The 144,179-nt window shown below is 36.7% G+C and overlaps 3 protein-coding genes across 4 annotated transcripts; 1 reads left to right on the forward strand and 2 right to left on the reverse strand.

The window, feature by feature from the left end:
* Positions 1–12,024: 12,024 nt before the first annotated feature.
* Positions 12,025–51,971, reverse strand: LOC145690755 (zinc finger CCHC-type and RNA-binding motif-containing protein 1-like). Its single transcript, XM_081765974.1, has 5 exons — positions 51,833–51,971; positions 48,363–48,495; positions 34,621–34,732; positions 25,229–25,588; positions 12,025–12,301 (listed from the first exon to the last, which is right to left on the reverse strand). Exons 2-5 carry the CDS (start codon positions 48,473–48,475, stop codon positions 12,167–12,169), a joined length of 720 nt encoding a protein of 239 aa, XP_081622100.1. The 5' UTR covers positions 48,476–48,495; positions 51,833–51,971; the 3' UTR covers positions 12,025–12,166.
* On the forward strand, positions 51,906–84,956 carry LOC145690754 (coiled-coil domain-containing protein 130 homolog). Of its 2 annotated transcripts, none has more exons than XM_081765973.1 (7): positions 51,906–51,991; positions 57,274–57,338; positions 60,327–60,523; positions 64,908–65,019; positions 69,646–69,903; positions 79,241–79,379; positions 84,451–84,956. In XM_081765973.1, the coding sequence occupies exons 2-7, from the start codon at positions 57,336–57,338 to the stop codon at positions 84,876–84,878; spliced, it is 1,137 nt and encodes a 378-aa protein (XP_081622099.1). In that variant the 5' UTR covers positions 51,906–51,991; positions 57,274–57,335; the 3' UTR covers positions 84,879–84,956. The 2 variants fall into 2 exon arrangements, with proteins under 2 accessions (XP_081622099.1, XP_081622098.1); XM_081765972.1 differs by lacking the exon at positions 51,906–51,991 and adding an exon at positions 52,101–52,229.
* Positions 84,957–94,824: 9,868 nt separating this feature from the next.
* LOC145690757 (zinc finger CCCH-type with G patch domain-containing protein) lies at positions 94,825–101,124 on the reverse strand. The gene has a single exon (XM_081765975.1). It carries the CDS (start codon positions 100,999–101,001, stop codon positions 99,487–99,489), a length of 1,515 nt encoding a protein of 504 aa, XP_081622101.1. The 5' UTR covers positions 101,002–101,124; the 3' UTR covers positions 94,825–99,486.
* Positions 101,125–144,179: the final 43,055 nt, after the last annotated feature.

The raw sequence follows: 144,179 nt of genomic DNA on the forward strand, positions 1-144,179 counted from the left end.
CTTTATTAGGCCGTACAGATTAACAGGATTATAAGGAAGTTTTAAAATAATATAGCTGTATTTTTTTAATAAATAATCGTACAGTTTCAGCGAATAAACCTTCGCCTTTATCAATCATGTTGAAAAAATTTCCGCTTCAATCACATAATTTCATGTAATATAGAAATATTACTGAGCTAACGTTCCGATGGGTAAAAGCTAACAAAGGGGTTAGAGAAAGACTATACGTAATAAATTGTTCATTTCAAGAAAATTGAGGTCAGAGTATTTGGTTGCATTTATTAGTTGACTACTACATAGTACAAATTTCTCTCTTCATGCAGACGAGAAATCATTTAAATGAGTTGTATGGCAAGAACAATAGCACATACCGGTAACACTTTCATCAACCACCAGAACTAATCTTTTCAGAAAAATAACACGATACGTTCATTTTCCAACTCCTTTAATGTGTAGATATGAGAAAAATGAAGAATTAGGTTCGTAAGTAAATAAATAGCAATATTGCATTTTGAAATAAAACTGATCACTAATACCATACTCATCCAGCTGTAGTGTCATTCCGGAAGAGATTAATCTGGTCTATTCCTTTGTAGTAACGTAAACAGTTATTTATAAAATATCCATACTTACCAGGCAATTCTTTGCTTATTATTAAGCTAAGCGTCGATTGCTCTCGTTAAGCAGATACGTACATGACAGGAAAAGTCCAATAAAATACATCGAATGAAGATGCCATGGATATTTTACAAAAATTAGAAGCATCCACAAACGGTAGCAATAAAAAGTCGGTTTCTGAAACACCTGAGAAAGTAGTATCTGTTATAAGGTTTTGAAAATCTGGAGTACTTTGACAACAATTTAAAACTTGCATTAATGCATTAATATATGGGAGACAAAATGGTAATTTCAAAAATTATTCTTCTATGTTTCCTGGACAGGTAACTTGATTGTGGAGATGATGACACGGCACAGACGAAACAGCATGCGAACGAAAGTTTTTAAAAATATCGGTATATGTATCCTTTCAAACATCGAAGGAGAAATCCGCTCAAAATAAGTTGCCCAGATCCACAGATTGAAAAATATACTCACGAATCAACTTAGATCCTAAATAAGATGGGAGAATATAGGGTGGCCCAAAAGTAGGTATACAGTCCCTTACTGATCGGCTCATGGTATTTTATATCCTTTACTTATTATCCATAGAGGTATTGACTTAGTTTCTTCATTATTTGTTCTTAATTTCTTTTCACATACCTGAAGTTCGGTACAGACCGAAGCAAATAAATGCATTATCTTAATAAATTAAAATGTCATACTTGATTGATGCTAGTCTGTATACCTAAATGAAATCTTGTAAGTATTTACATCCCACGTTTGTGCCGATTAAGCTAAAGGAGACGGTGATGATGAGAGAGAATGAAATGAAGAAAGTGGTAGGAAACGGGAGAACCCTTAGAAAACCCATGAGCACGGTGTTTGTCCATACGGCGAGAGTTGGGATCGAACCAGGGACCCCAGGCACCGGATGTGAACGCTCTACCACTGAGCCGCCGCGCCCTCCTTTGGACCACCCTGTATGTCCATAGAAGGGTTAAAATAATTTCGAAAAGACTGATTTGTAGTGTGCATTAATCTAGGAACAGGCACTCTCTGTACATGAGAAGCATTTTGAAGTCGAAAAGTGACTTGGTTCAAGAGGTTAAAAAGTACTCCAAAATTATCTAAAAGAGGTTTCAGGAAAAATCATTGTTGTTTCAAGCTCACGATTTTCAGAAAACTCATGTTGATTGTGGAACTACATCCCTAAAATTTGTACCGAAACTTTTAGATGCTTTTGGGCTTTTCTCACCAAAGAGCAAGACTGCACTGTATAAAGCTATTTCGGGTGTAAGTTTCTTTAGTGTATGGAGAGAGGAGGATGGGCAAAAGTATGATTAACCCGAGGTCCTAGCACTCGGGTTAATCTTCTCTTAATCTAATCTTAATCTTAAAAGTTCTTTTTCTTTCTTTCTTCGATCAAGAATATCGTACGTTTGTCATATATTGCAGTTTTTTTTTCTTTTTCCTTCACAGTCCGTACAAAATTAATCCAAAATTCAGTATGCCTATTGTTCGATAATAGAATAATGCTTTCCTATTAACGTGTAAAACGACAATGAAATTTTCTTGAAATGCGTAATCAACAGAGGATAAAATACTATAAAGGAGATCGATGCAATTTGCTATTCATTGTAAACTGATGTTGAGTTTATTAAACACATTGCTTTGACCCGGTATTTAATTCATTTCCTTATTTGTATCAATTATAGTACTTCAAAAATTTCCTCCAGATTCCAGTTTCAGTGCACAAAAGTGGCTTCAGAGTTGGAAAAATGTTTCATTGCGACTTGGAATCAATTTGGTTAACACACTTTTATCATTTTGTTGTCTTACATAAAAATAAGATTATCCTTTCCATTTCCTTTATATCAGATATATGAAAAGTGCCTCATGGCAGGGACTCAATACTTAAGAGCGCTTACCTCTGATGCGTAGAGTCCCTGGTTCGTTTTCCACTCCCGCTAAGTAAGCTTTGTAGTGGACAAATAGCGTGTGCATGGGTTTTCTTGGAGTTCTTCCATTGTTTCACAATTTTTTCCATTATCATCATGAATGTGAAATAATAAAAAAATGACGACGCAATAGTATCGCTACTTCTTTCACAGCACCTAGCAGTGTGTGTCAGAAACGAGAAACTTTTTTTTTTCTTCGCCATAAAGTAAGTAAGCTTCTTTTTCTAATACGTATTTTCCCTATATTAACACCCGCTGCATCTAGAGATAATATTTGGCGAACAGAAATTACTGTATGAAGCCATAGGTAATTAATGAACACCGTCTTATTCCAGCAAAATATAATTTGAAAGGTGTGCTTTCTTGGTTTCCAAAACCTGAAAAGGTCAGTTTTTATTAGAGATGCAAAAAAGCCGGCTTTTTTGAATCGATGGTTTTTTTCACATAAAAAGCCGGTTTTTTGGGAAAAAAACGAGAATTTTGGAAATTTTGGCTTTTTTCAACTTCATGATTTTTCTATCTAAATAGCTTTCTTATAGTATATTCTATAGTTAGATAAGAATTCCATGACCTGAATGTGATATTTCGCTCTGAAATTCACCATCAAGATGGATGGAGCACATGTTTTACGAATTAAAGCTAACATGAAGAATGTAGTATTTGAGGGCAATTTTAGAGGCTATTTAACTTTTATTTTAACTTTTGAGTTATCGATATCTTTTTTTCTTCTCTAGTTTGTCATCCGTGTCTCATTTCTAAGAGCTTTTAGTACTCTAGCTTCTAGCGCAAAAGTTACACTTGCCCGTTTTTCTATTTATCCGTCAAAGCGTACGTTTTTCAATATATGTCAAACCGTACTTCCACATTTCTGTTATACTGTAGCTGTGAAGTGATTTAGCAATAATTTTCCGGACACAACCTTGAATACCAATTTATACAAATAATCAGTAGCGGATTTAGAAAAGTACTTTAGGAGGATTTTTTCTGATTGTTTCGTTTCCTAAAAAGTCCTAATTTTATTTGGGAAGTTCTTGAAGTTTATGAGTACAGGCATAACTAATATTTCGTTTCGTTTATATGTTTAGCAATAATCTTCCGGATACAACTTTAAAAATCATTTTATACTGAGAATCAGTGGCGGATTTAGAAAAGTATTTTGGGAAGGGTTTCTTACTAATGTTTAGTTTTTTTAAACATTCGTAATTTTTATTTGACGGGAGCTTAAAGTTTATGAGTAAAGGCATAAATAATAGATATTTTGTTTGTTGCAGACATTCCGTAACTTTGGGGAACGGGCTTCAGTCCGAAAGACCGCCCCCGTAACTTTCGCAAAACCGTCACTGCTGGTAATTAGTAATAATTACGATTTAAAAACAATAAAAAAGGAAGTCGCCCAACTCACAGTACACGCACTATTTCTACATTCACAGATGGAATGAAGAAAAGCTTTGACAGAATGGTCGAATGCTGGTTGAATCCCGGACTTCCCGATAGAAGCGCAAAAGCTAATCACTCAGTCATGTTTGTTGTGCAGTTGTATTTAGCTTAACTTAAATATATTCCGTAGTCTTTTTTTTTTGGGGGGGGGGGGAGTTCCGTAATGATGTGTTGAATCCCTCTTGTTAAAAATTCAGAAAACTTAAGGATTGGGTAAACTGTGATGGTGGTTCTATAAAACTTAACTGTAGAATTTCAAGAATATACAGAACCAAAAACTCTAGATGTGCAGTCTTTAAGTGTATCATATAAATCTAAGTATTTCTCTTATGTTTTATTTTAATTTTATTTTGTTTCAAAAAGAGGGTATGGAATATTTTGAAGTAAAAATACTACATACTATTTTGCTAGTTATTTGTGTATTCTTTAAGAAGAAGTGTTTACTTTGAGGGTTGGCTGATTTACACCAATTTGTTTTTTTTTTTTTTTTAATTGGTTTAAACCACAAAAATAAAAAGAATGAAAAATGCGAATCGTGTGAACTTCATGGTAACGTTTCCAGATATCAAACCACCTGCAATAGTTTTATTTCCCTTTCACCTTTTAATCAAGGTGTCCCATGTTCAATTCTCGGTCGAACCACAATCCTTCTTTCATGCGTAACCCAAGTAACGGTTCGGATGTCAGTTTAAGCGAAAGTCTTCTCCTTGATAACCTCGGTATTTCGTAAAGATGTTAAGCCTAAATATACAAAACAAACCAAATTGTATATTTCTACATGCCTAAATGCGTGTTGTTTTGTAAAGAAGCCAATATTGCTTAAATATATTGATAGAAATTGGCAAAATTTATCGATTGCCTACGTAGCTTCCAACATTAGCTTGGATTGGACTTTCAATGATATCTACGTACCGGTACTAAATTTGTAATTTAATACCTCAGTTTTAGCGTACTGATTATGGTACGTTGACCTTTAAATTTTACATGCAAAGCAATAACAGGATTTTCCCGTTATTGTCTTACATTTCAAGTAATGATGGGATTTTCCCAGTGGCTAGGGCGGGAGATTCTCAACTTAAGAAATTTACTGACCGCACTTCTTTAAGCTTATGGGAGTTCTTCCGGCATAACCCCGCTGTTGCATAATAACATCAAGGCGAAACAAACTTAGGCTATTTCTGTGAATATGTAATATAAATACATAAAGCAAAAAATCTAAGTCAAAAAAGCCTGGTTTAAACATCCCCCCAAAAACGGATTTTTGGCATTTCCAAAAACAACCACGGTTCTTGCCAATTCTGCTTACTTTTGTATATAGGAGGTTAAAAAAATTCTTATTATATACATTGGTTAATCCTGTGGAATTCATAATGTAAATATGTTGAAGAAAAATTGTTTGAAATATTTTTTCGAAATTCATAGTTTATTTTCGATGTTTTATATAGTTTATTTTCGATGTTTTATATTATTATCAGCATCAACCACTAATTAAATGATTTTTTGTGTTATAGAGAAGCGACACAAAGTCTGTTTTATCAATTTAAAGCAGTATTTTGAAAAAAGCCCAAAATTTCCGAAGCAAAAAAGCAAAGCAGAAAAAACCGAGTTTTTTTTTCCCTAAAAAGCCGGTTTTTTTCCGAGCCCTTGCATCTCTAGTTTTTATACCTCTGAAATCTGATTATTTATTAGAATTTTGCTGCATCGCTATGTACACTCATGTCCAAAATGACTGTCGCATATCTGTAACTGTCTTCTTGTAAGAATATAATTTGATAATGATTTTCAGGGTAATATTTTTAATACTGATACTGTGTGTATAATCGAGAAATGTATATTTGTGGTAAATTTCATAGGAAAAGAATTATAAATACGAAAATTAGAATGAGTAAAACAAAATGTTGGTAAATGGACAAGAAAGGTTTATTTTTATTTTATTGTTCTTATTTACTGCTCTTTTGACATGAAATTTGGCACATACATGTCTTTGCCGATTATATACATACATTATAAGAAATGCCGGACGAATTCGTTATCAAATTATATTCCTACAACATATTTATATACATGCGCCAATAATTTTGGATATGAGTGTACGTCCGGTGATATAGGTCATACTTGCTTCCGATTCAATGTTTCTGATATGCAGTTTTGAAGGAATTTTAGTGCACACCTCTCCTGTATTGATACAGATTTGATTGGATTGGCTTATTTATTCACAATTTTGGAAAACTGAGAAGGAATCCATTTCAACCACAGTAGCTGTATCGCAGCTGGTATTTATTGTTGGGTAAAAGTTCGCCAATTACGATGTGGTATATGGGTGGGCAATTAATGGAAATATGTCCAAGGTAGTAACTACATTGTTCCATAACTGGCTGAAATGCCTGTCCTTCGCACGGGAAGAATAGGTTTGTGAAATGTATTTAAGACCCCTTTTTTTCTCTTTAGGATAGGCATTTCAATGAAAGTGTAATGATAAAGCTCATATATCGTCGTCGGCAATTCAAAACCTGCTATGTGACATTTTCGACCATTTCGAGATAATAGTACTATCTGGTGCAGCTTTTAGACTCTTGTAGACTAATTTATTATTACTTGAGAAGGTATCAAGTTACGTGCAGCATCAAATATTACTCATAACATCACTTTTATAAAGCGAAAAATCTAACCAGGATACTGTTTTTCGTTTCTCCTGAAAAATTTATAAAAATGCACATAGGTTTTGAATTGCCGACGACGATTCTATTCTGTTTTTAGGAGAAATTTTTAACCCCTTAGGATACGCCCTTTAATCAATTACATAAAAACCCAGCTTGAGGTAGGTAATAATGATATTCCAAAATTCATATCAAACGAGTGTCAGTTTTCCCGTGATACGATCATAAACAGCAGAAAATATCAATTTCAATGTGGCAAAAAGAACTATAAAAATTTCCACCATATCTTTTTCGCTTAAAACGGGAATTTTGGAAACGCCGGGGCACGTCTGCTTAGTTTTGGATTAATTTATTTACGTAGTTTCATCACCCAAACTTGGACTTGTTAAACAACATTCTATTTTTGAAAAAAAAAAAAAAGAAAGAAAGAAAGTCCCCACACTCCCTGTAGGATAAGCCCTTGAATCAAAGTGACATGATAAAAACGTGCGGGATGTGATCGCAGATAGACGTTTTCAATGTGGCGAAAGATAAACACGTATATAAAATATCCTCTTAAGACGGTGAATTTCAAAAACGCTGGAACGCATATCAATTTATTCTTAGTGAGGATTTGACATACCGAGTTTTATGTTTTTAACTTGATAGACTGTTGAGGTACTAAATTTTTCGCATTAATTGTGACAATCAGCTTCCACCTTTAGGATATCACTTTAATCAAAATAATATGACAAAATCCGACTTCAAGGTAGTTGATAAATATATCCAATAATTCATTTCAATAGGTTCATCCGTTTTCTAAGGATCAAATCACACACAAGATCAGTTTCATCTTCATGTATTAACGTTTACTTAGTAAATACCACGTCGATTTAAGTTCAATATTTTGTAATATAGTTTCGTCTTTTCGTTATTAAAAAAAGGAAAGAAAGAAAGCCACGGACTTCATCATAACAGTACGAAATCTCTTAATATTTTCGTAAACAGCTTTTTACACTGTCATCTACTTTTTTGTCGTTTTTCAAATATTGCAAAATTATAAGAATGTTAGTTTTCTGTATAATTTTGGAGTACTTAAATTATTTAGTGAACTAGTTATGTTTGGTTATCAAGATGCTATCCAACAATCCTATCTAGAAAAGGCTTTTGACCGCGTGAATTGGAAATTGTTGTAGTTGGAATGGAAAGATCGAAGAACTATAAACTTATATATGGACCAACAAATAAGTGCTAGAATAGAAGAGGAAATGGCAGAGAAGAGTGTAATTGCAAGAGGAGTTCGACAGGGATGCTGTCTCGCAAACATTAATTAGTAGAGACCGGATGTTAGGCAAAATGCCTATTCTTTAATATTAAAGATATGATCAAAAATAACGTTTTAAAGTTTATATGGGGGGTTATAGTTTCGATTTAAGCCAATTTTATTTTGCCTATTTCGACCTTTACTGCCTAAATAATTGCTTTACTGCCTAATATTGCCTATTCTATGCATTTTCTTCAAAATAAGCCTTCATTGGGAAAATATATAATTTACGTAACATAATACACACATATTTACTTATATTATGTGTTTGTAAACACAAGCTCGTGGTACGTGACAATATATATACAGGATGAACTTCAAAGATGTTCACATACTTCGCGAGGTGATTCGTGACATGAAAAGAAGATCCTCTTTTCCTCTTGAATTTCACGAATCATCATCTGAAGTATGTGCGCACCTTTATGTCCCGTTCCAATTGTCAGGATTCGATTTCGATTCCAATTTGGCACCCCTGTCACTCGAACACGACGCAGGATTCGACAACATGCAACAGCACTTTTTGTCTTCTTTTCAAGTCACGAATCACCTCCCAAAGTATGTGCACATCTTTCAGATTCACCCAGTATGTGCAATGCATAACATGCCTCGTCTTTGTATATACAGTAAAAGAAGATATTATTTAAAAAACAAGTATGTTTCTATATTCTTTGAACAATATACATACAATATACATGTATGACTTGAATCTATTTTTAATGGTATTGAGTATTTATCTTCATTATTTCGAGTTACATTTTAGTGCCTATTTTTTAAATTTTAAGTGCCTATTTGCCTGCCTATTTTCCAAGTTTTTAGTGCCTAAACATCCGGTCTCTATTAATTAGTATCTGTGTAGAAGAGATAGTGTAAAAGAGATCCTACATAATGAACACGGTATTTCGGTGGAAGATAAAATGATTATACGGTGTGCAGATGATATGGCACTTGTAGCGGAATCTGAAAATAAAACGTTAGAAAATTATATATACAGGGTCCATTATAAAAGTAATGTGCATTTACTGGGACAAATAGATTTATTGATTGGACCTGTACAATTGCGTAAAATTCTTCAATCTCAGTAAATAATGCGAACCTGTAATTTTGTGAACGCTGGGTGCATGTCGTTTCTGCATCAAATCTGAGAAATATTATCTCGCTAAAGCTATTACAAACCATTGTTCCTTTACAAAAATTACATACTTTAAATTTCATATCTTATTTCTACACTGATACACACTATATGCATACATTATTTCAATAAATACTTCGAGTTCCCTCATTTCGATCGACCACTGTTCGTTCTTCAACACGAATAGCCTGTTTCTGCTCACAATTTTGTATGCGCGATTACGCTGTTAACAATTAACTGTTTCCCTGCAATTGCCACACACTCCATCGTAATACAGTATTACTCCCCGCGTTCGGGATGAGCTTATTTTCCCTAAGTTTAGTACGCCCTCCCAATATAACTATATTCGTTACACAGAGGCTTCCTCCAGATATTTATATCCTGTTCCATTTATTCTTTCTCGCCATGATCTTTCAAACTGTATTCCTTTCGATGTGTTATGCGACACCCGAATAAATGGCATTTGCTCTACTCTATGCTTTTTGTGTTACTGTGGAAGTTTTCCTCCATATATGCTCATGTCTGACATCTGTTTTTACATTCCTGTCATATACACCTGAATCGCATGTAGATTCTTCACTTGAATTCTCGTTGCAGTAATTTGCTTTAATAATATTTCTTCGTTTTCTGTCTCTGAAATTTATCATACCACTCAGACTCTTCGCTTCATATTTTGAAGTTCTGCAAGGATCTCATCCTTAAAAAGGAATGTCATGGTGTAAAGAATCAGAAAATCTGATAGAACTAGATTATTTTTATAAGCAAAGGAAGGTGTAAATTCAGATCTTTAGACTCCATCAATCATTTCTCTGATGAGCAAATATAGTTGTTAAAAAATGTACAAATTTTAGTCGAGTTACGAAGTTCGTGGGGGGAAGGGAGGGGTCGTACCGCTGGATCTCCCGTGGGTACGCCCCTGTAAACAACAGTCAACAAGAATGTTTGCCTCTATGAATATAACGTGGGAACTAGTGTAATGGATTCTGCAGTGAACAGAGCTGTGGGTTTGTAAGAAACTATATTTTCGGCGTTGTCAACTGTCGTGTAAATAATGTTCGTGTTTTTATTTATTTATTTGTTTGTAAGTTTTGTAATCAAATATTAAGTAACAATAAATAGTAATTTTTGATTGCTTGTGGGAATATATTATATTATCACGAAAGTACAGTAGATTAAGTTTACAAGAAAAACGGCCAACATGTAATAAATATTGAAGTTACAACATTCTTACACTAAATGAAAGCTTCGTTATGATGAACAAATTGTCCACTATTAGGCGTTCAAGGTAAATTTTGTTTTTCTAGAAAATCTTGAGGAATACATAATTTTCTGTGAGAATATTGCAATGTTCTGTGATATCGGAGTATTAGAGCAGTGAATACGATGTGCTTTTGTGTTTCTATCCGCCACCTTTTATTACAGAAGACCAATACACCATTACAAAAATTCTCTAAGTTCAAACAGTTATTAAAAAGGGCCTCCGGAGACGCGACTGTCTCTTATTTTCTTCTCTATTTATGTAGTTGACGATGCTCTATGGTCCCGTACGAGAGTGGTTGGTACGGTCAATCCCAGAGCAGACTGACTCCGAGGTGCTCGCTGCTTCTCAAGGAGAATCTTCGAGTTATTTTCGGCACTGGCACTAGTTAGATGACGTCTTTCTTCCTCGACATGTAACATCAAATAAAATGTAGTGTGCAAATAATTGGTTAATTAGGACTCTGATATTGAATTTACTGAGGGAGCCAAAATACGGAGAAAACAAGTATCACTGCCTGTTATTATTACATAAAGATGTCAAGTAAATTAAAGGAAAGAACAAGTGCTTCTACATCGCTTTCTTTCTCATTAAATGTAGTATTTCATTCACACAAAATCATTGAATTCAGTTTATCAAAACAAATCAAGTTGAAATAACAAATGAAATTGAAAGTCGGCTATTTTGTTCAATTACGCGAGAGACCAAACATTCAGCTTTGGACTCTGCGGTGACAGTATTAAGCATACACAAAAAGGAAAACACAACTTACATGTGAAAAAAAAAAAAGAGTTTTACGACACCACCAACTGAGTCACTTCCATATACTGTTCGTTGTCTCAGCCAGGATTAGAATCCGACTTCGAACGAGAATAAGAATCCGAATGAATCTTTGGGGTATTCCAGACCATTTTATATTGACTACACTATCTTGAACCCTGAGGTTCTGGAATAACCTTGTTTTTTAATTTACACTAATGATTCAAGAGATTTAGTGGCATCTTCAGACTTCTTCCTGAAGACTTAATTGAATGTGAATATACTTTATCCACTAAAATATTTTAAAACTCATTTTCTCTCCATTACGATATTCATCACCAAATTTACAAATTTATATTTTTTCTTAGAATAATTCTCTTACGTCCATTTCAAGACAAAACAATATTGCTTGTGTAAGTCTCTTTTTCACCTTGGAATAAAATTGTTAGTAGGCCTAAGTCTTAAATAAAATATGAAATTTTTATTATCCCCACTCTATCTTCGTAATTTCGTTGCAGTAGTCTGCTTTGTTGACATATAGCACGTGGGTGGCAGGCGTCACATGACTGGGTACATTACAATATTGTCTAGCTCAAATAATGAAAAGTCACGGAAGGAATCCAACCTGAGTTCAACATTAACAGTCTACTAAACAAAACTGAAAAGTACAATTTGTTTACCTTTGGGCGTTCTAGTGTTAAAGTAAGAGACAATAAGAGAACACTGAAAATACTTACGGACAAGATAAGATTTACTACACGTTTACTTAACCTTCGGTCGTGCGCATAACAGGCGAGCACTCTACTGTTGAGTCACCATGCCCCATCACAAACGATGTGAGAAGCGTTTCATCAACTCAAGTGCTGAACACCACCTCAAGGAAGATCAGTTCTATAATTCAATTCAAGGAAGGTCAGTTCTATATAAGACTACAATATGCGACAGCACGAACTTTATTTACAACTTAATACTTATTTACACAATAGTTAAAATCATCATAGTCTATGTACAATCGTAAAATTTCGAGTCAGTAAAAGTTTGTTCACAGAAAATAGTTTTGATCATTTAATCACTGAGATCTTCCTCGTCACTAAAGTAACTGCTTGGACGAATCCTCTTACGTGGAAGTTGTGGACTTTCGGAACCATATTCACCAGTTGCTATTTGATTGCGATATTTCTCCAGCTCTGCTTGCTCTTGCTGCAATAAATAAATAAGCAATTGTATAAATGTATATTTAAAAATACATAACAAATTGTAATTTTTAAAAGTAATCAACAATTTATCTTGCAAAGAATGCATGTAAACTCTCTCGTTAAATTTAATACACATCAGTTGTCGATTTTAACAAAAAGGGATGCGTTACTTCTCCAGAAAAGGCAATACAATTGGGTCAAAACCTTTTTTCACGCATGAACCGCATAAAAATATTGTATTTTTGCAATTTTTTTTTCGTTTGTTTTTAATCCTGAGAATTCCTATTTTGGGAATACACGAGGATAACGATCCAATATTGTTTATCCTCAGAACTGGACAAAACTCAAATATAATATCTCGCCTAATGACGCTATGGAATCTGTCTGCAAATACATATCACTTGAGACTCACACTTGCATTCAAATAATTTTAATTTTTGGTCTAAAATGATCTGAAATTTGTATTCCAGGATGGAGTTATATATACAAAAGCGATTAGCAAGAGTAATTCTGAGAAATTCAGGTCAATACTACGAGGAAAATAACTTACTTTACATAGGAGGGGTGCAGTGAACTTTATCAGATTGATCGAAATATATATATATTTTTAATAGATACACATACCCTACACGTTACTGTCCGAAACTTAGAAAGCACCAATTTTATTTTGTTTCACACAAAAAGACGTAATCCTCTGTAGAGTACTGTTATCTCGATGTCCTCCTTTCGCCTTTCACTCAATAGCGATACGATGTGGAAGGGATATGAGATGTTGGTAGTTTCCCGTTGGTATGGCCAACAGATGGATTGCTAACGTCAAATAAAAGCAAGGATAGGAGTTGTTAAAGATGTATTTTAGGAAGAGAAAAAGGGTAATTCGTGGGGATTTTGACTAGAGTCACGAAAAAGACTCAGAAAATGTTTTTATGTGAATTATTGTGCTCTGCGAAGCAGAAAGATAGACTCTACGCAAAAGTAACATAAAACACTGCAGATTTTCGAAATAAAGAATTGTGAAGGTACAATGTGTTGGACGCAAAACTAATGAGTGAGTGTTAGAAATTAGCTGAACATTAGCTGAAAAGCAACTGGATTCTGAGCAACGTGATAGAAGGGAAAAGACGGAGAAAAAGCTACAATTGATGGAGAGCATTAAAACAGAAAATTGCTACGTCAAGACGGGGTTACTTGTGGCCGGTGGTATATAAAAATCCTTAGTTTCAGGAAATTCACCTTCCAGTATTGGTAGAATACCCCAAAAAGATGACTGATTCAAAGTGCCTGTCGTCCATGTTTAAAGGTTTGCTTTTACTTAAATGAAAAAAAGTTCGGTTGGTCGAAGAAACTTTGGCGTGGAAAGGATAATCTCGATTTCGAAATATTATTGTGTAGATCAGATTTCACTACGTTCTTTGAATAAGCTCCCAGTTGCCCTCATGACGCTGGGTGGACGCCTCAAAGCCAACAAACACCATCTAATCTTTACGAACTGTGACCTACTTTTCCTCTGATCAAACCCAGCAGGGTCAATCCATGCAAAGTGATCAAGAAAAAAGAAAAATTGCCGCTCAACCTTTTCAAAAAAATCTAATTTTTTCATGAATGTTTATCCTATATCAGGGTACTTCGAAACCACAATTAATTATTTTTTTACATCATCACATGGCGACGCAGCGGCTGGCGCCATTTTGCATTTTTTCGATTTTAGGAGTACGTTGTTTTGAATATCTCAGCATGTATTTGTCCTACCAAATTGAAACTTGCTGGACGTCTCCAACCTCGTGCAGAGCTCTAAAACTTTGATCTCTTAACATTTTTTCCTAAAACTACTTGAAGGGGCTGAAATCAGGGTCTGCAATAGCAACATTTTTGGACATTGAAGACATGTTTGGGAAGAGGAAACAACTGACGTAGAGGTCTGAATTTGTGTGTGCATGTAGTCCGGGGTCATAAGTTAATACACAAAAATTTACAGACCTGTAACTGCTTCCAAAGGCCTGGAAAAAAAAATCGTAAAGTTGGGGAATTATGCCAATTTAGCATATTTCACTGTTCAATATCTCCAATGGGACTGGATAAAAAAATCTGAAATTTTAGGGTGTTAGTCGTATGTATAAATAGGGTGGACCATTTTTCTTAATACGCTCTTGCAACTTTTAAACTAATACACAAAACACGTATTGTGCCATGTAAATATCGGCAGGGGGACCAGGTTAAAATCGTTGCCAACCCAACATAAAGTTATTTTTTTTAAATGGAACCACGTCGGGTTATTACATATCTTAAATCTACATGTAAAACGAAAATTTACGATAACAGACTTATTATGCAATGTTGCAAAATAAGGACGCTATAGTATGACGAACATCTACATTTTGAGGCCTCTATAGAAGTAATAATACAAATGAGACAAACAGTACAAGGCACATCTAAAGTACTTTAGTGTCTAATACTATGATCATGATATAACGGATTTCGAATGAATAGGAACAAAGACATAAAGGATTGAAGTACTGACTTTTTTTTTTTTTAATGAAAAGCCTTTATTTCGGAAAAGTGTTCAAATAAGTACCTCATAATTGCATATATGGCTTTCAATGAATGTTAAGATTATAATGCTGTTAAGATAAGATATAATTTGCTTTATATCTCAAACCTGTTAAAGTTTGAGTTTACACACTTACAATATAAATAAAGGTTGTAAGTGTGTAAATTTGAATTTTTTTTCTAAATTTGAATTTTCATGAGCGAAATTGAAACCATCTTAACATCTCTCAAAACATTACAATCTGAAGTATCCAAATTATTAAACCAAAAGACATCCAAACGCTGACCAGTTCTAGAATACTGACTCGTACCTTGCTTTACAATTTGGAATCGAACAAAACTCTCTGAACTACCTCACAATTCTATCTGCCCATTTGCCATCTAAAAAAATTATTTTCAACTAGTTTTGCTACAAGAGACTTCATGCGATTCACTTTAATATCAGATCCTCAGAAACATTAAGCTCCCAACATGAAAGTGCTGTAGTCAGTTTATAATTTAAAGGTGATTCTTCCTTCAAAAGTGTAAGAACAAAATTCTGTAGACACTTTTTGCAATTTCGTCGAAAATTCAAAATATTTAAATCCGTTATTGGTTGACATTTCTTAAAGGCAGTATATGTAGCAAAAACTAATGTCAACATGTGTTGGTGAAACTGTAACACATAATTTTTAATGAAAATATATAGTTTTGCTCAGCAAGTAACTAGTGTATCTAATTTTTCATAGGAAGATGTTTTTTAATTTTCCATATCAATGCGTATACATGAAATTTGAACTAAAAGCTTCTGGTTTTATATATATATATTTTTTTTTAATAATTATCACAGCTACTATACTACTATAAAGATGACAGAGGAACGTCAGTCTGAAATTCAGTAAGAAAAGGTTCTCTTCCTGAAGCAAGTGCTTTTAAAAAATGCAAGTTTAGGAACAAGCATTTTATCTTCTTCCAATATACCTGACACGAACTGACAGCTCGAAGAACTCTGAACTTACGTATCCTTCCTAACATCTTAAATATATAAGAGCAGATAGGGATAAATGTCAATAAATAGCTCACTGAGTAACTGGCCAACATAGAACAAAACTTCATTGGAAATTTTCTGAGTCTCTATAGATATATTCGGCATCCTTAAATAAATTACGCACCACTCTTAGAAATTACGCACCACGATTCTCCAGTTGCTGCCTCAATTGCAGCCTTAAATGTTCCATGCAAGCAAGGTAAGTAATTCACAGCTTCTTAATTCACAGCTATCAAGTATTATAAGGTAATTTGGTGACGTCTTGATATCTGACTTAAAGGTATACAAAATGTAAAGCTTACATTGCGGACATCCATTGAAATTTGAATGATGTTTTTTTAAGTTCAACGATGAGTACGTGTGTTTGAAAGCAATAAAAAGATCAGAAATAGAATTTCCTAACAACGCTCATGACAAATAACACGTGCACACGTGCCTTTTCACGGTACTCTAGAATCGCACATTTACATCTCATTTAACAACTGAATTAGTTTACTTCTAAAGTATGGCGACAATAATCCACAAACGAAAGTGCACGCTATTGTATCACGTTAAAGCTGGATTTCCTGACTATCCCATTGTCTGGGAACATAAAATTGAATATTTTGGTATCTTTAGCAGCAGTGGCATTGACGTACAAACATAGAATGTATTTCCTCCGACGTGGACGACTTGTTGCGGGAAAGGTGGTGAAGAAAGCAATGCCAGTCACATCAGTTGCCTGTGCATCGTTACAGTGTGCAGATCGCTCCTAGATTGAACCTCTGTTCGACTTTACGATGCCACCTTTAATGGAGCAATGATATGCGACAATATTTTGTGTTCGGCTAGAAAAATCAGTTTCGGAGACCATGACTACAATTAATGATACTTACAGGGATAAAGCAATGTCTCATGGAATGGTTTATCAGTGGCACCGGTAGAGCAGGGCGAAGGCTGATGACGCGAAACGCCCTAGATGTTCGTCAACGACACAATGCGACGAAAACGTGCAAAAAGTGAGAGAAAAGATCAATTCCGATCGATGTCTGAGTGTCAGATTATCAGCACAAGAATGCAATATTCGGAAAACCACAATGCATCGTATTCTTTCAGAAGATATAACCATGAGAAAGGTGCGTGCCAGATGGTCCCCAAGGTGCTGTCGGAACATCAGAAAGCTGCTCGTGTAACATTCTCGCGTGAACTGTTGGACTGATTTGAAAGTGAACCTTTTATATATATATATATATATATATACATAATGTGGTTACTAGTGACCAGACATGAGTTTTTGAGTACGACCCCATATCAAAAAGACAGTACAGAGTGGAAGATGAAGAGTTCCCGCGCCCAGAAAAAGCAAGGATGAGTAAGTCCAGAGTAAAAAGGCGATGCCCATTTTTTTTTTTTTTTTTTTCCTCAAAACGCGTTAGCTACACAGAGTTTATGCCGCAGAGACAAACACTTAACAGTAAGTTTTATGTGGAAGTCAACGAAAGACTGCGGAAAAGAGTGCAACGATTTATGAAGGAGTCTTTGCCAAATGGAGGCTGCACCACGACAATGTGCCGTCCCACACCGCCTTCCTCGTAAACGAATAACTGATTAAGCGAAGGTGGCAGCGCTGTCACAACCACACTACAGACCCGTTTTGGCACCACTGGACTTCTTTTTGTTTCCAAGAATAGAAAGGGGCTTGAAAGGCAACCATTTTGAAACGCTGGATACGACAAAGAGGGCGTGACAAGATTCCTGTCGACACCTTCTAAAAAAAGCGTACGCTGACTGGCAACGGGTGCCGGTACACAAAAGAGCTAGTTGGAAGAATTTTATTAAACTTTACTTTGATTTGCAATAAATTTGTTTTCTCGGATTTATTCTACTTAGTTTTGGGACAGACCCTGTATGTCATACACTCTAATTTCCATTTGATTTTCAGGTTAGCGTCCACTTCAGCAGCAAGGCTATATGAGACGTAAACCTACCTTTTCCTTTTTGACACACAGCCAATCTTTGTGTTTAGCCTACGCATTTAAGATAAGACATGAAAATGATGAAACATTATTACACGATAATAAAGTGTATACACTCATTCTCTGGTTGCTATTTATTCATTTGGAATTTCTTGTAATAATGAATTTATCATGTTGTATTCCCCATTAGTTTCGGGCATTTGGACGAAGTTCTATTTTCCAGTAATGAATATTATCGCGAAAGTAAACTCAATCACCACGCCAGAAAGCGAGCAAAGAACAGCTTATTTCTAAGAAAAATAACATTTTGTCCAGGAACATTATTTACACAGGTGGCTTGTTTTCTTGATTCACAAAGGGACTAACTGTCCTAATACTGACAAGTAAACCTTACGTTTGGGTGAATCGAGTTGCTGACTGAGACACATATGAGAAAGTAGTACTAAATGTGGTCAGTATTTCAGTGAAGTTGCAGGTGCGAAGCTCCAGGGGTTTAGGAGATACAGCTACCAGAACATCACATGGAAGTGCATAATAGTCTTCATACAGTTGGAGGTAAAAGCTCTGTAAGATTTCTTGTAACGACAAAAGGTGAATAACAAATATATGGGTACATATTAGGACTAGGGGAAGTCATATAGTAAGCGTATACCTGACGGCGGCCATCTTGAAATCCGCCATTTTGCATTTTTAAAATAGGAATAGGGTTATGTGATACATGATTTAAGGCGCAAATTTAATCAGAAGAACAATGGTGACGTTAATTATGATTTACGCGCAATTGGTAAAAAGTTACAGGGAAACTAAATATTGTTGCAGCATATGTATTAGTCCTTACCCCACCTTGTAAATTTTGTGTTAATAATAATAAGTAAATAAAAAGCAGGTGGATAAATATTAGGTCTATGGTCAGAGTTGCCTTGATTGCGTCCATGTTTAAATCCGTCATTTTGAATCAGACAAAGGTTTTAAACAAAACGCATAACATTGACACCTTATTAATAGCAAATTTTACCATAAATCCAACGGTATAACCATTTTTGCTTTATCATTAACCAGCATTTGTTATCGCATAAACAAGTTGCTAATTTAAGGAAAAATGACCAAAGTGGAATTGAGTCATAATTGAACTTGGTCTTTCTTCCAGAAAAGTCCTCAATTAGTACAATCAATATGTAGTTCAGAAAAGAGTGCATGACTTGCACAAATTCTCTGCTCACAGTGAGCACACCTGACAAAGGCAATCGCGTTACACTTGACACATTTGTCGTTAACAATTCCGTCAAAGCAGTAGTCGTAAGGAGCGATCCAACGTCCAGGTTCTTCATTCAAATATCCAGCCTGATTAAAAGCGAATCGAATCATATTGCGAAAACGAGGAGCACTGAACTGGTAAATTGTAAACGACTGAAGTTGCATGAACCTATCCCTAATTCAAACTTTTGTCTGATTCAAAATGGGGGATTTGAACATGGCCGCCATCAAGGCAACTCTTACCATAAACCTAATATTTATCCACCTGCTTTTTATTTGCTTATTATCATTAACACAAAATTTACAAGGTGGGGTGAAGGACTAATACATATGCTGCAACAATATTTAATTCCCCTGTGAATTTTTACCAATTGCGCGTAAATCAAAATTAACGTCATCATTGTTCTTCTGATTAAATTTGCGCCTTAAATCATGTATCACATGACCCTATTCCTATTTTAAAACCTTAACCTTAATTCAAAATGGCGGATTTCAAGATAGCCACCGTCAGGTATACGCTTACTATATGACTTCCCCCTAGTCCTAATATCTACCCATATATTTGTTTCACCTTTTGTCGTTAAGAGAGGTCTTACAGGGCTTTTATCTCCAACTGTATGAAGACTATTCTGTACTTCCATGTGATGTTCTGGTAGCTGTATCTCCTAAACCCCTGGAGCTTCGCACCTACAACTTCACTGAAATACTGACCACATTTAGTACTACTTTCTCATATGTGTCTCAGTCAGCAACTCGATTCACCCAAACGTAAGGTTTACTTGTGAGATGGACACCGCTCTTCTGAAACATGTTTGATCAGTTTCCTTCATTCAATGTGACACGTGATAATGATAATGAACCGTCAGCGGGAAGAAACCTGTTTGCTTCCCTAGTTCCAAAACCTACGTTTTTTGGCGAAAAACAAGGTATAGAACAACAACACATGAACATGACAGAGCTCTACAGTAAAAGTATGATGATATCAACATTAAAACATACATTACATATCATGAAACTTTGTTAATTCCACAGCGTACTGGAAAGAAATTATTATTTTGTAATAATTTGAATTGCAAATTCTAGTGGTCCATTTTTTCCTTTTATTTCACTGCGAATTGAGATCCTGTCTTTATTACGTATTTTTGGAGAGGGGTGTTACCATGGCGGCACACCCTCCATCCCTTGGAACAGTTTTTGTGTCCCTCTCAAAAGCTGCATTCCAGTTACAAAATATTTTTACACTTCTTGTCTGAAATAATGATGTTTTATAATACCTTGAACATTTCATATTGGCATTAAAAGAGCATACAAAAAAAACAAAAAAAAAAAAAGTGAATAATCCATATTACATATATATATATATATATATATAATATATTTAAGAAAAAAATTGTGAAACGCATCATCATTAATATATAACTACAAAACTGTAACTATTGATGGAAAATGATTAAATATGTACCTACAAATGTATAACAATTAATAAATATTGAGTTAATAAGCACTTTGGTATCCAATATTTAAAGAACAAGAGTGCCATGAAATTAATTCTGCGAGTATTCACTAAGTATTGACCCAATGCATACGGTGATGTGCAACTTTATTAGCAATTTTCATAAAGTCAATAGCACTTCTAAAATAAAGCTCCTGGCAAATTAAAATACACTACAATGAAAACAAAGAAGCTCAAATATGAGTAAAATGTTTTCCAAAATCCTTCCATTTGCGGGATTAGCACCTACACTTAATGCAGGACAGAAAATTCCGATAAAATCGAAATTATTGGCAATGAGAGAAAAAAAAAAAGTTGAAATTATGTGTGCGTCGACAATGAATTTAAGATTCGATCATCAATCTGCATTTTGTGGATGATTCATCAATATGATATTCCACTGCACAAGCGAAAACAAGAAAATAATGCGCATAAGTACAGAACATAGGTTTGTTACACATCATTAGGGGAAAACACAAATATGTTTTTACGTCGGAAGTTAGCAACTCACTCATCTTTGAAATCACCTTAGAATTTTCATTTTAAATGTTTATAGAGTGTTTATAGAACAAATCAAAATTCTCCGACTTCAAGCAGAATTTCCTGATTTTAAGCAGAATTCGTTGACTTTTCCAGGTTTTAGAGATTTGTCACCATCCACTGTTTACGCTACCAAGAGAACAGTACACAGTATAGTTAATAAGAATTGTCATTAACTGCTTCATTTCATTAATTTTTGTTGAAATAAAATACTGCCCAAACATGAGACACATACCATTTGATTGATCTCATTCAAGTGAACAAAATGATATGTTTTGGAACAGCACATAAATAAATAATGTAGTCCAGCAGTATATAAATAAATAAATGGATAAATAAATAAATAGTGTAGTCCAGCAGTACATAAATAAATAGATAAATAGAATTCCAGCAAAATAAAAACTATCAGTTGCATTAGATTAGCAACAAACGCTATAAAAATTATTTGTTGCTAATCTAATGCAACTGATAGTTTTTATTCTGCTGGAATTCTATTTATCTATTTATTTATGTATTGCTGGACTACACTATTTATTTATTTATCCATTTATTTATTTATATACTGCTGGACTACATTATTTATTTATGTGCTGCTAGCCTACAGTATTTATTTATTTATCCATTTATTTATTTATATCCTGTTGGACTACACTATTTATTTATGTGCTGCTAGCCTACAGTATTTATTTATTTATCCATTTATTTATTTATATACTGCTGGACTACACTATTTATTTATTTATATATTTATATACTGCTGGGCTACACTATTTATTTATTTATTTATGTAATGCTGGACTAGACTACTTATTTATTTATCTATTTGTTTACTGCGTATGAAAAATATACAGTATTAACTATTACGTAGCAGATTGTATATATTGTTCTTTAATTTCTCCTAACAGTGATGTGATGCTATTTGTAAATGTAGAACGAGGAAGAAGAAACCGGAGACAATCCACGGACACAATCATGTCCAACAAAATTCCACACAGCCCAAAAACTGTATTTGGAAAGTATTTCTTATTTCATAAAGGCAAAATACAACAGGTAATCAGGTCATCATATACATATTAGGAAACTGCGAAAGCTCATTTCGTCCACTTTCACCAAACGAGGCTAATATAAAGTTGTACAATAAAACAATAATAATAATAACTGACACTTAACAATTACTGAAAGTATTATTTCAACAAATCCAGCGCACACACCGCAATGTTTAGAAAAAGTCTGAAATAATAAAGAGGCTTTTCTGATTCGAGAATCTGGTTTGTATTTTCTTCAGCCTTGTCTACGCTCAAGAACTTTCACCAGAATTTTGAAAGTTTGGAATCTTGGGTTAGCTACCTTTTCTTTTTAAAGAGTTAAGAACCAAAAGTGCTTTATATGTTTACGTTATTATTAAAGAAAAACCATCAGTGTCCGTCCGGGGGACAGGTAAGCCTCAAGAAGTATTTAATATATCATTATTATTTTGGCCAGGGACATAGAGGGTTAGAACTTAAGAACAAAGTTCGTTGATGGAGAAGATTCATCCTCCGGAAATATAGAAATCAATTATTTCAGATTGAAACGTTTTTTCCTACTAATTTTTCCTGGTTCGCGACACGGTGAGCAATACCGTTTATGATTACGACTACAATTTTATTTTTAACCGCCTCTACCATTTCCATATCTGTCCAACGCTATCCTTTTTTATTTTTAAAATACAGTATACGCTTTTTTTTTTTTTTTTTTTTTTTTTTTTACTGTAAATATTTCTTATCAGACAAGATTCCCGTATTTGGAATACAACAAAATATTAGTATCAAACAATAACACTAACGCAACATCTTAGCATTTTCAATACACTCAGAGATAACAAATCTCTTAACTGCGCCTATCTCTGATTAACTACAAAGAACAAAACTAATTTGTTTTTTTTTCTTCTGTAGCATTTAAATCTTTGATTAATTTGTTGTTCTTTCAAAGCTTAAAGTTTTAACATCTTTTCGTGCTCCTCAAGCCCAGGATTCCCACTGTACTGGCAAATTTAGAAAAGCCAGTGCTCGTAAAAAGTCCTGAAAAAGTCAGATAATTTAATGGAAAATTGAAAAAAAAAAAAGTCAAGCAATTTTAAATACGGATTTTTTATTTTCAGAACCCATTTCTCTTTTTGCCTTGCAGCTATTTGTAGGAGATATTTTATAAAATTAATTAGTTCGTTCTGCAAAATTTTTCTACCTACATGCAAACTATATACATGTACAGTCAGCGACAAAAGTTCTTTCTGTTTGATGAGATAAGTTTCGTAAATAACTTCAGAATGGAAGAACAATTTGAATAGTTTCCAGTAAACTAAAAAGAACGTACTTTTCTGTGCGTTGCAGCCATATCATCGATACCAAAATATATTTTACCAAACGGAACGAACTTTTGTCGCTGACTACAAACGTAGTAGATAAGGAACCACTTAATTGGAAAATATAGTTGATTTTTTTTTTTTTTTATTTTATTTTTTTTTTACATTATATATAATCTAGAAATCTGCAAATCGTTATCTGGAAAACCTGGAAGTCAAGATATTCCTGTTTGCCAAATAAGTTAGAACCCTGTTATTTCTAAAGATAATCTTTTCAGAGCTTTTTTTATCCTCTTACTTTGGAATCCACATTGATTGATTGAGCGAGCATCTCTATCTTCTGCGAGCAGCTCTAACGCTAGTTAACATAGTCTGAATATTTTCGTAAAATCTGATGTCACTTTCAGTGACTCTGCTATGAAATATAGCAATTTTCCTGGCTCAAGAGATATTTTGACATGTTCTCTGATTTATTTCAATTTTCTTGATTTTTCATGTCCTTCCCTGACTTTTTTGCATTACCTTCCAGACTTCTAAGTTTTCTAGGACAAAATTGATAAAATGTTTCATTTACAAAACTCATGCTAAATAGAAAAGTATTTAGCTAGTGTTTGGTAACCTGGAAATACATTCCAATTATACTTGTGATTATTAAATGTCTAAATCGTACAAAGAATAGTCTGACATATTGTTAAATATGATGAAAAATTTATAAATGTAGATACCAAAATCGTATCCCCAACATTAACTAGTTTCTTGCAGGAACACAAGAATGTTAATCAGAGGGAGGAGGAACTGGCACCATGAAAAAGGTGGTGGGACATATATTGGAATGGCGCCGTATTGATTGTTCTGACAAGGGAATATACGGTCATCATTTGTAGATTTTGTTGCCACAGACATTTTATATTATGTTGATAACCACAGATGATTTTAACTATAACGTAAGACATAATTTTGAAATAAAGATACTTCGAACAAAAGCTCTGTTATATTGATAATGTAGGAAACAACCAGTTTTTAACACATCAGTTCCTCTATAAGTGCGAATTCAATGATACACAGAGCGAAAAAAAAATGCACAAATCGTCCGGGACTCGAATTCAGGATCTTCGGCGCACCGTGCCGATGCGTTAACCACCATGCTACCTAGGGAATATATATGGCTATTCAGGGAGCCCAATGGGCACCATAGTGGTTAACGCGTCGGCATGGTATGCCAACGATCTCGGGTTTGACTTTCGGTCCAGTCCTGCATTTTTTTTATTCTTTGGATATCATAGAAGTGCTTTTAGTTTGATTACAGAAGCCAGCCGCGGGGCTCCATCAATACAGATGTAATTTCAGGTTAGCCAAGCTAGCACACGTCTTGGAAAGTTATTAGCAACAAAGATTCCCAAGATACATGTATTGTTCCTGAAAAATTATGTAAATATTTCAGGGAAATTTATTCATTTTATGTTTGATTTTAAATATATATATATATATATATATATATATATATATATATTTTGGGGGGGGGGGTGTCATGGACGCACCGGACAATTGTTCGGTTGCTCGGCAGGCTAGACCACCCCCTGATGTTAAGATATCTTTGTCCTTTTATTATTAAATTTGCATTATATACAAGTTTTGTACTAAATTTCTTTTCTTGTAAGTTATAAAAAGTAGCATAGAATACACACGTAGCCAATCTGCTACTCGATGTATTCTGCAGTTTTTTTGAATCTGTTCTTCGGAAGGTTAACTAGGAAGAAATAAAATATATTGGTTACCTCAAGTCGTATGGCAGCGCTGAGAGTTTCAAGATCTGGTTCCACTTCTTCCTCTTCACTTAGTGGTTCCTCCTCCTCCTCCTCTTCTTCTTCTCCTGCAGGTTTTTTCTTCCGTCGTTTCCGTTTCTTTACCTTGATCTCAGCTTCATCATCTTCATCACCCTTCTTCTTTCGCTTCCGTTCCTTCTTTTTCGGTTGCTCTCTTTCGCCCAGTGCATTCCGTGGACACACATAGCTCAGGTGGCCTTCCTCGCCACATTCGTAACAGCGGGATTTGTCCGGGTAGTTTCGACGTCGGATGAACTCCGGCGCTCGACCGTTGTCGCGGGCGATGCTACTTTTGATAGTGCGCCCGAACATCTGCAAGCGGAAAACATGAAATGTAACTGCAGCAATATGAACTCATACTTTATATAAATCGGGTTTAAGCAGTGTAATATTCTACTTTTTTAACAATCTGTTCTCTCTCTCTCTACATATATATATATATGGAAAGAAATTAAATGAAATGAAATCTGTAAGTTTTAAGTCCCACGGTTATGCCGGTTAGGCTAAAGGAGACGGTGATTATGAGAAATAAATGAAATGGTGGAATGAAGAAAGTGGGAGGAAACGGGAGAACCCAGAGAAAACCCACGAGCACGGTGTTTGTCCACTATAAAGTCCATACAGCGCGAGCTGGGATCAAACCAGGGACCCCAAGCACCGGAACGCTCTACCACTGAGCCACCGCGCCCAGATGGATATATATAGAAAGCAGTGGCGTGCCGTGACTTTTCTCACAGGGGACTAGGTTCGAAGAGAATGTGTGCTGTAGAGTGAAGGTCCTGAGTAGTATTGTTCACACCAAATAACACAATTTATATGTTTCTGTAAACGCTTCTTCTACCAAGCCTCTTTCTTTCAAGAAATGGATCATTTCAGTCGCAGTTTTATTTGAAAAATCTAAGAGTCTGTAAACCTATATTAATTCACTCCGCAAATTATTAAAATAAAATTAAAAAAAAAAAAAAAAAAAAAAACTCCCGTAAATTGATTTAAGGGTCAAAAACAAGCAATCAGAAAATCGAGATTTCAAGCACTGAAAATTCTTTACATCTAACAGCTCAAGAAATTGTAACTCACTGAGATCTTGAAATCACAGTATCAATAATGTCATTGAAGATACGCACATATTTAATTTCTGAATCTGTTGAGTCATCTACTTTACGTCTTTTATTAGAAGGTTCCCGTTGTCATCCAATTCTAGTTTTCTATAAGTCTTCAAAATCGTTTCTTGCATTTCTAAGTTGAGATACCATCTTTTGTACTTTTTGGATGCAATATTTCACATCCAAGGTTTTACTTTAAAGAATGTTGAATAGTATATCCGTGCGGAGAAATGCAAAATCGAAATCCTTCAATGATAACTCACACATTTATTTCTTTTTTTCTTTTTTGTAGTCGTGAAAGTTTCGGTGTCGCAATTATCTGAATCTTCTACAATGTTCTCAGAACACCCTAAGAGTTCTATTTGATTTTCATTTACTGCATTCACAATTTTGGAATTGTAATTCCATCTTATAGTGGCAACCGTTGGAAATCGCATAGTTACTTCTGATTCAGCAAGCGCGTTACAGCGTTTCGATGAATATGAAAAGAAATTTGGAATGCCACTTATTCTAAAAAATATTTTACATTCCTTGATGTGATTAACAGACTGTGGAACAACGAGATTGAGTCTGTGATGATAGCAGTGTATGGTGAGTGCACTCAAACACCTTTTCACAAAAGATTGTAAACCGTTCAAATGTCCAGAAAATGTGGCAGCTCCATCCATAGACTAGTGCTACAAGCTTTTGATTACAATTAAAATGAGAGAGAATTTGGAAAGCATGCTCACTTAGAGCAGTTGCAGTCCAATCACTAGTAACATCTGCAAAACAAATAAATCTTTCATGAATTGCCGTCTTTCACGTACCGATTGAATGTTGAGAGATCTTTGCAATGTCCGTAGTTTTGTCCAACATTATTGCTGTAAGATAGTGTATTGTTTATTTCTGATTTAATTTTATCCAGAATTACTCACCAACACATTTAATAATATAATTTTGAATTCTGTTTGACGTTCCTTTAAACACTCCCATGCTGTGAAGATGACAAATCAACATGGGCGCCCGAACGAGAGAGCAGGGTGGGGCCCGGGCCTTCCTCTGGCTCACGAAAATGTATACGTAATATAGCAAATCACGTATATTAAATACCAGAAATACCAGACGCAACATAGCAGCCATGGAGATGGGCCCCTCCCTAGAAAATTTTCTTCAGGCGCCCCTGCAAGTCCATTTAGTGTCGTACTTAGAAAGTAACTGAATTACTTCAATATAATTTCCCTAATTGACAGAATCTTCCTGTTTGTTATGACTTCTAAATGATAGCTCTTGTTTAACCATAAAACAAGAGGAATAAATCAATCGGTTCATTAGTTCTCGGTTTGAATCAACTTCTGCATTGCTTGCTCAATTGAAAATCAATTCTGGTTTCCCGAAAGTTTTCAATTTAGTTATTGTGGACAGGTGTGAATAACATTTTTCTTGGCGCAACTTGGGTTTGTGAAAATTGTTCATGTTACAAAAGCCATCATTATTCCACACGTCCTTTTCTATGTGGAACAGAATACAAGGCCAGCAATACAGTTTGTTTCTTGTCTTACATGCAGTTAGCTATTTTGAAGAAGCAAAATAATCCGTTTTGATATTATGTATATAATCTTTCATTTTTGTCTGAATGGAAATGCTTGGAGTTGTTCTACCACTGGTTATTATTTGTTGCATTTCTTGAAAATTAAGGAATCCAATGGTCCAGAATACAAGACTGAAACGGCCTATCCCCACCCCTACTGTCCCCTATACCAATTGAAGTAATATCACTGCTTGCGCCATCGCTTTGCTGCAAGGGACTCGATTTCTCAGACGAGTCCCCTTCCATACTTTATTCTTCGAGTCATTTGCAAAATATATTGATAATCTAAAAAGTTCACACTTCACTAGATCTCTTAAAGTGTCAAGCTTAATACTGTAAATTTAATAGCGTTAAAACTATTAACTGTAAAAAGCAAACGAGCATTAAATTCGCTTACGACAGAACGCCCGTGCTTAGAGCTTAGACAACATAATATGAGGACTAGCTGACTGGACCCTGTTCCCTTCCCCGAGAAAAACCGATTAAAACCCGAGCGTTTCCGATCTCCACTTCGCTGTCGCACCCAGCACACGGGCGCTGACTATAGTTGTGTCAGAACAATTGAAATAGTGTTATTTTACAAAAATAGAGAAATAAAAACAGTTTTCGTTTTCTTTGGTATATATTTATCACAAAATACTTTAATTAAAATTCCAGGGGACTAGCCTAGTCCCCTAGTCCGCTTGACGGCACGCCGCTGATAGAAAGAGAGAGAGTAGATGGATAGGTAGGTAAATAGATATAACTCTTTTAAGAAACAAACCATACAAGATAGACGAAAGCAGATTTTTGTTTTACTGGATACCATAAGTGACAAGTAGAGACCTGCACAACATCCTAATACAAAGTGACGTGAAGAAATTAGGTAGCACTGTAAATATCTTGGAAACAAATTATCCAAGATAGATGGTTGTCAAAAAGTATTGGAAAGTCCTTAATCCAGCAATGGATCGACAATTGTTAATAATGGTATGTATGCGTTTCAAATATAAATAAGTCTCGCCACTACACTTATGTGAACCCAGTTCTCATTCTTGATATGTGAACATTTGAAATTAAGAAATAAACGCTTATACCTTGTTCTCAGAGATCATATGTTTAAGCCTGTAGCTGTAAGAATTTCTGAAAACAAAGATAGTTAAACTAAAATTTACTGTTCCTTGGTATAACTGGGTATATAGCAAACGGTTTTGCGAACTCGAAATATTTTAACAACCGATTCTAATGAACCGGCTGAATAGCACCACTGGGTTCAAGTATAATTTTCACGGATGAGACACTGCAAAATTCTATTAAAAAGACCTAAAACACTAACTCAGAGAATTATTGAAACACTGCGAGAAAATATCACAGAGAACAATACCTAACGCCTTACAAAATAGCACATAAAAGTGTTGTTAATACGTTGATATACTTTTTCGTTTTCTGTTTGAAATGGTCTTAACTAATGAATATATGATCTTAACTAACGAAAAATGCTTTACATCACGCACTAGTCAAGATGAGGGAAAAGAAAAAAGATTTACCGTATGAAGTCGTTTCATATGAAATGGCTGTTTTTCTGTTGATTGATTTTCTTTTTAATATATCTTGTATACTTTAAAGTCCAATAAAAGTTGTTATATATCATTTAATTACTTATCGTTTACTCTATTTAAACATATATTTATTTTTCAGATTAGGCCACAAATATTGAAGAAATTATAAATTAAGTATTGACATAGGAACTCACAATATATGACTTCTTATATTTATGAATTCGAATTTTGACATTCTGCAGTCTAAGCAAGTGGAAACGACAATATTACTTTTGCGAAGAATATTGCTAATGAACGCAGTGAGACGCTAACTTAAGAAATTTTGATCAGGAAATATGGTCTTACAAAATGGGCTCCGTAAGAGACCTGAGAGCGCCCTTTATGATGATAGCCTGAATACATTAGTTGAAGCTAATCCATAACTTTTCAAGAACCTGTTGGCGAATTTGAAGTAGCTCATAACCATAGTTACAGAAACCTTGCAACTCTCGGGAAGATGAAAATGCTTGAAGAATGGGTTATTCACGAGTTGAGAGAAGAGAAAAATGTTAATTAACTATATTTGTCGTTTGAAGATTTGCACATCATTGAGTATTAAACAAACCAACTAAAAAGTCCGTTTCTGGCTCTTCTAATCTCATATAATGAAAAATGGATACTCTATGATAATCGCAGAAGTTTCGTACCAATGGTTGAATGTAAATCAAAAGCCAAAGCGTACACTCAAACCAAACTCAATCCCAATGAAGATTTTCCAGTGGTAATAGATTGATGAAATCAAGGGGAAGTTATCCATTACAACTTCTTAAAAATACGCGGAATAATTAATATATAGTATTAGTGTCACAAATTGATATTGTGAATCAAAAATTATTTACTTCAGGGCCTACTTTGGTGAACAAAATAGGAGTAATTTTCCTGCATCAAAATTCACGACCACATGTTTCGCGTGTGACCCCACAGAAACTAAAAGGGTTGGAGTTTAAGGTTTTGCTTCGTCCACCATCATACTCATTAGACTTGTCTCCTACTGATTATAACCTCTTTACATACTCAGATGCCGGTTCCGGTGAACAAACGCTTCATCGATCAGTAAGCTACCAAAACAGCGTTTAAAGAATTTTTCAGTGACTCTAAGACTAAGACGTTCTTTAAAACTGGCATAAAAACTCTTTGTAGTCGATGAGGGAAGTGTACTGATACAGGTAGAGCATATTTTCTTCGAATATTTTCAAAAATTATGTCTTTATGACACAAGTAACACCTATGTGCTCAATCGGTCATTTCACATGGAACAACCTAATATAATGTGACGTTAATACATGAAACAATAATAAGAGGTATTGAAATGGGATCTATTGTATTATTGTTTGATTAATATGACTTATCTTAAGGAACCAGGTATTACGGATACGAAAAAGCTATGAAGTACGTAGTGTCGTGTCTTGTCGTTACATGCCTACTTGTTGAAAACTGTATGTGTCTGTAAGTACTGTCTCACTACTAATACGAGGGCAATTCAGAAAGTAAGAGCTCCAAAGTGATACCTTTATTTGTGTTTGACAGATAGCACCGATACAGGTATCAGTGAAAAGCTTGCAATATCAGTTACAAATTGTGGCATTATTTTTCATTACGGACACACTTGCGCCAACGCGAAATAAGGTTTCTCATGCTGTCGGCGAAGAATTGCCAAACTGGTGCTTCCATCTCTGTCACAACTGTAGCGTTGGTCCTTAAGGTGATCCTTAAGTTTGGGAAAATAAAGTCAAAGGGAGCAAGATCTGGACTATAGGCAGGATGAGGCAGAATGTCAACAACACTTCGCCAGAAGATGGGACAACTTTGAATTTTTTTGGCGGAGGACATGTGGCGTACTTCATCGACTGACGCTTCGCTTCCGGGTCGTAATGGCGTATCTACGACTCGTCGTCGGTAATGGATGTTCCTGGGCGCACAACCTTCCGCAGTCAGAAATTCAATGACAGTTCGTTGTTTCAACCGGATGTCATCAGTGCTCCATTACTCTGGAACGAGATAGGAAGGTGGAACAAGTAACATTCTATAGCTTAAACACTAGTGCATTAATAATAAACAGTTCACAATGTTTTCAGTACTATTGGCCAAGTAGTGGGCTTGGAGGCATTACTTTCTGAGTTACCTTCGTAGAATAATTCGTGTTTAGTGCAATGTTAAAACAGAGCAAATAAGAATGTGAGTAGGTCAAGATCTGTATTCATTTCTCATTGCTGAGCGGAAAAGTGAGTAGAGCGGCTCTCGAAGTCATACCACTTTGGTATATTCTTGCTGTATTCGGGACATTTTCCATAATACACCGAGAAGTATATTTACTCTATATATGTGTCCTGCCAAAAACTTCAGAAAAAAATAAATTAATTTCAGTAAGTAGAAATTAATAAAAATACAGAAAGAAACATTAGTTCTTTTAGCAAAATACAGGAACCCTTCTCCTTTTATTTTCATAAAGTAAATATTCTCGGATTATGCATGGTTCCCGTCAGTGTTTGTAGTATCAGGAAAATTCACTAATTTCACTGGGAATTTAGCCAAAAAGGAAAAAGGGAATTTTTAATAAAACGTGAAAATCCAGAGAAATTCTCGCGCTGAACCAATATAAATGTTTAAATTTTTCTTTGTTCTTCATAAATAAATCCGTACGTGTTTACGTGTGTGTGTGTTCAATGTAACATAATTCGCACCAATTGTTGGCTGGGTGTTTTTTTTTTTTTTTTTGTTTAAAAAAAGGCGAAGGAAAAAAATTAAAACAAAAATCAAATGAATAAAACAAATGTGATTGGCACTTCCTTTAATATTGCTACATTAATCTTACCACATAACTTCTGTCATAAGAATTGGACACTCTACAAACTAGGGAAAATTTGATAAAAGAAAGGAAAATTTTGTGTCAGTCGAGAGAAATTTTCTTAAGGAAATCTACGAACACTGGTTCCCATACATTCCCGTTTTCCGAGATTGTCATTGGTCCCTGTGTCCCGGAAGATTCGTTCGGAACAGTCAGATGTCCCGATATTAAGGAACAAGAATTATTTTTACTTGTATATGTACTTATTTAGAAGCTGCTACTTATTGTTAGTAAATATTCACCTGCTTATTTAATTTACTGTAACTTACTTAAACATTTTAGTTAATGACTATTTTCATTACTGCCAGAATATTTTATTCCAAATGGTGTGATGACGGTAATACTGACAAATACGCGAACTTGTTTCTCGAGATGAACAGAGATGAATACTTTTGAGAATCGATTCCGTACTCGATTCTACAACGAGAGAATTTATCCTGGACGTGAATCACAATCGATTTTCTCCGTATCTAATACCAAACGATTCCCGCTCGTACAATTTATTAGAGTACATTAGTGGCAAACAAATTGTATTTCATGTTAAGTAATTGTGATTTGGCTATAATAACCGGATATTTTAACAAGTGTCCCGGTCTCTATGTGGAAGTTTATGGCAACTTTCGAACTATGCAAAAATCTAACCTGAAAATTGGAAAATAGTAAAAGGAAGATTAGAATATGCTGACTAACTAGTTTTGTGAGAAAAGTATTTATCTCATATTTTGATCAAAAGTGCAAAGGGCTTTGAGATATTTGGGTTTCAGCGAAGCCTTGATATTTTAGTAAATGTTGCTCACGGACGCAATTTCGCAGCAACATAAAAAAAAGTATGAAATAATGGAAAAACCTTTTCTGGTCAGAACTATTCCCTAGTCTCTTCTGCTCGCTATGTCATGCTGCGTCAGGATTGCTAAAAATGTGAAGCGCTTTAGGTTAGCAATTTCTTCTTTGTTCAATATATATTACATTGTAATAATTCTCAAAATCTCTTCACAGCAATATGTGCTCTGTGCATAAAAATTGGTATCCGTACGTGGGTTTCGTATGCATATGATTCCAGATTCGTTTATCGATGGAGCAGTGTTTGATCCTAATCTCTACAAGAGTTAACTGGATAATGACTTCCCAGCTGCGCAAGATGCATTCTCAGAAAGACACGGAAAAATCACATAAGAAATAAGCTCATCAGCAGAATTCGCAACCAAACGGATGTCCAAGGAGCAAGAAAAATTTAGGCTACGTAAGTATGGAAATGTACTAAGATAACACTAATCTTCTGCACTTCCGGCTGTTTCTAATTCTGACCATTTTTCCATCCATGTTTGTTGCAACATTTTATTTGATTTGAAGACTCCTACGCGATGGTATACTAGAGCATAACCAAGGAGACAAAAAATGAGAAAAGTGTAAGTCACAAAGTGAAAACCTGCTACGGGCGAGAACAAAATCACTTGAAGAACAAAAGAATCTCTCTTTAGGAGGAAAAAGGGAAACAAAAATCTTGCGTAAGTTATCTTTAATTACTATTAATTATAGACTTTCTCTTACATAAACAGTCTGTAGATGATTTTACACCAATAGCTTTAAAAATATTAACTCCAAAAATTTGTAAGTTTTGTTATTGTTTTTAAAATAAATGTACTTAGAGGCTTAAAAAAACTGAGTTAGGAATAGTTCCTTCACAGTAAAACAGGCGAAACCACTATTGTTTCCCTTTCTTCTATGAATCTCTCATTTTTTTCCTTTCTGTTAGTAAAGAAACTTGTTTAATTTTTGGTACAAACAGATTCTTATTTATTTCCATTTTCCTAGTAGTAAAAATATTTTTACGTAAGATGTCTCCCCGGCTACATAAAACGCTCAGAGTTATGTATCCGTGAGAATTGTTCGAGTCTACTATTTTTCGAACACCGAGTACACGAAAGCGCAGTTTGAAACATATCAGCTAACCAAAGCTACAGTTCTAAATATTTCAATACTCACGGAAGAAAAATTCCAGTATCAATAGTGAAACAAGAATCGCTACAATTCATTTCATGGTATGGAAAATCAGCTGCGTTGTTTAAATACGATAAACAATAGTTCTGTAAAAGTATGCTACGTGAAATTTGTTATGCTTATTTCATGCCTTGCTTCATGTTCTACAAACAAGTTGCATTTTATTAGTATTTAAAGTTTATTGTACAAGTAACGAGCAATATAATGCTGCAAATGTCCGTACATGGAATAAACAAGACGATATTCCCTACCTGTTTCCCATTAGTGGTATGCACACAAGTTTGTGCATCTTCTTTTCTCAGGAATAATACAAAGGCCACACCTTTGCTCCTCCGGTTTCGTTTGTCCTTCACAATTGTCACTCTGAAAGTAAAACAGAAAACCTCATACATCTCATTCAATACTTCTGATTTATTTATTTACTTATTTATTATTATTATTATTGAAATATATATACACAATTTTTTTAAGCAAGGAAATATTGTCTGGTTTCTAAGTCGTACTAATAAATAATATTTACATAAATTAATTCTTAAGAAAAATAAAATAAAATAAGAAATTCTATAATATTATTAGCGTTTAACGACAGAAAAAATGTCAAACGATGACACATAAGCCAATCTAAAGATGTTGAGCTCAACGAAATGAAATGGATGAGTGTAAATCCTCATGCCTACATTGAGACAAAATCTTTAACATAATATTCCTTATAACACAAAAATTGATGCTGTACTAAGCACGCCACCCATTAAGATGAAACTGATAGTGAGTTGAGTTGATTTTAGTTTAACGTCCCTTTCAGCAGCGAGGCTATGTGAGACGTGGACCTACTGATTAATGTGGAATCCGAACCACATGAACTCCCGCCGGGAATCGAACCCGGGTCTCCCACGCCAAAGGCGGAAACTGATAGTGAATTTAACACCAATCAAGCTTTTCATGACAAGAGCAAGACGACAGTCACGATGTCACTTTCAATTTTATATATATAGAGATTAATGCGTATTAAGCATTAATGAAATGTTGCCCTTCTTCCTTTTAAAGAAACACTAAAAATAAAATCTGGTGTAACCAGGCTATCTTGTTATATTAGTAAGTTTAAAATACGCATCTTCAATGACGTTGAACTTCTTTGAGGCAAAATCGGAGTAAAAATGAGCTAGTAATTTACGTCGTGTTGCTAAAGGAATTTTTACAAAAATAAAAAAAATAATAAATAATAAAATAAAATAAAATATAATATGAATTGTTGTTTTTTGTTTTCTTGTATGATGTTCCCTTTCCTTGAGATTACATGCTATGTTGAATGTATCACTGACTAGTGACACCGAACCTACTGGGCCCGTATGGGCTCGTCATCAGCAGTCACTGATACACTCACCATGCCAATCATCTACGGAAAATAGAACTCAAATTTTGGCCCGAAATATAAAGCTTCCAAACTCTGTTCCATCTCAACCCGCAGCCCGATATCCAGGCCTGCAGTTCATCATTCACATCCCATCCGGAAATAGGTTGTGAACCACGACTACAGACACAGGACACCGACCCCCGAGTGGAGCTGGCACTGAGCACAAAGAAGATCTTGATGTTGTCTGTGAAAGTCCTATCTGAATTTTTAAAAAAAAATCTTGAAAACAGAATTTTGTAGTTTAAAAAAAAAAATCCAAACTAAGATTTTGATCGAAACTGATAAAATAAGAAATTTCTACAGATTCGGTTGTTTTCAACTCGGTCACACTAAGGAAAGTCTCTTCCCTGAATTTCACAGCTATTTCATTTCCCCAGTAAACTTATTCTGCACATACCGCTCTTGTTTTTTTTCATGCTTCGCATGCATACCAAAAACATCGACTACATATTTCTACTATTTCTCAAAATTACAAGCTAATTAGATTTCGTATTCAAAAAGAAAGATGCATTCACGGCTAGTAAGTTTTATTTTCTTTCAAAATATTCATGAATGTAACACAAAATATTCGTTAACAGGAAAATATTTACATTGAACTGACATACCCATCAAAATAAAATTTAATAAAATCGATTTCTATACTTTCAAAGCCAAAACATTATTTACTTTTGTTTATATTCTTGAAATATTATATTCTTTGATATTCATTGAATATTCTTGCCTTCTAGAGCATTTTCATGGTATCGACACGCAAAACAAACAAAAGAATACAATAGAAAATACAAAACACTACCGAAAATAATAAATTCACTGCCTACAGATTGTGGTTAGCTTAATTTGCCTTTTGTTTACATATATTCCTTGGTGCTTACACTCTTCTGTGCATCGAGATCGTGGCCGGCGTAGAGGATTTACGCTCTTCGCGACCTCTTGTCAGCTCGGACCCACATGACAATCTAGCACAGGCAAGACATGCATATAATATATTCACACAACTTAAACCTAAAGCCCTAATCTAACTAAACTAACTTAACCTAAACAAGTATATATATTAAAAAAAAAAAAATCACACATACATTTCCTAAAGCACCATACTTAACTTGCATTTATATTTTATTTTCGCTACCACATTTCTACCGAAGACGCAGTGGTTAGTTTTGCATTAGTGTCGTTCTGAATTAATTTCTTAAAAGAAGAAAATATTTTCTAGACATTATCAACATTGTAATTCTAACTTGATGGGTATCAGTTTTCTAAAATAGTACGTAGGTTTGCCTATTGATGAACGTTTTCGATTATCGGTACGCAAGATGCATGTACCCTTGCACTAGACAAATAGCCGTGATACTGACACTTGTTTACATATTCAACATTCATAAACATTCTACGTCAAACCAAAGAAAACATGCCAAAATGAATAAAGGTTGAATTTTGAGCAGAATTACCGAAATAAATAATTTCTAGATTTTGGGGAATCTAAAACATCTTTCATCACTGGGGAAAATGTGTGTGTGGTACACACATTTTCTTGAGATTACGACAATCGCTATTTGCTGAGATCCTAGCTTTCTTTTCCCCCCATCGAATGAAAACACGATGTCACATTGCCTAAATCTACATGCGTGCGGCGTTGAGGGAAACTTTACGAATTTAGTGCTTCATATTACGAGAATTACACAAACACCAGAAAATATATTCACTCATGATAGTTTGCCAGAACAAGGAAAATTTTGAAGCCAAATACCTGAGTTTCACTTTCACTGTTCCTTACTTACTTGACATCCTCTTCTTACACCGAGATTAAACGGATATGTTAAACAACAAAAAAAAAATTCCTGATAACTTCCACCCGAGGTTCCTGGGAAACTCGTGATACGTGGTCTCAAAAATAATTTTTGGAAACTCCTTCAGCACCTTTCCAGAAAAGCCATCGAGCGTGGCTTGACTTCTTCTTCCTCGGGTCTGCACCACTACTCAGTATTCTTTCTCTCTCTTCCACCGTCTCCTCTTTCTTCTCTTAGGTTCTCTGGTTGACCGAGAACGCAAAATTTGCTAAGGAGCTCATTCCATACCACTGGATAGCTACAGGCTAGTATCCGTTATGTTATGCGAAATTACTTCACAATTGTCTTATTTCCGTGTTAACAATTTGTTGAAACACCAAATGTCGTACAGTTATCTCTTCCAATATTCGCCAAAACGAAGAATTTGAAACAATTTTCACGTGATTACAAATTATTCCACCTTTTTCGCAGACGCTAAACACTGCACGTCTGACTCTTGAAATGGCTGACGCCGTAAGACAAAGAGTTACGAGAAGATGATCCCCAATTGGAAGATAATTATGACGTAATCATAGGATGATAGGCTTCTGAGTGAAGATCAAAGAGAACCGAAATCTCAGCCGCAGCTGTGATTGTGGATTAGCCAATCAGATAATTTTACTTCGAAACAAAGAGATGCACCAAGAAGAAATTATGGCTGACTTTATTAATTTGGAATTTTGATGAAGATTTTACGAAATAAAATTTTTAGCTTTCTTGTGAAGATTCCCTATGCCGAAATATGAATAGAAATGAACTGAAAACCATTGAAAACGTTGAAATATACACTTATTTGTCTAAAATAATAATATATTCATGGATAAATGCGTAAAATATATATAATATAATTAATAATCATGTAATCCTCATATACTATCTATCGAAACGCTCTGTTGTACTAAAATTACGCAAAATTCTCAACCTACGGTTTGCTCTACTATAAAACAAAAGTTTCTATTAACATTCTAAATAAATTTTAAAATTTTCTACCAACATACAAGGTGCTCAAAAGCATCGGGCCATGTTACATTATGCTGAGCATAAGGTAACATCCTCCGGGAGCTTCGGAGAAAAAAGAAAAAAAAAAAAAAATCTGAACTTAAGAGTTCTTCTTAAGTTGTTTTTTTTTTTTTTTTTTTTGTTACTACTAAATTACTAGAGACTATACAAGATAAAACATTTTTTTTTTTTCTTTCAATTCTAATTACAACTATACATTCTAATCAAGCTTAACCTAATCTTAACCTATAACTGGTTTTTTTCTTTTCTTTTTTTTTTCATCCTTCTAATAATTCCTTTCTTTTCTCTTCTGAGCAGCGAAACAGTTTCAGATTGTCAAAACTCTGAACTCCTATATTTTCTCCCTTCAGAGTCTGCAATCTCGCTGAATTTCGAGATAAAGATACCACTTGGTAAGGTCCGACGTATGTGTGCATAAATTTTGCAAACACCTTTTTGGGTATTGACGATATATGGTGAGTTTTCACCATCACCAAAGAACCTTCCGTGACGATGTCTTGCTGTTTCCGCAGCTTTCTTTCCTTCTTCGGTTCTGCTGCCGGAACAGAAACTACAAATTTCTTGTCTTCATTTACTTGCACCGTCTCTTTTGGCCAAATGAAGTTTTCTTTGAAGCTCTTGGATGCTGAATACGTTAAGAAACGCTCCGCTGGAGTACATCCGAGAGCATCACACCAAGAGTGATTGCACAAATCTTGGGCTGCTTTTAGAAAATTACTCCATTTGGACTGGTTGTCACTGCAATACAGGCGGAGAATGCGATGAAGGTCACGATGTCTGCGTTCGATAATGCCATGGGAAGCGGGATGGTATGGCGTGGTAAGTATATGTTTTATCCGGTGTTTTTGACAAAACTCTTTCCAGACGCGCGACAAGAACTGCGGACCTTGGTCACTCACCAAATACTTCGGGTATGGTAGCTGATAATAATATCTCTTTTCAAGGACCGCCACAATCTCTCTTGTGTGTGCCGTCCGAAGAGGGAAGAAACACACAAAACGACTGTAGACGTCCAGGATGGACAAGATATATTTATATCCCTGGCTCTTAGGAAGAGGCCCGACCAGGTCGAGGCATTGCTTCTCAAAAGAAGAAGACGCCTCAACATGACAGGGCTCCTTTCTAATCACCCTGTAGGAGTATTTGGTTCGTGCACAAAGAAGGCACTCTTGGATATACTTTGTAAAAGTCTCACGCATACCTCTCCAATGGAACATGGCCTTAGCGAACGACAAACATCGCTTCACTCCAAAATGGCCTTTGTTGTGAATTGCCGAAACAATATTTTTCACTGAGCTGGAAGGAATGACCAGCAACCAAACAGAATTTTGAGAATTTCTGACATAAACTAAATTATTCTCCACACGTACCCTAGTATTGTTTTGACAACCCTTCCAAATGGTATGTAGTTTTCTACAATACGGATCTTTCCGCTGTTCTCGCTTCAGTTCCGTGACATTCAAGAAGTCCGTGTCCTCCGCGGTCAAGAAATTTACAAAATGATCCTCTTCTGCCTGAGGAATCTCTGGGGGATAGCGACTCAACAGGTCTGCGATTTCATTGTCCGTGCCTTTTATGTGAATGAACTGAAGATCAAAGCGTTGGAGTTTAAGCAGAAGACGAGTTGTTCGTGCATCTAGGTTCTTTAAACTGAAAGCATATGTGACTGCAGCATTGTCACAGTGGACCGTAGTCCGACGACCTAATATGAAGTACGAAAATTTTTCACAGAGGAAAAGAACTGCAGCTAATTCCAACTGGAACACTGACAACGAGGCCTCATGCGGTTTTATTCGCCGACTCGCATACGCAATAACCTCCGGATCATCCTGTCCCGGGGGATATTGCGCCACATAGCCGGCCAACGACTCCGCAGATGCATCGCTGTACAAATGAAAATCAAGACTGAAGTCCGGTTGAGCGAGTGCGGGAGGACTACTTAAAAGTTCTCTCAACTGATCGAATTTTTCCAGTAACTCCGGAGAGTATTCAATCTTTCGGTCCTTTTTCAGAAGATCATAAAATGGAGCTGTTAACCCCGCAAAGTCAGGAAAATGTCGCTTTCGCCATCCCACGAGACCAAGAAATCTTCGTAAAGCTTTCTTAGTCCGCGGCAGAGGAAAGTGACGGATGGCCTCGTTACTTTTGGGATTAATTTTGACTGAAGATCCTGAAATTATGTGGCCAAGAAAAGGAATTTGCGATTGAAGGAAATTACACTTTTGAAAATTGAGCGAAAGATTTGCCGAACGAAGAGTTTCAAAGACCTTTTCCAAATGCTGAAAGTGTTCGTCAATAGATGATGAAAAACAAAGGACGTCATCGAGGTACACAATGAGAAAGTTTTTGAAAGGTTCTAAGCCGAAAAAAGTATGCATGATTGATTGGAAAACTGCTGGAGATGATTTCAAACCCATGGTTAGACGTGTCATTTGATACTGACGACCTTTGTAAATGAAGCTGACGTATTTGTAAGAGTCTGGATGGATCGGGACACTGTGATATGACTGCGTACAGTCCAATGAGGTGAAAATGGTTGCACCACTGACTCGTGCGATTAGATCAGAGATCGGTTCGACTTGAATCTTTGGTGCAATCACACGCTCATTGATACCACGCAAATCGACTACAGGCCTTAGCTCTCCAGACGCCTTACGCACAATATGTACCGGACATCTGTAAGGTGAAGGACCTTCTATGATGATTCCGAGTTTCAACCATTTGTCCAGCACTTGTTCGAATTCCTTCTGGAGGTGAACAGGTACAGGATACAACTTTCCTACCACGGGAACGTCGTCTGAAAGCTGTATTCTATACGGCTCAACCTTCACGACTCTGGGATTCTCTGTAAAAAGACAACGAAACCTGATTAACAAGGAAAATAAACGATTCCTAGAATCCGAATCTAAATCAGTTCTCTGCGAAACAAAATTTTGAATATCTTCTTTCGAAATAACTGGTTGGTACAAAGAGTCTTCCTCCTCATCTGATGATACTTCCGCAACTGTGACTCGACAACAATGCTGCTTTTCCATGTTGATGGAGATGGTCTGACCAGAATCAGTCTCAAGAGAGACTTCTTTCGTCTTACAATTTAGAAGAACATTATAACGAATGAAAAAGGGGAAACCTAGAATGCAATCTGTTTTCAATTTGTGAATCACATATACCGGAACCTCGAAAACGTAATCTTGAATTGTGAAATTTAGAATCTGAAAACCCTTGACTTGAAAAGATTCGTCTCCTGCGAAACCTCGTAATGATATGTTGGATTTTGGACGAAGTTTAGCTGACGGATAAATCTCCTTGATCCTCCTCCAAACGTCTCCAGACAACAAATTCGTATCCGCTCCAGAATCCAGAACGCAAACTAGAGTTAAACTTCCAACTGAACAACTTAACGTGGGCGAAGGATAAGTTAAAAGGATACCTTTTCCCGCACTGGAGTCACACTCCTTCTCGTCGATCACGAAACGAATCGAGAACAGAGGCGTGCCCAATTTTGTTTCCCGATTTTCGGAATCTGCCAAAACATTTAATTTTGAATTTAGAAGGTTAGTATCAAAATCGAACGAGGTTGGTACCAAATTGGAATTTTGACTACTCGCTAACCGATCTTGTTCTTTCTGGGGAGTTGAGGAATCCACATCGCAGTCCACACTCTCCCCTAATGAGGGCTGCGGTATGCATTTCCCAAACTATTCCCGTTCGTTTCCGGTGGCTGAGCCATCGTCGGTACGAATGTCGTGTATTGCGGAGGCCATCCAGTAGACATCGCCATGTTCACTCCTGGGGAAGAAGTGGACGTGGGAGCCGCCACTCCCCCTCCAGGAAGTAAATTCGGCGCGTATCCTGGATAGGCTTGCGCTCCTGCTGAGGTCATCGCGTTTGGCGCGCATGTCTGAGATGTACCCCGAGGATACCCATAACTCATCGCTGCTGGATAGTAGCGTTGGTTGTACCCATACGGAGCATTCCGATTTCCATTACTCTCTCTTACCCAATTCGGTCTTCCTTGATTGGGCCATGGTCTTCGAGACTGGAAGTTCCTTCTTCGACCCCGGTTTCCGGAAAATCGGTCATCTCCTTTGCCATTGGAATTTCCTTCCTTCCTCTTGCTTTCGTCTTCCTCCGTCTGAGACGAAGTATCTTTGGTGGTTTGTTTCCCTAACTTTTCTGTCTTTTTGACGACTTTCGCCTGACGTACCTGAAAGCGTCTAAACTTCTTGTCCGTGACCGGTTCACTAGGCTCTGGATGTCCCTCTATTTCAGCTATTTTCACCATAAGGTGTTGAATGTTCTTTGGCTCAACAGCTCTCAACAACTTGGCGTCACCAGCTGGTAAGCAATCCAAGACTATCTCTATCAGTTCACTTTCATCCGGGTGTTGTGCCACAGCATAATATTCTGCCACTATTTTCCACGCAAAGTCCGTTAATCGGCTGTACTTTGCTCGATCGTATTTCATTCCCTGAATGAACTTCTTTTGCAACCTTTCCATTCTCGCCGAAAAATAGTGTTCTCGGAACAGGCGCACAAAATCCGCGTAACTATTTATGTCTTGACATACAGTCTGGAACCATGTCTTGGCCCCAGCTGTTAAGCAACAAGGTACCAAGGTTAGACGTTCGTGTTCAGATGCCGAAATTACCTTAAAGGTTTGTTCCAAATTTTCTAGAAATGTTCTAGCCAAACCGTACTCACCAGAAAATGTAGGTAAGTGATTTAATTCAGAGAGCCTTAAATTTAGAGTTCGCTTACCAATGCCTTCCTCGCTTCTACTGGGGTTCACGGGAGAATTGTGGCCAACCACGGGGCTCTTTGCACCCAATTGATTTTGACCGAAAATGGAATAGTGTTGGTAATTTTGTCCAGAAATTAAGTTGTCTGGCATTGATACCACCGCGTGACCACATATTCCCTCCTGAACTCCAGCACACGAAGGAGTCATGTCTGCTACACCACCAGAGGACACCACATGGTTCAACCGACAACTAGGATTGGAAAATCCTGACACCTGAGGCGAAACTAACAATGGATTCGACCTCCTGGACAACGCCTGACTACCTATTGTCTCAACACCAGACATATGTGACTTGTTTAAATTCAACGTTCGCGAAGATAATTCAAAGGGAAGGACATTTGTGCCGTGAATGTTGGTCGGCTGACAGACAGAGACAGTCACCGTGGGAATAGTACGCGTCTCCCCAACTGAAGAGACCGGTACATCCACTTGGATGTCTGGCTCGGTCCCGTCAGACTCGATTCCATCACCGACAACAAAGTCTCGCGCTCGCTTACGACCACACCGTTTATCTTTTCTTTGGTTTGTTTTTCCCTCTAACGTCTGAATCCTGGCTTCAAGTGCCTGACACGACCTTTGGGTACTGAGTTCGAGATGTGAGAACTCCTTTGTCAAGTCGTCACATCGTCGATTTTGCGCTTCAACCGATAACCGGAGACCTTCCTCAACGGCATCTACCCGCGCGTCTATTTTATTCTGATAATTCCCAACAGAGGTATATAAGTCGCGAACTTCCGACCTAACCGCCTCTACGTCTTCGTTCACATGGGCTACTTTTTCATTTATCGTTTGTAACAATTCAAATTTTACATTATCGAATTTCTCATTCATATCCTGGAATTTACTATCAACCTGTTTGCTCATCGCATGAAAGTTACTATGAACGTCCTGAAATTTATTGCTAATATCCTGAAATTTATTGTCCACCTTTTCAAATTTTTCGTTTAGGGTTAATGTTAAAGTTTGACTGAAGCGTTCCATCATGGCCGCAAAGTCCGTTAGTTGCACATTTGGACCGGAAGCTACGTTTCCTCGACTTCCTTCCTCATTATCAGAATTGTTCGGACTACCCCGCGTTCCACGTTCGCCTTCATCACTTTCAGTTTCCGAAGATTTCGGCAGTGGCAACACTGTCGCCTGTTTCGCCAGGCAGGGCTTACATAACCACGGCTCACTACTTTTGTCTAACTCCTGTACTTGTTCCTCGGATAAACCATAACATTGGGCATGTACCCATCTATAACAGCTGTCACAATAAACACTAAACCCAGCAATTTCGTCTGAACAGCATATATATTCACTCGGATGACGAGATTCATTACTTGATCTGCTACCCACAGACATTTCCACTTTCATTGAAGATTGTTTCCCACAACATCACGCACATATCGATTCAGAAGTGACCATGTCTCATTCAATGTAGCGATTGTCGTAATTATCCCCATTACAAATACTCTGCTGTGATTGTTTGCTTTCCTTAGCGCTCGCGTAGGATTGAAACAACAGAAATCCTGGCTGGGTCGCCATTTTTACAAAAATAAAAAAAATAATAAATAATAAAATAAAATAAAATATAATATGAATTGTTGTTTTTTGTTTTCTTGTATGATGTTCCCTTTCCTTGAGATTACATGCTATGTTGAATGTATCACTGACTAGTGACACCGAACCTACTGGGCCCGTATGGGCTCGTCATCAGCAGTCACTGATACACTCACCATGCCAATCATCTACGGAAAATAGAACTCAAATTTTGGCCCGAAATATAAAGCTTCCAAACTCTGTTCCATCTCAACCCGCAGCCCGATATCCAGGCCTGCAGTTCATCATTCACATCCCATCCGGAAATAGGTTGTGAACCACGACTACAGACACAGGACACCGACCCCCGAGTGGAGCTGGCACTGAGCACAAAGAAGATCTTGATGTTGTCTGTGAAAGTCCTATCTGAATTTTTAAAAAAAAATCTTGAAAACAGAATTTTGTAGTTTAAAAAAAAAAATCCAAACTAAGATTTTGATCGAAACTGATAAAATAAGAAATTTCTACAGATTCGGTTGTTTTCAACTCGGTCACACTAAGGAAAGTCTCTTCCCTGAATTTCACAGCTATTTCATTTCCCCAGTAAACTTATTCTGCACATACCGCTCTTGTTTTTTTTCATGCTTCGCATGCATACCAAAAACATCGACTACATATTTCTACTATTTCTCAAAATTACAAGCTAATTAGATTTCGTATTCAAAAAGAAAGATGCATTCACGGCTAGTAAGTTTTATTTTCTTTCAAAATATTCATGAATGTAACACAAAATATTCGTTAACAGGAAAATATTTACATTGAACTGACATACCCATCAAAATAAAATTTAATAAAATCGATTTCTATACTTTCAAAGCCAAAACATTATTTACTTTTGTTTATATTCTTGAAATATTATATTCTTTGATATTCATTGAATATTCTTGCCTTCTAGAGCATTTTCATGGTATCGACACGCAAAACAAACAAAAGAATACAATAGAAAATACAAAACACTACCGAAAATAATAAATTCACTGCCTACAGATTGTGGTTAGCTTAATTTGCCTTTTGTTTACATATATTCCTTGGTGCTTACACTCTTCTGTGCATCGAGATCGTGGCCGGCGTAGAGGATTTACGCTCTTCGCGACCTCTTGTCAGCTCGGACCCACATGACAATCTAGCACAGGCAAGACATGCATATAATATATTCACACAACTTAAACCTAAAGCCCTAATCTAACTAAACTAACTTAACCTAAACAAGTATATATATTAAAAAAAAAAAATCACACATACATTTCCTAAAGCACCATACTTAACTTGCATTTATATTTTATTTTCGCTACCACATTTCTACCGAAGACGCAGTGGTTAGTTTTGCATTAGTGTCGTTCTGAATTAATTTCTTAAAAGAAGAAAATATTTTCTAGACATTATCAACATTGTAATTCTAACTTGATGGGTATCAGTTTTCTAAAATAGTACGTAGGTTTGCCTATTGATGAACGTTTTCGATTATCGGTACGCAAGATGCATGTACCCTTGCACTAGACAAATAGCCGTGATACTGACACTTGTTTACATATTCAACATTCATAAACATTCTACGTCAAACCAAAGAAAACATGCCAAAATGAATAAAGGTTGAATTTTGAGCAGAATTACCGAAATAAATAATTTCTAGATTTTGGGGAATCTAAAACATCTTTCATCACTGGGGAAAATGTGTGTGTGGTACACACATTTTCTTGAGATTACGACAATCGCTATTTGCTGAGATCCTAGCTTTCTTTTCCCCCCATCGAATGAAAACACGATGTCACATTGCCTAAATCTACATGCGTGCGGCGTTGAGGGAAACTTTACGAATTTAGTGCTTCATATTACGAGAATTACACAAACACCAGAAAATATATTCACTCATGATAGTTTGCCAGAACAAGGAAAATTTTGAAGCCAAATACCTGAGTTTCACTTTCACTGTTCCTTACTTACTTGACATCCTCTTCTTACACCGAGATTAAACGGATATGTTAAACAACAAAAAAAAAATTCCTGATAACTTCCACCCGAGGTTCCTGGGAAACTCGTGATACGTGGTCTCAAAAATAATTTTTGGAAACTCCTTCAGCACCTTTCCAGAAAAGCCATCGAGCGTGGCTTGACTTCTTCTTCCTCGGGTCTGCACCACTACTCAGTATTCTTTCTCTCTCTTCCACCGTCTCCTCTTTCTTCTCTTAGGTTCTCTGGTTGACCGAGAACGCAAAATTTGCTAAGGAGCTCATTCCATACCACTGGATAGCTACAGGCTAGTATCCGTTATGTTATGCGAAATTACTTCACAATTGTCTTATTTCCGTGTTAACAATTTGTTGAAACACCAAATGTCGTACAGTTATCTCTTCCAATATTCGCCAAAACGAAGAATTTGAAACAATTTTCACGTGATTACAAATTATTCCACCTTTTTCGCAGACGCTAAACACTGCACGTCTGACTCTTGAAATGGCTGACGCCGTAAGACAAAGAGTTACGAGAAGATGATCCCCAATTGGAAGATAATTATGACGTAATCATAGGATGATAGGCTTCTGAGTGAAGATCAAAGAGAACCGAAATCTCAGCCGCAGCTGTGATTGTGGATTAGCCAATCAGATAATTTTACTTCGAAACAAAGAGATGCACCAAGAAGAAATTATGGCTGACTTTATTAATTTGGAATTTTGATGAAGATTTTACGAAATAAAATTTTTAGCTTTCTTGTGAAGATTCCCTATGCCGAAATATGAATAGAAATGAACTGAAAACCATTGAAAACGTTGAAATATACACTTATTTGTCTAAAATAATAATATATTCATGGATAAATGCGTAAAATATATATAATATAATTAATAATCATGTAATCCTCATATACTATCTATCGAAACGCTCTGTTGTACTAAAATTACGCAAAATTCTCAACCTACGGTTTGCTCTACTATAAAACAAAAGTTTCTATTAACATTCTAAATAAATTTTAAAATTTTCTACCAACATACAAGGTGCTCAAAAGCATCGGGCCATGTTACATTATGCTGAGCATAAGGTAACAGAATCATCAAAGTACAATAACATTTCTAGTGACTCATTTACTCTGAAATATGGGGGCCGCGGTGGCTCAGTGGTGCTTGGTTCCCGGTGGTTCACCTCTGGTGCTTGGGGTCCCGGGTTCAAACCCTGCTCCCGCCAAGTAAACTTTGTGGTGGACAAACACCGTGTGCGTGGGTTTTCTCGGGGTTCTCCCGTTTCCTCCCACTTTCTTCATTCCACCATTTCATTCATTTCTTATAATCACCGCCTCCTTTAGCCTAACCGTGGGACGTAAAACTCAAAGATTTCATTTTTTACTCTGAAATATGTTCTTACCTTACAACTTTCCCGAATTTCTCAAATATCTTATGGAGATCATTGTTGGTGAGGGAAAAGGGCAAATTGGCGACGTACACAGTACTCTTGCTTGGAGCCAATCCAGAACTCATTGTTGTACCATGTAAATATCCTGCGAGGAAAGAAGAACACATGTAAAGCAAGTGCCTGTTTGGTTCACTATTTTCATCAGAGTTTCTTACTTTTATTATTTGCTTCTTGCAATACATTTACTTAATAAAATGTAATTTTCCAGATTCTATTTTAAAATCAATTGTAGCACGAGAATAAATCAAAATTTAAGATACAGATAATTATGCGAAACACAATAAAATAATATATATATATATATATATATATAAAAGATGAATTCTGAGCCTAGCCTTAGATTTAAGATTCAGTTATAACACCTGCAGTGTTCTTTTAAAACTGGATGTGATAATTGATTGAAGTTTCCCAAATCTTAAATTCCTCATGCGTACCGGTATATTAAATGTTGGCGCAGTTTACGCGGATACCATAGGCGCCGAGTTTGGGGGGCAGGACACTTTTCGCCTTTCCAATATTTATAGGTGGGGTCCCTCCCCTCCAATATAATCCAGTCGAGGAAGAATTAGCAAAGAGAAGCAATAATTTCTATTGTAAACTTCGTCGTGGCTTTAATTCAATATTAGGAACAGCCTTTTTATTCGATACAAAATGGCGTTTTCAAAACGGAGCTTTTAATAGAGCACTGAGGTTTCAACCAACACTCTGACAGTACTGATATGAAAAGTTAAGTTCAATGTGGTGCGCAAAGTTGCTGTGAAGTTTTCAAATTTTGAACTTGAATTTGTTTTAATGCCTTTAAACGAATTTCACTTAGGTTGTGAATTTCGCAGCGGAGTAGTGGACCGAGGTATGGGGGAGGGAAGGGGGCCTTCATCAAGCAGTTGATAGAAAACAGCTGAATATGATTATATATTTGTTCATCGTTTGCTCTCCCATATTTTCTTCAAGTCGGCGCCTATGAGGCATACCCACCGTCGTTGATGCACCTGCTCCGTACAAACACCTCCTCGCTAACCACTCAGGTCCCCCTGCTGCTCTCCAGATAGACTTGGTTAGATAGCATTCGTGCTATTTAGCAGCACTTAGCATAAATTGGTTTGTGTTTTATATTCAGACATCTTCAAGTGAACTCCTCCCTTAAAAAACACTCTTAAGATAGTAAGAGTGCATTTCCTGCTAAGAGAAACTCGTATTTCATGAATATAAGCATGCCTCTATAAAATGGGATAGCACACTAATTTCCACTCGCGGAGTATTTCTGCACGATATAGGAAAAGTATATTTATGTTCATAAGTATAGAGTTATAAGTGTGAAAACATCGTAAGTGCTTTAACCTACGTGATTTTATGCGATATCAACTATATTCCTTCCTTTTTTTTTTTTTTCCTATACCTCCCGTTGCACCCTTGTGTAGTCTCTCGTAGTACGATTCTGCTCTGATTCGGTTACGTAATATCTATGGTTTCAGTAGCCACCTACTATAGTTTGTATGTTGCAGCCAATTTTATGGCATACGTCAAAACACGTTTTTACACCCCTAAAGAAAAGTAATCGTAACTTGAATCTGTACCCATGAATGCAACCTTTACCCTCAGAAATCATTTCTAAAGCACCGTGAGTGAATTTCGTAATAATTGCAGTTAACAGGATATTGGGTGCTAGTTTACTTTTGTCGCACCACATTTTGGAAGACTTACAAGTAAAATTCAATACCTTGCATGAAAAGACATATTTATAAAGAACAAATTTCTGCAAGCGATAGAATTAAATACAGATTTATACACTAGTATCTTAGGTTTACAAGTGTAGGATTACTGGCGTTACATGATTACAAGTGATTTAGGACAGAGAAAATCAATGAGTACATATGAAAGATGGTTGCAGCAGGTACTATTTTCCACCAATGGTGTATTTCTGCGCAATGCATGGAAGTTGTATTTTATGTTTACAAGTGGAGCGCTACTAGTTCGAAACCATGATAAGCGCCATTGAAACTCGTATCATTGCCAATACCTATTTGTGTTCACTACCCTCGCTCATACTTATACCCACCGTCACTGACGCGTTTGCTCCCTTCGGACGCATCCCATTACTACTGCTCGGAGCCCGCAGCTTCACCCTACTTGGTTGGATAGCAATCGTGCTTTTTAAGGGTTTCTAGTACAGGTTGGTTTCTGTTTTTTCACGGTAGTTATACGCTACACATCCAGACGCAATATTGAAACGCAAATCGTAAAAGAATTGTAATTTTTCAATAATTACTTGTGATGGCCCCCTTGTTTTTTTTTCTGTGCCAAGTGAAATATTTTCTTGTAGTCCAGCGCAAATCATTTAGGAGATAATAAGAGGGAAATTAGTGTAAGAACTATAACTTTTCAACAATTATTTCGACTGGTGCGCCAAAAGTAGATCTGCATGGGATATTGGACGCATTGGTAGGGGCTAGAGTAACTCGAACATTTTGGCTGGTATTTAGTATCTCCCCCAATCTTGCACATATAGGATTTACCGAGTTAGTTACTTTACAAAATATTGCTAAGCTAGGGACAGCTAGCGAAGGATTAGACGCCCCCAGGGCCCTTGTACTTCTACCTTTGGTAATAGTATACATGAGAACCCCCTGTCTTCCGTGCGCGAGGATACTTCATATTATATATTTATACGTTACCAAATTAAATCACTGCGTTGTCTTCATTATATGTGCTTAACATTCTATTTTTACTTTCTAGAATAAATTTTGATGATTTCGATTCGAAAAATGTTAAATATTTTTAAATTTATATCATGATGCAGACCAAAATCCTTGTTGCATATAATGTAATGCGCTATAGCATATAAAGTACAAGGGCAAATAGGTACGTTCTTTTTTATTTTCGTATCAGTGGATAAGTAAATGAAAGTGGGTTTGTTACCCCCTTTCTAAGTTCGTAGATACTCAATGAATAATCCCTAAAAGTATGAGCGTCCAGCTTCTTCTGGAACTCAGACGGTCTTACGTATACTATATCCCCCAATTAATTTGTACGCGATTATTTGTGGATGTGTCAGCGTAATAGAACGTCTTAAGAGAATAATTTAAAGCAATAAAAGTGAAAGAAAAATGCTCTTTTAATTTGAAGGACGATTCTTAGTCTGCACTGAAATATTCCCGGTAGAAAATAGTATCTAATATACAATAGAGTGCATCTTTTAACCGCCGTAAAGCACTTGTAACGATTTTATACTCATAACTTTATACCTGTAAACCTAAAATACAGCTGTATTACTTAGGATTTAATTCTGCCGCCTGCAGAAATTCGTTCCTTATGAACATCTTTCCATGAAGTGTTGAATCCTTCCTCCAAATTTTGGTGTGCGTAAACTTGTCCAGCACCCGGTATTTTTACTATTAATTAATACGGTACTTTGCACGGATCACCTGTATCTTTACATCCTCGTTTGGTTCCTTGGTTCCTCTACTTCCTTGGTATATATGAGATAAATAATCGTATGTACGACAGCCGATGCATTGGTGACTGTCACGGCGATTGCATTTGGTACACTTCTCAGAACACCTTTTGATCCACCCAGGAGTCAAGTATGTTACTATTTTTATCATTCTAAATTATTTCCATCAACCTATGCAACATGTCTGGCCATAGTGTTCTAAGTAATAATTATTCCGTTCCATATTTAAACAAATTAATCATTTTTTTTTTCAAATTAATGAGAATGAGAAGATTGATTAATATTACTCACTGTTTTTCCCCGTTAGTGAAACGTAAACAAAATAAGTGAGTGTATGTGGTGCGTATTTATGGGAAATATTTCGTAATGTAAGTACTGTTCATATCGTAGAGTGATTATTATAACGTAGAGTGATTACAATAATCACTCTACGGTTCATATAAATTGAATATGTAGTTTGAGTATTATAATCCTCTAGGCCCACAATGGAAATGTTATGCTCATTAGAATTTTGAGAATCTATCTCTTGTTTGAAAAGTTTTGTTTCACCCTTATGTTTCCGTACTTCACTGAGGTTAAATCAAAATTTTTCGCAAAATATTTTATATTGAGAATACGCTTGGGGTTGTCCTTCTATGGAGATAGCTACTACATGATAATATTTGCACATGAAAAGTTATATTCCTTTACATGTAGTTTTGGCGCACATTAGAAATAATTGTTGAAAAAATTTAATTCTTTCACTAGTTTACTTCGAATTGTCTCCTAAAAGATTTGCGCTGGGCGACATAAAAATATCTCACTGGGCAGAGAAAAAATTCAGGGGGGTTACCAGAGAATTTTTGAAAATTTACAATTCTTTTTCGATTTTCGTATATATACGGTTTCCGGATGTACGGCATAAGACGTAGTTTAAAAACAAAAACCAAGCTGTGCTAGGTGGCAACTAAAAAGCACGAATGCTATCTAACCGAGTCAGGGTAGGACGAAGCGTTCGAAGGGAGCGGGCGCGTCAGCAATGGCAGGTATACGCAGAAGCCAGGACAGTAATAAAGGAATGGATTTTGGCAAATATGCGAGGTTTAATAGTACTTGACATCACTTTGCACTAGTAACATTTCACTTGTAAACATAAAATACAGCTTCTCTATACTGTGCAGAAATACACCGCCGGCGGAAAATAACATTTTTAGAGTCATCTTTGATATGCACTCACACTTATTTTAACCACCTTAAAGCATTTGTAATGATTTTACACTAGTAACCCTACACTTCTAAACCTGAAATACAGTTGTATTACTTTGTATAACATTTTGTCGCTTTCAGAAATATGTTCCTTGTGAATTTATCTTTTCATACAAAGTATTGAATTTCACCTGTAAATCTTCCAAAATGTGGTACGCCAAAACTACACCAGAACCTTCCTTTAACTACCGGTAATTTCCTTATTTTTCTACAAAAAAGATTTGCAGTGGGCGACGTCACGTTACCTTATTTAGCATAGATAAAATTCAAAGGGGTCAGCAAAATAAATTGTTGAAAAATTACATTTTTTTTACGATTAGCGGATAAATACGGCGTCTCAACATATGATATAAAAACTACAGTGCACAAAACACAAACCAAGCTGTGCTAGGTGGTCATTGGGAGCACAATGTTATCTAACCGAGTCAGATCAGACGAAGCTGGTGTGGTTTTGCTGTATTACGAGGATACGCCCGAAGGGAGGAGGCGCGTCAGTGACGGTGGATATACGTTTGAGCGAAGGTAATGAAACAAAAAGTATTTTTTGGCAATGATATACGTTTCAATAGCACGTGTCATGGTTTTATACTAGTAACACTCCATTGTAAACATAAAGTACAGCTTTTGTACACTGTGCAGGACTTATTTTGCCGTTATAAAGCACTTGTAATTATTTTACATTAACATTAGTAACCCTACACTTGAAAACCTAAAATACAGCTGGGTATGTCCACGGAAATAAGGACAAAAATTCATGAAAGAAATATAGTTATAATTTTTAGTCAAGTTGTTCTTTTGATAAAAAAAATATAGTTGTATGTAGCTGGCATCACTATTTTTTTTTTTTTTCAGAGAATTACTGTTTTCTGATTTTTCCCGTAGTTTACATTTCATTTACTAAGTTTTAATGTTGATTATATTATACAAGCCTTATTTATTATTACATAGGTCTTACTTTTTCTGTCGGTATCCCAAGCAAAATTTCATATAACTGATGAAACCTTTTCTTAAAGTAAAGTTCAATGTTCAACTTAATTAAACTGTGCTTATTTCAAATTATTATAACTGTATGTTGCTTATACTTAATAATAAAGACTGTTGACAAATGTAACGTGAGTTACCCGACTCTGTGCATATTGCAGTCAAATAAGTAGTCATAAAATGTAAATAAAAATTTAATATTTTTGTCATAATTAAATTATGTGTGTGCCTATCTTACATAACTTAGTAATTTCATGCACATAGCTATGCCAGAACAAACGAAAATGTACTAAAAAATCACAGGATCTGAATGTAGGGAAAAAATTTGTAACGTGAGTTACTATAGTATTTTATTTTCTCCTAGGTTTGCTGTATCATATAAAATTACGATATTTGGTAATTATCTGTATAAATATGACAACTTTCCTTTTTTTTTTTTTTTTTTTTTACGGAGCTTTTAAGTTTATTGTGGTTAGTATCCTTCAAAATATACGTCATTACGTAACGTGAGTTGCCATGGACATACCCAGCTATATTACTTCGTATTTAGTTCTGTCACCTGCAGAAATTCGTTCCTTATAAATATAGCTTTCCGTGCAGGATATTGAATTTGAGCTGTAAATTTTGCAAAATTTTGTGTCAAAATTTTACTAGTGCCATGATACTTTTGAAGCATAACTGCACGATAGGAATACAGGGTCACATTAATGAAGTACTTGAAAGTCACATTTCTTGGTGGAAATCGTGTCCTACTACTGCTTCATTCTTACTTTCTCGGCGCCTAGCTACTTGGTTCCACTTCCGCGGGCGATTCTACCAAATGGAAAATTTCTGGGTGGAATTGGGTGCTATTATATACAATGTATTTTTGATGGACTCCTATGTCCCCTTATAGCCATCCCTATCCGCATCTAGTTTCGATACAACTAATATATACTTATTTTCAAATACAGAAAGTGAGAGTGGCAAAGTATACATGACAACACACACAAAAATGCGTATGAAAATCTTATATTTCACACCACGTACTTGTGAGGTACACTTAGTTACATAAACTGGACTATTCAAGCGATTTACTTACTCTGGATTTTTAGTGTTGCAGGACAGAGTAAGCCTAATACATACACGGCAATACACACAGATATATGGATATTAACAAGAATGCGCTTACGAGATACAGATATTGACAAATATTCTGGATTTTAGTATTCTAGATTATAAAAGTGTTCTATATTTAATATTTTAGATTTTAGTGATTTTATGATTTTTTACACTGTCACATGCAGAGCGCCATTAAATTGGCCGCTTATGTATCGCTAACATCTGGTATGATGTTTTGTTACGGTCATTTGCTACAGGGCTGGACGCAACTTAATAGTACAGATCTTAGTTCTAAAGATGTAATACGTGTTACTTTGTTAACCGTCATTACTGGTACATCCAGCAGGAATAAAGTAAAAGTAGGTACTGTGCTTATTAGGTAGTTCCTGTCGGTGGAAGAAGTGAAAGTAAAGTTAGTAAATTGTGCTCTTTAGTACTGAGTACATAGTTTAAAACTCAAAAATCTTACCTTGTATCTCTAACATCCATTAGTGTTTGAAGCATTATCCTAATGGTATTCGGATCCTCTCTGGAATCATCCTCAAGCGCAGACGTTATGCTAGCAGGAATCTATTTATTATTATTATTATTATTATTATTATTATTATTATTATTATTATTGCAATACTATATCACTTCCAAACGTGTAACCAGAATAATCAACACCAAGTGTTCCGTGGTACACTTCTGTAAATTCTGTTCCCCACTTTTCAGTTTTTATGCAAACAAACCTGTCGCCTTAGCTTCTGGAACTTCCCATTGTCCACTGCTTTTAATTGTTTGAACCGATGTACGGGCTTGCAAAGTAACGGAATAGAATATCACTATCCTCAGAGCGTAGAAGTTGTCAATTTTTTATGTTTGAATCCATCTTTGTGCAGTGTCCGTACTCGAGCACTAACTCCTTGGTTCTTGTAATTTGTCTTCCTGTTCATCTTAACATTGGTATTATTGGTTTTAGTATTAGTTATAGATGCACTGGTTATAATTCCTTTTCCATTTTCTTCCCAAACACATCTTTCCAAATTATGACTTATTATGACCGAAAGTATAATTTTCGTAACCAGTACGGAAGCTCTTACTTCTTGGGTCGTGTGGAGTCCCTCGTTTATTCCCAGTTCCCGCTAAGTGATCTTTGTGGTGAACAAACTCTGTATGCATCGGTTTTCTCGGTGTTCTCCCTCTCGGGGCCGCGGTGGCTCAGTGGTAGAGCGTTCACCTCTGGTGCTTGGGGTCCCGGGTTCTATCCCAGCCCCCGCCAAGTGAACTTTGTGATGGACAAACACCGCGTGCGTGGGTTTTCTCGGGGTTCTCCCGTTTCCTCCCACTTTCTTCATTCCACCATTTCATTCATTACTCATCATCACCGTCTCCTTTAGCCTAACCGGCATAACCGTGGGACGTAAAACTCAAAGATTTCATTTCATTTTTCGGTGTTCTCTCGTTTCCTCCCACTTTCGTCATTCCATTAATTCAATATAATCCATGCCATCATTACATTTGACGTGGGAGACCCGGGTTCAATTACCGGCGAGGGCTCATGTGGTTCGGATCCCACATTAAACTGTAGGTCCACGTCTCATATAGCCTCGGTGCTGAAAAGGGCGCTAACTTTAATTCAATCAATCAAATCATCATCACCGTCTCACTTAGCCTTACAACGAGCAGATGTTATAATTTTATTTATTTATTTATTTCGAATAACTCAACTACTGATGTTCCTTGGACAATTTTTCTTTGAATATTTCAAGTGTTACAACCGGTCATTTGTATCACGGCCACACAATGGCTTAAATCCATTTTTTACATACAACACAATCTGAACTTTTTTTTTTTAACCTCAACCGTAGTAATTGAAATATCACCGAAATTTTATGGACACTTATGGTAACTTGTCTTTCCCAATACATTGTAGGTTTCTCTTGTTTTACTATTACTTTCCACATTTATGTGTTAATGTTTTCTTGTTTTCAGTATTGTTTGTGTGACAATGCTTCTGCCAGTCCTTTAATAAACTGTATTATATATGCAAGTGCTATACGAACATGTTATATTAATTTTTTGTTTGTATTGTTTTCTTTCTAGAAACATTGATTCTTCGAAGTAGAACCTTCATATAATCAGTAAAGACAGGCAAAACATCTAACATGGTAAGTCTTAAACATTTTAATAATAACTAACTGAATCTTCGCTCTTTACACAGCGCTTCATTCACATATGAGCATGAATCTCCTTGTCATTCCTCATAACATCTGTACATGTCCCTTTACATACACAAGTGAAAGACGTCTTGATAAAGATCGGCGAGGGGTATTATAAAAGGGAGATTTTTTCAATATTTTTTCAATAGCTCACACCGTTTGCAAGATGTGAGCTTACTTTCGGTTGGAGTTTCTAATTGATGTATGATCAATGTTTTCTTTCTTCTTGCATGCAGTATGTGGTAAGCAAATATATTACACACACAATTAATTATAATGACAGCGGTATGTAGTGTTCATTGGGCAAAACACTCCAAACAATAAAGATTCATCTTAGACTGGAGAAATGGTTATCCTTCGTTTTTCGTTATCACTTGGCGATAAAACAAACGCCGGAGAGATATACTACCCCCGAATCAAATGTGTAGTGTTGGAATGTATAACTTGTAGGACATGATTCTTTACTTTTCTAAAGAATTTCAACACTTCCAGTGTACCCCTAAAAAATGTAATAAAGAAATAACAGCCTTTTTTTTTTTAATATTCAATTAGAACTGATCAATGTATACAAAATTCCCAATCGACCAGTGAAAACGGCATCTTTCTAGAGCCTATGGTTCCCGAGAACTCACTGTCGAAAGGATTGGCACTAATATTTAAACTTTTCTTGACCACAAACATATAAACCTAGCATTTTAATATACCGTATAGATAATAATATAGAGAGACAGTTTTCCATTTGACGTAGATCGACTATTCCAGGTTTGTTTGCGTTAAGTCGAATTATTTCCATAACCTAAGATTTATGTAAACATGGATGAAAAAATTGGGAGAAATACTATTGAATTATAATGCAATGGAAAAGCTCAATTATGTAATGTGTTTTATAAATACGGTACAGGAACTAATAGTTTTACAACGTCGATGGTTGAAAAAAATGATTAATAACAGTTGGACAATAGTAAATTGTCGCAGTTCATAATCCGCTCACTAGATGCTCAATAGAATTTACAAATTTAATACTACGTCTTAATTCAGATGTGAGGACCGTTTGTAAATTTAGCTTATTTCGGAAATTTCTTACGTAAAGTATAAAGTTTGGTATTTCATATTTACTTAGCTCGATGATTATCTTCTTCTGCTATTATTATTATTATTATTATTATTATTATTATTATTATTATTATTATTATTATTATTATTATTATTATTATTATCATTATTAATCTCTGTGTAGAAACCAGAAGTAACTGCAGTGGGAGATGATGTTCTGTTATCACACATTATCAGGGAGTGAAAAATTGTCTTACTGACCATACGCTTTCTCTTGTTTTATGTGAAACAGTAAAAGTAATATATTTCATTATTATAATTGAAAGTTAAAACATTCATGATATCTGTAAGTCAGCTACAGCGAAACCCCTGAATAACGTACACCAATGAGACTTGATTATTTGTAAATGAGAGATATCCATTACAGAGACATTTCGTTCTTTATAGTCTGTGTGTTGCGTAAGAAATAACTCAAAATCATATCCATTGTATCGAAATATCGTTCCTCATTTGGGTCAAAGAATGGATAAATTAAATCTTCATGTAAAGATTTATGTATGTTTTCTGAAATTTCTTCCAAAACCCACGTTCATAATACGTATTTCATATTTCTTCATGATAAATAATTAATAAAATATAAGATTACAGTAATTTAACCGTAATAGAGATGCGTAATAGATGAAAGTAAACACGGGCAGCCTAAGAGCGAAGGTGGGAAACAGATTCTCCAAACAATTGGATGACTTCTTATATTTAGACGTTGCATGGGTTAAGCAAGCTAGAAAGTTAGTGTTGGAGATCGATGCCTTACATGCATAGCCAGTTAAAAGTCAGCATATACCTTTTGTTTATTTTACTAGTATTGAGTTGTAACTCATAATCGCAGATTTTTTTTTTTTTTTTTTTTTTTCAAAAATGTCTGTAGCCAACAACACTGTTCATAGCAAACTCTTTCAAACCTAGTAAATTAAGATTAAATTGCAGAATCAAGTGATATAACTTCTGTATTTTTTTAAAGTAATACTGAAATAATTTATATATTTTTTTAATCTTTCTTCTGTAACGACCACGAATTGAAAGATGAAGTGGGATAAATTTTCACACTTTATGACAATGTTTATTTTCAATCAAGGTTCGAAAGATGCTAAAGCTGCAGCAAGCATTCTGAACGTCTATGGTTGCATTGGAAAATCTAGACTTGAAGGCGGTTTGCACACTTTAAACAAGAAATTTAGATTATCAGAAACTTGGGTTATTGTGTTGCTGTTAGTTTAGATGAAGTTAGTTGCTTTAGGTGAAGTGACAATCCCGACATATTAACCAAGCGCAATGTTGGCACCTAAGTTAAAGAACACATTAAACAATTAAAAAAAGTCTCAAAAATTGGGTATGTAATATGTCAAGAAAAGAAAGAAAAAAAAAAAAAACACGAGAGATTAAAGAATCATTCTTTATTCATAAATATAAACCGGCTTTAAATCTGGATCCTGGAAACATTGATAGAACCTGGCTGCGTACCTTTGATGTGTATTTTGGTTCTGGCAACAGTGACGTAGTACAGACACCACGCTTTCTTCTAACTGTGCTCTGCTTTTTTTTTTTTTTTTTTTTTTTTTTTTTTTTTTTTTACGTTCATTTGATGGTATGTATTCCAGTTTCCATACCATATTTAATTTATCCGTTATTATCGTTGTTACCTTACGACTGTAGCTTTGGCTTGTTGTTCCGATACGTCTGGAGAATATTTAGTTTTCCACGGGAGGATACACTGGTAAATAATCTTTTTTTCTTTTCTAATTTGAATCATTCTCTCACGCGCCTACATAATTTTAAATGAAATTATCTTTTACTTGTTTCAATGTTAACTCTACTTTTGTGTTTCAGGGTGAGAGGAAAGGAACGAATAAATATTATCCGCCTGACTACAATCCCGCAGTGGGAGGGATCAACAAATACCATGGCACGCATGCATTACGAGAAAGGGCCCGCAAGATTCATCTGGGCATCCTTATTATTCGTTTTGAAATGCCATTTAACATCTGGTGCAACGGTTGCGGGAACCATATTGGAATGGGAGTCAGGTAAGTAAATAACTGATACGTAGATTATGTGTTAGTAATGGACATGGGCAAAGGAATTCGAGTGTAAAATGAAATAAATAACTAATTGTGTGTAAGAAAAAGGGTGGGAAACAAATTCACGTACGGTGATGTGTTTGATGCTTTCTGTGTTATAAACATGTGTAAAGAACTTATCTCTGGATCTTGGTAATAGTGTCTTATTTTTACCTCTTTGGTTTTACTCTACAGATTGTTTCATTAATCAACTAGATGCGAATGCAAAATCTAGAAATAAATAAATAAATAAAATGTTTAAAACTTCGTAGATTACAGAAAGATCAAACTTTGAGTATTTATTTATTTAGAAAATCCTGGTAACACTGTAATCGCACTAGAATATTGCTTCTCTAAGATCAACAAGTTAAAAAGTGTTGGATCTAGTCAGAGGAAAGATGGATGGCCATTCCTATTCGCCAAATCATGTTGGCAGTGTGGCATTCAATCAACGTCGTGAGGGCGATTGGGGAGCTACTTGATAGAAAGAAATAAGAAGTAGTAAAGTCCAGTGTAGGAAACGAGCGTTAATGACGAGGGGGCCGATGTACTGATAGACGTCACCCCAAGACTCATGAATGGATTTTTTTAGCGTAACGTTGTACGGTTATGCCCTTTAGGCTAAATTAGACAGTAATGAAAGTGAAAGATTGTGAAATTAATTTTTTTGTGCTCCTTAATAGAGAACCGAATTCGTGAACGCCTGCATCAAAGGCTCACGCGCTAGCCACTAGACCAGCGGGGAGAACTCCCAAAGTCATGAGTGCCACAATCCGGTTGGAAGGACCTGGCTCTTCTAAGAGCTATTTTCCAAGGACATTTAAAAAAAAAAAAAAAAATAACGATCTGGTCCATGTTAGCCTTGCTTTACTTTAATACCTTCATAAAAGAAATAAAATTCTCTAAAGAAAGCAAGTTTTAATTAAAAATAATCCTTGTATTATTTTTAATTAAAACGCGCTTAGTTCAGAGATTTTTTTATTTCTTTTACATTTTTATTTTTATTTACGGGAAAGGCATGTAGTTTTAATATGTACTGCTGCACTGCTTTCCTTTGGGTAAGTCAAAGTCAGCAATGAAATTGTGGACTCACGTCTTCACAGAGAGCAACACATCAAGGTTCAAAGTATAATGGAAAAGAGAGAGAGCATTATGCGGGCTATAATAGCTATACGAAAATCACTCTGCTTTCTAACTAAGACTATCATTTTGAAGTTCATGTTAGATTGTACTTTATAACGTTTCCTTATGGTCAGCCATAGGTGTTCTATGGGTATACTTGGTTGGGCTGAATGTTTTCTGGCATGGACAATTCCGGTATCACGTTTATCGGAGATAATTTGTTTTTTGTTCTGAAGTATGATGAGTACCGAGAGTGAGTTTTTATTCTCCAGGGTTAGAGTCTGTTCGATTCCTCTGTTGAGAATGAACAATGATGGCAAAAAAAGCTTTGATCTTATCTGACTTCAGATGCGTAGTGTAGTTTCAGAGAGTAGTTATCAAATCTTTTTGGAAAGTAATAATTGCTATTTAGAAAGAAGAAAAAAATAAGTACGAAACAGGCCACTTTGCGTCCAGAAGAGCCACACACTTTTCATTCTTGAGGTTAATGCTTATACCTTCACACTACAATGTGTTGTATTCCTGTACTTCTGTTGAGCTTGGACAGTCCAATGTGTAGGTTGTGCAGTAATATTTCAAATATCGATCGATCGATTTCAAATATAGAAATATTGATATTGAGAAACTTTATTGATCAATATTTCGATATTTTTCGATATTGTCGGTATTAAGATATTTTTCATTTTCTATTTTAATGATGCCCTATAGAAAAATCAGTAGTTCAGTTTCTCAGTGATACGGTAATTGAACAGCACGTTTGATAGCTTGCCGGATCCTTTTTCAGTTTCGAGCTGTTGTAATAGCAAATACGGTGATCATGAATAAAATCCAATTCGAGATTTCAGCGGAGTCGCACGTTTCATGGCTCTTACTTGAGGAAAAGATGATTTTGCATATTTGTCCGTCTATCCGTTCCGACGATATTTCAAAATGTAGATCGATCATGTGATATTTTTAAATATCGAAAAATTTGATTTATCAGTATTTCGACATTTTTGGTTATTTCAATACTTCGATCAAGTTTTGGTACTTTGTCGGTCTCAATTTTTGATATCTTCATTCCGATATCACACGTACCTACCAGTGTCTATATTACTGTTAACAAGAGATAGGAAGGGGGCTGCGGTGGCTCAGTGGTAGAGCGTTTTCCTCTGCTACGTGGTGTTCCTGGTTTAATCCCAGCTCGCGCCAACTGAGCTTTGTGGTGGACAAACACCGTGTGCGTAGGTTTCTTCGGGGTTCTCCCATTTCCTCCCACTTTCTTCATTCCACTATTCCATTCATTTCTCATCGTCACGGCGTCCTTTAGCCAACACTGCATAAACGTGGGACGTAAAACTGGAAGATTTCATTTCATTTCAAGAGATACAAGTTTTGATATTCTTTATTATGGTCTAAAACTTTGAATCTCAAGAATGAAAGGTGCGACTGTTCATGGATCAAATATCGTTTTATTATTATTATTATTATTATTATTATTATTATTATTATTATTATTATTATTATTATTATTATTATTATTATTTTATCTTTCAGCTGAGTGCTCTTAATTAAAATGGTATAGATCAACATCAGTTAGTAATTATATTCTGAAAAGCAAAAAAAGGGTTGTGGACAATTGAGCTATTATTATTATTATTATTATTATTATTATTATTATTATTATTATTATTATTATTATTATTATTATTATTATTATTATTAGAGCAGGGTTTCTCAACCTATTTTATATAACGAATCCCTTTTATCACACCCTTTTGCCATGGACTCCCCCCTCCATACGTAATTTCCGGTTTGTAATAAACTTTCTGATTATTGCCTCGTATCGCTTACAGTTACGTATGTGTATTGCCTTCTTTTTGAATTGTATTTTAATATGCATTTTTTTTTTAAATATTTTTTGGTATCTCAATATGCAGTTTTTCACCAGTTTCATTCTTATTGTTTTCTAAATTATTTTTTAGTAATTTAAAATTTTATTTAATATGTTTTAGTGTATTTGCCAGTAAGTGTGTACATAAAAATATATCTATCAAAATAATCTTGAAAAAAAAATCCGATGCTAGATTCTAATTACCGTATGTTTCTTTTTTTCTCTTCCTGTCGCGATCTCTGATTCCCTCTGGCGACCCCCAGGTTGAGAAACCTTATTTTAGAGCATGCAACAGGTAGGCTGGAAGCGGATCAAAAAGAGAGAAAGAAAAAACCAACAAAGGGCTCCAGTTCTGTCAACTGTCTCCCTGAATTTAAAACTAATCGTTTAGAAATATAAGTTAAAACTAGTCTTAGAACTATTTTTAAATATTGAAAGGTCGTGTCTAACAGATTACGTGCGAATGTGGAAGTATGTAAATGGGGTTGACAAAAAGATCGAGAATCGGGATTGATGAAATTATATGTAGATCGGGAGAACAAATACAAAATTAATAATTTAAGATCTAGCTCGCCTTATTTTACTGCGTTACCATTCTTTCTTTTCTACGTTATTTCAATGGACACTTCCATCTTCTTCGGTTCGCGAATCTTTGTGCAGCTATAAGTTACATCCGTAATGCATGTTTTATTTCGGTGGTAAATTCTGGTTTTTTACTGCGCTGAATATGTGAAAATTTTCTTCACTATATTTAAGATGAATAAACCATTGTCGTAATAATTCACTTATTTTTAAATATCTCAATTAAAGAGCGAGGTAAATGTGATGATTATATCCATTAAATATAATGTAAAATATGATATGAACTGTGTGAAATTAATAAACTATAAACTTAAGATGTTTACCCAATTTTTCCTGCTGCTACAGATTCATCGATGAACACATGAGAAGTCAGTATCGTCATTTTTTTTTTTTTTTTTTTTTAATAAAGAAAAGAAGGGAAATGTATGAAAAGGTCTGATTAATAACCAAAATTCTGAAGGTGAGCTATCTATGTATTAAAAACTGCATACTGATATATTAAGGACAAAATTTGTTGAAGTTTGAATTTTAAATCAATTTAAATCCATATTAGAGAGATATTCTCATATGTGACATCGTATGTGTAAAAGACTAGTACATGTGGATGGATAATTTGAACAAAATAAGGTACGAACAGTAGGCGGTTATAATTCAGAATTAACAATGAATGGACATATAATCAATCGTACACCCCAAGAAACTTCTGACCGCTCGCAAAAAGTTATCGTTCTCCCACTCGAAATAATGTAATTGTTTTCTTTATTGTGTACGCAGGTATAACGCAGAGAAGAAGAAGATAGGAATGTATTACTCGACACCGGTTTACCAGTTCAGAATGAAGTGTCACTTGTGTGATAATCACTTTGAAATCAAGACAGACCCAGCGGTAAGTAATATTTCAAGATCCGATTAAGTGTGTAGTATGTAATTAAAATGTAAATAATAGTATAATAGTGTAAAAATGTAAATGATTATTTTCGATATTTTGGGTTTTGGTTTCTGCCTTAACGGATCAAAAAAAAAAAAAGTTTGAATTACTGGTATTTGTGCACAGGAAGCCAATGAAATCGTAATGAAAGATACTTACCGTATACTAGATCACCAACGAAAGACTTCCATTCGAAGTGAATTTTACCACAGTCATAGACATCCTTCGTGAACGATAGTTGTATAAAGCTACAGCAAGGTAATGTTTAGTTGCTATCGAAATACTGAATTTTAGTGGAATTTGCGTCCACTTTATCAATCTAAACAAAAACAAGAAATTTAGGAATGTTAAAAAAATAAAAAGAAAAGAAAAAGAAAAAATGGATCAAAAGATTGCGATCTTGGCCAATAATTAGTTTTTGGATAAGGGACCACAGAATTTTTTAATGGGCCCTAAATTAAGTTTTCGTACTTTTTACGGAATAAGCACATCATACTGAGTTAAGTAACAGTTTGGGTTTGGCTATACTATATGTAGTTCTCCAGATATAAAGTTTACAAGAAAATTTTTGACTGAAATATACTGGATCTTTTGATTATTAAAAAAAAAAAAAAAAAAAAAAAAAAACCCTAAAGAATGATAATCGTAAATTGATTACAGTAAATGTATCGACTATTTTGAACAACTGAATCATGAAGTTATAACAAAATGAAAAACACGGCTGTTTTAACATGTAATTAATTGCGAAGTATTAGCTGTGAGAAATATTTGCACAAAGTAGCTCTCCCACGTTACATTGTTCAGGAAAGCTACAGTCAAGACAACAATGATAGAAAACATAAGTATGATGACTCTTTCATAAACCCAAAGTTCGAAAGTTCTGATTCTCTAAAGATTGGGTTGCGCGATTTTCCACACACTCTGTGTTACAAGCAGAGGAATTATCAAAGTAGCAAATCATATACAGTATTATTACGTTTTTGTTCATAATTTTAGGGACGTTTTAGTTAGAAAAGCTATCCAGGTGCTAGAAGCTGGCAACATTGAAAGCAGAATTAGCCAAAAGTATAGCCACTAGTTAAACAACTTTAAAATGGTCAAATTAGCAAAGCTGTTTGAAAGCGAGAAGGCACTTCTCAGAGCCGCCACAAATGTATGTGTCCAGAAGCTAATGGTAGAGAGTAGTCGAATGTTATACATATCAATTAGTTGCTCAAACAGATTCTACATGAAGAAATCAATATAAAATTACAAAGGTACAAAGAAAGCACAGTACATACATAGCATTTGCTCGTGCTAATATTTCAGCACCCCATGCATACAGACACCATCTGTTGGTGAAATTAAGAAGCACCTTTCTGTAGCCTTTCAGCAAATAGTAGATTTCTGTTAGTGCAGTTTTTTTGGGAGCTGTAGGACCGTTGCCATTACTTAAGACAGTCATGGGTAAACTACAGCCCGCGGACCAGATGCGACCTGCTGGAAGATTCCGTCCTAGCCTAAATGAAAAGAAAAATGGCCGATTGCTTCGAAAGAGTTGTATTAGAAACAGACTGACAAATTAATATTTCACTTCACTTCTGAGAATCAGTACATCCCAGTTCGAACCAGGTTGAGAAACTTAGGATTAGTAAGGATTAGGTCTTTAATAAGGAATAGTATTACACCAATTTTGTAAAATGTACCACTGTTATTTTTAGTAAATTTTATTGGCCCCCCTAAACTTTTTTCTATTTTCTTTGGCCGTCTCTTGAAAAAGTTTGCCCATCACAGGCTTATGAAATGAATGGTTACTGGATAGTGGAGTGTTGAATTATTATTGTATGTGTATTAATCAAAATAAACAAAACGAAACAAAACAAAAATAGAATGTAAAGGGAGACTTATTTCTGATTGTTTTGGGGCAGTTTTTATCTTTACAGCAATAACGAGAAAGCCAGATTCTTCAGAAGAACTACGTAGGATATGAAGGCTTAGTCGTCGAACAGATTCCTCTAACACAGAGAATTCTTGGTTCCACTCCAGTCCATTTGAATTTGTGGCAGATAGAATCGCATCCGTATTTTTTATTCTTTTGTCGAGATTTCCAAGTTTCCGTTTTTCACTCTGTGTTTTCACCAAATATTTCCGTGATTCATATGCGTTTACCATTTGTCCCATGTAACTTACAGAGTATAACTCTAGGACGTGAAATTTAAATATTTCCTTTCGTCTTCATTCTACTCAGAAGTTATTTTAATTACATTTTGATGTTTCAAATATTGTAAGTTCGTAGTGTTGGAAATTGGAACTCGCTGAAAAGACCACAGAATGTTGGTACTACGTAGACCGTAGTCAGTAGAGGATTTAAAAATTGCAATTGCCTCTTCGTACTGGTCATGGCTTGAGTAATCTCAACCGCCTACATGCTGTGTATTCAACAATTTATGTATCGCTTCATCCCAGATACCGAAAACAAAGTGGTCCCGACAGTAAGACGACTTTCTTATGCTCCAATACAAAGGTTGATATCGATTGTTGTTTTCGTCTCATGGAGTAAAACTGGTACCGTTCAGATATGATAGTAAACTTCATGGCGTAATGTTCTTTCATAGCCTTCTTAATTTCAACATAAGTCTTATCTAAAGGTGACGTTGGCCAATAAATATTACATAATTGCTCATAAGCGGGCGTTCCCTAACTGTAAAGAATGTAAAAAGTTTCCTCTCGTCAGGAATTCGTGTTGCAAAACATGTATCTCATACCTGTCTAAGTATGGTTGCAGTCTGTCACACTGTATATCAAATGGTGGAAAGCTTGGAATAGTCGACATCTTATAAATTTTTAATGTATACTCTTTAATGCGACTGCGCCAATATTGAATGATCTATTATAGGTTGTTAACTGCGTCAATATTGATAGTCTTTAACCAAAATATGAGAAGTTTGGAATCTATTTATTACATTCTGTAAATGTAGAGATTTAACTTATGGACTTCACTACTGCAAAACGTAAACACTGATAATTATCGATTCTTTTATTATACGATATTTATATATCCCTGAGAGAATAACTCAATTTCTAAAAGAGATTATATCAAACAAACAAGCATACCCATTAACTAATGTAGATTCATCCATTAATGCTTTGAGAATCCTGAGAATAATATCTGATATAACTTTGCAGATTCGCACCGACCAATCATCCTAATAAGAGTATGTGCAACCTTCTGTGGCACTTTGAGCCAAGTACGTACATTCTCTGGCGCTTTGAGCCAGTTCCAATTCCCAACAGCTTGCTTTGCGCTTAGTACGGGGCATTGAACAATTCAGTCGTACATGTACCTGACAAAACTAAGGATTTGAGACTTAATCACACAATACTAACTAACTAACTAACTCTATGGCCTATGGAACCCGGAGGTTCAATGCCGCGTTCACAAAAGCTCTCCACTGACTTCTATCCTTAGCTAATTGCATCCAGTTTCTACTTTGTATTCCTATCTCTGCGAGATCCATCTTAATATTGTCCTCCCACACAATAATAGAATTTAATTTAACAAACGCGTTCAAGGTAACGAAAATATGACTAAACTAGAATAATACTTCTGTGTATTTAACCTTAATAATCAAGGAATGTATAACGCCATTAATATGAAAAATGAAACAACATTGTAAAGTATGCGACCTGTCTTCTCAACGCTTCATTCTCTCTCCTTTCACATTTACCGACTTCCGAACTCAAAGTCCCTCGTAGCTAATTGGCTAATGTTCTTCTCCTTCGGTACAGAGATTTCGGATTTAGATTTCTGGGCTTTCGACATCTATGGCCATGTTATCCCGTCACGTATGAGGGATGAGGTCCCTCGGCGATCACACTATCTGAGGAAAGGGAAGAAAGAAAAGATTGAGGAAGGAAGGAAGCAGCCTGGGACTATATGTTAGGTACCACCCCGGCATTTACCTGGTGGGAATGAGAAAACCCATGAAAACCTCATTCAGAATGGCTGGCCTGGGAAAGCTGGGAGAGCTGGGGGAGCTTTTCCAGCCGAGTGCCCTCACCGGGAATTTGGTGCAGAGATACAGATTCAATCCCGATGTGAGAGTACACAGATTCGGATCTCGTGTAGGGGGCGCGGTGGCTCAGTGGTAGAGCGGTCACTTCCGGTGCTTGGGGTCCCTGGTTCGATCCCAGCTCGCGCCGTGTGGACTTTGTGGTGGACAAACACCGTGCTCGTGGGTTTTCTCGGGGTTCTCCCGTTTCCTCCCACTTTATTCATTCCACCATTTAATTCATTTCTCATCATCACCGTCTCCTTTAGCCTAACCGGCATAATCGTCGGACGTAAAACTAAAGATTTCATTTCATTTCATTTCGGATCTCGTGTAAAAGTTCATACCCATGTTTAAATACTCGTGATACAAACCAATATTGAATTCCAAACAGACAAACATGATTAATCTCCTGATGTGCTGAGTAGGAGCAATTTTAACATTGCAAACAAAATAATTTATCTCTAGTTGGAAGACAGCACGAAATTTGGCTAATAAAGAGTTGGCTTCTATGATTCCATACGTATTGTTAATTCTTTGTCAATGGTTGCAGAATCTGGACTATGTGATCGTGAGTGGAGCGAGACGCCAAGAGAACCGTTGGGATCCAACTCAGAATGGTCAAGTGGTGCCTGAGGATAAAACAACTTCCAAGAAACTGTTCGATGATGCCATGTTTAAGTTGGAACACGGGGATGAAGATGCCAAGAAAGCCAAATCTTTGGCTCCAGCACTAGCCAAGTTGGAACGATATAGGGAAAGGTGGAAAGATGACTACACGGCGAATTGTGCCTTACGGAATAATTTTAGGGTACGTATTACAAACTCATTTTATTACGTGTTTTATTATTGGTTGGTTAGTAGTGATCAGGTTAGATAAAACCTCTACTTGGCCTAATTACACATTTACGAGGGGGTATCAAAAGTTCGTGCAATCACCTAGAAGAAATCCACTCTGGAGAACTTTGACATCATGATGGTATTAGTCCTTCTTTACGTAGACACCATGTCTAGCGACACATTTTGCTTGCTTTTCTTCACTTTCTGTAAGCCCATTTTGTAAAAGTCGGTAGTTTGGCTTTGAAACCACAGTTCAACCTCAGAAATCACGTCATCCCTACTGTCAGAATGGCATCATCTGAGTAGACACTTCATTTCTGGGAAGAGAAAGTAGCCACGTGGTGCTAAGTTTGGTGAGTATGGGGTGGGCAATATTTCATATCCTAATTCCAATGCCTTCATCATGGATGCATAGGCCAACAGCAGCACCAGTTTTATGATCAATTCACGACCTTTCTTATTCAGTTCCTCTCGTAACTTAATCAGGAGGTAGGAATAATAGATACTAGTAGTAGTTTGCCCCTGTGGTAGCTAATTTGTCATGATGGCCCCTTTACAGTCCCAGGAAACGGAAAGCATCATCTCGGCAACATATTTCTTCACTGGTGTCTTTTTAGGGCTGGGGAAGTAGAGGTGTTTCCATTGTTTTCTGATTTGCTTTGTTTCTGGGTCATAAAAATAAACCCAACTTTCATCCATTGTCACTAGTCTGCTGAAAAGGTCCTCTTCATCCATTGTCACTAGTCTGCTGAAAAGGTCCTCTTCATCCATTGTCACTAGTTTGCTGAAAAGGTCCTCTTCATCCATTGTCACTAGTCTGCTGAAAAGGTCCTCTTCATCCATTGTCACTAGTCTGCTGAAAAGGTCCTCTTCATCCATTGTCACTAGTCTGCTGAAAAGGTCCTCTTCATCCGTTGTCACTAGTCTGCTGAAAAGTCCTCTTCATCCGTTGTCACTAGTCTGCTGAAAAGGTTCTCTTCATCCATTGTCACTAGTCTGCTGAAAACGTCCTCTTTATCTACTTCACAGCGATGCGACATTTGTCTTGTAACGTCCTCGCGATTTCTTTTCTGGAAAGATGGGGGCAATCGTGGCATTCACCATGCTGACACTTTCTGAAGATGCAGCTGGGTGTGAATATTCCAAGTAGATCCATAACTTATACCTATTGCACACATAAAACTTTCAATGGCTATCCTCCTCTCTTCCATTATGGTCTTCTCAAATTTCTTCGTCAAGGCGGCATCATCAGTGAAAGATGGTCTTCCAGATCTAGAGGCGTCCGTAATGGTCATATGTTCAACTTGGAATTGCCGTTTCCACTTGGGTACCATCTCATAGAAGGGATTTCATCCCCATAGACATTTTCATCTCTTCATGGATCTGCTTTGCTGATTTCCCCTGAAGGTGGAGGAACTTAATGACGCTTCGTGCTTCAAGCGTGTCAGTCGTCGCACATTTAGTGATTTACCTTTAAGAAAGAAAGAAAAAAAAAGTTCTAACGAGTCCAGAATTTGCATGGTTAACATGCAAGGACCGAACAATAAAATGCATAACCGAGGGGGTTCATACTTCGTCGCCTTCTAGGTGATTGTACAAACTTTTTGATACCTCGTCGTATAAAGGAATTAGATTTTTCTGTTTTAGCAACTGGTATTGTGTAAAACCGAAATAATTGAGAATATTTTACTTTAAAAAGCCTTAAGCATAAGATAATTCTTAAATAAACATTTTCTGGAGATGGTGAGAAACAGAGACTGGTTTGAAAGTCGTAAACTCTAAACTTTTTCTTCAGTACACGCTTTATGAAGTAGTTTTAGAATAGAGCTACAAATAAAAGCGTATAAAATCAAATTTATTTTTCATTAAGAGGTAATATTTAAGAGTTTGAGTGAGTACCCAGTGGCGTAGTCTGCGGTAGTTCTACGTTCCTACCGTTCTGCCTGGAAGGGGATGGGCGAGATTATTTCCTGCTCTGTTCTTGTTCCAAAGCAGCTCAGAGGTGAACTAGGTACCCACGGTTGTGGGATCAGGACATCCGGAGCTTGATGCTGAATACATCAAATACGGGAGGCGCCAAGTCAGGGAAATGTGAAGCGTTAGTTAGCTCTGTTCCGATCTTTTTATTTAAGAATTTCAGATGAAAAGGTAGATGAACTTTTAAAACTGCATGAATTTAATATATATATAATATCAATTTAATATATAATGCATGAATTTAATATATATATATGTTTTATTTCCATTTACTCTTTAATATATAAAAGAACGTTGTGTATGTATGTCATCAGAAAGAAATCAGCTAGAGCCATTAAATTTTTTATAGAGAGAGGCCTTTACCACATGTAATTCTGTACGAAGTCATTTTTCGATTTTCTCCTGGGGCAGGCATATTTGGGGGTGAAAATTTATGCGAAAACTTATGCACGCTTATCTCGTTTTCTAACAACGCCCTGCTTTCATGCAACCCCGATTATGTCGTGGTTGTGCTGGTGTGCATAACAGCAGAGGACAAATACCGGGGAATGGAGTAAGAATGTTCTTCCTCTCCTTAAATCGATGTTCTAAATCAACCACGGGTCAACGACGGGTGCTTAATTAAGACCCGACAACAATTGGTACTTACAGTCAGTCTTTACTACGAGTAATAATAAAATAATGTGTTTCTCTATGTATCTGTCTGTCTGTCATCAGTTTTTTTTTTTTTTTTTTTTCGTAAAAAGGAGTGACTTAGCGCCACCAAATTTTGTACACAGATAGATCTTTATCAGATTTAATTGCGTACGAAGCCGTATTTTCGATTTTTGACTTGGGAAGAGGAAAATCACATGCTCTGGAGACTCAAAAAGCACAGAGTATCGCAGAAGCCCCTCAGGTTAGACAACCGAAACTACTGTACTGCATTGTAGGTTGTATACTGTTCAGTCCATGTAAAGAACGAGCACTTCTGGTAATTGTATATGATTTTATGTTGGTGCCCGTTAGAAACATGAATTTTAGCTTGAACTAGAAAACAATTTAGTGAACAAAGCAACGTTTCTTTTAAAACAATAAAATTGTGACAGTTTCGCCTACTAACTGAACGTATTGGCGACTTCATCAAAGATTTAAAAGAAAGTTAAGGATGGAAAGGATAAGAACAGTAAGAAGGAAAATAAGAAAGAAAAAGATGGAGAGGAAGAAAAGAAGCCATGATGGAGAATAGAAAATATGGGGAAAGACAGGTTTAATTAAGAGAACACTAAAGAGAATAGGGACCTTCTCTACGTACAGAAAAGAGAGAAAAAGACTATTGGATGTGTTACGCATGAAGAAGAAGAACAAAAAATGGGATGAGGAAAGACGAGAGGTGCTGATGGAAAGAAGGGGAGTGGTTTACAAGATAAGGTGCAGTGATTGTAATAGTTCTTACGTTGGTGAAACGAAAAAAAAAAAAAACTGAAAGAACGTTTAAAACAACACAAAGATGATTTGAGGTTGGAAAGAGAAAGAAATGCCATTTGTGAACACGTGAGGGATACGAGACATAATATTAATTGGTGCGTAAAAAAGAAAGAAAAAAAAAAGACAATGTCTGATGAAGCCAATATGTTCAGTTAGTTGGCGACACTGTCACGCAGTTATTATTTTAAAATAAACTTTGCTTTCTTCAGTGATTTGTTTCTCTAGTTCAAGCTATTTAAGACAGCAAAGCTAATATGAACCAGTTAGTAAATGCAATTATAGGTGTTGTCTTAGCGCCTTGAGGTAATTGAGGAGCTACCTGAATTAAGGCGGAACGGAAGTCTTCATGAAAATGAGTTACAAGATGTTTTGTCAACCTTTAAATCACATTTTGCAACTTTTTTTTTTTTTTTTTTTTTTTTTTTTTTTTTAATGACCAATTTTAGCAGTAATTATTGTTACATTACTTTTTGAAATTGTTTTGTGAATAGTAAGAGGATTGTAGAAGCTTCAACTTAGTTTTAGTTTTGTTCTTCCCATAATCACCCGTAACTTAGGTGAACAAAGACCATTCGAACAGTGAAATACAAGCATCAAGCAGTATATCGAATTGCCGCATATATATCACTATTGTAATATCAACAAGAAATCACTGTTAATGGCATTCAATCGTTTTGAAGCTATAAGCTTAAAAACTATTTATTCTGGAACTGGAAAACTTACATATTCCAGTAATCTTGAAAGGCATTATTTTGAAATCTGGAATGCAGAAGCTCTCAAAGAAATTCTTAAAAGGGAATTAGAATTATTAAGAAATTAAATAAGAAGGAAGTAAATTTAAGTAAAGAGAGGAAAGAAAGAAAAGAGAAATACATTTAGGAAAGAAACACAATGTTAGTTTGTTACATTGCAACTTCCTGTGTCGAATAATCTTACTTATGAAACGAAAGAAATCATCGCAAAGAATCAGAAAAAGGAAAGTTTGGATTTGAATGATTCGAAGTCGCAAGAAATAAATGAAGGTCTTTTCCAGTTGGCTGCCAAAATGGCTGATGAGACATCATTCATTACTTTTGCAGGGTTCTCGTTGAAAACCTGAATTTCCATGACTAAGTAAATATTCCCTCAGCCGGCACTCCGCGAACACTATCAATAATATAACATGAAAAAGTGATTGACTGGATCGAGAGTGGAACCCGGGATCTCCAGCATACCGTGCCAATGCAATAACCACTACGCTACCCAGTCCACTTCCCAGAACAGCCAAACACCCTCACTCCTGTACTCGGTACTCTCCACTGAGACCACATGGCTTTCACACAGCCTAGCTGCTATGCTCGGACAATCCAACCCAGTGAAATCACAACCGTCAAAAGATGTTCTCTATATAAGGACACTGGATTGTCCAAGCACAGCAGCTGGGCTGTGGTACAAGTTATGTACTGTGTGTGGAGAGCACAGACTGCAGGAGTGGAAGAGTGTTTGGTTGTTTTGGGAAGCAGACTTGGTGGAGTAGTGGTTAACGCATCGGCACGGTATGCCAGAGAACTTGAGTTCGAATCTCGATCCAGTCAATCACTTTTTCACTCTTTGTATGTTCCTGAATTCGCACCTACAGAGGATTTGGTGTGTAAAAATAAGTTTAAATAATCAGTTCTTTCCTTCTTTCATTAATATACTATCAATTATGGTTAGGTTTAGAGGAAAAATATATATATTAATCTGGTTTCCCCATCGTTATAGCCATCCGAAGTTCTCTTTCGTATTTTCTAAATACAGTATATGCCTACTTTCTGATTGTAAATATGTATTATGAGTTAAACTTCCTATATTTGGAATATAATTTTAAACACTAGTATCAAACAGTACTCGTGCACTAACGATAACGATAACGTTCGGAATTTCAACACCCTCCCCCTTTTGAGAAAGGTATATACAAAATAATTTTCCATATTAAGATATGTACATATACAAACACCTGAAATTATACAAGGCATCTACTGATACTTGAAACACTGGAAATTTACATCGATACTGGGAATACTGAAGATATACTGGTAATTGTGTAATACTAGAAAAATAATTTTAAAGGAATCCTCTGAGACCCTTCCAGATGGCAGATCCATCATTTGGTTGTAAGTAGTGATAAGGCTAACTGGCCAACCACTGAAGAACCTTCTAGTTCCAGAAAGAAAATTGATAATGTTTATAAAATGTTATGCTTCCACTTATTTTATGTGCACTTTGTATTCATTTAATATTGTGAAGTGCCAAGATAGTAGCACATCTAAATGTGTAAGCATGAATATTAAATATGTTATTCCTTGATATTTGTAATTAATAGGTCTCACCAGTGTTTCTGTACTAAATGTAATACGAATCTTTAAAAAAAAGAAATATTGTTGACATGCCTTAATGGCACTGTTATAAGGAGGAAGATTAGAACTTAAAAATTTCAATATGCGGTGCCATAAAAACACACGTATTGTACTAATCTCGTACTGGTAATCTTAAGTCTTTTCGCAGAAATTAATTGTTTGACACAGAATTATGTTTTGTATCTGAGTTTAGTAGTCTTTCATTGAACGTTTAGGAAATGTAGAGTGTTTCATGTGCTGTGATGAATTTGTGTATGCAAGGAACATATTTTTCTCTCTCTAACCTGCTGTTGATAATGTAGATGGCTTTCCTCTTATGAGCTGGAAACGTCGTCCTTGTAAATTGACGAATGAGACTGACTAGATGCGAAGTCCAATGGAATCACTACTTATCCATTGCGACTTAAAATGAGGATCGATGGTAATTGAAAGTGTTACTTCTCATAGGATAGGCTGAGTTCAGAGTTAATGTTGCGGACTTGGCTGTTTATCTTTGAAAGGTAAAGCTGTTGCTCTGCTACTTACAGGTGACTATATTAGACCAAACTGAATGAAATTAGTAAATCTTTTGTTTATATACCGCGGAAGAGATAGCACTGAAACGTACTACCTGTGGTGTCTCAAATCCAAAATTTCGACATGTGCTGAAAAATGTCAGCTCGAGAGAAACACTTTCATCAGCATAAAACTAGGATGTTCTCACATTTGTTACATACACGGTTTTACATGACACGGAAATTATACACGGAGATGAACAACATAATTCACATATATAGACAACGTTGTTCTTTTCCGGCTTGTCTAGACAATTTATAAAGCGAATAGAAAAAACAAAACTAAGAAATCTACGTACGTGAAATCAACATAAAGTTTTCGATAAAATTAGAATACTGATTTCAATTTTTATTTCATTTTTACTAAGTCCACAATATATGTAATATGGTGAAGCAAGTGAAAAGAGGGTTGGTTCAAAGTTGAGTGGAGGCCAATATACATTATATATATATATATATATATATATATATATATATATATATATATATATATATATATATATATATATATAAGTGAATGTAGATTACGACGGACATTCTGGGAGATATAACGCCCAAAAGACACTTATTATCGTGTGTGTGTGTTTTCTCCTCTCCTTTCCTTCAATAGTTTCTGGCATTCTTTAGAATATTGAAGGAAAGTCTGCGTTTTCAACACATTTTACAGGTTGTTAAATATCACAGTATGCAGTCATGTGGCACTCACTTATTTTTCCAGTTCACCGCAGTATACTGGAAATTTTTGTAGCAGCGACACTGGAAATATTCAAATAAACTCCAGTAGACAACCTGTTTTTTGGGAGCTTGAACTTCCCCCTTCCCCTTCGACGAACTTCTGCGTATGTAACTACTCAAGAATATGTTGTTCCTGACATTTCAATGTACAAAAACAACTGTTAATAAAACAACAGGCCTTGGCTTTATGCTCCCTGTGAGTACAAAAATTCGTTTCATAAGCTTTCGTATCTTTTGAGGTAGTAACGGTATATTCGACAGGACAACAAATTTGGACGCTTGCTTCGTCGAATCTGCTTTCTTTTTCTTTTTTCAATATTTTCGAATTTCGCATTAAACACTGATTATGGGATTACTGTTGAGTTTATTAGAAAACAAATATAAACGTAAAAGCAACGATGAACATCTTAAACGTACCCAAGTAAAAATGGATTTGTATCTAATCACAAGACAACAAAGACTGGAATTCGTAAATTTCAGGATCAAATATGAGGGCCCTCCCGGCTGGTTTAGCGACTAGTACGCGTGCTTTTGGTGCGTAGAGTTATAGTTTCTTTTCTATTCCCGGTAAGAGAACCTTAAAAGAACTAACACTAATGGCACTGATACAAAGCGCTTACACTTGGATAATTTCTAAACTATTTTGAGGATATTAAATCCAATGAAGCTGTATTTAAACATATTTGTTCATGGATAGAGGCACGAGTTTTTCGCAATGCTCGATAAAACGAAATGCGTCAGAATGAAGTAATTTTAAGTTTCTTGACGTTTTATGATATTCGATGTGCATTTTCATTTGTTTCCATTGCGCGACAAAACGCGAAATTGGCTGCTTTGCGCGAAATTTCTAACAATACGCAAAATAACGCGAAATTTTGAATATATGTTTTCATTAATTTAAAAACGCCAGTTTTCCGCTAACGGAACGGCAGAACGTTGCATGAACGGTGCATTTTGAGTGATTCGGACACGGCTATAGAGAACATGTTGCACGTTAGCTTTCACCATCGCAGCTGGATGGGGAGGAGCCGTTTTAATTAGCTCGCCAATGGCATGGACTGGGTGATAAGTGACAAACGTACAACAATGGAGGAGGAAAATGTGGAAACATGTAGCATGCTTAAATGTAACCTATGCCTATGTGTCTTCAGAAGGCAGCAAAACTTCCCTATTTATAATAAGTTTAGTTATTGTTTTTTTCCTTCAGTTTGATTAAAAAAATATAATTTTCTATAATTGAAATTTACAATGTCAAGTGAAATATTTAGTGTATTTTGTTTTTAGGTAATTAATGGTTTATTTCTGTAGTGAGCTATGAATAAAAGGAACAATTGTAAAAATGTCAGAGAATATCTTTTCCATAAGAGAGACAAAATTCGAAACTTTATTTGGAAAATGCGACAAAACGCGAAATATGAAAAACGAAACGCGAAATTTTCAAATTCTTAGTGCGAAAAACTCGTGCCCCTATTCATGAGGACACAAGAAAAAAAAAATGAAATTTTTTAGTGTAACGTCCCACGGCAATGCCCTTTAGGCTAAATGATTAATGATGATGATTAATGAAAATGAAATAAAATCTTTCAGTTTAATGTCCACATATTAGCATAAGAAGCGCAATTAGAAATGATCCAAACGTTAGCACCTTTACTATGGTATTAACGTTAGTTGTTTGAAACATTACAGTGATTCAGGTTCCACGTTAAACTTTAGATCTACGTCTCAGATAGGCTCGGTGCTGAAAGAAACTTAAAACTTCAATCAAACCAACCAGTAAATATATTGGTCAGAGTTTTTTTTTTTTTTTTTTTTTTTTTCTTTGACACCACTCTTCAATGGCGTGTGAAATCCTTAAAATACCAGCATTAGAACCTATTTTCTGCTGGCCTACGTCGTGCAAAATTTGGTAAGGATTGCGCACAAGACACCCGCAAATAATAATGCGTAAGAGTACCATTAAAAAAAAAAAGTAAATCAGCTCAGCAGTAACTAGAAATTAAACCAATCTAGGAGCAGAAGGTAGCCTCGAAAAAAATCATTGTTCGTAAGTACTTCTTCAGAAACTATCTTTTTATTGGCTGTAACTGAAAGCCGAAAAAGTTCTGGCAGCGACAAGTAAAAGTATGGTATAATGTAGTATTCTTTGAGCGTGATTTGTTGACAGGCTTGTATTGATATCATTTTCTTGTCCTTGCAGGCTAAGAAGAAAGAATTAAAAGACGCACAAGATAAAGATTCGTTGTTACTAAGTAAATCATCTTTGGATATTACGTTATTACCAGAAAGTAAAGATGATGATAAAATGGCTGCGTTATTACGTTTAGCGCCTGCACAAAGTAAGTATCTGGTTTCCAGGTTCGCTAAAGTGATTAGTAATGTTTTTAATTATTGTATTATCAATCTAGTTATTGTCCACAATAAAGTAATTGAAGTATGCAATAATAATAATAATAATAATAATTGCAGTGAGCGTAGCGAAGTTTCTGCTATCTGACTCGATCAGCATTTGTATCTGATTCACGATTACTGTCTCAAAACTTATTTGGTTGTAATCACAGTGGATAAAATAAACTAACAAATGAAGGAATGTTATTAGTCTAATTAGGAAGGAATATTTATTAGCCTAACAAGAATCTTTGGAAATACTAGTATCAGTACCACCACCGCCTGTGTCCAGAAGAGTATTTAGACATTTGAACGTTAGCGTTCACGTCATTCATTTCGATAAGGGAGAACGAGACTTCCAAATCAAACAGCCCTATCATCTGTATCTGCTGCCGGTATGTATAGTGGTGGTCGTTAGTTAGGGATCTCACTATCCCAACCTTGGAAGCAGGAAAATCCCACTTACCTCACATTACAAAAATAAAACAAAAGTAATATTCAAACCATAATTTTAAGGAACTTGGTCTCTGTGGCCTAATCAATATACTTTTCTTTCAGAATGTGTAGAAGATTAAGGATATTGAATGATAGGACCTACTACAAAATCATTAAAAATATTTCCAATATAGAAGTTCTGGCTAAAGATTTTTCTCTAATCATACACATTCCCTGATCGGTAGACATCCTGTTCTAATGCTTCTATTAATTTTTCTCTTTCCGGTTCGTATATTGGTAATTTTTTCTGTAGTGCCTTTAAAATTATTTTAGTTTTATGACAGCCTGATATATATAAGTTTCTTGTGCCCAAGTGAATAACGCAAGTGCTCTTTGTGCGCTTGTGTCTAGTTTCTATTCGCTGTTAAGCTACGAGATGCATTCAGGTTATAACAGTCCATTTTTTCTCTCAGAACTGGTAACAAATAGAAACGTGCTGTTTGTTTTAAAATACGCGAGCGCTCGTTGCGGAACTCGAGCGACAGCGGTAAGAATGATGACTGTTTTTGATAATTACGACATTCGTAAAGTAGCGAGGTTTTCATTACAAAAACAGCGTGTGATCATTTGTTTTCTCTATTTGAGTGGTGTGACACCACTTGAAATTCATCGCCACTTGAGAGAATTGAGTTGAGTTTAACGTCCCGTTCAGCAACGAGACTAGATGAGACGTGGACCTACTGATTAACGTGGAATCCGAACCACATGAGGTCCCGACGGGAATCGAACCCGGGTCTCCCACGCCAAAGGCGCATACGCTAACCGCTTACGCCATTTGAGTGAGACATATGATGATGGTGCCATGGATGTGTCTAACGTGCATTCGTGGGTGCGACAGTTCCAAAGCAGAACATCGTGTGACAACAAACAAAGACAATCCCGGCCTTCGACAAGCCGGTCTGACGACAGTGTACACAGATTCCACGGAAATGCTAACTTTAGAGGCGATGTGTTCCACACACATTCGGCGATCCCCCAAAACAACTTTGTTCACTCGTTCGATCATATCGTCAGACCGGCTTTTGCGAGGCTGAGATTGTCTTTTGTTTGTTGTCACAGAACGTTCTGCCTTCTTTGAACTGTCGCACCCACGAACGCACATTATACACTTCTATGACACCATCATCACATGTCTCACTCAACCGGCAATGGATTTCAAGCGACAGCGATGGAGTAAACGAGTGTCGTAAGTATCAAAACCAGTAATCACTCTCACCGCCGTCACTAGAGTTCTTGCGAATTTTGAAAGAAACAGCACGTTTCTATCTGTTACCAGCCCTGAGAGAAAAAGTGGACTTATTCAGGGCCGTGCCGTGGAAAACCATCGCCCGGAGCGAGAGTATACGACGACGCCCCCATACATATATTCCAAGCAATTTTTCCTATCATTTTTCTCCCGAATTTTCGCCCCCCTTACTTCAGCGCCCGGGACCGCCGCCCCGCTCGCCTTCCCCCCCCCCCATGGCACGGCCCTGGACTTATTACAACTTGAATGCACCTGGTACTTTCACGGATACTCGGATCCCACATTAAACAGTACACCTGGCCTCATATAGCAGGGATCATCAGATTTGAGGAAATCCTATGAGCTTCTCAATTCCAGTGTGCAATATTTGTCTTTGTGAGTGATACAAATGCTAAAAATATACTGATAATACCAAATATCACATAATCATTTAAATGCGATATAGAACAGGGTTCATACTGAAATTCCGGCATTGATTTCCCTGATAAGTACATTTTTCGTAACCCGCTATATCGCGAATACTATCATATATGATTCCTAATTGGTTTCCACCATTCCTATGGCCACCCAACGCTCTCATTTTTATTTTTTAAGAACAGTATAAAGTACTTTCTTACTGTAAATACGTTCGAGGTATGATCAGAAAGTGTTAGAAAGCCTGCAGTGAAACGTATGTATATTATTTCATACAACCAATACACCCAACAGATATTACATACATTAGGTTATTTTTCGACATAATCTCCATATCGGTTGATGCATTTGTGGTATCGTGGGATATTTGAAGATTCCCTCCTGATAAAAACCCTGTATTTGCGTATTCAGCCATGTTGTGACGAAGTGTTTCATCCCCTCGTCTGAAGCGAAGAACTTATTGACATTCGCAGTTCTGCCAACAGATGTCGTAACGTGATCCTCTCGTTGTCCTGAATCAGCTCCTCCACGCGAACTGTGTTCATATTTATTGATGCCGTGCTGGGTCAGTCACTGCGCTTCTCGTCGGTGACGTTTTCTCTATCAGTTGCAAGCTTTCGACACCATTCTGCCACATCCTGACGAAACATTAAAGTATCTGCGCAAACCTCTACTAGCTGCCGGAGAGTTTCAGCCGCGGTTGCATGTTTCGCCCACAAATATAGAATAACTGAGCGGACTTCTTCGCGAGACCAGTTTCCAAACGAGTCGCCATTTCTGTTTACCTACAACTGATGGCTGAAACTCTACACAGTTGCCAACTCCATGTATTAAAATTAACGCAATTTTTCATTCCTCTATAAGAGACGAAACTCCAGAAGTATCGGTCTTGTAATTTTAGTTTCTGATCCTTCCTCGTATTATAAGTCAGACTTTTTCGTATTTATTAGATAATATTTAATACTAAATAATATTTATGCTCTAACAATAACTTCAATATCTTACCATTCTGAATAAAGCATAAACAAGTAAACATGTATCAGGTAGTCGAAGTATTAAATCTTTTTCCGCATAACATGATGTTAGAGTCTCAAATCTCAGAGTATATTGGCTGCAGCGGGTCAGGTCTAACGTCATTCGACAGCTGACGGTTGAAACTAGTAGGTGTGCAAAAAGTTTCGGAATTCTTATAATCATATGTAAGATATTGTGTCGTGAAGATGAGTCAAGTTTCCGAAAAACTGCGCTAAAGTTCAATTTTGTTTGGATAAAGGCCCAAATGCTGTGCAGACATGACATCGCCAGTGACTTAAGAAGTCCATCACTAAACAGTGTTAAACCATTTGGAGAAGTGTCACTCAAGCTTGACGTTTGAGTGCCGCATGATGAGACTTAAAACATTTACTCGATTGACTTTTTATGTCCACTGAAACTTAACAAACTCGAGTCACTTTTGAAGCAGTTGATCACGAGTGATGAAAAGTAGATAATATATAACAACAATGTGCGAGAAAGATCGTGGTCGAAGTTAAGAGAGGCTCCACAGTTTGTGGTAAAGCCCAACAACGTTATGTTGTACATTTGTTGGGGTTGGAAAGGCCTCATGCATCACAAGCTGCTGCTGCCAGGCAGAGCGATATACTCGGGTCTGTACTATCGACAATTAGCCCGAATAACCTAACAATTTAACAGAAACAATTGGAACTGGTCAACAGAAATTTAGTCGTATGCCACGCTGACAATTCAGACCGCATACATTTTTAACGCCCTGTCTGAAATTACGATAATTTGACTGGGAAATTTTAGTGCATTCATTGTATAATCCGCACATGGCACCCTCAGATTATCATTTGTCTCGGTCTGTGCAGAACTCCCTGAGTGGTGATAAGTTAGTTTCATAAGAGGCTACTGAAAACCTCATGTTCCAATTTTTTCCACCAGAAACCATAGTTCTGTAGCGACTGGGTAATGGTGTTGCCGGAAAAATGGCAGAAGATCATCGAACGAAACGGTGTGTGTGTAGTTTCGTTATTTTTTTAGCTTAGCTTATCCTTAGTATCTACAAGCAATAGATCTACGTATTTTTCCTGTAACGTTTGAAATTTTTGTTTAATGTAGCAATTTCTCTAACTTTCGACATATATTAAACATTTCTCTGACTTACTTTGATTTCCATGACTTTCAAGGTCAATGTGAACCCTATAGTGGCCTCACGTACGTAGTCACTAACATTCTCGCCTTCGGTGCGAACGGTCCTGGGTTCGATTCCCAGTAGGGACACTGGTTAAAAAAGTGTAAAAAGCTTTTTCAGGCCAGTCATCCTGAATGAGGTTTTCCTCATTCACACCAGGCAAATGCTGGGGTTGTACCTAACTTATAGGTCCCAGGCCACTTCCTTCCTTCCCTTTGTCCGGATAGTGCGCTCGCCGATTGATGTCATCCCTCATACGTGACGGTCCAAATGGCTACAGATGCCGAAAACCCAGAAATCTAAATCCTAAGTGAACCCTATAGAAAGCAATAAAACATGGTAATGAGAATGATATTCATCGTATATGATTCTCATTGATTTTGTTCAGGTTTCATTTCTACAACGAATATTGAGAGAAAAAAATAGTAATAAAGGCCTTCTGTCAATCTGTAGTGAACAGCAACATGTCCGTTTTTTTTTTTTCTTCGAGTTCCACCCAGTTTCATTGACTGTTCATTCTACAAATTATTTTCTAGTCTTCACCTTCATTTGTCATTCCTCTGCTTTAGCATATAGAGTAAAATTATGGACTGTAAAACGAAAGATGTAATTTATTTTCATTTTTCCTCTCTCTCTCTCTCTCTCTCTGTTAATAAATCTTGTTTATTTTTTGCAGGTGTCGATGAACGATTGCAAACGAAGCGAAATGAGATCAACTTGAAACCAATATTTCCTTCTTCGACGGATCGAGGTCGTTCGTCAAAGGTTCCAGCGCTGTCCAGCAATGTGTGGAGTAATCAGAAACCCACGAATCATATCTCGGACCTCATGAAGCAAAACCCTCTTGGCATTACTCTTAATACGCAGAAACAAAGTAAGACGGGGTCACCGAACAATATCGAAGATGGAAAAACAGTTGTTAATAGTCAAAAATCGGAATCGTTATCAGAAAGTGGAAAAGATACAGGAAATGTAACTGAATCAAACCATTTAGAAAATAAACAGAATTCCTGCGATGAGAATCCATCACCGATTAAGCAACATGTGTCACTGGTGTCATGCGATTACGAATCGAGTTCCGGTGACAGTGACTCAAGCCCATAAAATAATTTGACTTGTGTACATAAAATTCTTACTATAAATATGTAAATACATGTAAATATAATTCTCTATTGTGTTTTACACATTAGTTTTATTTCTTAAACATTATTGGGGGCTGTGGTGGCTCAGTGGTAGAGCTTTTACTTCTAGTGCGTGATGTCTCTGGTTCGGTCACAGCTTGCGCGAACTGAATTTTGTGATGGACAAACACTGCGTGAGTGTTCTCGGTTTCTTCCGTTTCCTCCCACTTTTTTCACTTCACCATTCTTATCATCACCGTGTCCTTTACTCTGCACGGCATAAGTGTGGGACGTAAAACTAAAAGATTACATTTCTTCTTAAACATTGCTATGTTTTACAACTTACCTAAAGGCAATCTAGATAAGTTTTTTACACAAAATTATCTAGAATACAATGTTTTTCCTAGTATAATTCACTTTTTTATTTGTTCGTTTGTTTTTGAATAACTAAACTTGTAGAATTTACAAAATACAGTAGGACGTCGATAATCCGAATGCGGTCCCTAGAAGCTTCCTACATTTTGTCAATAAACAAACAATAGGGTTGTCCGTCGGCGTTGTGTGAAGTCAATGTTTTTACAAAAGCTCATTCATATGTAATTGTTTTCATACATATTTTTATTGTTATTTTCCCTTAGGCCTATACAAGTTAAGTTTTAAGTGTGAGTTACAAGAACAATGTAATTTAGTGAACGAACAGGTTCTTCAGAAACATTAAATGTAAGTAGCCTTACGTACAGTATTGTTGAGTTGAGTTGATTTTATTTTAGCGTCCCTTTCACCAGCGAGGCTATATGACCTACGTGGACCTACTGATTGACGTGGAATCCGATCCACATGAGCTCCCGCCGGGAATCGAAGCTGGGTCTCCCAGTACAGTATTGTAATTACTGTATGTATTGTATAACCACTATATCGATAAAAGAACATACCTTACAGTATATTTAAGCCTAAATGGCATTTTCTTGATCATTTTCGAAAATCCGAACAATTTGAAAATTCGAACTACGTTCGGTCCCAATTAGTTCGGAATTTCGACTTCCTACTGTATTGCGAAATAGTGACCATTCTTCTCAAAAGATGTGTACAGTTGAGATAGGATATAACCATGGGATGTAAACCTGAAAGGCTTAGTTTCATTTTTCTAAACAAGATCTCAGAAAATGTCACTTTATATTTCGCAGTATTTTGCAAATTCGAGCATGCCGCTGTTTACTCCGAATCGCAGTTTTGTTTTTTGTATCTAAAGATCCGATATATTTCAATGAAAAATTTTCTTATACTCCTTATATCTGGAGAATTACATATTGTGTAGCCAAACCCAAACTATCACTTAACTCAGTATGATTTGCTTATTTCGTAGAAAATACGAAAACTCGATATAGGGGCCGTAAAACATGTTGGGCCCTATGCAGAGTCGTTTTTAGCGTTATAGTAACAGCTTGACTACCGCGTGATGCTAACTTGCGTATTTAGAAACATGTTCGTGAATTAAACAACAATTTCTATTGAAGAAGACAACTTGCGGCTTCTCCGCAGGGTTTTTCAAACACAATTGGAGTAATCAATAAAGTCGGTTATACATAATCAAATATTGTGTCAAATGTTTCAGCAAAGTGGAATTTGAACGTGTACGGTACCAAGTTGTATGCAAGTTGTGGGTTGGCTACAATATTTGATACAACTGATCTAAAATAAAACATGTTCTAGTCCTATCCAACATTACATCAAAGAAAACAAACGAAAAATACTGGCAGCAGCACTAAACGTGGACACGGAAAGCAATTGAAATGCTTATTGATGCGTACAAGCAGCATCCTGTTTTGTATAACTGTAAACTTAGAAAGAATATTACAATAAATACAAACGCAAAGAAGCCTTGGAAAAAATTGTGGCTGACAAGGCCCGAGACTACAGGTTGGTGAACGTTCACATTTCACATGCACTGTTCATATTTCCAATTGCTCTTTTAAGATCTGCGAATTAAACAGCTTACTATTAAACAACTATCTCAAGCGAGTACCGCGTTGCACTCTATGCCAACCAATAAATGTAACAACTGAATAAAGAAATGTAAACAAATGAGCAAAAAAGTTGTTTTGTATTTGATCGTTTATACTGTGTGTAAACGTTTTAGCCAACTTATTTGACCAAATGACTATCAAAAGTAAGTTTGAAACATTTGATGGAAAAGTATGACCATGTATAATGAGCTTAAGAGAGAATATATCTGTCTTACCTAGATTTCTCCCAATGTGTTTGGACGACACTGTGGATAAATCGTGGCTGGCCTTCCTCGATATAAATCGTTGTTTACTTCACATACGTGTTTCTAAATACGGAAGTTTGCATCATGCCTTAGTCAAGTTCTTAATACAATGCTAAACGACTCTGCATAGTGCTCTCTTTGTTTAACATTTTTTCTGGAGGTTCAGTTAACGCGTACTGATCAAATTACTTCACTCATTTATTAGCAACTTCCTTTCTTTCACTGTTCACATTAAAAGGAAAATTGGGACCGATGTGGCTCAATAAAAGAGCGCTCACTTCTCGTGCATGCGCTCCCTAGTTCAATTCCAGCTCACGCACAATTGGGCTTGTGGTGGACAAACACCCTGTACGTGGATTCTCTCGGGATTGTGTTTCTTCCCACGTTCTTCATTCCTCTATTTCATTCATTATTGTTATCATATTTTTCCTTACCCTTGGTACATAATTGTGGGACGTTAAACTCAATAAATAAAGTAAGTCAAAACCAGTTCAACTTCTGTTACTTCTTGTTGATTGTCCCCCTAACAACAGTTTTTGATTATAACCTAGTTACAAGAACAAATCCTTGTTCCTTTGTTTCAGACACCAGGATTACAATCCATAAAAGAACTACGTGTGGCTTTTAGTTACTCATGTGATGTATAATTCCCAGATATTTACACAAGATGGGTATTTTAGAGGTATATATGATTCCAATGGCGCATATCAAGTTTATTTTCCTTCGTCCAACGCATATTTGATGTAGTAGTAGTTGAAGTATCTATCGAGTAAGCATCCGCTCTTCCTCCAGTAATCGACATATGGGTATGGAAATAGATGATACGCGTTTCAAACTCGGGCTTTTTTTGTCCTATTGATTTACATTTTGGGCAGTGGCTTTATTTTATGAATATATGAAAGAAAAGTTTAAACAAATTGGGTTACCCAATACATAAAATGTAATTTCTAATTATTGTTATTGGCATGCTGTAAAACATTTTACTTACGGAAAAGTTCCAGTCGAAAACTATGAACTGATATCAGATTTTTGGTTTGATTTGATTTTGAGTTTAGTGTCTCCTTCCGAAGCTATACAGATGTTGTTCAGTTTACATTTGGCCAATTTCGACTTACCTAAAGTTTAGAAGAATCCATGGCGCCAGGTCTTTAAGTGTTCGATGTGTTTCCCTTGGTTCCTAACAATAGCCCGACAGCGTAATTTCCACTGTAATAGGCTTCTCTGAAGAACTGGGAGGAGAATCTTGTCCCATTCCTTTTGCACACCTTTCCAAAGTCCTTCCACAGTTGTCACACGCTGTTTTCCTAAAGCCCGCTTCAGCAATCCAAATCCACAATAGTCCATAGGACTTGCATTTGGAGATTTAACAGGTACCTCATTGAAAGGTATCACCTGTATACCACTTGCCTTCTCCATCTCCCTGTAGAATGCGAGGGACGATTGTGAGGTATGTGATGAAGCCTTGTCCATGAGAATGCGCACCAGATTGGTGTCATTTCCGTAGATTGTTGGAATCTCATGCTCGTAGATCGGCCTCATGATCTGCTCCTCAAAATACTGCGAATTTATTTTGCTATTTTACAGTTCTTCGCTACCCTACGAATCTTCAGTTTACCTCGGTAACAGTAGCCAGTAACGACCATAAACCCTTTTGGGAAGGATTCTTTACAGACACGGACCCACCTTCTGAAATTCTTGGCGCCTTTCTCTCGGTACATGATGGCTCTCGGTTTGCCGCAGTCGGAAAGGTAAATCCATGCTTCATCGAGCGTTACGACGTACATCCACCTTTGTTTTGCCAGATGCCATTCGTACAGCTTCCTGGCGTTTCACTTTCGTTCCTTTTGGTGGGCATCCATGAGAAGATGGCCGCGAGTTTTCATGACTTTTTCCAGCTTGAGTTGATGGTGTAACGTCCGGCTTCAGTCCCCAAAGACACGTCAAGACGATTAGCCATATACCTTTGTGTTGGCGGATTTTCTTGCATTGCCATTTTGCGAAGTCCTGTCTTTGCCAAGGGACACTTTTCAAACCCTGTTTTTTGAATGTCCCTCATATTAATCAGGAGCGCATTCTCAGAGAATTGTTGTTGAATGTTCAGTTGACAAAGCGGATCACATCCTTCGGAATCACTTTCGAGCACAATTGGCTGTACTTTTTTTTATTTATTTATTTATTTTTTTTTAATTTTTTTTTTTTTTTTTTTGGCAGAAATATTTCTTATACTTGCAGCAGAAGAACGAAGGAACCTTTCAGAATTTTTGCTTTATCATTTGTCTTTGTCGATTGTTTTAAGTTACACTTCTTGTGTGTGTGTGTGTGAGATTCCTTATTTCTTTCTTGCTTCGGCAATATTTCAGATTGGTTGACACCAGACATATGTACCAGATTTCGTTGATGACTATAAATGGGATTCTCTGACATTGTCACACACAAAATGATGCTGCGCCATGTTCTGTCTGATATTTTAAGAAGCGTTGCCTTACCTTAACAGTGTCCTTCAACTGTTAGGTTGTCTGGTATTGCTCTTGGAAAACACGTTCCAGAAAGCTGTTGCAATACGTTAGGTCTGGACTTCTGGAAGGCCAATGAAGAAGTACTAGAAGTTATGATCGTCAACCTATCATGAAAAAACTTGATTAAGGTATTTCCTGACAGAGATAGAAAACATGGAATAACAATACCGCTGCTACAAAATGTACAGGATTGCAACTTGTTCACATATATTTCCAACATTATTGTGGGGGTGACAAGACATTAGGACCACGCTGCACAAAAACAATAATGAAAATGGAAGTAGGCCAGTGAAGGAAATTTTATTCAGCATGGCCAGTCTCCGAATTTTAACAAGGGATTTCCTGGCAGAACCGAGAACAGTAACCAGTTCGAGTTTGTATTCGGTACATATTGTACTTAATAGAGGTAGAAAAGGTTTCTGAAGTGCACAAAATTCTGGGGAAACGAGCAAATTTCAAATCTAAATATTGTTACAAACAGTACCAAAGCTAATCACAGCCTATACAAGGATTCAAAATAAATGATATGCTAAAATCTCTGCCTAAAACAAATTTCATAGTACGTTATAAGTTACAAGTCCAGAAAACAGTCAAAACAGGTAATATATTCCATGTTTTTCTTTTTCAGTGAGGCTGCAACTCCGGTCACTACTGTGGCAATATGGATAGCATACGTACCTTTGACGCGGAAAACTCGGGTTCGATTCCCGACGGGAGCTCATGTCGTTCGAATCTCACGTTAAGCAGTAGGTCTAAGTTTCATGTAGCCTCGGTGCTAAGCGAGAAGACGCTCAAGTCCAAATCAACTCATCCGATCACTAAGTGAATATTTGTACGTATAAAAATCCTCAATTATACCGATTGGTGATTGGTCAGTTTGGTGACTCCACCTCTCTTATTTTCTATCAAACAGGTTTCGTCGCGAAAGTAAAGTGATGCTGGACACACTTGGTATTCCTTGTTTAATAATCATACGTATAAAATGTGGCAAAAGAGTCAAAAATGTTTGTGACTATTTAATATGTTTCGTACTTTTATGTATGAAGTGCACGGTTATGCAAGAATGAAAAATTTGGTGAACGGAAAATCATTTAAAAAGAAAAGCAACAATAATGCTATTAAATTCAAATGAAGTAAATTGTAGTGAAAGGAAAGTCTGGTTTGTATTTAATGTTATTTTCATTTTATTTCATACTTAACTAAGTTGTTTTATTACAATACTTGCTTATAAACTACATTTGTTATCTTATTGTTTGGTTAGGTATATAAATTATTTAGGTTTCCCACTCTAGAGCTACATATAACTGACCGTAAGAAAAGCATGATTCTTTTAAGTTAAACCGGTAGATATGTAGATATATATGTACAGTTCGGGAGATATGAGCGGAATCCTTGGAATAAATACTGTTTTTTCCTTAATCCTTTCCTGACATTATTTTTGCTTCAATTATATTGTTTGATAACTGCTTCACGGTCATTCTTGTTCCATTACATAATGTTGGTGAATACAAATTTCTCAACAAAATTATTGGAGATTCTATTTTTAATCTTAAACAATGTAAAGGCATTCCTGGCACTTGTATTGAATTCAAAAATTCGGTGTGAAAGTTAACACTTTCATTTTCATCAACCATAGTACCAATTGATTTATATAATCGTTCCTCGCCAGGAATCTTGTTTTGAATTTTTAAATTAATATCATCGACGACGTCATTTCTTACTGCCAGAATGGCTCTGTCAAATAACCAATTTGAATTTGTGTAATTTTGAACAATGTTAGAGTAAACTTTATCTATTAATTCATCTGGACTGTGGACAGCATTACATAAATCACTTGTAAGTTCAATTTGGCCAGTTATACAATCAATTGGATGCTTGCCTTCACCGAAGTAGTAGTAGTAATACAAATAGTAATAGTACTAGTTGGTAGTAGTAGTAACTAGTGCTAGTAGTCGTACAAATAGTAGTAGTAGCTCGGATTCGCTTAGGTTAGGGGGCCGCGGTGGCTCAGTGGTAGAGCGTTCACCTCTGGTGCATGGGGTCTCGGGTTCAAACCCTGCTCCCGCCAAGTGAACTTTGTGGTGGACAAACACCGTGTGCGTGGGTTTTCTCGGGGTTCTCCCGTTTCCTCCCACTTTCTTCATTCCACCATTTCATTCATTTCTCATAATCACCGTCTCCTTTAGCCTAACCGGCATAACCGTGGGACGTAAAACTCAAAGATTTCATTTTTTTCGCTTAGGTTAGGTTAAGGTAGGTTTGTTGCCTGGCTCCCATCATCTAGACATAACCTCACCATTTTCCTTTCAAAACATTAAATAGGTTTTGAGACTTGTGATGCCGCATGGCAATACTCAACCTTGAACAGGTAAACTTCAGGAGCGCCATAGAGATATTTGTGTTTAGATATGGGAGGCAGCCTCTAGTAGAATTAGTACAAATAGTAATAGTGGTAGCAGTAGTAATAGTAAAACAAATAGTAGTAGTAGTAGTAGTAAGTAGTGTTAGTAGTAGTAGCTCGGATTCGGTTAGGTTAGTTTTCTGTTGTCTGGCTTTCATCATCCAGACATAACCCCACCATTTTCCTTTGAAAACATAAAAATGACCCCGTATTCTTAATGTGTACGTTCCTAGTGGTGCAAATTCTACAACAATTTCGAACATTGTGGAACATTCTAGAACATCCTGGACCATTCTAGAAGGTTCTAGAGCATCCTGAAAATTCTAGAACATTCTCAAACCTTTGGAAAACTTCTATAACAGTCTGTAACATTTTCCAATATTGTTGATAATTCTAGAATATTCGATCAATAATGATTTGTGTAGAAAGAAAAGCAAAATTGAAAATAAAAAATGCCTTTTTTTTCCCACAGTAACATCGTTGCTAGGGCGTTTTCTCCCTCTAGGACCCCTGCTGATCCAAACTGAAATCTTCTTCATGGATGGGAGATACAGGGCTACAATACCAAATAACTCCCGTGGGGCTCCAGATCTTGGTTTCGGAGCCTTTGTGGAACGCACGGACAAACCACACTTTTATTATATATATTGATTTTCTTTCAAAGACAAGGAACTCATTCGTGGCTAAGCGGTTAGCTAAGCCGCCTTTGGCGTGGGAGACCCAGGTTCGATTCCCGGCGGGAGCTTATGTGGATCGGAATCCCGTTAATCAGTAGGTCCCGTCTCATGTAGCCTCGCTGCTGAAAGTATTTTAATAATAAATAAATGTATAGGAACGGTAACACATAAAATTCCTCGGAAAGGTTACCAAATGTGTACCATGTTTGAGTAATATTTTATTAACTGTTTTGATGGCAACAACTGCTGTCTTTTATCAAATCGATGGTTCTTCGTGCTCATACATATTAAGTTCTTCCTCTACATATCGAAATTTGTTTATCCATTATACTTTTACCTTCTGCCTTGTTTGAAAATGCAGTCGAATACGAAATGTTGATAATACCATAAACACTATGTAGTGGAAAAATCTGAAATTAAAAATATTTACGAGTTGCACTCGTAATTAAGGGAGTAGTGTTCGTTACGATATCAAATGAAATTTTTTAATTTCCAGGTAAGCTCTTTCTTACTAAGAACATTAACTAGTTGTCTACGCATCTTTGGTTACGTTTAGCTCGTTAAAAAAAATCAAACCTTACCTAACGAACAAAAAAAAAAATATATCAATACCAGTAGATTCATAGAAACTTATGTATTGAATATTTTTTTCTTTCTTGGAAATTATTTATTTATTTTTCTTCCTTCAATCTGTTAATATGTCCAGAGTTTCAGTAGAAAGCATTGTCTACAAGGCTGACGTGGACGTACATTTTAAGACAGCATCTTTTCGATCGTAATATGTGGTCAGAAAATTGACTCCCATCAATGTTGCCTCTTTCTACAGCAAACTGCTACATCTCAATTCAAGCATAACTTAATTATCTCAGGGTAAATCCTGACCATCAAATCAACACCACGTACACTAATCTTCTCGCTATATTGAGACAACATTAAATTATAAACTCAAAATTCAACTTAATGCATTGGAGTAGAGGATACGAATCCTAACAAATCATTGGTCAGAATGACACGATTCCCATCCCAAATTTATATTAAAGTCTTTCATTGGGTTTCTATTGTTTCGTTGTCACAATTTATATAGTGACTCGTAAAATTATTCGCACAGTCCCGTTTCCTATAGTTTCAATGATACTAGTCATATCAAGGATGTAAAGTAGATGATAAAAGTTACGTGTATTAGTGGATACATCTATGAACATATTAACGAAGTGACTTTTAAATAAAAGCTATTTTCTCTCTGAACAAAAAATTAAAACAAAACAATTCTCGAATTGTACGGAAAAAAAAGTATTTGTACAAGTGACATATTCAAGAAAAGGATAGTAATAATAACATCATTTTTCAATTGATTAATACTTCATAAGGTTCCTTTTAGCAGCTATAATTGCCTGAAGTCTTCTGTAAATAGGAATGAGTACGTTTGTCGTACTTTTAGGTGAAGTATTGTCATATTCTTCCAATAAAGCATTTTTGAGAACGACTTTGTTACAAATAACCCTGTCTTATTTTTTTGGTCAAAAACTTCCCATAAATGCTCTATGGAATTGATATCTCCTTGTTTGGGTATATCATTAATACCCACATCCTAGTATTGTGTGTAGTATGTTTTGGATCCTTAATGTGCAAAAATACGAAGTCATTATTGGAACTCATTTTTGCAGTTCTTTGTCGAAGATTCTCATTCAAAATATTGAGATAGTTTCTTTGGTTCATCGTTCCTTTTACAAAAGACAAGTTCCCGACTCCAACAGCACTCATTGACTGCTAAACAAGAATATAACGTCCAGCAAGTTTCGTTATGGGAATACGATTTTTGGGGATCGATCTCGGTTCTCTTCATTCTTCGCATAGTTTTTCTCCCATTTCACCCAAACAAGTTGTACTTAACTCTTGTTGATGAAAATAACTGTTTCAAATATCAAAAGGCTTTCTTACCCTCTTCAGAGTGAATTCTAGGTGCTTCTTGCGATTACTGTTAATGGTCCAAGTTTTGTTTCTTGAAACATGGCAATTATAGCATACTGTTTTCAACGCATTCCTCACTGTAGCCAATGGTACCTTTACTCGTCGTCTCTGCAGCTCATTTGCAAGCTGAGGGACACTTACTATTCGGTTAATTTTGATAGTATTATTATTATGTTCTTGTATCTATTTGATAGTTTTTGTGGGCGACCACTCCTACGTTCGTTTTTAATTAAGTTCGTAACGCTGAACCTATCTAATATCAACTGCATTATTGAGGGAAGTCGTTCCATGATTTCAGATATTTCAGACATTGTTTAGTCTGATTGTGAACCCTGATGATAAGTTTTCTTTCATTCTTCATTGTTTCTTTTCCTTTGTGCTCCATCTTACCTTTTACTATCTTTTGTTTGTGGTGAACGAAGGCCGAGAAATAGACTGATACTTCTGTCAGCAACCTTCTGAAGCACCAATGCAAGAGTATTCGTACTGAGAGTGCTTGGCAGATATCTTTACTAGGAGCAAAATTATGGTGTACGAATACTTTTCTGAAGGGAGTAAGACGTGAAACTATCAAACTACACTGAACAGGTGGCGCAACTGGTGAACTGTGTGCAAGATAGTGTAGACGCAAATGGATATGGTTCATCTATATGACATTTATCATCTCAAATTAACTTACTCGTTAATCGTAAACAGGCGTTCGTTCTTTATAATAAAACATCTTGGCATTTGAAGGCGGCGCTCCAAGTTCCCTTTAAATGCTGCTAGCAAATGAGAGGCCAGCGGTATTGCCACATTTACTTTGTACACACCCACGTCTATCCCCTGTCACCTGATCGCGCTGTAGTTTGGCTGCTTAGCCATGGCCACACCTCTTTACCACTTAGCAACGTCACGCCAGAGCTTGAGTTTTATTCGTTTAGCTGAAATGCCAAAAAGTTTGTCACAGGCTTTAATTAAAATCTGTCGATCAGAAACAGTGAAATTTGGGATCGCTCAATATGACACGAAACTTTATTCCTGAGGAACATGATAGTTTTGATCCAATATATTTAAATCGTATCTAATATCCACATCAAAACATTCACATACTGTTCTTTTAAAGAAATTTAATCCCGTACCTTCAATAAGACATACTCTTCGTCCACGCTAAAACTATTAGGTACTTTATTAAGGTCACAAAAATAATTTAGTCGCAACATTAAGTGACTGTATTTTATAGAATATTACACATGAATTCATCTAGTTATAATCTTAAATTTAGCTTCTATTTACAGTATTTGTGTATCAAATGGCCTATCAGACGTATCTACCACAATTAGTGACAACTACTCAAAACTACTGGACTAGCTTTGAGTGAAAGGTCCTGTCCAGTGCTGTTAAAAAGCCTACTTCGCAACTTTACGTTCCTCGAAAATACAAAAGTAGATTACTAGCAGACGCCAGGTGTCAGTATTAAAATCTGCGAACCAGTTAAATCAGTGTTGTTACTTAATAAAATGCTAAGATAGCGTTGTCAAGCTAAACGCTCACAAGGATTGAGACATTGACTAAGTGCATTCTAAAAGTACTGTAAGTTTTAGTATAATTTTCGAGAAACATAAATTACAATGACCAGTATTTACAGTTTTACTTCATCAAATAACTTCCAAACACAAATTAGAGGTAACAGCATTCATGTTTTATAAATTAAAAAAAAAAAATCCTTCTACGATTCCATAAATGGGTTCCTATTGATCCAATTTGTTACCACTATTTTTTTTTTCCGTAATGTGGCTACTCTTACCTTATCTTTTTAATCAGGGCTCGAAAAATCAAGGTGCACAAGATCGCCATGGCAACTGGAAACACAAGTCTGTCACTTAGATCTTTTGTGACATAGTATATTCCGTTTTTACCTGCTACTAATTCTGATTTTTATTTCTTGGATGAATTAAAAATACCTTAACATAAATAGCTCATCATTAGAGGATCTTCATTCATTCAAGAAAGTGAACGATTCGTGTTTTAGTGCTCAAGCTACGGGACATGATCATAGATAGAACATATATTTGTGTTTTTTAAAACTTCACTCCTATTATCTCCAATTGCTGTTACCTTTCGGCTCAACCTGCACACACTGATCAACTTTAGGCATACCACATTTCAAAAAACACGCAATATTCAGTACTTTGAATGGAAAGACATGTTTATAAGCAAGAAATTTCTGCAGGTGGTAGAATTAAATATTAAGTAGCTCAGCAATATTTCAGGTTTAGAATTGGGCATTACTCGAGAAAACAGTTCTACCAAATTTTGCCACATTTTTTACATTTTCACGCTAGTTTAAAGTTTTCCGCTTCTTTTAGCAGATCATACACTAAATGAGGAGCTCTATTATTATTTACAGATTGACTTCAGGAGTGCTCAGTATAAATACAGTGTGGATGTATGGCACACAAAATACAGTACACACAACAAGAACCAACTTCTGCTAAGTGGCCACTAAAAACACAAATGCTATCTAACAGGGTCAGAGCAGAAGCGCAGCATAGGGTCTAAGAGGGGATGCGTCCGTAGGCAGCAGGCGTGTCAGCGACGGTGGTATACGCATAAACAGGGCTAGTGGAAGAACACACAATACTTTCACTATCACTCAAAATTAATTTCCATATGCTGTGAACTAACAGTAATTATTCTCATTCCTTCACGAAAAATATTTCACATCCTATTTTACCTATAAATTTTCTATTAAGTAGAACGGGGCCGCGGTGGCTCAGTGGTAGAGCGGTCACCTCTGGTGCTAGGTGTCTCGGGTTCGATCCCAGCCCCCGCCAAAGGAACTTTGTGGTGGACAAACACCGTGTGCGTGGGTTTTCTCGGGGTTCTCCCGTTTCCTCCCACTTTCTTCATTCCACCATTTCATTCACTACTCATCAGCACCGTCTCCTTTAGCTAACCGGCATAACCGTGGGAAAGATTTCATTTCTATTAGGTAGAACTGCTTGCTCGAGTGAACCGTATAATTGTACGGTTACTAGTATAAAATGCTTACAAGTGCTCTGTTAAAATAAGCGAGTGCATAAGAAAGACGATTGTGTCAGATATTATTTTCCGCGGCGGAGTATTCTACTTCTGCACAGTGTACAAAAACTATTTTATTTTACAACTGTAGTATTACTAATGTGAGATGGCATGTAGTATCTACCCCACATCCATCGACGACTCCAGAGTCCGCGCCATGACTTATGGAGAGCCGTTGTAAACAACCTAACGTAACCCGAAATGACATCACAGTTACAAATAACGAACTGTAATCACAACCAAGTGGTTTGGGGAAGAAACTAAGTAATGCCTATAGTATGAAACAATTATATGTGCAATTGGAACTATATTATTGGGATAACTTACATGCTTTCACTACCCTCGCTTACGCTATACCCATCATTGCTGACGCGCGGTCCCACTTGCTTTACCCTATCCTGACTCGCTTAGATAGCATTCGTAGTTTCTGCTGACCATCTAGCACAGGATGATTCGTGATTTTACACTATCTTTTATACCATATACCCGGACCTGTATTTATAAGAAAATCATAAAGGAATTTTAATTTTTCAACAATTACTTCTGTGACCCTTGAACTTCATCTATGCCAACTAGGTAATGATACGTCACGCAGCGGAGATATTAGTGAAAGAATTATAACTGGTAATAGTTAAGAACAGCTACTTTTCATCTCCCGTGCACGAGGATACATCTTACTGTTGCACTACCTACAGAAATGATTCTATATCATGTATAAGTGGTAATAGAACACACAACAAACCCAGATCATGTTGTATTCACACTCCAACATGGAGTGAGAATACAGTGTGATCTCCGTTTCTTCTGTGTTCTATTACTACCTGTACACCAAATAGAATAACTTTTCTACGTAGTGCAACAGTAAGAAGTATCCACGTGCACGGGACATGCGATATGTGTTTTCAAATTCCCCCCACATAGTCATACACTAAGTACAAGGGCACATTATTATTCCCATACAATATAAAAAAAGAGATATTCCTAGAAAAACACCCTAAGTACAAGGGCAGAACTCAAGTCTGTTACCTACTTTTTAACATCCTAGATAGTCAATGAATAATTCCTGAAAGTATGGCGTTTCTCGTCCTTCCCTAAATGGGAAGTACGGCTCCTTAACTATAACCTTATAACTTTTCAACAATTATTTTAAGTGATGTGCCTAAACTTGACCTCCACGTTAATTCTTTCATATAATTTATTATTTAGAGCCATAACGTAAAGATCTGCATCTGATTGGATTTGCATTATTGGGGCTCCTAGTTTTCTAGTGACAAAAGTTTTCGAGCTCTGCTTGTGATTACTTATCAATAGTGTCTGGCACAGTCAATCAGCAGCACTAAAGGCAACAGTAGAAACAACCAGTTACGTACGTGATAATCATCTACGGATGTCTTAACTTTGGCCACTTCATTCATTTTTTTTTCGATTCAGTGATTTGGTCTTTCGGTTCCTATGGTCCAGTTGCGCATCGACAAATAGGACCGCTTTAAAAAGGCATAGTGTAGTAATTTAGGGTAAAGTAGAGCAAGATAGGGATAAGTAGGGTAGGGGTACGAACGGGTTAGTTTAAGGTTAGGGAAACTTTGACCCAGTTTTATAAATTGCACAGAACCGAAAGAACAGATCACTGAACCGAAAATGAATGAAATGGCCAGAGTAAATACTTGCCATCATCTATATTACACATGTAAATTTGATTAAAATACAGTTAACTTTTGCTTATCCTTATGACTTTTTTGTTGCTCGCTAATTTTTTTCTCGGAGTCTCTTAATCTATCAAGTTCTCGCTTTTTGAACTCTATTTTGTCCTTAATTTTTCCTTGGGTTACATGATTATCTTTGTGCCTGTGCAACGCTTCCCTTAACTTCAGTAAGTCCTTTTCGGCTCTCTTGATATCTTCACTCACTTGTAAACTGTGCACATTTAACTGCCGCGATGAACTTGATTCGCTTTTTTCACCAGTGACCTCCTTCGTTGGAACAGTCGGATCACTACTCTGCTGGCCTCCAAGTGTCACATTAATAAAATCAAACACTGACCCATCTTTCTTCGCTCGTTCATATTGCATTTTTAGTTTGGCTTCCTGCCTCCTTTGAATCATTTTTAATTTTCTATCTGCCTTAAAAAGATTTTCATCACCAGCGAACTCTTTTAGCTCCATGCAATGATCCAAAGATTTCCCAGCCGGTAACACAAGTGCTTCCACGGGATCGACTCTTCCCTCACTATTCTTTCCTAAGCCCATTCCTGTAATATAACCCATTTTCGCCATTAGCTTTGATCCAAATCCTTTTGTATGCTTCTCCCAGTCTCCTAAGGCAGACGATGAAATTTTTAGTAACGCATCACTTCCCAGTCCTGGCGTTTTCGTTTCTTCTTCCGAATCACTACTATCACTATCACTGTCGCTTACTGTACCGGTTGAATTCTCATCATTCTGAAGCGGTAAAATGTCCTGCAATTTAACTTCCGTTATAATTCCACTGGACTCAAATTTTACATCACATTTATCTGGTTTGGCTGTTAATACTTTAGCTCTATGCCAAAGACTGTCGGAATATTTTGCTAATACCACTACTCCATCTCGCACTAACGAGAAGTCTGGATGCGAGTATTCTTTCAACAACGAAAGTGGAACGATTTCCCCGTGAGAATAATGACATTTATCACCAGAAAAGCGGCAATTGCCTTCCAGAAAGTAGGGACACGGTAACATCTCTCGATGTGTTGGATTGATAAATATTACTCTCACTTGTATTTCCTGCATGTTTGTTACATTAGTATCACGTTCCACCACCTCACAAATAATAGCATTATGATAACTAGTTTGACCCCACTGATGTCCGTGAGGAGCTTGGCACTTCATTCCTTCCAAAGCATTTAAATCGTCTTGAATATCTACATCAGGAACACTATTTCCTTCTTTCGAAGAAGTTTGGTCCACTGCTTCAATTTCTGCCTTAAATAAGGCATACTCTTCGTCCATGTCAACACTATTCGGTTCTTTCACAGTATCCACTACATTATTTCCTTTCACACTACGTAAATTTTCCTTCGTTAAGTTTATCAATTCTTGAATATTTGATTGTAAAGAAATTAAATTATCCCGGTCGCTTCCTGTTGAAATACTAAGGGCTGCCTGAACTTGTGAAAGTTGTTGTTCGTATTGTTTTATGGATTCTTCTAATAACTCTGGACTTTCTGACTCCATTTCGTATTTAATAATTTACTATTTATGTTCTAGTAAATAACCATAAAATAATAAACATTCGACATCAACTTAACAAACATCACTACAATTTCTTCCATTTCTTCTTTAGTCACTGATGCGCATTTTTCTCTTGATTCTCAGAAGAATGCAACTAGCTTACAGAATATACACTTGTCCGTAATTAAGGATATCGAAAAAGCGATTAGATTAGCATGACGATGAAATGCAAACAGTTTCTAGTGGTAAAATAAGACATGTGTAATTTAAATCCACCACCATCAGTAGTTATACAAAAATCAAAATTGTTTATTCCTTTGCAAAGGGCTTCTACAGAGACAGGACCAGGTGAAATAATTGACGTAATAAGAACACTATTCCTTATTGTATACTATTACTATATATAATATAGTGTTTCCTTCAAAAGCTCTTTTATTTCATCACGTATCAATTTGACAACTCAACACAATTTTTGATTTTTAGCTTGCTGTAATCGACATACGACTACAAATTTTGTGAAAGAGGGTATGTAACAAACATGTGAAATGTCTCAGATCAACGTACGTTTCGTAACGGTTTCCTTCAACTCAAATCGAAATTTACATAAATTATTATTATTATTATTATTATTACATTTCTCGCTTTTCATTGCTGTACGCACAAGTTCGCGAAGACAGACACAGAATGTTGTTCAAGGTCCTTGAAACCTAAACTTGTCCCTAATCCCTCGATTTATTCATACGGCTAATCGATTTCAATTGCTGCTAAATCACATTGAATAGAGTTGATTTTGAGTTTAATGTCCCTTTCAGCAGCGAGGCTATATGAGACGGGACCTACTGATTAACGTGGAATCCGAATCACATGAGCTCCTGCCGGGAATCGAACCCGGGTTTCCCACGCCAAAGGCGCGTAACCACGAAGGAGTTCACATATCGAATAGATCCAATCGGATCATTATATTCTGTCCATTATTTCAACCAAATTTTTAAATGTTGCTTTCGCCTTACTCTCTGCTGGTCCATTCCAAAAAGAAATGCGTATGTTCAAATTTACAATATGGAAGTGGATATTATTCTCTTACACTTGATGATTAATAAATGCGAACAACAGGGTTTATAACTGCAAGTTAAAGGAAGGTACATACCAAGAAGCATAGGCGCCGAAGCCTGGGACTCAGATCCCTTGAGACCCTCATGTTGTCGTCCAGGGGACTCAGTTTCTCAAATGTTTCAGTGTCATTTTCGCGTTCTTATATCTATAAAACATTTTTTTTTAGATTTTTCAAATAAGGTGCATTTTCATTTTGGGAACACAATAGTATCCCAAAATGATTCTCTATTTTCTTGATTATATATTGCAGGTTATTTACATAGTACTAAAATATTGCTCCGCGTGTATGTGACCAAATTATGCTCGCCAAACAATTACCTGAATCAATAACGCCAGTTGCGACAGTGTTCGATATGTTTCCCTTAATTCCGAACTTTGGCCCTGCAACGTAGTTTCCATTGCAGAAAGCTCCGTACGAGAACTATGAGAAAGCATTCCTTCCATTCCTCTTTTCAGAATCCACTCAGTTATCACACGCATCTTGACAAAAGCATTTTTAAAGCAGCCCTAATCCACAAAAGTAAATTGGGTTTGCATCTGGAGGCTTCAGAGGTATCTCGTTAAAAGATATGCTAGCATCTTTCATATCATTGTAAAATGCGAGGTACGATCTTAAGGTGTGTGGCGGTGCCTTAATGTATGCGGACCGTGTTTATATTATTTCCGTACATTTCTGATAGCTTCTGCTCGTACTCCTGGTAGTACTATGAATTGATTTTACAGTATGTCTTCATCCTGTGAATCTTCAATTTGCCCTGGTGACAGTAGCTGTCTGGTCGGCAACCACTATGTACGTTTTCGAAGAAAGAGAAAAAAACTATTGCATGCTTTCGGGAAAAAAAACTATTTTCTGAAGCACTACGCGCCTTTGTCTTTGTGCATAATGGCTCTTGATTTGCCACAATTAGAAAGGTACATTGTGGAATGAAGGAACGCATCCTTTTCGAGATGTATTCATTAACCCTCAATGCATAGTGGGACAGATATGGGTCATAGTGGTAAATAATCTGTTCTTTCCAATATAACAGTGTGTAGTTGTAACGCCCCTATACAACTTGTCTACAATTGTATCACTAGTATAACTTACAATGTACTTCTTGTAAATATATGCATTTGGCAACCCTGTTGAAACATCATGTTCGCGGGTTCGCGCAAAGGATTCTGGGTACTCAACCAGGAACATGAAGACGTAATGGTGATAGTAATCTTCGCCTGCTAACATAATTTTGTTACATCTTACTTATTAGTGGTCATCGTAGTATTCAAAATGGTTTTAGTTTACTCTGCAACCTAGGGAACAATTTCTCATAGTTTTTCGTGTGCAACTAGTTTGAATAGCATCAATTTTTAGATGGTGTTGGGAAACAGTCTTCCGCCTTAGCTCACCACGTGAGTCGACCTTGTTTGTGCGAATTTTCCAAGCTTGCTCTTATAGCGTTGTAAAAGCATATGTACATTTCCAGTGCACAGTCTTGTGGAGTGGTTTAGTCATCATGTTAGTATTAGCACACATTTTCAACTTACGGCTTGAATTAAATAGTATCATGTGCAGCTAAGCTCTTAGTAGCGGGGCCCCAACCCATCCACACTGTCCATGAAGCAATGTAATAATTGAGCATCATCTCCGTCTGTTTTATCAATCTGCATCAGTGCAGTTATTTACTATGGAAGTACCAGGAGCGTATAGTAAACCCATCAGTGACAAGATAACTTTCTGTGAGTGGACTCCAGGAAGCAGCCAACTCAACAAGACAAGTGAACAGTACGTATGGCTGCATGATTACCGTATTTTCATAATAATCTTGAATTTATTGCTCCGCAACTCAAGCTCAGGTAACCCTTTAATCAATGTGAGCAGTCATTTTCGTTGGCTACGCACGAGATTGAAAATGTAACATCACGTCATGTAGATGAAGTGGAATCTTGTATTTTATTTATATGTGGAGTTTCAGTCAGTGAGAGTTATTTGCACGTATTTTTATCAGTCGTCTCTTCAGAACGTTGACAAGGCACCCAGTCTCCAGTTTATTGTAATAACCCAATGTTCGTGCTATTCACCTGTTGGATTCAGGCCTATAATCTTAAATAGGTGTATCATCACCTTATCATCCGGACTGCCCAGTGACCTCCAGGAAGTGGATGCGCCACCAGCTCCTCCCTGCCCGGGATAGACCGTTTGAAATGAAGATATTTTCTTACACTTAATCTCCAATGCTAAATAATCCAGGGGACCAACCCAGCAGTAGTGATTGGTTAATTTATCCAAGCCTCAGTGTCATGTGTGTGGTTAATGCAGTAATTTGTGTGTATCTCGTGTAATTAGTGTTCTTTTTGGAAATGTTTCTCGCTTGTGTCGAAAGTGCATTTGTGAAAATTATAGTAAGTCACATTGGCAAGTCTTTACTTTGGGCAAGGCAGTGACAATAAGCAATGAATCTGAACCGGTTCTCGCAATTATATTTACAGTTCCCAAGAAGGAAAGACATAAAACAACGTGCCCTGCGGGGCTCTAACCCGCCTTCACTCGCTGACGCTCACTTGGCAATAATATGTACTGGCAGTATATCACTGCCTTGCCCAAAGTAAAGAGTTACCGTCACATTTATCCCATACCTGCCATAAGGGTAAGTACCTTGTGTTATAAGAGCCCGCCTTCGCAGCCGGCTAATAATTCTGCTTTGTACAGAATTTTTGTCTTCACTTCTCGTGATTTGTTGAATTAACGTGTACATATTGCACCCTCATGTGGATTTGCTGGTGCTCGTTTAAAGAATGTTGGTTTGCAGGTATTTATTTGTACTTATCAAAGTCTTAGCTATGTCAGAAGCAGCCTATAAGTAAGATAAAGTGCATAGCTCATTACTATCCTTCGAGATTATTACTGTTAAGCCACGAGCACGTCTCTCACGTTTAAGGTTTGCTTGGCCATCTAGCACAGATTGGTCAAGAGTGTTGTCCTCTTAGTTTATTATGGTTGTGTGACAACTGATTTAACTTTGCAAATTCATAATGGTCTCTCTCTAGTTCTTTCTTTTTAATCTCTGCCTGAGGTATCCAAGCCGCAGCGGTGTTCCACTGCAAATTGATTACATGGGTTTTATTAGGTATGTCACTTTGTCTTTATTATTATGGTAAGTCAGAATATTAACTATCATGGCTCGTCGCAATGTGCTCCTAGCCATGTTTTGTCCGCTTGTCTACCTCCTGTCCACTGTAGAAAGTCTTATTCAATCAGGATCGTTCGTTCGTTTTGGGGCGACGTTTACCATAATTAAAACCAATCTAGCATGATGTTTCTGTGGGGTTTATTAGTATTCTAATAATAATTCAGTGGTATATGATGGTTATACTTATGCATTACTTAACTCTATGTCCACCCGACTAGTCGTGGTTAGTAAAATTAACTCGCTCGAGCTATTTTGTCCTAATACATGTCAAAACCATGGTGAACTCATTAACATGACAGTTCTCTTATATTGTATATTATTTGCGTGTATGTTTAACTATATAGTATGTTTAGTTTATCACTAGTGTTTTGTTGTATCCAGTATAATTCTATTTAGTCATGTAACTGTATAAGTTAAAAATCTCACCGAAAGTTCATTGACTGATTCCAGTCTCAATTTCAGTAAACCACGTTATTCCACTTGCTTGTGTATAATGAATAATGAATAATCTTAATTGTGAAAATATACTTGGCAAAATAAATTTTACAACCCATATAATCCCAAGTGTTATATTCCATGAAACCAAACCTTACAGGTTCATTTTTAGCGGCTGAGTTTTCTTGGATTATTTATAGGTAAGGAAATCACTACACGAGGAAAGGGCTGTTCTCTGTCCACTCGTAGAGTGTACAGGGTGCAGTCTCGCACATGTTGGATTCGTTTACCGTTGTATAGTCGTGTTATGTCTTTTTCTTTTAGATCATTTAAATGCAAGTTTATCCTGTTTTTGGTGTTTGTTTACTTCTTTCCTGTGTTCTAAGCAGTTCACAGGTGGCGACCCTGTTTTTTACAGTTATTAACTCGGTGCTCCGGCACTGAGCGTTCAACTTAGCCGTAGCCTGCCAGGGATTAGGGCCCTCTGGGGCGCTACATAGTTGCTAATGCATGTTGAGCCAGATTGGGAATGTTCGAAGCTAATTGTAATTCCACAGTTTCTACATAGATGGCACTATTAAGCGTATGGTACTTCCGTTATTCGTTTTTGTTTTCTCTTGCAAAACTGTTTTTTCACAGAAAAAAAATCATGCATTGTAGGGTTAATGCAAGATGCAGCTGATATTTTCTGAAAACATGTTTAGACGGTTTACCATCTTCCTTTTGGTCATGGATTCTCTCGTATGACAATTCTGTGCAGTTTCGCCTGAGTGTTGGTGATAGTTTGAATTTTCATTCCTTTTGTTCGAGAACCGAATACTGGGTTCACGAAGTCCTCATACTTGACGATCACAATTTCAATTAAAGTCAACTGAATGCCAACCTTTGCTCTTACTGATATTTGATCATTGAAATACCGAACTTTGCGTCGTAATAAGCTACAAGATAACTCTCCCAAAAGCGAACCAGTTTTGACATCATTTTCGACCCAGTGAGAAAATACAAACACTTTGAAAAGCTTCACAACACACTCCTCCAGAAAGTTTGGGTTCAGTTTAGGCGAGATTTTGAGATCAGTGAGAAAACACAAATACTCGCTCACAGCTCAGATACTCACTACACTGACAAACATGCCAAGCCAAAATCGGGTGAGCTCATTCTACGCGCGGGGAAAATGAATCATGTTTGCTGAAATTCACGCGGAACAGTCTCCTGTAGTGTTTCTAAACAATCATTTTCTTTCTTTTCTTCAGGTAGTGCACTACTTATTAATAAGAGGAAGAACAGATTGTTCTTTGTGTTTTTTTCTTCTCCCAGGTTCAATTATTTACTAGTGATCGGCATGGGCGCCCGAAGGAGAGGGCAGGGTAGGACCCGAGCCCCCCTGGCTCACGAAAATGTATTATAATTCTTAAGATTTATTTAATACAAATAAAAAATACAAAATGTGATACAGCAATCAGGCATTTGAGCCACCCCTAGAAAATTTTCTTCGGGCGCCCATGGTGATCGGTGAGCAATTTTTGTAAGTTTATAAATATCTAAGCCATCCGACTCCCTTGTTTTCCGTTACACAAGTTGTACTGTGTTTAAGACTTCTTGTCGTTCTAGTGTTTTAATTCTAAGTATTCCTTATATGTTATTCCAATTATTTGTTGCTGCTCCGATTTTCTGAAACTGGATTGTGAGTTTTAGTAAAATATTTTATGTTTAGTTACTTCCGGGTAAGAATGTTAATTGCGTTAATTAGAAACATGGATCGTTTTGATCTTTGAAAAAATGTATTGAAAGAATTTTCTTCTTAACTGTAGAAACTGCATTGTAACGAACTCCTAGTGATTTTATTGTTAGCGCACCAGAACAGGGAATGGAAATACAGAATATCGTAGAACCAGTGCCGTGTCGTGGAAAATCAGCGCCCGGGGCGAGAGTATACGACGGCGCCCCCGTAGTATGAGTGAATTCAACAGACCAGCTGCGAAGCGCAACTATGGTTGGTAAGAAAATTTTCAAAAATAAACCTTTTTTCTTTCATTTTAAGCAATTTTTATTACATTTTTTCTTTCATTTTATATATGTGCACATGCATTTTCGATTTTCCTAACATGAGTAACGTTATAGAACCACTTACTAGAGCAGGAAGAGGATTTAAGTACACACTAGTTTACACTGACGTGTTGATAAAACTAGTTAAATTTTGCCAAGTAATTTTTCATCTCTCTTTTTCTTTTCTCCTTCCGAATTTTGCGCCTCCTTACTCCGACGCCCGGGGCCTTCGGCCCGCTTACTTCCCTTGCGGGACAGCACTAGGTAAAACGAGTGAAAAACAAATAAGCAGGCTGGAGGAATAACTCATTACCAGGGCCCGGATCTTGTTGACCTAAAATTTTCTAAAAAGTGACCTATAAAATGACACTAAAATTCCTGTAAAATGACCCTAAAAATCAGAAAAATTGACCTTAAAACTTGCGTTTTCTTAAACGTTTATTTCGTTAAACATTGACATTTTTCAATATCCATTGGATTTTTAATTAACATTTCTAACTCATATTCAAAAAATTTCGTTTCAGTTAGTTGCACTCCATTGATAATTTATTTCTATTGATCAGTCCATTGTACGGCATTGTAGGTCCTAAGTATTGAAAGCGTCAATTCACTCCCGAGCTGAAACTAAGAAGCACTCTTAAACAATAAAAGTTCCCAAGTATACACTGCATGAGAATAATAGATAAAAACCTGTTTAAAATCTGTGTATGACTTCTAATCCATTTTTAGTTATTCAAGTGATCACATCCGTTGTCGTTAACAACCCAAAACTATCTGTTTAGCCACCTACCAACCTCCACCTTTCGTTAACCAGCTACAGCTTAGTTTTCATTAGCTTGTTAAGAATGCAAATTTTCCACCCCAATAGTCAGGAAGCAAGAAAAGAGATTATTCAACTTCGTCTTTTCCACATCCGTAAACCGTGTTCATTTGAAGATTTCCTTATGAAGAAGAAAGAGAATAAAAAGACCATAAATGACCTAAAAGTCACCTAAAAATATTAAAAAATGACCTGAAATTTCAAAACGGCAAAAAGTGACCAAAAGTTGACCCTAAAAACTATATTTTTAGAACCTAGAGTTGATGGATAACGTTTTTATTTGAACTTGCCTTGCCCTATGCGTAACAGAAGAAAGTTGACTTGTCAACAAGATCCGGGCCCTGCTCATTACTCTGCCCAGGAAAGAAGGCTCAGTTTAAGAATCGTCTCAGGCATGAATATTTCTAAATCCGCCTCTGATTAAGATATGTTGATTTTCATCTAAACAACGCTAAATCTAACAATTCATTTATTTTGATATGCAGTAGCTGGGTACCCTAGGGTTCCATACCAGACAAAAATTGAAGTTGTTCCGTCTCAAAGAGTCGAAAAACAGTCTCGTAAAAGCACTGACGTACGCAGGAATTTGTCAAGGGGCTTCCAAACTTCTCGCTTCTCCAAAACAAACAGTAACATTACTAAGGGGGGTGGGCAAACGTTGCTTGTGCTCTGGACACCGGATTGAGGAAGGGAGGCGCAAAACTGGGTAAATATTTTCACTATAAGGCAAGGAAAGGAGTTTTAGCAAACTAAAGATCATTAAAAAAAAAAAAAAAACTCAGAAAATTAACAGGAGAACAACGACTCACCAACCTTAGGATAATATCCATAGAGCATACGTTAGCTTCAAAGCTATCTCTTGATGACATCGTAAAAACCTGTGTAGCCAATAGAACCCGCAAAGTTAAATTCTTGGCCCCCTAGTTCCAGCTTTTTGTGTTTTTATTTAACTTACATCAATTTAAGAGATTTGCAAAATGTCCGAATATAATACTCTAGACACCAGCTTGACTGTTTGTCATAATTAAATATTCTATTCTAAAGCAACAGACTGTTGAACCATTTTAGACATATCAGTGGCGGAGCCAAGGGAGGGCCAGGGACCAGGCCCCTTGCTCAAATTCTTGGCCCCCTAGTGGCCCCCTCACACAGAGTGATACTACTATAGGTCGACAAACGGTGAGTTGCTAGTGGCCACAAATGAAACTACTACCAAAATATCTCTCGACAACAGAGTTACCAACTGCAGAATACTATATATATTGCAATAGTCTGCGTTCCGAGTAAAATAGTTCCAGACTCGTTTTTGTTTGTAGTACAGCGAGATCTAATTCATCTAAATCTGTAAGGTGCATGCATTGACATCACCTGAATGTTCCTTCATCACCTCTGTCCCACATCACCTCTGTCACTTACCTGGTTATCTCCTTTGTTTTCGACAAAGAATCAGAAAAAAAGAACCAAATCAGTCAGCATTCTCTTTCGCTTCAATGTTGAAAGTCGTACTAAAATATGAAATGCTTACTTACAAATAGAAGTCACTGCAGTAAAACGTTACACTTGTGTTGGACGAAAGAAGACTTCATATACTGCTTATTATAATTCGTACATAAGTAATTAACTTCCATTGGTTATGGCGACATAGAACAAATGCATAGCATCCATTAAATAATTTGGTATTATTATTATTATTATTATTATTATTATTATTATTATTATTATTATTATTATTATTATTATCTTAATATCGAGCCGTCTTGTTTAATACACAGTAAAAGAAAACAGCAAAAGTTTTTATTATTTCTGTCAATTTCTGTTGTTCGTATCCCAATCGTTTGAAAAAACTAAGATACTGAATACTACCAACCGGTATCAGTACTAGAGAAATTCCGAAGTTTATCACAGAGCTAGTGATACAATCTCCTGATTATTAACCATCTGGTAAGATACCGAGATGATTAAACTTGGTCGCGACAGTGATGTTATTTTGTGTAAAAGTGGTAGTTACTTCCGTGACCAGGTTGTATCATTCCGTTATCTGATGTTTAGTAATCAGAGAGATATCAGGAGTTTATGAGACTGGTCCACAGATATTTCAGTCAGTAAGTTCAGTCAGTGAATACCCAATTTTATCACAATTTATATTTGTTCTTCGTTAAAATTTGTATTTCTGAGAAAATTAAACCTTAAGTATTTCTGAGAAAATTATATTGTAGGAATTATGCAGAGCAGTAAATCAATAGTGACATGAATTTACAACAGGATATACTAAATAATGTCCCTCTTTCAAATCTAATCTCAAAACTAACAATATTAATTTAGCATCGACTACAGGATAGTAGCGTTAAGTTACTTCAACCACATTTGAATTTATTTTAAGGCTTTCAAAAATCCGAGGCTCAGAGGACAGAAATGAGGGAAACCAGTCAATCAAGTCAAAACATTTCCTAGTGACACCGAGGAAGAATCTTGGTAAACTCCTCAGTTGAAATATTTACCCACGAGGGATCGATCACACTATCTTCCGAATCTTAAGTTAATGTACCGCTGATCTTTGGTCATTCAGCGTGGGTGTGAAGTGTTTGTGTATTTGAATTCACGTTAAATGCTTAAAACTAGAGAAGGTAAACAAACGAAAGAAGGGAAGAAAAAGGTCCCGTATATTTCTTTCGATGAAAAGGAGTTCCGATTGAAATGTCTGCTGTAACACTGTTTCATATTAGGAAAAGGAACATACATTTCCTCTTTTTGGTTCAAAGTGTGTTCACTTTATCATTTTAATAAAATAAATTCAAATTCATTACTCAGTTTTAGACTTCAAGGGTAAAAATAGCCAAAAATAATTTAAGTACGGCCAGCACAAAACAAGAGGTAGGGTAGTTGCCCCGGGCGCCAGCAAATTAATCTGTGTGTTAATTGGTGTAGATGTAGATGAAGGGGATGCTAATTGAAAATTTGCCCCCTGCTCCAATTGTCTAGTTTCGTCACGGATTAATCTACCATATTTTTAGAGCGTGAAATCGGAACTTTAAGAATACATAAGTGAAATTTAAGTTTCAAAGGCAAGGCTCAAAATTTATAGTCGGCCGAGACGGCAAATCAGTGTCCTGTTTGAGTTCAGATCCTGATCCTGTGCGACGTTTGTCTCTTAAGAACACGGGCTCTGGTGGGGAGACGCGTCCCCCCCCCAATATTTTGTGTAGTTATGAAATGGATCAATGCTGTAAGGTATTTAGTTTTTCATATGGAACAAGTAAAGACAGGCAAAGGAAATGAAAGATATATCTGTTGTTAAGTATTAATTTGGTGTTATTAAAATGTCCATCTGATGTGTGTTACTTTCAAAGAAAGTTTTTTTTTTTTTTTTTTAATGCTACACTGCTTGGTTAGTCAAAGTAGTCTTTGTAGCCACTCAACCAGCAACGATCGCAGACAAATAATGTGATCATACTTAACTACGCTCGCCTTGGTTGAGTACTAACACACGCCCTCTATAGACACTACGATCAGCCTGCAGTTTACGGTGACCGATGTACGTATATCGCTCAAATGAGGAGATGTATACGAAAGTAAAGTAAAATGTGTTTCCACCAGTACCGTATTTTCACCTCATACGCAACAAAAATTGAGGGTTAAATATGAAAGAGATTCTGTGGACGATGAAGAGTTTAATTTGGGAGGAGACAACATAAAGAGGCAATTAGCTTCCATTGAGTAAAATAGGTGAAAGCCGTTTAGACAAGGGAAGAAAGGAAGTGCATGTAGTGTTCGTTGGTTTAGAATAGTTTTAATTGGTTTACTTTGATAATTTGGATGAAGCTTGGGAGAGAAGCTCAAAGGTTCGGAAGAAACCCACATATGAACCAAGTAAACAAAGTTGGAATACAAGAAATGATATAGGATGGTGAATAGAAAGAAGTATTTGACAAAAAGAAAAAATTCTTCCTTCCAAGTACTATCATTTAATATCTAGGAGCCTTATGCAGAGTCGTTCTGACGCGTGATTAGTACCATATTAAAGAGTTCGACTAACATATGTTTCCTGCAGTAGTCCGGCCTTTAGTACTACTCTAATCAAACGTCAAAACGACTCTGCATAAGGCCCTAGAAGACTAGCGAAAAATAGTTTGATCATGGAAGACGATTATAGGAGGACGAATATGGTTAACGACTAATTACTCTAAAATAAAATGGCTGTTACTGCAGGATATGAATCGAGAATTAACATGATGCCAGACAACATAAATAAGGCTCTGATAGTAATATAAGATGAAAATAAATATGAAAAAGGAAAGCAGCAAGAAAAGCTAAATGATTGAGGCTGTGATAGATGTCTGAGAAAGGCAGTAGAATAGATGCTTATGCTTAATTTGCTTTGATTTCAGTTTAGTTTAGCGCCCATTTCAGCAGCGTGGCTATATTTAAGACGTGCACCTTCAGCTTATGTGAGAGCCGAGCCACATGAGTTCCTGCCGGGAATTGAACACAGGTCTCCGGTATCACACCCTAACTGCTTAGCCACGAAGGAGCTCTGCATATATTTAAATACCTAGGTAGTATTATTAACAAAGATATTGAATATGAACTTTAAATAGAAATGATGGGAAAATGAGAAAATCTTTAGGAAGATTGTGATTATTATGGTGGGAAGCAGGCATACCATGGGTTACTTAATGAAGAGTTACAAAAAGGACTCAAACGAAGAGTATCGATCGGATTGTACGAAGCAAAAATGTAGCATTACGAGTTGACCAAAAAAAAAAAAAAAAAAGAGAGAGAGAGAGAGAGAGAGAAAGAAAAAAAGAAAAAGAAAAAAAGAAAATCGAAATCTGTACTTTGAGATGAACGTAAAACTTATAACAACGAAGAAATGAGACACACTGGGAATAATAAATCAAATGAATATAATTGGAAGTAATTAAAGAGATATTAAGACATTGTCAGAGAATAAATTATGTTCCGAATGACGTGTAGAAGGTATGATAGAAGAAAAACAAAAAATGAAATGAAATCTTTAAGTTTTACGTCCCACGATTATGCCGGTTAGGCTAAAGGAGACGGTGATGATGAGAGATGAGTGAAATGGTGGAATGAAATCTCTTGTCGTCGCGAATTCTGTCGAGGAATTTGAAGCTTAAAATATATAAAAGGATAATCATGCCTGTTGTTCTGTATGGCTGCGAAACATGGTCACTTACTCTGAGGGAAGAACATAGACTGAAAGTATTTGAGAACAAGATCCTGAGACGAATATTCGGACCTAAGAGAAACGGGAATGGGGAATGGCGGAAACTTCATAACGAGGAACTACATAATTTATATGGTTTACCCAACATTGTTAGGGTTGTCAAGTCTAGGAGGCTCAGGTGGGCGGGTCATGTAGCTAGAATGGAAGAAAGTAGAAACGCTTTCAAAGTCTTGACTGGAAGACCAATCAGAAAACGACCATTAGGAAGACCTAGGCGCAGATGGGAGGACAATATTAAGATGGATCTCGCAGAGATTGGAATACAAAGTAGAAACTGGATGCAGTTAGCTAAGGATAGAAGTCAGTGGAGAGTTTTTGTGAACGCGGCATTGAACCTCCGGGTTCCATAGGCCATAGAGTTAGTTAGTTAGTTTATGTGCCTAACACTGCTCAGTGAAAACCCAGCTATCTAGTATTCACTGTGGAAGTAGTTGAAATAATTCCCAGAAGAATGCGCGTGCCTATATTTCCCATTAGTTCTAAAGTAACATCTGGGCTGTTTACTCAATATTTTCCTTTTGGTACTTAGCACGGATTTTATATCCAGTCTACATATGTTCTGAACTATTTATAGATTTCTTACGCTATCATTAACCCTGCTGCTCTGTTCCCATTTACTATACTCATATACTGTTCGGGTCAATATGACCCATAATTAAATTGCGTTGGAAAAGGGCCAGGTTTTCAAACAATGACTAGTTTATTTAATAGTCTAGTGCTACGAAAATATTTTAATTGTCTTTGAATATTTTACAATGCATTATATGTAAACTCATGTCCAAAATAGCTGTCGCATATCTATAACTGTTTTCTTGTAAGAATAGAATTTGATAATAATTTTGCAGGGTACTTTTAATACTGATACCAAGTGTATAATCGTGAAATATATATTTGTTGTAAATTTCATAGGGAAAGAATTGTAAATACGAAAATTAGAATGAGTAAAACAAAATGTTGCTAAATGGACAGGAATGTTTTATTTTCGTTTTATTGTTCTTATACTGCTCTTTTGACATGAAATTTGCCACATACATGCCTTTGCCAATTATACATATACCAACATTTTAAGAAATACCGGGCGAATTCGTTATCAAATTATATTCCTACAACAACATATTTATAGGCATGCGACAATAATTTTGAACATGAGTGTGCATAATTTCCCCGGTGGATGAATGGTTATACTCGTTGCCTTATAATCAAGGGGTATCGGCTTCGATTCTCGGTGAGGACACAAGTGGTTTGGATCCCACTTTGAACTGTAGGTCCCGTCGTTAGGATGTTTCATCATCCCATGGAAGGCAGTAGGAAACCATCGTGGGTTCACCTTGCACAGGGACCTTCGGGTCAAGACCTGCCTTCGGGCAGAAAATTTCATCATCATCATCATCATATGTACATTCTCTTGATGAAACCAAATGTAGGAAATTTTGAATTAGACACAAATATTGGATATTTGCTAGTGGTTTACTGTATTTTAACTTGGAACATTAGTTATTTTCACCTAAAACAAAATGGCTTGTGGTAGTAAGAATTTTATTACTATGCAACTCTTCATGTTCGTAAAACCCACATGTCATTGCATTGCTTTACTGTTTTTAGTCTTCACAAAATTATTAATTAGTAAAGAGATATAACACATTAGACACGCATAACACTTGTTGGTAAATTTGGTAAGCGGTACTATTGACAAGCTTCCATGAAACAATTTTTTAAGCGTTAGACGCGATCACACCACTCTTTATTTACGGCGCGGATTGTGATAAACATAACGAGATTTACAGTTACGTTTCTTGCAAATAAAGCAAACCAAATTTGTCTTGATGTCGTTAAATGATGGACAGTATCTGCACCTTGCAGATTTGATAGGAATACCTGTTTCGGGCGTTATCACTGTAACTTCAGATTCACCACTTCCTTGTGCTCTGGTTACAATCCTTCGAGACTCGTCACTTCTCGGCATATATTGTCAAGATTATATCTCAGGTAGAATGATAGATTTTCCAAGTTCTGCCAAACACAATCTTTTTTGAATAGCTTACCTTGCTGCCAGCTTGGATTGATATAAGTCCACAAAATAAATCAATTGTAAGCTGATACATCGATTATATTATACAACAATATCATGGGCCATCTGTTGCTTTTGCATTTACATGTGTACGTGTTCACAAGTTGATATAAAGTGTCTACAGCTCTTTTAGTTGAATTACAATCCAATATTGTGTTGGGTTTCTTGTGAACTCGGTTGCTGATTTCTTCTGTGTGAAGAGTACTCATGAGCACAACATTTCTAATTTTCTTAGGGATATAATGTACAACGCTTGTATTGTTTGCAAAATAAAACGACGGTGAATGCAGTTCTTTGTTTGACAAAATTTTCGGAAGTTCAGGTTTGTTTTTCCTTATTGTCCCAAGCATTGTTATTTTCTTTCCAAAAAAAAAAAAAAAAAAAAGTCTGTCCTAAAGTGAACGAGATGAAAAAATTACACAAGTTACATTATGGCCAATTAGTTAGAAAACAAGATCACTTACAACACGCATACCTTGGTTCATCTCAGGCTATGCACCAGATTCTTTACATATACCCCCTATATATACATGTTGCTTGAGTACGTAAGACGTTTTGCTATCATATACAGTCCAGATTTTTATACCGTATTTTCCCGGTTTGCTTGGTATATATTGCTTGAAAGGGCAACGCCCTCTAAATTCTAATAATTGTTCATCAACAGTGACGTTTTCATCAGGATAGTATAGCTTACGAAGAACTTCCATCCACTTTTCCCACACATCACGAAAGTAGATACACAGTTCTGCGAGAAATATAAGACAGCAGTTGAAAATTCACTTACACAGCACAGAAAAACTTCTTCGGGTCATATTGACCCGAACAGTACATTAGTAATATATAGAAAAATTTCGAAAACCGTTAATAATAAAAGTTTAAGATTTTTAGAAAATATAATTTGGATTGAATAAAACAAAGTCACAAACTTAATCCACACTACGAAAATTATCATAATTTTTATGAGAAATCAAAATCCATTTCGGGTCAAATAGACGCGAACAGAACAGCAGGGTTAAACCAATGATGGAAGTACCACTCGCCCGGGGCGAGTAATTCATCGGAGTGAGCGAGTTTTTAATACCACTATTTATTTATTTCAAAGGCAAGTAAATGATTTCTATTATGGGATGTGTACTATGGCTAGTAAAATGTTGTTGCTTATTTGTATCCTTGCATTAAACATATTAGGATAGTAAAAATGGATTGTTCATGAAATAGTATAAATATTGTGCACATGGGCGGAGTTAGGAATTGTCTGCTGGGGGGCACGGTAAATACAAATGAGAATTGAAGGATCTTATAAGTGACATTTTCATTTTTTTTTTCAAAAAGTTGGGGGGACAATGCCCCCTATAGCTCCACCCATGATTGTGCATAGGCTATATCATAAAAGTCTTTATTTTCGTCCTCACTTTCAGGTTGTTTAAGTTTTTCGACGTTCCTTGGTTCAAGAGCAATATGTTTGTTGTTATCCTTAAGAACTACAGTTCCACATAATTACCTACGAACTGCATATTTTGCATTTTTCCAAAGTATAATGACGTATGCTCTAATATTTTGGGGTAACAGCAGTTATATTAATGATGTGTTACTATTACAAAAGAAGGCTGATAGAACAATTAGTGGTGTTTGTTTCAATCAACATTCTAAACCACTATTTGCTCAACTAAAGATAATGACTGTAATCTTTACATTTATCTGGTATTGATCTACACAAAACAGAATGTTCCAACTATGTTATAGAGACAAAATATACGTACATACATATAATACAAGATCGAGCAAACTAATTGATACACCTTATAGTAGATTATCTAAAGTTAAAGACAGTTATATTATTGCTGGTGTAAAATTTATGAATATGTTACCGAAATTTAGATGAGACATTTGAATACAATTTACAATAGACAGAAATCAGAAAAACCTTTTCAGGGAGAATACACGAGATAATCTCTGTTTATCAGTTCTCCATTTTGAAGTTGTTTATTAAAAAAAAAAAAAACTGTCGTTACAGTACTTCTTTTTATCCTTATATTTCCGTTCAGACATAGGAAATCCATATTCTTTGTTTTGCTTAAAGCAGGGGTGGATCCAGGCTGAATGTTTGGGGGGCGGTCATTCGAAAAGGCCTACCTATTTTAGGTTTTATTTTACATTTATAATACAAAGGTGAAAATTCTTAGGTTTTATTTTTAAAATTAAAAAATATCCCATTCTGGGGGAGGGGCGATTGCCCCCTATCGCCCCCTCTGGATCCGCCCCTGGTTTAAAGCCTCCTTTTGCAAAGGACTCACGTGTTACTTCGTCTATTTTCCAAAGCGCTGGGTCTGCAGTGAGAGTATACAGGTGTTGACTCTTACCCTAACAACACAATAACATAGCAGGCATATGCCTATCACGTTCCCTCAGGTACACGGGAATGTGTCCAGTGTGTGCCTTATGTACGTTCGAGAGAGAAATCACATGGATGGCAAGTGATAGCCACAGTCTATGTCCGCCTCTAGGCACATGCGTGACATGTAGGCCTACCTGGGGAATGTGCGTAGTATGTTCTATGTATGTTCCCCATGCCGTAAGCGTCAACGAACCTCAAAATTACTCCTCCAAAATATGTTAAATCGCCTATATGCGTAATATGTATTCATTAAGGTGAGACTAAAAAACACTTTAAACAAGTAAAAAAATGTACCCCAGGGTGGGCGTGAACCACAAACATTGGGATTACTAGCCGCGTGCTCTTCCGACTTTTTTTTTCTTTTTTTAAAGTTCGTCCCAACCGGGATACCGGTACTGTTCGCCATTGGCAATTTCTGCGTAATCCAAACACGACAGGGACACAAACACAGAAAGATCCAGGACAGTTAAAATTCCGACCTTGCTCTTCAGGGGGGTTCGAACCCCCGGTGGATTGCGCCTCATGATCTGAAGCCGAAAGCCCGAGACCACTTGGCTATCGCCACCGGCACTTGGCCACAGAGATGATGAATACAATGTCGCTTGTAGAGGGATAAATTGTTGAGGTCTTTTGAATCTGGCTAATCAGAGCGCTCCTTTAACCGCGTATATTCGACGATAACCGTTTGGGATCAAATAAAATCTGCTCGCCATGTAATTTTATAACAAAATAACGAATGTCTATTTAATTTCTTTTTATATTCACTTTCAAATGATCGGCGATAGTTGCCATCTAATAAAGTTGATGCGTTTGTTGCTTCTAGTACATAATCTCTTAGAAAAAGAAGCAACAAATTCATCAAATGTGGGAGATGAATTTCGAACACCTAAATGGCGCATGCCTAGCACATCTTGTGTTAGCGTGTCTGAAACATGTACCTAAAGCACGTACCTAGAACATGACACATATATGTCCCAATGACGACATAAAAACAAATGACTATTAGAGTGCGAAACTGAGCCAGGTATATAAATGCTACATTTGTGGTACATAGTTGCAAATATCAAAAAGGTGTAGCAAGTACCTAAAACTGTAGGTAGGTGAAGTACATACTTACCACATGAATATCATATGTGTCAAGTGTCGGGTACCTTAAAGGTAGCTGGGACATCTAAATGGCGCATGCCTAGCACATCTTGTGCTGTTAGGGTAGGGGAGTCTTGAACTTCAGTAAATGACATCAAACACTTGTTCACTGTGAGTTCATCTTCGTTTTCATTTTACCCACCATAGCTCAAATCCCTACTTCTTTTATCAACGTCTGTTTTTTTTTTCTACAGTACAGTTAAAATTACTTGTGATCGTGCTAGGTCGATGTGACTCGTTTGGTAGGAAAAAGTTGTTTATTTTTGGGACTTTTGTTTTAACCTGTTCTCCCTCTCTTGCTCTTCTTTGGCTTTTTTAAAATGCGATCCATTAGGTTTTTTTAAACAGTGTGCTTCTTGTAAACTAACTTCACAAAATCAATTCACTAAATAAAAACTCACTCACTGGCCAGGCACGAGACAACACTTCAGCAAGATATTTAATATCTTATTACTGTTTATATTAGACTGTTAGCAGTTAGCGAACTATTAACTGTTCCGGTCACCCATGAGTGTGTGTAGGCAAGGGTGAGTCCAACTGAAGGGAAAGCAAGGACGGCGTGGGCGGGTTCATATCGGTGTAATGAAGGGTCGAGGAGACCATATTGGAGGAGGAAGATAAGCATATTGTATCATTACTGTGAAGATTCGGGGCACTCCTATGTTAGTGTAGATGAAAGTTTCTTGTTTTTGTATTTACTACTGTATTCATTCAAAATACACGGCGCTTCTATGGAATATAAAAGTCCTATATTTGCTCTTATTTTTGTAAGTTTTCCACACCAAAAGATTTTAAAATACTATTTAACTTTTAAATTGTCCGCCCTTCAAAAATTTTGCACTCTAGGTACGGGCCTAGTCGGCCTAATGGGAAGTGTGGCACTGTAGATTTAGTCATAAAAGTATGAAGTAATTAGAGTTTTCCAGCACCTCAGGTATGTATTAAAATGCGCAGAAATTAAATATGTATTCCTGGATTAACAAGAACACATATTTTAAAAAGTTGTTGTCATTTGTGAATCAAATGTCGCACATAGCTCTCGACTCGAATAAACATGAAATCAACCACGTTGGGTAGCTCTCCAACATTGTCCCTCTAACAATGTTCCTCCCTCTACGCAAACGAACATGGTACATTTCTAGTAAAAAGGTCGATTGACACTCGTAAACAAACACAATCATAAGTAGAAAAAGTGGAACTAGTCTTGAACTAACCATGGTCTCCCATTTTTGTGAGATGTTGCAACATAGAGATCAGCTGCAGTTAACTTCGTGCAAACTTCTGACTTTTGCATTTAAAGGAATGCCAAATTACGCAACTAAGTCACAGTAGTTTTATGATTTTCAGTTCAACGTCCCTTTCAACAGCGATGCTATATGAGACAATACCTACTTATTAACTTGGAATCCGAACCACATGAGCTCCCTCCAGGAATCGAACTCGAGTTCTTATGATTTTACCTCGAGAAGACCGAAATCATGTTCCTACATTTTACGTTTCTCATATAGCGTCGGTGCTGAAAACAGAAGTTAAAACTGAAACCAAATCAAACAAGTATATTCAAGTCGGCAAGAATTGAAAGAGATTGTGAATTGTTTTCGCGATTTTTTAACTTTCAGTGTTCAGTTGTGTCAAGTAAACGCATGTTCAGTCCAATTAGTATAGAGGAAACATGCCGTGTCCAAAAGATACAAGTGTTCATTCGAAGCACGATTATTTCTGGAACTGACGTCACCTAGTGTGCGTCAAAAGGTCCAAGTTCACAAGTATGCGAGTGCATAGTGCGTAGTGTGTAAGGATGTACACTACGTTATTACACTTGTATGCTTAACATGGCGGTTCCTCGTAGTGGGAACAACGGTAGTGTCAAAATTACCTAATAAAATTATAAATGGCATATTTTTAATATCTTTGTTGAGGTGAATAGTTTTATTTGATACATATACAGATTTATAACTATACTTTAATGGGAACCCATAAATAAGTTTTAAAAAACTTAAAAAATATATCTTTAACTTCTTAAATCAACCTCGTATGGAAATTTTCCAAGAATCCTCTCTTCGCAAGCGTATACTTACACACAATTTCAATCGCTTCTATCCACTCCTTCCCGTACTTCTACGATAATATTTATTGCTAATTTGAATAGTGCCATCAAGATCAGAGCAGCTGAATTCCATCGTATAACTGCAACTGAGGAGTCTGCAATGTAGTATCTTCGTGTTCAATGTTTATTACCCAACGTAAATAAGCTAACGTGGGTTCCGTAAATAATCGTGTAACGTGGGTTCCTGTCACCACGTCATGGCGCGTCCTCAGGTTGCGGATCGAGGAGAAGGCCTCTAGATATAGAGGTTAGCTGCGAATATACTGAATAAGCAGTCGCGGACAGACGACTAGGAGTGGTCCTCCAGCTTGGGGGGTTTGGGTAAGGCTAACACCCTCATCCTGTAATAAAAAAAAAAGGTACTTGTTTAGAAACATTCACAAAAGCCTCGGACAAGGACTGATAACTTGGCACGACATCAGCAAAAGAAAATGGACATGAGATTTGGAACATGGAATATTAGAAGTATTTATAGGGCAGGCACGTTAAAATCTGTAACGAGTGAGTTAGAGAAATACAGGATGGACTTAGTAGGAGTTCAGGAAGTTAGGTGGGAAGGAAATGGATCTGAGAATTCCGGAAATTTTACGTTCTTTTACGGGGAAGGAAATAAAAATCACCAGTTAGGAACAGGGGTTTTCGTTCACAAACGAATATTACCAGCAATTAAACGGGTTGAATTTGTTACTGACAGACTTTCTTTTATTACTCTTAAGGGACGGTGGTGTGATATTATTGTTTTAAATGTACATGCTCCAACTGAAGATAAGGGTGACGATATAAAAGATAGTTTTTACGAAGAAGTGGAACGGATATTTGACCAACTCTCGCGATACCATATGAAGATTCTATTAGGGGATTTCAATGCGAAGGTAGGACGAGAGGATATTTTCAAACCGATTATAGGGAACGACAGTTTGCATAAGGAAAGTAATGACAACGGTGTTAGACTCGTGAACTTTGCAACATCCAAAAACCTAATCGTGAAGAGTACAAAATTCCCACATCGTGACGTTCATAAATACACTTGGACTTCACCAGACGGAAAAACACATAATCAAATTGATCACGTTTTAGTAGATAGAAGAAGACAATCTAGCATAATTGACGTCCGGCCGTTTAGAGGGGCTGATTGTGACACTGATCACTACCTGGTAGTAGCGATAATACGGGAGAGATTATCGTTGAATAAAGGTAATATTCAATATCCGAAAACGGAGAGATTTAATTTAAAGAAATTAGAAGAGAGCCAGGTAAGAGAGTAATACCAGATTGAAGTTTCGAATAGATTCGCGGTTTTAGAAGACTCGGAGTGCACTAGTGTTGAGGATACTTGGATTGAAATTAGAGATAGCATTAAAAGTTCAGCAATAGAAAAATTGGGACACACGGAAATACGTAGGAACAAACCATGGTTCGACCAAGAATGCATTAAACTAGCAGAGAAGATAAAACAGGCAAAATTACGGTGGCTACAAAATCCGAATGAAACAACTACACAAAATTTCGCAGTTATCAGGCGGGAAACATCCAAAACTTTTAGAACAAAGAAACGGGATTTTTTGAAAGCTAAAATTAAGGAACTTGAAGATAATAGTAAAAATAAAAATATTCGGGACATGTATAAGGGGATCAGCGAATTTAAGAAAGGCTATCAACCTCGTGCTTATATATTAAAGAAATCTGACGGAACAGTTCTCACCGATACGGATAGCCTCTTAAATAGATGGAAAGATTTCTTTGACGATTTGTTGAACACGCAGCCAAAAACTAATGTGCGTGGAGAAAAGGAGATACACACCGCAGAACCGTATATTCCAGAACCCAATCGAATAGAAGTGGAAGCCGCTATAAAGAAATTGAAGAAACACAAATCTCCGGGTGTAGATGAAATTCCGGCTGAGTTAATTTTAGCTGGAGGCGAAAACTTGTGGAACAAGATACACAAACTCATTCTCCTTATCTGGAACAAGGAAGAATTGCCACAAGAGTGGAAAGAATCAATCATTGTTCCAATTCACAAGAAAGGCGACAAAACTGACTGTAATAATTATCGAGGCATTTCTCTTCCGTAACATCCTATAAAATCCTTTCAAATATTCTGTTAGCAAGATTGACCCCATACGCAGATGAAATTATTGGAGATTATCAGTGCGGATTTAGACAAAATCGATCAACTATCGACCAAATATTTACCATTCGCCAAATACTCGAAAAGAAGTGGGAATACAATACCCCGGTACATCAACTATTTATTGATTTTAGAAAGGCTTACGACTCGGTTAGGAGAGAAACATTATACAACGTTCTTACAGAGCTTGGAATACCGAGAAAGCTAATTAGATTAATTAAGATATGTTTAAGTGAATCCCAAAGTAAAGTCCGGGTAGAAAAATTTTTGTCCACGAGCTTCCACGTCGAAAATGGCCTGAAACAAGGAGATGCGTTGTCGCCATTATTATTTAACTTTGTGCTGGAATACGCCATAAGGAAAATCAAAGATAGCAACCAGGGCCTAGAGTTGAACGGCATTCACCAGGTTATGGCATATACTGATGATGTAAATTTAATAGGGGATGATAAGAAAACAATAGAAAGAAATGCAGAGATCTTATTAAACGTTTGCAGGGACATGGGTTTAGAAGTAAATGAAGAGAAAACTAAATACATGGAAGTGCGTCGGGACCGTAATACGGCAAATTGTGGAGGCGTTAAAATATTAAATAATGCTTTTGATAAAGTGGATACTTTCAAATATTTAGGATCAATATTAACAGACGAAAATCATATTCACGAAGAAATTAAATGTCGACTAAAAGCAGGGAATTCGTGTTACTATAAGGTTCAAAATCTCTTGTCGTCGCGAATTCTATCGAGGAATTTGAAGCTTAAAATATATAAAACGATAATCATGCCTGTTGTTCTGTATGGTTGTGAAACATGGTCGCTTACTCTGAGGGAAGAACATAGACTGAAAGTATTTGAGAACAGGATCCTGAGAAGAATATTCGGACCAAGAGGAACGAGAATGGGGAATGGCGGAAGCTTCATAACGAGGAACTACATAGTTTATACGGTTTACCTAACATTGTTAGGGTCGTCAAGTCTAGGAGGCTTAGGCGGGCAGGTCATGTAGCTAGAATGGAAGAAAGTAGAAACACTTTCAAAGTCTTGACTGGTAGACCCATAGGAAAACGACCATTAGGAAGACCTAGGCACAGATGGGAGGACAATATTAAGATGGATCTCGCAGAGATAGGAATACAAAGTAGAAACTGGATGCAATTAGCTAAGGATAGAAGTCAGTGGAGAGCTTTTGTGAACGCGGCACTGAACCTCCGGGTTCCATAGGCCATAGAGTTAGTTTAGTTAGTTAGTTAAATAAGCTAACAGAATGTAGTGAGTGTGCTAGTGAACTGAGGGAATTTATTACACAAAAACATGTAATAAACAGGCAGCATAAATATTACAGGAGTTTGAAGTGCAAACGTAAGCCATGCCAAACCTATCAGTCATTGCGAAGATAAATGGATTTTTCACATAATCTTACGTAGATCTAAATTGTAAATATAATAGCCACCTATCCATAGAAGAAATTTTGGAGTTGGTTTGTTCTTGGTTTTTTTAAGAGAGTCAGATTAGAGCGGCACAATGCACAGGCAGAGCAGGAAGTACGGTGTGCGACTGGTTTCATTTATGTAAAGATGTGCGTATTTCAATGTTGATCGTCGTAGGAAAATGTGTAGAGATAGATGAAGCATTGGTTCATAGAAAATGTAAGGCCACTCCTGGATGGTTGCTTCTAGCCGATTACCAGCAGAGCAATTATAATCCTCATTCAGAGGGAGAGGATATAAAAAGCAACCGAAACCACTGACATTGCAATAAGGCCCTTGAGTTTTGTGTCTCTCATGGTGTCATGTTGCCAACGGTAATAATGTTGACGAGAGACAATATTTCGTAGCTGAACGGTGAGACAGACAGACTTTACTTGCTATCGTACAGAGAGAAGTGGCACGAGGGAGCAAATATTTACGGTGATGAGTGGTCAGCTTGCAGGATTCTAGACCGACATGGATACTCCCATCTGACAGTAATCATTACGCGAATTTTGTTTATCCTCCAACTGTGCCAACACTCAGAAAATAGAATGCCTATTGGGTCATCTAGAATTAATAAATAAAAATGTGCAGATTATCAGAGGGACATCACCCGCGTTGCTGCCTCGTCACCTTGCTGAATTGTGGTGGCGATCAACAATAGAGCCAAATTCTGGCCATGCTGAGGGACATTAGGACAGTGCGTAAATGAAAAATAGGGATGGTTATCAATGTTGTGTTATTGTGATTATAGTAGTAAAATTAAGACTATTGGCAAATGTGAAATTGATCTGTTTCAATTGACAGATGCCTAGCAGAATGTTTAAACTTCGATAACGACCATCAAGGGATATGATAAGTCCTCTTCAAGGCTATATCAGTACATTCTGGTAATGTTTTATAATTTTATCAACATTTTTATTGAAAGTACCGTGTTTCGTCTCGGAATTCATCTAGAGTATGTCTGCAGGTAGCGGCCAATGAACATAATCATATGCAGTAGATGTAGAAAAGTAAGTACGTACAGACACCTAATTTCCTTGTATTTCTTTCTTTATTTATGGACTGCTGCAGGGGTGGCTTTAGGATTTTAATTTTGGATAGGCCTGCTCCCTCGCTTATAGATACATTACACATTTGATTGATTAATGATAGTAGGAAATTACTTTTACAGTAGTAGTTGATGCTATTTGTTAAATAATTATCTACCATTAATATAAATAGTGGAAAATATATTTATTCTTTATTGAATCTTTTAACGTTTAAGCTATACCGGTATATTTTTTAAATTTTTTGGGTAAGTCCGTGCCTACCCGCTAAAGCCGCAACTGGACTGCAGCTTTTCGTTAAGTTTAATTTATGTGTGTGTTATTAATTTCTTTGCTTTTGATCACGGTTCACGGGCGGTTGGTTACAAGACGGGTGATGGGTCACCTGTTAACAGAATACATTATATATATATATATATATATATATATATATATATAGATAGATAGATAGATAGATAGATAGATAGATAGATATACAGGGGTGCCCATCCCCCCAAAAACTAATAATCTCTTCCCTCCTCAAAACTCAAGTCCTCTAAAAACAATTGCCCAGTGTAGCAGTAGTTTTTATAGTACTAGTAATTGTTATTTTTTTTGTTGTTTTTATTTCCTGTAATAGTATTATAGAATGCTTGTAGTAGTAGTAGGGGCAGTAGTAATTATAAAAATGGCATTACTTTTATTAGTAGTCTTGGTAGTGTACAATACTAAATATGTTCTATAAGGATATAGAAGGGTATAAAAAACTTCTACACACTGTGTATGGCACAGGTATTCTTTTTTTTTTTTACAATTAGTAGTATTATTTTTTTCTTCACAAATTTTGATATAATTCCCTTGTACATGAAAAGTAAGACGCAAGTTACAAGTTATTGAGTTTGATACCAAAAGAAAACGTTATCCTCGAAATTAGCCTACAAAAAGAAGTGATATCCAACAAAAAACATTCCTGTAAAAGAGCCAAGTACGAGTGGCCTTAAAAAGAATTGAAATCACAAAAATAGGCGCCATGTTTTGGTGGACAACAGTTACAAACACTCACTGGCTCACTTCAAATTTAGATTTGAAACTTGGCTGTTGTCTGTATGGTTACCACTAGCTCACAATTATGTCAAACTACTTTATAATTTTCAACAGACAACATAGGCAAGTTTCAAATCTAAATTTGAAAGTGATTCCTTGAGTGTTTGTAACTGTTGTTCACCAGAACTTGGCGCCATCCTTTCATATAGCAACTTGCGCGGTACTTCATTCATAGTTTTTCTAAGCAGGGGGTAGGGGGATTCATTCTCGAGATTAAAAAAAAATCGCATCGTGTTCCAATGTTATTCTGACGACAGCAAAATTACTTATTCGACATTAGAGTAAAATTCTTCCCCAATTTTTCCCCTCAATTTTTTCCTCGATGGCACAACTTGCGCCATTCATCCCTCCTGTGGGCGGCCCTTCTCTCTTAAAACGAACCAACCTTCCCTTTCATACGGCTACTTGCGCGGTACTTCATTCATCGAGTATCAAAGCAGGGGGTACGGGGGTTCACCCCGGAAAATTTTTGAAAATTAGCTTCTCAAAACCGTGTTTTAATGATATTCCGACAGTAAAATTGCTAGTTCGAAAGTAGAGTAAAATCCCCCCCCAAAATTTTTCTCAATGGCGCAGCTTGCGCCATACATCCCCCTGTGGGCGGCCCTATATATATATACCCTTTCCTATTCCGGAATTCTTGAATTTTCCGAATGTTTTCTATATTGTGAAAATTTTGACAAATCCTACGTAATTTCTCCGAATTCTGGAATTTTCTTTTTCTTTCTTTCTTTTCTTTTTCTTTTTTTTTTTTACTTTACGGAATGCAGAAAGTAAAAATTTCGAATTTAACCACATCTAGTCCAAACCTAAAACCCCACCCCCGTTCCATTTGCGTATGGGTGCTATCTACTATGTGCTTGTTGCTATATAATTAGGGTTGCCAGACGTCCGGCTTTTGGACATACAAATTGATGTCCAGTTTTGTACCCAAGCCGTACGCGCTTTTGTCCTCCTTTTCGAATTTGGAGACTATATAATTAATAAAACACGTCAACAAAGTTTCAAGATTGCCAGAATGGAAATAGAATAAATACGTCATTATTACCATGACTTAACGATCAAAATTTATTTGTTTCACTCCTTGCTGTCTGCTGTTAGAAAGCTAAGGATTGATCAACTTCTCCATATCGAATTATAATGCAAAATGTGAAAGAATATCCCCAAGAATGAAACTACTTTAGACGGATGTTAGATTTTTTTTTTTTTTTTTTTTTTAAGTGTTGATACTGTGAAGGCTGAACTTCAAATCTGTATGAATTATAGTAACGATGGTGATTCTGAAACATGTTTGTGTGCCACAATGTATAATAGGTTCTTAAGTGACAAGTCATTGATAGAAGCAACTCAAACGGACAAAAAATATCATTAGTATTGCTGTCTGCTAGTGAGTTGCCATTTTGTAGTTGCTCTTTTTGGACTATTTTGCATTAATAATGTATTAATTTAAGTTTTTAAGTGGTTTTTTTGAAGTCAAAGTGTCCTCCTTTCTGATTTTAAAAATCTGGCAACCCTATATATAATATATTAGCGTAAATTATCGACCCTAAGTAATTTCCCATTGCTGAGAGAAATCAACTATCCGAAAGACAGATACCTCTATGTTTTATGCCTATTTAATTCTTTCGCACTGAAGTTTTCCAGCACGAGGTCGTTATCATTTACGTGTATATTATTGTGACGCTAGATGACAGCACAATTGCCAGTCACTCATTTTTAAAGAATTTGTAATACTGATAACATCTAGCAACACTGTTTGTAAACCTTGTATAGAAAATTAATATTGTGTTTAGACTCATCTTTCTTTTACTAACTATATTTAGGTTTCTAAGATCAATTTCTCACGCTTCAAAATTTCTTGCAGTTTCTTATCAAACATACCGCGTGAAATATATGCGACTAAGCTTTTAAAGTGATATTCAATGATATATCTATGTCAAAACATTGTCAATTTTTGGAAGTGGAGTATCAAAATGCTTATAAGTGTTTTGTTTCAACTCCATTGTAATGTAAAGTCTCAAATTGATTACATTTTATGCAGATAGTTTGCTGCACATTTCTGGATTATTTGGTTTTCTGTATTTTAGTTGTTGTCTTCATTCTCTTACTACTCGAGATTTTCTACTCGCACCATTACTTATCTTGGCAAAATTTATGACACACATCTTACCTGGTAACCATCCGTCTTATGCAGAGTCGTTTTGACGTATGATTAGCGTAATACTAAAGACCTGACTATTGTAGGAAACACATGTTGAACTCTTTAGTGTAGCACTAATCACGCGTCAGAACGAATCTGCATAAGGCCCCATATCTCCAGAAAGTCGCTGCCAAAGCCTACCAACGTTTAAACCTTCTCAAGCGTCTAACCTGCACTACCTGGGGTCCCAAACCAAATAAAGTTCTCAATACGTACAAAGTCTTCATGCGCCCAGTTCTCAGTATGGCTTTCCTGCCTGGATTTCCACACCGTGTACCTTTTGTGAAAAACTACGCATACTCGAACATCATGCATTCTGAATCGCACCCTGCATACGGCTCCGCAGTCCGACCCGTGTTCATCATCTTATCACTATCCCAAACATCACACACTAGGGATGCGCACGAGTCGAGTCGAGTCGAGATTTAAGCCTGTCTCGACTCGTCTCGAGAAAATGTCTCGACTCGAAAATATGTTGCTGTCTCGACTCGTGTCTCGACTCGACAGTCTCTGTCTCGACTCGACTCGAATTCGAGTCGAGACAAAATATACGAGTTAATATATACACACATCAGCCAGACCATTATGACTACCTACCTAATTATTAGTATGTCCATCTTTTGGCACGAATAACAACGGCAACGCGTCTTTGTATGGTCGCAATGTCCCTCGGTGGGTCGCTGGAGAGAGTTGGCACCACATATGCACAGACATGTCATCCAATTCCCGTAAATTCCGGGGAGAGGGTGATGCACCCTCACGTCACGTTCAATCACATCCCAGAAGTGATCGATTGGTTTCAGATCCGGAGAGTTTGGGGGCCAGCACATCACTTGGAACTCGCTCCTGTGTTCCTCGAACCACTCCATCACACTCCTGGCCTTGCGACATGGTGCATTATCTTGTCGAAAAATTCCACTACCGATGGGAAACATGGCCGTCATGAAGGTGTGTACGTAGTCTGCAAGCAGCGTGCGACGCCTCGGCCGTCATGGTGCCTTGCTCGAGCTCCACTAGACACATGGATGCTCACCTGAATGTTCCCCAGATAATAATTAAGCCGCACCCAGTTTGTCTCCGTCCCGCAGTACAGATGTCAAGGAGCTGTTCCCTTGGAACACGACGTATTCGCACCCTCACATCGTCATGATGAAGAAGATATCTGGATTCATCAGACAATGCAACGCTCTGCCATTGTGCTAAGGTCTAGTGGCGAAGGTCGCGTGTTCATTTCAGTTGTAGTTGCCGATGTCGTGGTGTTAACATTCGCTAACGTTAGGAGTGTTCGGTGCACTGTGTGTTCGGACTAGTGTTGTGAAGGCCTGTGAAAAAAACGGAAATTTTCGGTTAAAAAACACAGATTTTTACGGTTTTTCCGAGCTGGAAAAAAACGGAAAATTTGGGTATTATCAGAATCATCATTTTTGTTAATCACAGAATCATTCTAGTTATTATGGGGGCCGCGGTGGCTCAGTGGTAGAGCGTTCACCTCTGGTGCTTGGGGTCCCGGGTTCGATCCCAGCCCCCGCCAAGTGAACTTTGTGGTGGACAAACACCGTGTGCGTGGGTTTTCTCGGGGTTCTCCCGTTTCCTCCCACTTTCTTCATTCCACCATTTCATTCATTACCGATCTTCACCGTCTCCTTTAGCCTAACCGGCATAAACGTGGGACGTAAAACTCAAAGATTTCATTTCATTTTCATTCTAGTTATTATGTTAAATCAAACATATATTTCATGGAGATATCTTCATTGTTCTATGTAAAGTTCCGGAAATTTTGAAATCATTAGAAAAAATAATTTCTTCGGGTATATTGGCAAAAACAGGAAAATATAGTTTAAAAACTATTTGTTGGCCTGATGCTAGTAATCTTACTTGCTGTAACATGTCTGCAACATATACAGTGGGAAGTCGAAAATCCGAACTAATTGGGACCACAGGTAGTTCGGATTTTCAAATTGTTCGGATTTTCGAAAATGACCAAGAAAATGCCATTTAGGCTTACATATACTGTACGGTAGGTTCCTCTATCGATACAGTGGTTATTCAGTACATACAATAATTACAATACCATACGTAAGGCTACTTACATTTAATGTTTCTGAAGAACCTGCTTGTACTCTAAATAACACTGATCTTGTAAGTCACACTTAAAACTTATAGGCCTAAGAAAAAATAAAAATACATGATAAACAATTACATACAAATGAACTTTTGTAAAAACACTGACTTCACATAACGTCGATGGACACACTATTGTTTGTTTATCGCTAGCGTTAAGACAAAATGTAAAAAGCTTCTAGGGACCGCGTTTGGATTTTTGACGTTAGGATTATCGACGTCCTACTGTATATACAATGTATTTCGCTAACGGAAAAATACTTGAAGCAACAGGTTTTAATTCTACTTTACACACACATATACCGCACAAGTGAGTAAATTTGAGCAGCGAGAAATATATTAAGTGAAACTTCCGTTAGTTATTATTACAGACTAGCAGAAGATCCGTTCTTCGCACGGGGAGAATACTTTCATTTTGGACACAAAGGGCACCAAAACTGTCCCCAATGAACTTGTGGAGCCCCAAAACTATGAATTTGACATTAATATCGATAATTTTCAATTATCTTTACATGTCACCATCCCCCTTACAGTACTGATGGGGCTGAATTTGTGGATTTAAATGGCATCTTCTATTCATCTCAGGGAGTATGGATTCGAGGCCATTTTCGATCATGTATATATATATATATATACAGAGGCGGATCCAAGGGTGCTATAGCCCCCCCCCCTTCACACTCAAGTATACACTGCATAAAATGGGCTTCAATCCTGCTTTATACTGGATAAAACTGCAAACTATGGTTTAGCCCCGCCTTTGATCATATCCTGGATCCGCCACTATATATCCGGCTCAAAAAAATTAGAGGTTCAGCTGAAATATCACACAAGACCTTAAGATAGTGTATGAATAAGCTTGTGTTCGACTCATATATATCATACAAGGAGGAATGCTTTAAGATACACTAGAAAAATGGAACACGGAAAACCTTGTTCACATGGCTCATGACACAAGACGGTTATGTGTGCACCTCTCGAACTGCTCACAAACAGGCAAGGCAACAACACTGATTGTTCCTTAGTATGTCATATGATCACTTCGAATAGCCAACAGAGCCTCGCACCTGCGTGGCATGGATTCAATCAGATTATCGATGAGTTCTTGGGGGATGTTGTGCCACTCATCCAGAAGAGCGACTTCCAGCTCTGGAATGGTTGTTAGGGATGCGCACGAGACGAGTCGAGACAGAATTTTGCTGACAAAATTTGAGTCGAGACACTGCTCTTCCAATAGAAAAATATACATTTTTCGAGTCGAGACATCACTTTTACAGCACATTTCGAGACGAGACAGCCACAGATCTTGTCTCGTGCGCATCCCTAATGAATGGTTGTTGGATTTACTGGCCTAGCGGCAATTCGTCTGCCAAGCATATCCCAGACATGCTCAATTGGAATGAGATTCGGAGAGCAAGCTGGCCACTTCATCCGAGCGATACCCTCAGCATCCAGCATCTCATCCACTAACCAAGCTCTGTGAGGACGAGTATTGTCATCCATGAAAAGGAACGAATCACCAATGGCACCAGCATGAGGAAGGACAAGAGTTTTCATTAACTCATCCCTATATCTGAGAGCCGTCAAAGAGCCATTTCGGATGATGTGGAGCTCAGTACGCCCACCAATGCTGATTCCTGCCCACACTATCAGTCCACCACCATGATACTGAGATCTTTCTCGCACAAACATGGGATTGTGTTCCACACTCTCTCCAGATGAAAACACGTCGATTATCAGGCTCCACACTGAATCGAGACTCGTCAGAGAACAAAACATTGCCCCATTCATTGCGTCCCCACCCACGATGTTCCTCCGCCTACGCATTTCGATCAACACGGTGTCGTGCAGTTAATGGAACACACATTATAGGCCTACGTGCGTAGAGACCACCTTCTCGAAGGCGATTGCGGATCATTTGAGTGGATATTGTGCGTCCTGTTGTTGTTCGGAAGGCTCCCGGGAGCAGAATTGTATTCTGACGCCGGTTTCGACGGGCTGTTAACAAGAGATAACGATCGTCTCTGGCTTTGGTAGCTAGTGGACGGCCCTGTCCTTGTCTTCTTCGAACACTTCCAGTTGTTTGAAATCGATTCCACAATCGGTAAATCATACTTTGTGCCACTCCTATGGCATGTGCCACCTCCCGCTGTGACTGAACAGCTTCCAACCTGCCGATAGCCCGCCATGCCAACGATTTTGGCAAATCACGTTGTTGCGCAATTTCACTACGTAGATTTGTGACGCACTAAACACAACGAGAACAAAGGTATCCTGAGCTGGAATGTGTTGGCAGCGCCACACTACAAAATGATATCTGGTAGCGCCAATTCACTGATCACGTGCACAGATGTTCCAAACGGTTCGTTTGCACGTTGAGCCTTCATGATTTTAATCTGAACTGGACAAGATACAGTGTTCTCACATTATTCGTAAGAAGTTTTACATGTGTTTTAATCTAATTCCCTAATTTTTTGATCAGTATATATATATATATATATATATATATATATATATATTAGCTAAATATACCCATTCTTCGCATGGAAGTCAAGGCCTGTGGAAGTATTACCCTAATTTCCGCGACCGCAAAAACTATGGATCTGAGACTAAATCGATCATTTTGGATTACTTTTACATGTCTCGGTATCCCCCTCCCCCCGCTGACTCCTGGCCCGCATACAATGGTAGCTGAATTTGGAAGTGATCACTAATGAAAGTGTCACCATTGATCTCAGCGACCGCGAAAACTATGGATTTGACACTAATATCGGTCATTTTCGATTACTTTTACTTGTCTCAGTATCCCCCCCCCCCCGCCGCTGACTCCCGGCCCACATGCAATTGTAGCTGAATTTGCAAATTATCGCTAATAGAAGTGTCACTATTGATCTCAACGACCGCGAAAACTATGAATTCAACACTAATATCGGTTAATTTCTACTACTTTTACATGTCCCGGTAAACGACCCCTGAGACCCCCCTGGTTCGAAATTTGACAAAATCGTTTAACTCTGGTCTGGAGCATGGACCAAGGTATTCGTGACTAAAATTTGTTAACTCTCGGTCAATTTGTCTGGTTCCCAAGCCGGTTCCGGTAAACGCCCCCCCTGAGAATCCCCTGGTTCGAAATTTGAAAACAACTTTTCGTCTTGATTTGGGGCCTAGGCCGAGGTACCCCTGACCAAAATTTGGTAACTCTCGGTCCACTCGTCTGGTCCCCAGGCCGCACACAGACAGAAAAACACAAACAAACTCTTTTATTTTATTTATATTAGACAGCTGAATATACCCATTCTTCGCATGGGGATAGTATTTGGAAGACAACGCCTGTTGAAGTATTACCATTCATTTCTGCGATCGCAAAAACTATGAATCTGACACTAATATCGATTATTTTGGATTACTTTTACATGTCTCGGAATCCAACCAGGGGGTCTCAGGGGGGCGTTTACAGGGGCATGTAAAAGTGGTAGGAAATGGCCAATATTACTGTCGAATTCATAGTTTTCACGGCCGCTGAAATCAATGGTGACACTCTGATCGCATTAACTTCCAAATTCACCCTATTCGGGCCGGAGGTCACCGGCGGGTGAATACGCCCCCTGAGACCCCGCTAACTCCCGGCCCGCATACAATTGTAGCTGAATTTGCAAGTCATCACTAATGAAAATGTCACCATTGATCTCAGCGACCTCGAAAACTATGAAATTGACACTAATATCGGTCATTTTGGATTACTTTTACATGTCTCGGTATCCCCCCGCTGACTCCCGGCCCGCATGCAATTGTAGCTGAATTTGCATATCATCGCTAATGGAATTGTCACCATTGATTTCAGCGACCGCGAAAACTATGGATTTGACACTAATATCGGTCATTGTAGATTACTTTTACTTGTCTCGGTATCCGAGTCCCCCCCGGTGAACCCCGGCCTGAATAGGGTGAATTTGGAAGTTAATGTGATCAGAGTTTCACCATTGATTTCAGCGACCGCGAAATCTATGAATTCGACAGTAATATCGGCCAACCACTTTTACATGTCCCTGTAAGCGTCCCCTGAGACTCCCCTGGTTCGAATTTTGAAAAAAAAAAGATTCGTCTTGATCTGGGGCCTGGGCCAAGATACCCCTGACCAAAATTTGGTAACTCTCGGTCCACTCTTCTGGTCACCAGGCCGCATACAGACAGACAAACACACAAACAAACTATCTATTTTATTTATATTAGACTAGATAGTTTCTTGCAAATTATGCCAGATTTTCATATTATCTTTCCGAACTAATTTTAAAGACCCGCTCCTACTTATCTTTATATATATACAGTATATCCAGTGGCGTATTTACGATTTTGTTTCGGGAGGGGCTTTACTAACTTTCGGGGGGTTGCCTGGAAATGTGAAAATTCTGCAAGATATTTAATTTATTTTACTATACTAAGTAAGATTTCGGGGGGAGGGGCTTAAGCCCGGAAGCCACACCCCTAAATACGCCACTGAGTATATCTATATTTATATCTATCTATATCTATATATGTATATAACAAACACAGGAATTACCCCCTAAATAACGCTCCTGGAGGACCCCTTTCTCAAAATATTAGCTGGGGAAACGCTTGTAGAAACTTCAGTTTTCGTGCAGGACGAGTACCGAGACCTGGTGAAAAAAAAAAACTTCATCGAATTAAAAAAATAGTTCTCCTCAGGTTAGTATTCACTGAATATTTTTATAAAAATTTAAATTTGATGGGTAAATCAGTGGACTTTGAATACATCCACATCGTATCCATTGAGTTGCGAAATTGTGTACCTCCAGACATGGGCGGCCGAAGAAAATTTTCTAGGGGAGCATCTTCAATGTTTGCTATATTAGTCTGGCATTTAATGTGCATGGTTTTTTATATTACGTATACATTTTCGTGAGCCAGTGAGGTTCATTCTTATCAAACACGGAGATTATGAAGGAGCAGATCTACTGTACAAAATATAATAAAAACATCTCTTTCGGATTTCTATCATCCCGCAGTCCAACCCCGAGACGGAAACATAAGAGCTAGGCTTTTTGTTTTTAAATAAGATAACGTGCCCAGCGAATGCTTTACATTGTGAAGATTATATTAGTGAAAATTAAACGAATATAATTTTACAACTTAATATACATATTACTAAATGTTGAGCTCCCCGTTGCTACTGTATGTGGTTAGCGTATGCTTGATTCATGCTAGGAGCGCATGTGTTTCAAATCCGACGTTAAACTGTACGTTCACGTCTTGTAGAACTTTGCTCCTGAAAACGACGCTAAACTATATATCCTAATTTAATATTACTAAATATTAAAAACCAATGACTTACCAAGGTGACTTCAATTTGGTAGTCATCAAATCCATTTTATACTTTCACTTAATCCAGTGGATATTAATATAACAATTACAAGACACACGTGAATGTAAATACTCAGAAACAAGCACATACACACGTACACATACACAAATATGAACACTTCAAATCTATTTACATGTGGTGGACTGCGCTGCATCAAGCACTGTTATCTTCGTCATCATCTTCTCATGTATCTGCATTATTTGATTCATCCATAGATTTGTTACTTGTACGCATCATTCATTTTAGTATTTTCGGGAGGGTTCAGGGTTCTTTCTTCATTTATAGAGTCAGTTCTCTTTATTGGAAAGATAATCAGGAGAGGAAGGGGGAATTTATACTTTATGAATGGATAACAATTTAAGAAATATATACAAAACATGCCGCTTCCGACGCAGCACTGAAGCATTTCTGACGATCATACCCCCTCCCCTCTCAAGTTGTAAAGTGAGAAGGGACAGAAACATCCTAGACACTCAGGGTTCGGTTGACAATAATAAAACTATGGGTAAGTAAACATCTTGTGCAGAGTCACGTTTTGCTTATTTTTGAACATTTCTGTGAATTCAACAATACAACACCGGAAATACTAACTGGTTTTATTACTCCAACCATCGCTTAAACTAAGGAATAATTCCCAACGGTCAGTGAGACATCTAAATTTTCGTTCTTTTTCTGTTCTCCAGAGGAAAGAATGAGGTTTTGCCAAGATGCTAAAGTCAACATGGGTTGGAATATATAACTCGTAGGGTATGATGCTTTACTTTTTCAAAAATTTCAGTACTTCTAGTGAAATGATATCTTTAGTTTTACGTCCCACGGTTATGCCGGTTAGGCTAAAGGAGACGGTGATGATGAGAAATGAATGAAATGGTGGAGTGAAGAAAGTGGGAGGAAACGGGAGAACCCCGAGAAAACCCACGCACACGGTGTTTGTCCACCACAAAGTCGAACCAGGGACCCCAAGCACTGGAGGTGAACGCTCTACCACTGAGCCACCGCGCCCCCACAGTACTTCTAGTATACCCCTAAACATGTAATAAAGAACTAATGGCCATGTTTTTTTAAAATATTCAATTAGAACTGGACAATTTACACAAAATTTGGAATCGACAAATGGAAATGGCACGTTTCTAGCACTTGTAGGTTCGAGATGTCATTGTTAAAGTATTGGAGACAAACATATAAACTTTTCTTTGAGGAGAAACATATACGCGTAAATCTAGTATTTTAATATATAGATAATAAGTGCAATAGTTTTATTTTCGAGTGCTATTTTTTTAATATTCGCAATATTGAAATTTTTGAACTTACATTTTTCGCGTGTTTGAAAAAAAAAAAGATATATCATTACTAGTAAAATTAACCTAATACAAACATTAATTTTTTCAATTTTTCCGGAAAATCGAAAAAAAGTCTTTTTAAAAAAAAAAAAAAAGGTTCAAAATTTCCGGAAATTTGACATCAGTAGTTCAGATACACTTGTACTTTGCCCAGCATTAAACTCTGATCTTAGTTCCGACGCAGTACGCTGCCTGTTCTGTTTTACCAGTCTGCCCAGCCTACGACGTCCGACATCTGTAATGAGGTGGGGGCGCCCAACCCCTCGAAATTTGGACGTCTTATCCCCTTGGTTTCGCCACTTGTTGAAGACAATCACCTCAGCACTCCTCGAACACCTGACAAGTCCTGCAGTTTCCGAAATTCTCGTGCCGAGTGTCTCTGAGTGAGTACTTTCTTCAAAATAATATTAAAAATTATAGAAAGATTTTTGAGACATTCGAGTCGAGTCGAGATTTTAACCAGCTGTCTCGACTCGACTCGAAAACTCGAGTCGAGAAATACGTTTGTCTCGACTCATCTCCAATTTTACAGTGTGTGTCTCGACTCGAATTCGAGTCGAGTCGAGTCGAGATTCGAGACATGTCTCGACTCGTGCGCATCCCTATCACACACCATATTGAGTCTTTTACAGTGGCGGCTAATGTTGGTGTTGCAGCGTTGCGCAATATTTCAAGAAAAAAATATTATTAGCAATAGTAGTGAAGAACAGGAAAATACTTTCTAATACTCCCATATATACTTGAAATAATATATATATATTTTTTACTTCTGTAACTGTCCGTTTCGTTAATCCGTTTTAAAAAGCGAGAAATAATCCGTCACAGTGTCTCTAATTTATATTGTGTTGCAGCGAGCATACAACGACCAGATTCCTTCAGCGTGGGAATTGGAGCAAATGTTAAGTCTCTTTTCCACTATCGCAGAAGTTAAAGGGCCTGGTCGTTGCAGTGCTTCTGCAACACAGTACGGTTTCCAGTGAATGAGACGGTTTTTCGCGCTAAATAAGCTTTCTGAATTTTATTTCACTAGCAATTAATAAATTTGAATTTGTTTTTATGTATTCATATTTTTAAATTACGGTACTTATACTGAAGCAAATCAATATAATGACAATGAAAAAAAAGTGATAGCAGAAAGAAAATATGTAGTAGAGCAGAAATCAGATGAAAGTAGATCCGCATTTACAAGTAATTCTTAGCTTCTATAGATAATGAAGGTTTCTTCTACAGTAATTTGTGAACCAAATATTAATAAGTCAATATGCAGAATCCCTCCCCCTCTGTGGATAGTATTTTAGTATTATATATACATATTTCTTTTATAAAATAAGTATATTTTATACTCTTGATAAAACTGTATGGTGGGGAACGCCACATTGAATTTGGGACTAGTTAGCAATGCTCAGAGGCGTAGCCACGACGGGGGGTTCACCGGGTTCGAACCTCCCAAAAATTTTGAGACGACTAACATTTGTAGACTTTCCTAACGAACTATACTTGTTTAACAGAGAAATGATTGATGTACGCTAAATATTTTATTTTACGCCTCATCATGTACTCTTTCTTTTCTTATACAAATAATTGTTCTATTATTTTTTTCTAAAAATATAGGTGACAGTAATTAAGAATTACTTATCTTTTCGGGTACAGTATAAGACAGGTTCGTCATTACGTAGACGTATTGGACCTTCCTCAAATGCTTTGGACCCCTCCCAGCTCATGTTGTTCCTATATCTGGCAGGTTTCAAGGTTGCTTTCCAGAACGTTGATAAACATTGTTTCGCCTCATGTGGAAATATATTGTGTTCATTGTGCATTGCGTAACAACCAAGACGGATGATTTGAATGTAGCTTTTTCTTTTACGCCATATGTGTGTGTCTGTGTGTTCGTGTGTGTTGATATATGAATAGAGTTGCCAACTCTGTAAAATAAAAAAAAAACGGCACTTCCTCAAAATTCTCTATGATATAGGTCTCAGCGTGAAGTATCTCTGTTCGGACCTATCCATGGAAAGGAAATGTGCTATTGTGAACAAAAGTGCATTAACACATATATTCTGTATGTCCTTAGAACATTCACTAATAAGCTTAATAGATACATTGTGCTATAAATTAGAAAATGACATTGATCAATCGGCATTGATCAATTTATTGTATTTACCAGTAACTACCATTTCTTTAAAATTATCGAAACAGATGAACAAAATTATAATAATCTTTACGTGACAATTTTGGATTTGGAAAATGAAATTCACTCTTTAAACATATAGTCTCTACTTCAACTATAGGAAATTGCTTTAAGAAGTCCTTTTCCACTCTTAATAAATGTATAAAATTCCTTGAAAGTAAATTTCAAAATTTTCCTGATACAGTCCCTGTCATCTCTCTCAAATTTTCTAAACAGGTGAACAAAATATATTAATCGTTGATAGATGGTGAAAGGTAACAGTTTCGAGTTTACAGAATGACAGCTACTTATGAATATCTATACTTCGAACTAGATACAAATTTGAACAAAAAAAACGGTTATAAAGGGGCCGGTGAGAAGTTTGTACCCTCACCGGCTTTAATCAAAAGAACAGCATTTTTTCCGGCCAGGCCAATGAAAAGCCGGCCAGTAGACAACCCTATGTATGAATATGTAACATTCGCAATTGATATACCAGTATATCTTTGGTATCAGCTGTTTTGGTTATTAGTTATTAGTAGGGCCCGGATAATTATTTAATTACATATTTTTGTAGGGGTTATATTTTTATACCAAATCAGTGTAATAATGTCATTTGTGACCCATAGTGCCGAAAAACACCCGTTTGAAAGTACATATATTTACATATTTTACACTTATGTACATATAATTACATATTTTACTCATGAGCACATAATTTTACATATTTCTTGATATTTTCATGTTTTATAAAAATTTTTCATACAAAAACTGTTCAACAATAGAGTGAAAAGAAGAATACACTCTCCTCTCTTTGAATTTAAAGTGCTTGCTTTATTTTTAATTTTTAGTTTTTATTTTTTATTTATTTATTTATTGTTTCACTGCGTTACACCCTTTTAAAATAGTATTGAAGCGTAGGTTGGCGGATTGATAGGGAGAGTTGTACACAACCTTATTTGATTAGCAATCTTATACTCTCGGTCGCGGTAGTAGCGCCCACATCCTTACGTGAGAATAATGCAATCGAATTACTATCGCGACGCGGTTTTACGATTGCCTATCGTGTTGTTATCGCAAACTCGTCCCACTAATATTTTCCTTCGGCGAAAAATATTAAATCAGATGGGGAAGTTTGCATTTACGCAATTGGTAATACTGAACTCTTGATTCACAAAAGTGAAGCACCTGCCGCCACAAAGCATGCCGTAGGGAAAGTGTGAGCTATTTTATCGAATATTTAATCTCCTGTGCTGTCAGAAAATCCTGTTTCCAAGATACCAAAGGACAAAACCCCGTTGTCAATAAGATTTAAGCATTTCACGGAAGAGTTTGAGCATTTTTCCACCAATAGAAAAGTGCTTATTGCCAGGTTTGTGAGAAGGGTGTCTCATGCGCTCAACGTTCCCAAGTTGTGCAACACATATCCACATCACGCCATCAGACCCGAGCTTCAAAACCTAAACCACAAAAGCAGTTGCTAGTAACTGAATCTCAAGCTCAAAGTAGTTCAGGGCCACGGAAGTCTCACTTTTCAAGTGATCTGTGCCGTGCTATGCTATGTGCTGATATCCCTATTTGGAAACTAAACAATACAGAACTTCGTGAATTTCTGCAACAATACACACACGAAACAGTTCAGTGGCGTAGCAGCTGACCCTGCAACCCCCGCAGTGCGGGGGGGCCCCACGTATAGGGGGCCCCGAAGTCTTGCGATGAATAAAGATTTAAAGAAGTAGAACTTCAATCTTACTTCTATCGGCTTTACAACTAGGGCCCCTTCTCTGTACATTGCGGGGGGCCCCGCAAAAGTGTGCTACGCCACTGAAACAGTTCCAGATGAATCTACAATCAGAAAGCATTACGTGCGTGACTTATATGTGGATACAATGAACTCTATTGGTGGGGAAATCGGTGATGGTCCTATTTGGGTGTCAATTGACGAAACAACTGATGTAGAGGGGCGACATGTTGGTAATGTTGTAATAGGTTTGTTGAAAGATAATGAATTCAGCGAGTCTGTCCTGTTAACTAGTGATTTGTTGCCGCGATGCAACCATCAAGCCATTGCAAAACTCTTTAATGATGCTATGGGACTTTTGAGGCCTGATGGTATCAAGCATAACAATGTTTTCCCTCTAGTGACTGATGCAGCACCGTACATATGCAAAGCTGCAAAAGCGTTGCAAGAATTGTATCCGAAGCTATTACATCTAACTTGTCTTGCCATTTTATCGTGTTGCAGAATGTGTTCGTTCTAGATTTCCACATGTGGATGCATTAATTTCAAATACAAAGAAGGTATTTTTGAAGGTTCCCAGTAGAGTTGAGAACTTTTAAGAACTGTTCCCTGAACTATCTCCTCCTCCTCAGCCGGTACTAACGAGTGGGGGAAGCTGGATTGATGCTGTGTGTTACTATGCTACGAACTTTGATGCAGTGAAACAAGCGTTACAACATTTTGATTCTGAAGATGCATCTTCCATAGAAATAGCGAAACAAATGTTTGATGACGGGAAGTTGAAGCATGATATTGCCTACATTCAGAGCAGTTTTTCGTGTCTCAGTAATACTATTGAATCCTTGGAGAAATCATCATCTACTCTTTGAGACAATCTTGAAATTGTTCGCTCAACAGTTGTTTCTCTGGTAGGTGTGAAAGGATCGGTTGGGGATGCAGTGAATAAGAAGATAGCTTTCGTTTTGGAGAAAACTCCAGGCTATAACACAATCTGTGCTATTAGTGGAGTGTTAAATGAAGCTAAATCCGATGTTGTGGCTATTGAATACACACCTTCTGATTTGTGCAAGTTTAAATATGCACCAATTACTTCGTGTGATGTTGAACGATCGTTTAGTCAATACAAAGCTCTGTTGCGTGATAACAGGAGAGGTTTTGTGTTTGAAAATTTGAAACACATTTTCGTTCCTTACTGTTACGGAGATTGTCTGTTGAAATAGTGAAAAGACTAATTGAGAATGTTTTGTTCTTCACGATATATTTTACTAAAATGTTTTGAGTGTGTAAGGTACGGGAAGGTCCTATAACGCTGGACGCCCATTAGAAGTACAATGGCATAAAGTTTTCGTAAAAATTACTTCCTAAACAAGGTTAATGAAGATTAATTATAGAGGTTAGGCTATTTTAGGTTAGGTTAGTATCCTTGTACAGGTAGGTGGGCCAGTGTTCTAGAATTCTCCCGTAATGTACAGTTGAACGATCTTTGGATGATTTCTGAAAAGTATAAATATGCAGCAAGACTTCGTGTGGAGTGAAACGACCATTTAGTACATAGAAACTTTTTTATACGCGATAACAAGATAAGTTTTCTGACTGAAAATTTGAAACTCATTCTGTTTCTTAGTGTTGCGGAAATCATGCTGGAAAAGTAACAGGTAGTAAACATTGTAATTGAATAAATATTGTATTTACTACATTAAATGTAGAAAACGTACTAGAAAATGCTGGTATTTTCATTTTACATATTTTGCTCTTTTAGAAGGGTTTTATTACATATTTTTGAGATTTTATGTGCATATATATGTACATATTTTCGTTGTTTTTAGTACATAATTATCCGGGCCCTAGTTATTAGATTTAATTTTACTCTGTGTGCTTTAATTCTGTACATAACCTACAAATTCTGAATTAATTGCATACCATGACTTCTGTAAATAACTTACAAAAAAATTGCCCAGC

Source organism: Thermobia domestica, chromosome 7 (genome assembly GCF_964235325.1).
Source record: "Thermobia domestica chromosome 7, izTheDome1.hap1.1, whole genome shotgun sequence".
NCBI classification, from domain to species: Eukaryota; Metazoa; Arthropoda; class Insecta; order Zygentoma; family Lepismatidae; genus Thermobia; species Thermobia domestica.

Excerpts from the sequence above, each read along its gene's own strand:
- LOC145690755 (XM_081765974.1), bottom strand. The coding sequence starts at position 48,475 with ATGAGTTCTGGATTGGCTCCAAGCAAGAGTACTGTGTACGTCGCCAAT. Across the intron at positions 34,733-48,362 it reads AAATTCGGGAAAGTTGTAAG|AGTGACAATTGTGAAGGACA; the intron begins GTAAGAACATAT and ends TTTTACTTTCAG. Across the intron at positions 12,302-25,228 it reads GCGCTGCCATACGACTTGAG|CAAGAGCAAGCAGAGCTGGA; the intron begins GTAACCAATATA and ends TATTTATTGCAG.
- LOC145690754 (XM_081765973.1), top strand. Across the intron at positions 65,020-69,645 it reads AAATCAAGACAGACCCAGCG|AATCTGGACTATGTGATCGT; the intron begins GTAAGTAATATT and ends CAATGGTTGCAG. Across the intron at positions 79,380-84,450 it reads ACGTTTAGCGCCTGCACAAA|GTGTCGATGAACGATTGCAA; the intron begins GTAAGTATCTGG and ends TATTTTTTGCAG.
- LOC145690757 (XM_081765975.1), bottom strand. The coding sequence starts at position 101,001 with ATGGAGTCAGAAAGTCCAGAGTTATTAGAAGAATCCATAAAACAATAC.